This window comes from Gorilla gorilla, chromosome 2 (genome assembly GCF_029281585.2).
Source record: "Gorilla gorilla gorilla isolate KB3781 chromosome 2, NHGRI_mGorGor1-v2.1_pri, whole genome shotgun sequence".
NCBI lineage: Eukaryota > Metazoa > Chordata > Mammalia > Primates > Hominidae > Gorilla > Gorilla gorilla.
In genome coordinates, this window is record NC_086017.1 from 49211580 (window position 1) to 49341375 (window position 129796).

General features: G+C 43.2%; 3 protein-coding genes, 2 long non-coding RNA genes, 2 other non-coding genes and 1 pseudogene across 10 annotated transcripts; all 8 read left to right on the top strand.

Moving 5' to 3' along the window:
• The first annotated feature begins 16995 nt into the window (after window positions 1-16995).
• Window positions 16996-23201, top strand: CCR8 (C-C motif chemokine receptor 8). The gene is made up of 2 exons (XM_004033888.5): window positions 16996-17148; window positions 19635-23201. Exon 2 carries the CDS (start codon window positions 19649-19651, stop codon window positions 20714-20716), a length of 1068 nt encoding a protein of 355 aa, XP_004033936.1. The 5' UTR covers window positions 16996-17148; window positions 19635-19648; the 3' UTR covers window positions 20717-23201.
• Window positions 23202-45115: 21914 nt separating this feature from the next.
• On the top strand, window positions 45116-46759 carry LOC101140068 (putative elongation factor 1-alpha-like 3; annotated as a pseudogene).
• Window positions 46760-66865: 20106 nt separating this feature from the next.
• Window positions 66866-67693, top strand: LOC129532328 (uncharacterized). Its single transcript, XR_008678021.2, has 2 exons — window positions 66866-66981; window positions 67468-67693. It is a non-coding gene; the product is annotated as an uncharacterized lncRNA (long non-coding RNA).
• A 1229-nt stretch (window positions 67694-68922) lies between these two features.
• On the top strand, window positions 68923-83707 carry SLC25A38 (solute carrier family 25 member 38). Of its 4 annotated transcripts, none has more exons than XM_004033897.5 (7): window positions 69659-70328; window positions 76026-76147; window positions 76947-77031; window positions 77965-78144; window positions 78377-78545; window positions 80932-81098; window positions 82918-83707. In XM_004033897.5, the coding sequence occupies exons 1-7, from the start codon at window positions 70260-70262 to the stop codon at window positions 83038-83040; spliced, it is 915 nt and encodes a 304-aa protein (XP_004033945.1). In that variant the 5' UTR covers window positions 69659-70259; the 3' UTR covers window positions 83041-83707. The 4 variants fall into 4 exon arrangements, with proteins under 4 accessions (XP_018878849.1, XP_004033945.1, XP_030865033.1 ...); XM_055381329.2 differs by lacking the exon at window positions 69659-70328 and adding an exon at window positions 70350-75920; XM_019023304.4 differs by lacking the exon at window positions 76026-76147 and having other exon boundaries at window positions 68923-70328.
• Window positions 83708-93283: 9576 nt separating this feature from the next.
• Window positions 93284-99029, top strand: RPSA (ribosomal protein SA). The gene is made up of 7 exons (XM_004033889.5): window positions 93284-93363; window positions 94216-94381; window positions 95196-95314; window positions 97341-97586; window positions 98235-98363; window positions 98482-98647; window positions 98860-99029. The coding sequence occupies exons 2-7, from the start codon at window positions 94249-94251 to the stop codon at window positions 98952-98954; spliced, it is 888 nt and encodes a 295-aa protein (XP_004033937.1). The 5' UTR covers window positions 93284-93363; window positions 94216-94248; the 3' UTR covers window positions 98955-99029.
• Window positions 94983-95133, top strand: LOC115934178 (small nucleolar RNA SNORA62/SNORA6 family). The gene has a single exon (XR_004070001.1). It is a non-coding gene; the product is annotated as a small nucleolar RNA SNORA62/SNORA6 family (small nucleolar RNA).
• LOC115934177 (small nucleolar RNA SNORA62/SNORA6 family) lies at window positions 97641-97794 on the top strand. The gene has a single exon (XR_004070000.3). It is a non-coding gene; the product is annotated as a small nucleolar RNA SNORA62/SNORA6 family (small nucleolar RNA).
• A 29918-nt stretch (window positions 99030-128947) lies between the features above and the next one.
• LOC134758043 (uncharacterized) lies at window positions 128948-129668 on the top strand. Its single transcript, XR_010132794.1, has 2 exons — window positions 128948-129062; window positions 129555-129668. It is a non-coding gene; the product is annotated as an uncharacterized lncRNA (long non-coding RNA).
• The last annotated feature ends 128 nt before the right edge of the window (window positions 129669-129796 follow it).

Here is a 129796-nt window from a genome sequence, read left to right on the forward strand (position 1 = left end):
AGGGACATGGATGAAGCTGGAAACCATCATTCTGAGCAAACTATCACAAGGACAGAAAACCAAACACTGCATGTTCTCACTCATAGGTGGCAATTGAACAAAGAGAACACTTGGACACAGGGTGGGGAACATCACACACCGGGACCTATCGTGGGGTGGGGGGAGCGGGGAGGGATAGCATTAGGAGATATACCTAATGTAAATGACGAGTTAATGGGTGCAGCACACCAACAGGGCACATGTATACATATGTAACAAACCTGCACGTTGTGCACATGTACCCTAGAACTTAAAGTATAACAACAACAACAACAACAAAATACAAAAATTAGCCAGGCATGGTGGTGGGTGTCCATAATCACAGCTACTCAAGAGGCTGAGGCAGGAGAATCTCCTTAACCTGGGAGGCAGAGGTTGCAGTGAGCCCAGATTGTGCCAGCCTGGGCGACAAAGTGAGACTTTGTCTCAAAAAACAAAAAACCAAACACACACAAACTGATTTCAGAAATGCTGCAATAGTTTTCGCTCCCACTGGAAGATCTAAGACTTTGCCAGCACTGAGTATCATCAACCCAGGAGGTTCAACATCTCACAAATAGGAGTTCCAGAAAGGAAAATAGAAAACAAAAGAAGAAAATTATCAGGGTACAGGTGCCGTGGCTCATGCCTGTAATCCCAGCACTTTGGGAGGCCAAGGCAGGTGCATCACCTGAGGTCAGGAGTTCAAGACCAGCCTGGCCAAAATGGTGAAACCCTGTCTCTACTAAAAATACAAAAAATTAGCCAGGCATGGTGGCAGGCACCTGTAGTTCCAGCTACTCAGGAGGCTGAGGCAGGAGAATTGCTTGAACCCAGGAGGCAGAGGTTGCAGTGAGCCGAGATCGTGCCACTGAACTCTAGCCTAGGCAAAAAGAGTGAAACTCCGTCTCAGAAAAAAAAAAAAAAAAGAAAGAAAATTATCAAGGACACTGGCCTGAAAAATATCAAGTTGCCATTTTTACAGGTTCAAAAAAGGTTAAATATCAGCACTTTCAGGTACGTCAATCTATTACAGGAAAGATTTGTCAGAACCGAAGGTCATGAACCACCAGCTTGAAAATGCCAAAAGAATAAAAGATGATGAATAAAAGAAGAATCACACCAAGTTACAATATTATGACATTTGGGGATAAAGGAATGATCCTGGAGGGTGCATTGCAATCAGGGAGGTAAGGCAAGGAAAGACAGATAGGGAGAGGGTCACTTAATTTTTTTTTTTTAAATTTTTTCGAGATGGAATCTCACTCTGTTGCCCAGGCTGGAGTGCAGTGGCGCAATCTTGGCTCACTGCAAGCTCTGCCTCCTGGGTTCATACCATTCTCCTGCCTCAGCCTCCCGAGTAGCTGGGACTACAGGCGCCTGCCACCATGCTCGGCTAATTTTTTTATTTTTTTATTTTTAGTAGAGACAGGGTTTCAGTGTGTTAGCCAGGATGGTCTCGGTCTCCTGACCTCATGATCCGCCCACCTTGGCCTCCCAAAATGCTGGGATTACAGGCGTGAGCCACCAAGTGCGGCCGGGAGAGAGTCACTTGAAAAAGTTGAGGAATCCTAATGCATCAGACTTCTCAACAGCAAAATGCCAGTTAATGCTTGAAAGCAGTGGAGCAGTGTCTTTACAATTCTAGAGAACCTAGAAGTTGCCCAGAGAATTATCAGTCAAGTGCAAGGGTAGAATAAAGATTTTTCAGACATGTAAGAACTAAATGAAACTACCTCCCAGGTGTCCTTTTGTAGGAAGTTACTGCAGGGTGCGCTTCAGAGAAACAGAGAGGAAACCAAACAAGGAGAAGATATGGGGTTTAAGGAAAAGGAGCTCCAGCCCAGGAGGGTAGAGAAAGGAAAAATAAGGATAATAACTGTTACTTAAAGAGCAGATTAGGGTGGAAGAAATAAGGGCAAGGAGGGGCTGATTCAGGGCAGGGGAGGAGGGGAGAAGAAACCAAAAGAACATTAGGCATTTAGAAAAATTACTAGTCACTGATTGGGCAGACCTGAAGGAACATTTGGAAAAAATAATTGTAGACACAAAGGAGACTAAACAAATAATTTAAAGAGAGATAATAAAGGGAGAACAAAGAATAGCTTAAGAAAGGGAACAATACTTTTTGTGTTATAATCATTTTGAGAGGTTGAAGAAGTGGGGAAGGGTAAGAGAACTAAATCCTCAACCATCTCAATAGGAAATCAATAGAAAATAAAAGTTCTGAACTGAAAAGTACATGATAAGCATAGTATTTAGAAATTTTGATGGTAAATCCCAAAAGGAAAATAAGAGCAAAAAGTGCTATTGGTGATCTTTTCTGGAGTGTGGAACTAGTGTGGGAATTGGAGATAAGAAACAGCTATGTTTTGTTATAAAGTTTTAGTTCTGTTTAATTTTTTGCATATATTACTTAGGAAAAAATTAAAATTTAGTACAGTTTAAAAATCCCCTGCTTACCCCTTTTCCCCCACCCCAGAAAAGGCATATGAGCTAACCTTATGTACTTCATAGGTCAGACAGTCATTTTTATTTCTGCTTTGATGTTTATCTGGAAATAAAACCATTTTGGTGTTCTCAAAGAACTCTCTGACTCATACCTGGAGCCGTATCAGCACATGTGACCTCAGAGATTTCTAGGTCTGTCCCATTATTACAAGTAATCATGTAAAGGATTTTATAATTTTCCTCTCCCTTCTTCGAATTTTCTTTCTGGCATTTATCAGTGGCTGGAGAGAATGCCTATTACACACCAGAGATGGGGCATAGTGTTTTGGTAAAAGTATTAGGATATAACAGCTATAAAAGTGTTGGCTAGGTTGAGGGTTCTCATCTACAGCAAGTCCCCTAAACTCCCCTAAAACTGTAATTGCCCAGTGGGTTCTTCCTGCCCACTGGACAAACGAAACCAGTTCACTGAGACCATGGCCTTACAGTAAAGAAAGAGTTTAGGCTGAGCACAGTGGCTCACGCCTGTAATCCCAGCATTTTGGGAGGCCGAGGCAGGTGGATCACTTGAGGTGAGGAGTTCAAGACTGGCCTGGCCAACATGGCGAAAAAAAAAAATTAGCCAGGCGTGGTGGCACATGCCTGTAGTACCAGCTACTTAGGAGGCTGAGGTAGGAGAATGCCTTGAACCCGGGAGGCAGAGGTTGCAGTGAACTGAGATCACACCACTGCACTCCAGCCTGGGTAACAGAGCAAGACTCCATCTCAAAAAAAAAAAAAAAAAAGAAAGAAAAATTAAAAAACAAAGAGTTTAATTGACTTGAGCCTGGCCACACAGGAGATGGAGTTATTACTCAAATCAATCTCCTTGATGGCTCAGAGGTTAGGGTTTTTCAAAGATAGTTTGGTGGGTAGATGTAAACCAAAAATAGAATTCTAACCCCCCAAGCAACTGAATGGACCCTTCCTCTCAACCAAGGACATTCAAAAGTAAACCTGAAACACTAGTGCAGGCCATGATGGGAATGGGTGGTCGGACATCCCTCATTATACCTTCCTTCATTTGGAATTCAAGCACAGCTGACCAGCATTAACATTAAAACAGAGCCCTTAAGACTGACAAAGGTCCAGGCACAGTGGCTTACACCTGTAATCCCAGCACTTTGGGAGGCCAAGGCAGGAGGATCACTTGAGCCTAGGAGTCTGAGACCAGCCTGAGCAACATAGTTAGACCCAGTCTACAAAAAATAAAAAATTAGCTAGCTGTAGTGGCTCACGCCCGTGGTCCCAGCTACCCGGGAGGCTGAGGCAGAAGGATCACTTGAGCCCAGGAGTTCAAGGCTGCAGTGAGAGCCCTGACCGTGCCACAATGCTCCAGCCTGAAAAACCGAGTGAGAACCTGTATGAATTTAAAAAAACAAACAACAACAAAAAACCAATAGCAACCAATCAGTTATGTTTCACATTTTTCTTATTTTTTGTAATAAAAAATTAAAAATTTAATAAAAAAAGACTGGTAAAGCAGATTCTTTGTAACAAGAAGATACCAACATAACAGCAGGCTTTGACATATTTTGAAATGTCCCTGCAAAGCTCTCCTGTGGGGAAAATCTACATTCTGTAGAGAATCCCCTTCCCTTTCCTGGGTCTTCTTCCTGATCCAGGAGAGAATTAACTAAAAGTTTGACACTTTTTTAGAATAAGAAACATTTACAATCAATTTTCTAGAAAGCCTGGTACCTGAAGATTTCATCTGCATAATACAAACTTTGGTCTCCACAACCCCTCATCTTAACCCAGACACTCCGTTCTAGTGACTCCAGGTCTTCAGGTAAACTCTTTCAACCAATTGCCAATCAGAACGTCTTTGACTCCACCTATGACCTGGAAGCCCCCACTTCAAGTTGCCTCCTTTCTGGACTGAACCAATGTACATCTTACCTGTATTGATTGATGTCTTATGTCTCCCTATAACATATAAAACTAAGCTGTAGCCCAACCACCTTGGGCACATGTTCTCAGGATCTCCTGGAGCTATGTCACAGGCCATGGCCACTCATATTTGACTCAGAATAAATCTCTTCAAATATTTTACAGAGTTTGACTCTTTGTCGACATAGGGGACTAGGGAATGGGGAATGCTGCTTGGTTGTGGATGCCATTATTGGCATGTGGAAAATGGTCCTTGTGCATTGAGTCCACCTCTAGGTGGAAGGACACAGGACTGGTTGAGTAATGAGTCATCATTTCAAAATACCAGTCTTAGGTTATACAATAGTGATGTTATCTACAGGAGCAATTGGGGAAGTTACAAATCTTTTGACCTCTGGAACAATGGCTGGTTACTGTTTAACTATGCCTACATCTTAGCAGAATTCAGACTCCTTTCATAATCCTAACCGTATTGACTTCCATTAGTTTTACAAAGGCAATTTATTTTTAGGAAGGGCCATTATCATTTTTGCTTTAAGGTTAAACTATAAACTAAATTTCTGCCAAAGTTCGCTTGGTCTATGCCCAGGAATGACCAAGGACAGCTTGGAGGTTAAAAGCAAGGTGGGGTCAAATATGTCAGATTTCTCTTACTGTCAAAATTTCGCAAAGGTGATTTCAAAACTAAACATTTTTATAAACTTTGGTGCCTCGGCAGCTGGATTTGAGCTGATCCTGCCATTTATTAACTTCCTTGACCTAACTTAACTGATCTAAGCTTCTATATTCTCATTTAGAAATAATAACCTCTCTTTCTTTAAGTTTTTGGTGAGGACTAAATGGAACAATATATGTGATAATATATGTAGCATATTTATCTGGAGTGGTCAATAAATTAGCTATGATCAGTATTATTTTAAGAACAATGTTGACCTTATGCAAATCACTTATATATACAGTTAGCATAAGTGGTACTGAAAATAATGTAGTACAGTAAAAAAAAAATCATGGAGTTGGTATCAGACAGATTGAAGTTCAGATCTGGGCTCAGTTACGTGCCTTTTATATGAATCAAGTGAATGATCAAACAAAGGTAAGGTAGTCAGTGCGTCACACTAGGAGTCATGGCATGTCAGTGAGCTCACACAGCTGTGTCTAGGATAACTAAACCAAAACTCAATTGCTAAGTTTTTAAAGTTTTGATGAATAGAATTTGAAAATCAGCCATCATCTTAGAGCCATACAAATAACATATTCAATATAGTAATATCCATATATATAAAGAGTTCTTACATATCAATAAGAAAAAGGCAACTAAATGGAAAAGTGGGCAAAAGATATGTCAGAAGAAATAGACCAGAATTATAGCTATATACACAGTTTTCCAATATGTAATATTCAAATAAATAGAAAATAAAACAATGATATAACTGGTTGTTTCTGGTATATAGGAACCAAATTGATGTTGGTGAATTTGCTTATTTTTATTTTATTTTGAGATAATCATACATTCACATGGAGTTACAAGTAATAATTCAAAGAAATCCCATGTATTCTTTACCTAATTTCCACCAATAGAAATCTTCTATAAAGCTGTAGTACAATATCACAACCAGGATGTTGACATTGATATAGTCAAGATACAGAACAGTTCAATCACCACAATGATCTCGCATGTTGTCTTTTTATAGCCACATCCAAGAATATTATATAAATGAAATGTGAGATTTTGAAATATGAACTTTTGAGACTGAATTTTTTTCACTCAGTCTAATTCCCTAGAAATTTATCTCACTTGCTCAAGTTGAATGATGAGGAGCTCCTCTGCAAAAAAAAAAAAAACCAGAAAGAAAAAAAGAAAAAAGAGAAAGAAAGAAAAAGAAAAAGAAAAAGAAATTCATCCCAGTTGTGATCTGTCTCAAAAGTTTGTTCCTTTTTATCTCTTGATTACTGGATAATGTTGGATGGTATGGATGTACCATAGTTTGTTTAACCATTCACCCATTGAAGAATAATTATGTTGTTTACAGTTTTTGACTATTACAAATACAGCCACTGTGAACATTCCCATTCAGATTTTTGTGTGAATGTAAGTTTTTATTTCACTGGAATAGATGCCCAGAGGAACAATTCCTGGGTTATATAGTAGTTGCACATTTAACTTTTTAAAAGAAACTACCAAACTATTTTTCAGAGTGGCTGTATCATTTTACATTTTTATCAGCAGCATATAAATGACCCAGTTTCTCTGTATCCTTGCCAGTATTTTAAAATTTTAGCCATTTTAATAGGCATTGTAGTAGTATCTCATTGTGGTTTTAATTTGCATTTCTTAATGGCTAGTAATGTTGACCATATTTTCTTGTGCTTATTTGCTATTTGTTTATTTTCTTTGGTGACATGTATCTTCCTGTCTTTTGTCGACTTTCTAGTTGGTTTGTTTGTTTTTTCACTGTTGAGTTTTGAGAGTTCTTTTTGTATTCTAGATACTAGCCTTTTGTTGGATGTACGATTTGCAAATCTTTTCATTCATTCTGTAGCATATCGTTTTTTTTCCCTCTTAACAGTATCTTTCACAGAACAAAAGTTTCTTATTTGAATAAAGTCCGGTTTATCAATTTTTCCTTTTTTAAATTGTGCTTTTGGTATCATGTCTAAAAACTTTTTGCCTATTCATTAAATACTGAAGTTTTTCTGTTTTTTTCCCTAAAAGTTTTATAATTTTGAGTTTTACATTTACATTTGTGATTCTTGAGTTAATTTTTCATAAAGTGTGAGGTTTAGGTGGGGTTTACTTTTGCTATGGATGTCCAATTGCTCCAGCCGTATTTGTTGAAAAGGTTACTCTTTCTCCATTGAATTATTTCCGCATCTGTGTAAAAAATCAGCTGTGTATATGTATGTGGCTCTATTTCTCAGTTATCTAGTTTGTTACACTGACCTATTTGTCTATTCCTCCTCAGTACCACACAGTTTTCATTACTGTAGCTCTATAATAAGCTTTCAAATCATGTAGGTTATTCTTCCCATTTTATTCTCTTTTTAAAAATTGTTTTAACTATCCTTGTTCCTTTGTTTATCCACATAAAGTTTAGAATATCAGAGTTATATAGGCTTCATAAGATGAATTGGGGAGTGTTTACTCCCATAATATGGAGGAGATTGTTTAGAATTGATGTTAATTCTTCTTTAAACATTTGGTAGAATTCTCCAGTGAAACCATGAGGTTTCTTAATTGAGAGTTTTAAAATTATTAATTTAATTTGCTTAATAATTATAGGACTATTTAATATTGGGTGAGTTATGATAGTTTGTGCTTTCTGGGAATTAGTCCATATCATCTAAATTGTCAAATTTTTGTGTTTAGAATGGTTTGTAGTATTGTTATATTATCTTTTTGATGTCTTCAGGGTCTGTAGTGATATTCTCCATTTCATTTCTGATACTGGGAATTTGCGTACTCTTTTTTATGGTTAGCCTAAGTAGAGGGTTGTCAATTTCATTCATCTTTTCAAAGAACGAGATTTTCCTCTTGATTTTATCTACTGTTTTTCTGTTTTCAATATCACTGATTTCTGTTCATATCTTTGTTTTTTTCCTTCTGCTTGCTTTGGGTTTATTTTGCTTTATTTTTTCTAGGTTCCTGAGATGAGAGCCTAGATTATTGACCTGAGACTTTTCCTCTTTTCTAACATAAACATTTATTACTTTAAATTTTCCTGGCTGGGCACAGTGGTTCATGCCTATAATCCTAGCACTTTGGGAGGCTGAGGCAGACAGATTGCTTGAGACCAGGAGTTTGAGACTGTAACTGCCCATTGGGTTCCCCTTCTCCACCGCTTGGACAGAGCTGATTTATCAGGACAGGGGAATTGCAAAAGAGAAAGAGTAATTCACACAGAGCTGGCTGTGCAGAACACTGGAGTTTTATTGTTACTCAAATCAATCTACTGAAGGATTTGAGAATCAGAGATCTTTTTTTTTTTTTTTTTTTTGAGACAAGAGTTTTGCTCTTTAGCCCAGGCTGGAGTGCAGTGGTGTGTGATCCTGGCTCACTGCAATTTCTGCTTTCCTGTTTTCAAGTGATTCTCCTGCCTCAGCCTCCTGAGTGTCTGGGATTACAGGCACCCACCACCACACCTGGCTAATTTTTGTATTTTTAGTAGACACGGGGTTTCACCATGTTGGCCAGGCTGGTCTCAAACTCCTGACCTCATGATCCACCCACCTCGGCCTCCCAAAGGAGGATCAGAGTTTTTAAGGACAACTTGGTGGCCAGTGAGCCAGGAGTGCTGATTGGTTAGGTAGGAGATAAAATCAACAGGAAGTTGAAACTGTCCTGTTGCACTAAGTCATTTCCTGGGTAGGGGCCACAAGATCACATGAGCCAGTTTATCCACCCAAACGGTCCCAGCTAATCATCAAGTGCAGGGTATGCAAAATATCTCAAGCACTGATCTTAGGAACAGTTTAGGGAGGCTAAGAATCTTGTAGCCTCCAGCTGCATGACTCCTAAACTATAATTTCTAATCTTGTGGCTAATTTGTTAGTCCTACAAAGGCAGTCTAGTCCCCAGGCAAGAAGGAGGTTTGCTTTGGGAAAGTCTTTGCTGCAGTCTTTGTTTTAAACTATAAACTAAGTTCCTCCCAAAGTTACTTCAGCTTACACTCAGGAAGAAGCAAGGACAGCTTAAAGGTTAGAACCAAGATGGAGTCGGTGGGCCTGGTGGGTGGCTCATGCCTGTAATCCCAGCACTTTGGGAGGCCAAGGTGGGCAGATCACCTGAGGTCAGGAGTTCGATACTAGCCTGGCCAACATGGCAAAACCTCATCTCTACTAAAAATACAAAAATTAGCTGGGCATGGTGGCAGGAGCCTGTAATCCCAGCTACTTGGGAGGCTGAAGCAGGAGGATCGCTTGAATCTGGGAGGCAGAGGTTGCAGTGAGCCCAGATCATGCCACTGCACTCCAGCCTGGGCAACAGAGTGAGATTCTGTCTCAAAAAAAAAAAAAAAAAAAAAAAAAAAAAAGATGGAGTCGGTTAGGCTAGATCTCTTTTACTGTTTCAGTCGTAATTTTGCAAAGATGGTTTCAAGTCCAGCCTGGGCAAAATGGACAACCTTGTCTCCACAAAAAGAATACAAAAAATTAGCCAGGTATTGTGGTGTACACCTGTACTCCCAGCTACTAGGGAGGCTAAGGTGGGAGGATCACCTGAGCCTGAGCCTAAGAGGTCAAGGCTCCAGTGAACTGAGATCACACCACTGCACTTCAGCCTGGGGGACACAGTAAGACCCTGTCACAAAAAAATAATAGAAATAAAAAATAATTTCCTAGCCGGGCGCGGTGGCTCACGCCTGTAATCCCAGCACTTTGGGAGGCTGAGGCGGGCGGATCACGAGGTCAGGAGATCGAGACCATCCTGGCTAACATGGTGAAACCCCGTCTCTACTAAAAATACAAAAAATTAGCCGGGCGTGGTGGCGGGCGCCTGTAGTCCCAGCTACTCGGGAGGCTGAGGCCGGAGAATGGCGTGAACCCGGGAGGCGGAGCTTGCAGTGAGCTGAGATTGCGCCACTGCACTCCAGCCTGGGCAACAGAGCCAGACTCCATCTCAAAAAAATAATAATAATAATAATAATAATAATAATAATTTCCTTTTGGCATTGCTTTAGTTGCATCCCACAAATTTTGACAGTTTGTACTTTCATCTTCAGCTCAGTTCAATTCTGTGTGTGTGGGTGTGGGTGTTTGTGTGTGTGTGTGTGTGTTAAATTTCCTGTAAGGAGGAAAAATAATTTTCTTTCTATTCTTCATAGTTCTTAGTGGAAACAAACTCCTGTAGCAAAAGATAAATTAATAAGAGGAAAGCAAATAGAAGTTTTAATAATGTGTATACCTCATGAATACCTGGAGACACCTACAAAAAATGAGTAAATCTCAAAGAAGTGGCTTTGAGTTCATGCTTAACTATGATCTTCAAGTGAAACAAAGAAAGAAGGGTGTTGGGGAAGTCAGTAATAGGGAGTTGGCCAGGAAAAATATAGTAAACAAGGGTAAGGTTTGCTATGGAAATTTATGTTGGAGCCTTCTCCATTGATAAGACTGTAGTAATTTAGAGTCATCTTCTCTTCCTGGTAGACAGAGGAGACACCCTTGCAAATGGAGATTTCCTTTATCTATTGAAACTTCTCTTGCAAAAAGAGCAATTTCTACTCTTGTTTTCAGAGCTTCTCCTGCTTGCCAAAATAATCATCTCAAAACTAATCTTTATGCCAAAAAAGGTATATTTGGAGTGGCATGTTCTGGTCTCCTTCAGTCATATTTTGGGGTGCCATGTCCTGATCTTCATCATTCCCCTGAGACCACCTCCTTGGGCCAAGATTGTACCACTGCACTCCATCCTGGGCAACAGAGTACGACTCCATCTCAAAAAAATTTTAGTTAAAATATAAAGAAAATGTAAAGAAAATTATCAGAAGAGCCCATCTCTGTGTTTGGAAAGTGTGTGTGTCTTTGTTCTCTTGCAGGACTTCCTGTTTCTGCAGACTCTTCTTCCACCCCATGAGCTTTGGAAGCTGCTGGACACTCACGCAGATCTGTTAGCTATTACAGAGCATTCTTGTTTTGCTCTCTTCTTCTCCAGAGAGCCTGCCATTAAGACTGCTGTGTCTTCCTGGCACAGTTGACACTTCTCATAGGCTCAGCTGCCAAATTTTCTGGGTGTGGCCATTGTCTTCAGGTATCAAGCAGTGGAGATATAGGGGATCCCACTTTCACTTTATTGGACAAGCCTTCAAATATACCAACTCCACAGTAACAATTCATTATATTTTTAGGAGCAACACATTTTCCTAAGCATGTTTACACATATTATCTCATTAAATCACAATGTCCTCATGAAGTCATGAAGGCTTCTTTTTTTTTTTTTTTTTTTTTTGAGACAGGGTCTCACTCTGTTGCCCAGGCTGGAGTACAGTAGTGTGATCATGGCTCACTGCAGCCTTGATCTCCCTGGGCTTAGGTGACTCTTCCACCTCAGCCTCCCGAGCATCTGGGACTACAGGTAAGTGCCACCATGCCCAGCTAATTTTTTGTATTTTTTGTTGAGACAGAGTTTCACCATATTGGCCAGGTTGGTCTCAAACTCCTGGGCTTAAGCAATCCTCCCACCTTGGCCTCCCAAAGTGCTGGAATTACAGGTGTGAGCCACTGCGCCCAACCCTCATGAAGGCTTTATTCCCATTTTACACAGGAAGATCCTAATGCCTTGTCAAAATGTGACCAGCCACACTAACATCACCTGGGAGCTTGTTAGACGTGCAGAATCTCAAGGCTCAGAACTGCTGAGTCATAATCTGTTGCTTAACAGGAGTCCCAGGTGATTTGGGTACACATTAAAGTAGCACTGGACTAAAACTCAGAAAGGTTTAGTGGCTTTCCCAGGTTTCCAGAGCAATGTGGTAGCCCACTTGGGACAAGGCTCTGGAGACTCCAAGAAATGCTTTTCTTAATGCTTCACTCCTGGCTGGAAGGCACACCCATTCTTTAAGGCCAGCTCCCTGATCTCCTCCACATTCTTACCCTGAAGACCCAGGAAGAATCAAGAGTCCCTTTTGCTCCTGAAGCCCTTCATGTATTCCTCTGTCACAGTAATGAATGCATTTGGCCTTGTAACAAGATGGAGAAGAAAAGAGGGAATAAAACAGTATTTCACAAACCCCTCTTCTATGCAGAGGAACAGGGTAAATATTATCAGGAGTGAAGAAGAGAAGTATCTTGACATTCTACGTTTACCCTTAACTTGGGAGCATTTTTCCTGGGCAGAGGCGAACTCTTCCTAGTTTCCCCTTAAGAGTTTTTCATGTGGCCCAGGTACTGAACATAAGATAGACTTGGAGAGGCCATTGGTTCTGGAGGCCTCACACTACTTTGGCCTCATATTTTTTTTTTTCTCCCCAACTTCATAATGATAAACTCAGGCTTCCTTTGTGTACCACTTTTGGCAATGCAGGTGCTTGTTGCAAGTCAGTGGGAGAGAATTACAAGTGTGGCTTATTAAATTGATCTCCAATTTAATCAATAAATCATTCACAACATGAAAATGTGTTTGCTTTGAATTAGTGCTTGATAGCAATTTTCTATTTCCTAAAAACTTGTAATGGAAATGACAGCATGCCTTTATTAAAGAGAATTTTAAGAATAAAAAGAAATAACCTAATATAAGATTGTTTTAATTTCTGCCTATTTCATTCTGGATGTACCCACACTCATCCATGCTTCGCCAAGAGACAGTCATAGTATACATGCCACCTTAATCATAAAGATTTCTCTGGGTTTCTACATGGTTTTCACAGTGATACTTTTTCCTTTCATTATTCATCATTCTTCAGAGAACCATCACCTCCTGGGACTCCTGTGATGAAAGTGCCATGATTGCTAAGCTCCTTAAGTGAGGAAATCATATAATTTCATTTTTTTATCCCTTCTAATGGCAAAAGCAGTTCTGAGAATATGCTAGGCACTTCAGTGCTTGTAGCCTTGGAAAAAGGTGGTGAGCATGTTTGTAGAAGATAAATTCTGGGAATAAAGCACCAGCAAAAGGCTAAGAGATTTAGCCGGGCATGGTGGGATGCACCTGTAGTCCCAGCCACTCTGGAGGCTGAGGCAGGAGAGTCGCTTGAACCTGGGAGGTGGAGGCTGCAGTGAGTTGAGATCATGCCACTGCAGTCCAGCCTGGGCCACAGAGGAAGACTCTGTCTCAAAAAAAAAAAAAAAAAAAAAAAAAAAAAGGCCGGGCACAGTGGCTCATGCCTGTAATCCCAGCACTTTGGGAGGCTGAGGCGGGTGGATCACCTGAGGTCATGAGTTAGAGACCAGCCTGGCCAACATGATAAAACCCCGTTTCTACTAAAAATACCAAAAATTAGCCAGGTGTAGTGGCGGGCGCCTATAATCCCAGCTACTAGGGAGGCTGAGACAGGAGAATCACTTGAACCCGGGAGGCAAAGGTTGCAGTGAGCTGAGATTGCACCATTGTACTCCAGCCTGGGAAACAAGAGCAAAACTCCATCTCAAACAAAACAAAACAAACCGCTAAGAGATCTAATCAATTATTCTGGCACACAAGGTAATATGAATTTCCTGAAAATGCAACTAAAAACATGTTATTAACCACATTTCTCCATATTCAACCCTTCAAATCAAAATTATGATGATACCTTTTTTTGTATTCTGACAATTGTCATGATTACTCTTATGAAGGAAATAAATAGTAGTAAAAAAGAAAGTCTGTTTCTTGTTACTCTTTTTTGTAATCCATATGGGAAATTAAATTATATAGACAGCAAAACTGGCTTTACTATTAATAACACACAAGCTTTTCTTAAACTCTGGCTTTGTCTAACACTTTTCGTTAAGCAAATGCGTTTTTACCCTACAAATCACTGAGGGACTGACATATAGTTGAAAACTATAGAAAATACAGAAGGACTTCCTCTAGTCTTATCCACAACTCTTCATAATGTTATTGCACGAGAATTTTGAATGTGGTGCAGTAAGAAAAGCACCCTCAGCTGTGCCTCAGAAGACCTGAGTTCTGGCTCTGGCTCTACCACCAAATTACTGTGTGATTTTGGGTGAGCCACTTTGCCTCTCTGGACTTAAATATTACCACTTTGAAAGAAAGAGAGGGAGAGAGACATCAGCTGTATGACCTGAGGCCATTTTCTGCCCTAATACTCTATGACAAATATCTGTGATAGTAGTAATTTCTACATTTACACTTAGGGTTTATTTAAATACAGTTTTTTCTTTCTCTTTATTTTGGAGGAAAGGAGGTCAAATATGCTGCTAGTCTCTTTTTCCCTCTGAAGTGAAATACAGTCTTTTGAACCTTTGGAGGGACCCAGTGGAATTGAATTTAGATGGGATGTCCCCAGTGGATCTGATCCAGCATTTTCAGAACCCATTGAATGTGCAGCAGAAGGTAGACTTGGAGAGGCCATTGGCTCTGGAGGGGTCACACTACTTTGGTTTTGTAGTTTGGTTTCTGCTGCCTTCCCATGGAATGCCTGAATCCCTGATGTAGGCCCAAAGGTGAGGAACCAAGGCTTGTCAGTTAACTATGTCACAGTTTGTCTGTCTTCCAAGTTAGGATGTTGTGGGTTGAATAATGGTCAACCAAAGAGATGAAGTCTTAATTCCTAGAACTTGTAAATGTTACTTTACTTGGGAGAAGAGCTTCTGCAGATGTGATTAAGTCAAGGATTTTGAGATGGGGAGATTATCATGGATTACCTGGATGGATCCTAAATCCAATCATGAGTGTTCTCATAAATTAGAGGTGGGTGAGATCTGATGCAGACACACAGTGAAGAAGGAGATGTGAAGATGGTGGAGATTAAAGTGATGTGGCCACAAGCCCCAGGTTTGCTGGGGCAGCCACCAAGAGCCAGAAGTGGCAAGGAACAATTCGCCCTTCAAGCACCCAGAAGGAGGCAGCCCTGCTGGATTATAGCCATCTGGCCTCCAGAACTGGGGGAGAATACACGTCTGCTGCTCTAAGCCACTAAGTTGGTGGTAATTTGTTACAGCAGTCACAGGAAACAAATACACAGGTGACAGCAGGCAAGTGTCCAGTCTTGCAGGGGCCCACACCAGCCCTCAGATCTGGCCCGGGAAACACAAAAAGAGGAGCATCCTTCCATTCTGGCTGTTCAGTCCTTTCCTCCAACTCTTCACCAGACTCCACATCTCCACCTTGCCTCATTCTCTCTGTTCAACTATTTATTAAGAAGTTGCTGTGCACTAAGCACTGTGCCAAGTATGGAGGAGCAGCTGATAAAAGAATCCTCAGGAACTGAAAATAGAGACTGTTTGGGGTTTAGATCAGCTTGCACTAGAAACTGGGCTTGGGGGGAATTCCACCTTAGTCCTTCAGGCCTTGCTTAACTGGGCTTTGGAGGGGAAGGTGGCTTCCCCCACACCTGCCCACACGATGAGGCGGTCCCATAGTTCCCACCATCATGACATGGACTAGTAATACCTGAGGGCCCTGAGTTCTCCATCGGCTCACCATTGATCTTTGCTTATCACATACAAAACTCTCATAAAGGAACTGGGTTTTCCCCAAACTGTGTCAAAACATGAATGATGGTGAGGGGAATTGCCAAGGTATGAATTCAGGTACCAGGAGATATTTCCTTTTATTTTTTCTTTAGAGACAGGTCAGTGGCTCAATCATAGCTCACCTCAAACTGCTGGACTCAAGTGATCCTCCCACTTTAGCTTCCCAAGTAGCTGGGACTACAAGCGCATGCCACCATGCCTGGCTAATTTTATTTAAAAAATTTGTAGAGATGATGCATTAGTCCATTGTCACACTGCTATAAAGAAAGACCAAGATTGGATAATTTATAAAGGAAAGAGGTTAAATTGACTCACAGTTCTGCATTGCTGGGGAGGCCTCAAGAAACTTACAATCATGGTGGAAGGCAAAGGAGAAGCAGGCACATTTTTCACAGGTCGGCAGGATGGAGTGAGTGCAAGCAGGGAAAATGCCAGGTGTTTATAAAACCATCAGATCAGATCTCTTGAGACTCACTCACTATCACGAGAACAGCATGGGGGAAACTGCCCCCATGATCCAATTAACTCCACCTGGTCCCGCCCTTAACACATGGGGATTATGAGGATTATAATTCAAGATGAGATTTGGGTAGGGACACAGAGCCAAACTGTATGAGATGGGGTCTTGCTATGTTGACCAGTCTGGTCTTGAACTCCTAGGCTCAAGCAATCCTCCCGCCTCAGCCTCCCAAAATGCTGGAATTACAGATGTGAGCCACCGTACCTGGCATCCAGCAGATATTTCTACTGCATTTCTCCAGGAATGAGTGGGTTGGAGATGAGGAGATTCTGGAACTTCTGTCGTTTCCTCTCAACAATTCTGGGACTCATGTTCACTCTCCTGGGATAGGGGAAACTGACTTAAAGTGATTTTCAAATGGCATTCCTGTTGAAAGAGTTAATATATGTACATGCATACAACATACACACACATTTGTGTATGCTACATACCATGGAGGAAAGCCAGTCCTGGTATAAATTGTACAACTTCAAAATAATAATGGAATTATGATTTCATTTTAATACTGATTTCAATTAAAAATTTTAATAGACTATTTTTTAGAGGTTTTAAGTTTACAGAAAATCTAGGTAGACAACACAGAAAATTCCCATTAACCCCTGTATTAGTCTGCTAGGACTTCCATAACAAAATACTACAGGCTGAGCAGCTTAAACAACAGAAATTTGTTTTCCCACAGTTCTGGAGGCTAGAAGACCAAGGTGCCCACAAGTCTGGTTTCTGGTGATGCCTATTTACCTTACTTGCAGGTGGCCACCTTCTCCCTGTGTCCTCACATGGCCTTTCCTCTGAGCACCTGGAGGCAAGAGAGTGAGCTCTGGTGTGTATTTCTCTACCTAGGAGACACCAGTCCTATTGAATTAGAGCCTCAGCCTTATGATCTCATTTAACCCTCATTGCCTCCCTGAAGCCTTTAGGTGACTAGGTGTGAGGGTGGAGCCCTCAAGAGACTGCCTTCTCTCCATCTGCTGTTTGTAGTGGGAGGACACCTCCAGAGGGGCTGCTGCTCATTGAGCTGCACTCACACATGAGGATACAGGCTTTGCGAAGAAGGAATTGGCAACACTGAAACCTCCAGAACAAAGGCTGTCACTAAGGTATGTGCTATAAGCATCCTTGGGGAAGAAGGGCATGAGTAGGCAGGGGCATTTTTATATCTTTAGAGGATAGGCAAAGGGAAGACCAAAATTTCAGAGGTCTAGCACAAGAAGTAAAATTTTTTTTTAAATCTTTGCATTTCCTCAGAGCCCACAAACATGCATGCGTCTTAGTGGCTGCCCATGCTCTGGCTGAGGAGAGCAAACCGTGCCATTTTCTCTGCAGGCCTTTAGGAGAGAGTGAAAACTCCTACAAGAGTGGGAAGGTAGATAAGAGAAGATCCTTTATAATACCAGGCATCTGGGAAGATCTGTCCTTGTGCTGGGTACAGGGCTTCTATCAGGTAACTGAAGGACACCTGGGTGCTGTTCTTAAGGAAAGAAGCCAGCAAGCAAACTTTCATATGACTAAAGAAGTTGCTGGTCGGTGCCTCTAGTCCCAGCTACTCAAGAGCCTGGGGCAGAAGGATTGCTTGCGCCCAGAAGTCAGGGCTTTGTCTGAGATCACACCTGTGTATAACTACTGCACTCCAGCTTGGGCAACATAGTGAGACCCTGTCTCTAAAAAAATAAATAAATAAATTGCTTGCTTGCTTGTGCTTTCAAATCATAGAAAAGTAGCAGAGTGGAGAGGGGTGTCTGAATGTAAAGCAAACAAATGCCTTGGAAAAATATGTGTGGATTGAAATTGCATTGAATGTATATATCAATTTGAGAAGAATTGTCAAGTTTTATAATTTTTATGTAACTGAATTGCATTTTTATTAGGTTTATTCCTAGTAATGCTAGTAATTTTCATTGCTAGTATAATTGGGATCATTTTTCTATTGCATTTATAAAGTTATTTTTTTTCTGGTGCTTAGGAAAGCAATTAAAAGAATAAACTGATGAATATCATGCAGATATATCTCTAAAACAATAAGCAAAATACAAAGGGAAAAACAATATATCATTTATGTAAGTTAAAACAATATATCATTTATGTAAGTTAAAACACACAAAAATATATATTGTTTATGAATATATATAAATATGTAAAAGTACAGGGGGAAATTGTTTGGAATGATACATACCAAATTGGTTTTAGTTGTTGTTTCTGTAATGGGGATAAGTTGTGTAGTTAAAGGGAATGTTAGCTTCATCTCTATTGCATCAGAAATAAAAAAAGAAAGAGGGATGGAAGGAAGAGAAGGAATGAGGGAGGGAGAAAAGAAGGGAGAAAAAAAGAAGGAAGGAAGGAAAAAAAAATAACCCAAAGCATTGTGAGAATATGTTAGCAGCTGCTAATTCTAGGTGATGGAACTATGGGTATTTACATTTTCTTTGTAAGTTTTGGCTTTTCTCATCTCAGCTGACTCCCTTTAGTTTACATAACAAAATACAATAGACTGAGTGGCTTAAACAACAGAAAGTGTTGTTTAACATACTTCTAAAGGCTGGAAGTCCAAGACCAAGCTGCCAATGCGGTTGATTTCTGGTGAGGCTTCTCTACCTGGCTTGCTGATTTCAGCCTTCTTGCTGTGTCCTCACATGGTCTTTACTCCATGCACAAGGGGAGCAAAATTTCTTGTGTCTCTTTCTCTTCTGTTAAGGACACTAGTTCTATCAGATTAGGGCCCTGCCTTTTTTGGTTTTGTTTCTGTTTTCTTTTTTTTGAGACAGAGTCTCACTCTGTCACCCAGGCTGGAGTACAGTGGCGTGATCTTGACTCATTGCAACCCCCGCTTCCTGAGTTCAAGAAATTGTCGTGCCTCAGCCTCCCGAGGTAGCTTGGATTACAGGCATGTGGCACCATGCCTGGCTAATTTTTGTAATTTTAGTAGAGACGGGGTTTTGCACTGTTGGCCAGGCTTGTCTCGAACTCCTGGCCTCAAGTGATCCGCCTACCTTGGCCTCCCAAAGTGCTGGGATTACAGGTGTGAGTCACTGTGAGAGCCAGGGCCCTGCCTTTATAACCTCATTTAACTTTTTTTTTAATTTTAATTTTTTTTTTTTTTTTTTTTTTTGAGACAGAATCTCACTCTGTCACCCAGGATGGAGTGCAGTGGTGTGATCTCGGCTCACAGCAACCTCCACCTCTTCGGTTCAAGTGATTCTCCTGCCTCAGCCTCCTGAGTAGCTAGGATTACAGGCATGCACCCACCATGCACGGCTAATTTTTGTATTTTTAGTAGAGACGGGGTTTCGCCATATTGGCAAGGCTGGTCTTGAACCCCTGACCTCAGGTGATCTGCCCACCTTGGCCTCCCAAAGTGCTAGGATTACAGGCATGAGCCACAGCTCCCGGCCTATCATTTAACCTTAATTACATCTTTAAAGGCCCAAATAGTCTCACCCACTCCAAATAGTCACACCCACACCGGAGGTTGAGCACTTCAACACGTGAATTTGGGGAGGACACAGTTCAGTCCATAACATCCCCCTAATTTTTAAAAAATAAAAATGTTTTTAAGGAGTGAATGTCTTTTATGTGTCTCTGTGACCAGGTCCCGCTGCCTTGATGGATTATACACTTGACCCCAGTGTGACAACAGTGACCGACTACTACTACCCTGATATCTTCTCAAGCCCCTGTGATGCGGAACTTATTCAGACAAATGGCAAGTTGCTCCTTGCTGTCTTTTATTGCCTCCTGTTTGTATTCAGTCTTCTGGGAAACAGCCTGGTCATCCTGGTCCTTGTGGTCTGCAAGAAGCTGAGGAGCATCACAGATGTATACCTCTTGAACCTGGCCCTGTCTGACCTGCTTTTTGTCTTCTCCTTCCCCTTTCAGACCTACTATCTGCTGGATCAGTGGGTGTTTGGGACTGTAATGTGCAAAGTGGTGTCTGGCTTTTATTACATTGGCTTCTACAGCAGCATGTTTTTCATCACCCTCATGAGTGTGGACAGGTACCTGGCTGTTGTCCATGCCGTGTATGCCCTAAAGGTGAGGACGATCAGGATGGGCACAACGCTGTGCCTGGCAGTATGGCTAACCGCCATTATGGCTACCATCCCATTGCTAGTGTTTTACCAAGTGGCCTCTGAAGATGGTGTTCTACAGTGTTATTCATTTTACAATCAGCAGACTTTGAAGTGGAAGATCTTCACCAACTTCGAAGTGAACATTTTAGGCTTGTTGATCCCATTCACCATCTTTATGTTCTGCTACATTAAAATCCTGCACCAGCTGAAGAGGTGTCAAAACCACAACAAGACCAAGGCCATCAGGTTGGTGCTCATTGTGGTCATTGCATCTTTACTTTTCTGGGTCCCATTCAATGTGGTTCTTTTCCTCACTTCCTTGCACAGTATGCACATCTTGGATGGATGTAGCATAAGCCAGCAGCTGACTTATGCCACCCATGTCACAGAAATCATTTCCTTTACTCACTGCTGTGTGAACCCTGTTATCTATGCTTTTGTTGGGGAGAAGTTCAAGAAACACCTCTCAGAAATATTTCAGAAAAGTTGCAGCCAAATCTTCATCTACCTAGGAAGACAAATGCCTAGGGAGAGCTGTGAAAAGTCATCATCCTGCCAGCAGCACTCCTCCCGTTCCTCCAGCGTAGACTACATTTTGTGAGGATCAATGAAGACTAAATATAAAAACATTTTCTTGAATGGCATGCTAGTAGCAGTGAGCAAAGGTGTGGGTGTGAAAGGTTTCCAAAAAAAGTTCAGCATGAAGGATGCCATATACACTTGGAACACAACGACTAAAGACATAGTTGTGCATGCCTGGCACAACATCAAGCCTGTGATTGTGTTTATTGATGATGTTGAACAAGTGGTAACTTTAAAGGATTCTGTATGCCAAGTGAAAAAAAAAGATGTCTGACCTCCTTACATATGCAAAAATATACCTTCAGAGACTGTCAGTAGGCTGGAAGAAGTGGATATTGAAGTTTTGACATCAATGATGAGGCTCCAGTTGTCTATTCATTGACTGATGGTGAAATAGCTGGAGTGATTCTGAATCAAGGTGATTGTGATTATAGTGACAATGAAGATGATGCTATTAATACTGCATAAAAAGTGCCTGTAGATGACATGGTGAAAATATTTGACAGGCTTATGGAAGGCCTACAGCAGCATGCATTCATAACAGAACAAGAAATTATGTCAGCTTATATAAAATCAGAGACTTCTAGACAAAAACCATTGTTGATGAGGCAGATGCCTCTAGAAGAGATGTTTAAAAGCCATCAAACACAATGCCTCATCTTCCCTGGAGGACCCACTTCCTGATCCCTCAACCGTGTCTGATGTTTCTTCTCATGTAAGAAATAAAAAATAAAAATAAAATAAAATATATTGGTATGTAACTACAGGAAAAAAATAAAAAATATATAGTGGACAGTAACCTTTCAATCAAAACTCAGTATCATAAGTAGAGACTGAAAACTTACCGTTATTGGTTGTTGTTATTAACAGCTGATACAGGTATTCTGCTGATGCTACTGCTGCTTAGTTACCATGAACACGTTGTTTTTTCACTATTAATGGTGCGTCATATTTTTTACTTTTAAGTACTTACGTGTGAGTAAGTGTAAGAAAATGATTGCTTATCAGTAGTATCAATGATTTACTCAATATCTGAATCACCTTGATTCAGAACCATTTCAGCTGTTTCATCATCAGTCAATGAATAACAGCCTCATTATTGATGTCAAAAACTTCAATATCCACTTCTTTCAGCCTACTGTAGACTCTGGAAGTATATTTTTTGTATATGTAAGGAGGTCAGACTTTTTTTTTTTCACTTGACATACAGAATCCTTCAAAGTTACCCCTAGTTCAACATCATCAGTAGACAAAATCACAGGGCAGAGGTTGTGCCAGGCATGCACAACTATGTCTTTAGTCGTTGTGTTCCAAGTGTTGGCAACAAGATATATGGCATACTTCAGATAAGTTCAGAGTCAGGAAAGATGATGGTGCCAAACAACCACAAATATTCTACATAGGTGGCTGAAACAGTGACATCTTTGCTTTCTGATGATTCAACACACACAAACTTTGTTGCATGCACAAAATTATTAAAAATTTTGGCTGGGCACAGTAGCTCACCCCTGTAATCCCAGCACTTTGGGAGACTGAGGCGGGCAGATCACTTGAGGTCAGGAGTTCAAGACCAGCCTGGCCAATATGGTGAAATTCCATCTCTACTAAAAATACAAAAATTAACCTTTCTGCCTGTAAATGCCACCGAAGAAGCACTGTTAGAGTCTCTCTTCTCACTGCCGTCCTGTCTAAGTCAGAGTCTCCTAAAAAGCCTGAACAGCTGAGGAAGCTCTTCATTGGAGTGTTGAGCTTTGAAACAACTGATGAGAGCCTGAGGAGCCATTTTGAGCAATGGGGAACGCTCACGAACTGCATGGTAATGAGAGATCCAAACACCAAGCGCTCCAGGGGCTTTGGGTTTGTGACATATGCCACTGTGGAGGAGGTGGATGCAGCCATGAATGCAAGGCCATGCAAGGTGGATGGAAGAACTGTGGAACCAAAGAGAGCCATCTCAAGAGAAGATATGTTTTAGACAAATACTCATGTGTATGAGCAAAAATCTTGAGGACTGTATTTGTGACTAATTGTATTAACGGTTATTTTAGTTTCTGTTCTGTGGAAAGTGTAAAGCATTCTAACAAAGGGTCTTAATGTAGATTTTTTTTTTGCACCTATGCATGCTGTTGATTGCTAAATGTAATAGTCTGATCATGATGCTGAATAAATGTCTTTTTTTTTTCTAATGTGCTGTGTAAGGTTAGTCTACTCTGAAGCCATCTTGGTAAATTTCCCCCAGCAGTGTGAAGTTAGAATTCTTTCAAGCTGATGCAAGGTTCTATTTGGAATTTATATACAAACTGCTTGGGTGGAGAAGACATTGTCTTCAGAAACCTTGGTGTAGTTGAACTGATGGTTATTGTTGTGACCTGAAGTTCACCATTGAAAGAGATTACCCAAGCAAAATCATGTAATTATTGGTTATAAATATGATTGTTGGCACATCCTATGCAATATATCTAAATTGAATAACGGTACCAGGTAAAATTATAGATGGGAATGAAGCTTGTGTATCATCCATTATCGTGTGTAATTAATAAACGATTTAATTGTCTTGAAAAAATAAAAATACAAAAATTAGCCAGGTATGGTGACTTGTGCCTATAGTCCTGGCTACTTGGGAGGCTGAGGCAGGAGAATCACTTAAACCCAGGAGGCAGAGGTTGCCCTGAGCAGAGATCACGCCCCTGCTCTTCAGCTTGGGCAACAGAATGAGACTCAGTCTCAATAAATAAGTTAAATTAAATTTATAAAACTACCGTGATGGTTAATACTGAGTGTCAACTTGATTGGATTGAAGGACACAAAGTATTGATCCTGGGTGTGTCTGTGAGGGTGTTGCCAAAAGATATTAACATTTGAGTCAGTGGGCTGGGAAAGGCAGACCCACCCTTAACCTGGGTGGGCACCATCTAACAGCTGCCAGCATGGCTAGAATATAAGCAGGCAGAAAAATGTGAAAAGAGAGACTGGCCTAGCCTCCCAAACTACATTTTTCTTCCGTGCTGGATGCCTCCTGCCCTTGAACATCAGACTCAAGTTCTTCAGTTTTGGAACTCAGACTGGCTCTCCTTGCTCCTCAGCCTGCAGATGGCCTACTGTGGGACCTTGGGATCATGTGAGTTAATACTTAATAAACTCATATATATATATATTCCATTAGTTCTGTCCCTCTAGAAAACCCTGACTAATACAACTACCTTCAGGCTATGTGTATAAGGTATATATAAAACATAAATGAATTCTGTGTTTAGACCTGGCTCCCATCCCCAAAATATCTCATTATGTATACACAAATATTCCAAAATCTAAAAAACAAAACAAAACAAAACAAAAAACCAAAATCTGAAACACTTCTGATCCCAAGCATTTAGGATAAGGGATATTCAACCTGTATGTTAAAATATTTAACTATGATTGGAAGTTTGTCTATTTTTCATTTTAATTATGTAAATTTTTGCAGTATATATCTTGAAGCTACGTTATTAGGTGAATGCATAAATAGTATTGTTATGACTTTTTATTGAATTGACTCTTTTAGCATTATGAAATGCCTCTTTCTCTCCAGTAATACTTCTTGTCTTAGTATCTACTATGCTTAGCATTAATATAGCCACACTGGTTTTTCTTTTGATTAGTGTATATGTTGTGTATTTCCATGTTCTTTCACTTTAAACCAAACAACTCTCCTATATTTAAATATTATAATATATTATATATTAATATTATATTATTATTATATTTTAATGTTATTTAAATATTCTTTTGTAAGCAGAATTTAGTTTGGGCTCTTCTTTTCTCACAGAGAGAGAGAGGATTTTATTGCCACAAAGACAAAATCATTTTTAGGTAAAATATTCTGTGGGATTCCATTATAGAGCATAAAAAGGTTGATTTCAGATTTCAAAATAATTTTTATCTTTTATTTTCTGGTTTAAGAATGTAATTTCAACTACAGAGGACACACTCTTCAAGGCTAATGGCCTTGAATCCAATCATTTTGAGAAAACATCCAAATGGCTTTCTCTTAAAATGTTTTAATATGTGCTTATGATATTTATACCATCCCTCAAAAAAGTGTAGGCTTCTGAAAAACATAAAAAGGTCTCTTTTTTCTTCTGCTCTAGACATAAATTCACTTAATTCTGAATATTCTGTGAGCTCCATTATTATGTTGAGATCAGCAATAACAAAAGACAAATTCCTCATTCTTAATTTCCAGAATCTGAAATACAAGTTGAAATCTAACCACGTGGCAATTTCCTGATAATCTGTGTTTTTGTACAACCTTTGTACTCTTTTCTGTCATCTCAGTGGTTAAGGCCTCTGTTTTCTTGGAATACAGTCTGTATCAGCAATTCCACATTCATGGATTCAACCAACCACTGAAAATATTTTTTGTATTTTTTATTTTTTTAAAAAATACAAAGTCAAAAATATAGTATAATAACTACTTACATAGCAAATACCTTGTATTAGGTAATGTAGGTAATCTAGAGATAAAGTATAAAGAAGTATGTGAAAATACTAAGCCATTTTATATTAGAGACTTGAGCATCCTCCTGTACTTCCAGGGGTTCTAGAACCAATTCCCCATGGACACCAAGGAGACTGTAATTTCTTACATTGATGTCAGTAAGCATACTTAGAAATGGAAGTTCTGATTCTAAATGTCTAAGGTTACTTCTTAGATCTTTTGAAGGCTGCCATCCTTCAGAAATTGGTATATTTCTTGAAATTTTTGGACTCTGGAGGTCTCTTCTCAGGGTGTAAGTAGCTCTGCTATGGGCATCTTCCCAAGCACATCAAGCCAGGGTGCACTCCTATTGAACCAGCTCTTGAGCTTGGTGGGGGATGTGGGAGAGCAAGAAGGGACTCCATGACCCAGCATATAGAATTTCACATTCACATAATATTCCAGGGGTATTATGTCCCTGCACACATTGCCATAACTGTCTCTAAGCAGTACCTACACTTGGAGAGAGTTTGTTCATTTTAAGCAGAAGCCAAAGAGTACCACCTTTTGTATTTTTATTTATTTATTTTTAATTGTTTTATTTTATTTCATTTTTTTGAGACAGGGTCTCATTCTGTCACCTACCCTGGAGAGCAGTGGCACCATCTCAGCTCACCCAGCCTCAACCTCCTAGGCTCAAGTGATCCGCCCATCTCAGCCTCCAGAGTGGCTGGGACTACAGCCAAGTTCCACAACACCCAGCTAATTATTGTATTTTTGTAGAGACGGAGTCTCCTCATGTTGCCCAGGCTGGTCTCAAACTCCTGGGCTCAAGTGATCTGCACACCTTGGCCTCCCAAAGTGCTGGGATTACAGGTGTGAGCCACCATGCCTAGGTGTCTTGTATTTTTAAAATCCAGTATAACAATCTTTGCCTCTTAATTGTACTGTTTAGTGCATTTACATTTAATAAAAGTATATAAAGCAACAGCACAAAGACAAGAGGGGATAAATGGAGGTGTAAACAGAGTTAAACATTTTTATGGTTCTTACATTACTTGACAAATATTTAAATCCTAACTTAAGATTAATCACAATAGGTTAGAGATGAGTATTGAAATTTCTAGGATAACCAGTAAAAAAAAAAGTACAAGTACATATAAATACAAACTAATGGAAGAAAAAGAAATTAGAATGATAGTTGACTAATATAAAACAAGCCAAAAACAAAAAAAAACAAAAAACAAAACAAAACAAAAAACCAGGAAATGGGGATAGCAAATAGAAAACAAAATGCAAGATGGTAGAATTAAACTCAACCATATCAGTAACAGGTATCAACCCAAAGCTCTCATATCATTGAGTTGCTAGGCCAATCCTGAAACCTCCTACTGTTAGAATCCTTTGTTTTAAATGAAGGTAAAACTTGCCAGTTAATCATTTTAAAGTGTATAGTTCAGGAGCTTTTAGTACATTCACAATGTTGTGCAGATATCACCACTATCTAGTTCCAGAACTTCTTCATCACCCCAAATGGAAATCCATTAAGTGGTCATGCTCTATTCCTTCTCCCTCCATCCCGCTCCAAGCACTAATCTGCTTTCTGTCTCTATGGATTTGACTATTCTGGATATTTCATATAAATGGAATCATACAATATGGGACCTCTAGTGTCTAGCTCTTTTCGTTTAGTCAAATGACACTTTTTTTGTGAGCAAAATGAACCTTGACTTTTAACTTTGGTAGTACCAAATGAGGTATGTTGGACTAACCATTCTACTGTGGAGAGAGAAAAAGCTGGACAAAAATTAAAAATATATATGTATCCAATTACTTGAAAGTTAATGGATAATTATAAAATCTTGGAAAAGACATAAATCCAGCATTTGGGTCTGTTTTTCCCCTGGAGATATTGCCAATTTCAGACAAAGCTTCTGCAAGCCTGAGAATCTCAGTAGCATTTTTGACTGACTCACAGGGGTAGGAGATTAAAATTGGACCTCAGTACTTTCCAAAAATGGATGCTGGCAAATCTCTTCTGTCTTAGGATGGGTCCCTTAGAGCTATACCTTAAGATTAGTGTAAATCAGACATAGGGCAGCCCTTGAAGGAACTGGCACCTAACTTCCAGTTTTCTCAATCCTTAGAAATTGGTTTGAGGCAATCTCAGGTTGCTATCATTCCCCCAGGAACCAGACAGAATCAAATATTAATCCTCTCTAGAGGAAGATAATACCATTCTATTCATCAATCATTACTACAGTTTTCTGATTATTTTTGAAAACTTTTATTGTGTTTTTGGCACATGGTAAAAATAGCCAGGCACATGAAGAGACATGACACCATCCACAAGAAAGACCAGAGGCAAAAAACAGAAGGGGCAGAACTACAGGAGCAACAGATACAGAAGGGTCAAGATTAGGCTTTAAAAACAACTATGCTAAGGAGAAATGAACTGGCCAAGTTGGAAATGAAGGCTGTCAAAATTTTCATGCTCAGTAGTTGGATCACACCTGTGAATAGCCACTCATTACACTCTAGCCTAGGCAACATAGCAAGCTCCTATCTCAAAACAAACAAACCTTTGGGAGGCTGAGGCAGGTGGATCACGAGGTCAGGAGATCGAGACCATCCTGGCCAACATGGTGAAACCCCGTCTTTACTAAAAATACAAAAAATTAGCCAGGTGTGGTGGCACGCACCTGTAGTCCCAGCTACTCAGGAGGCTGAGGCAGGGGAATCGCTTGAACCCAGGAGGCAGAGGTTACAGTGAGCCGAGATCATGCCACTGCACTCCAGCCTGGTGTCAGAGCAAGACTCTGTCTCAAACAAACAAAAACCCTAAAAAACAAATTAAAATAAATAATTATGCTTTCTATGTTCACCTAGATAAAGAAAAAACTTGGCCAGGTGCAGTGGCTCATGGCTGTAATCCCAGCACTTTGGGAGACCAAGGCAGCTGGATCACCTGAGGTCAGGAGTTCGAGACCAGCTTGGCCAATATGGTGAAACCCCATCTCTACTAAAAATACAAAAATTAACCAGGAGTGGTAGCATGCACCTGTAATCCCAGCTACTCTGGAGGCTGAGACAGGAGAATTACTTGAACCAAAGAGGCAGAGGTTGCAGTGAGTCGAGATCGTACTACGCCAGGCGCTCCAGCCTGGGTGATAGAGCAAGATTCTGTCTCTGAAAGAAAGAAAGAAAGAGAGAGAGAGAGAGAGAAAGAAAGATCTTGATAATTTTGGCAGAGAACTGGAAATCATAATTTTTTAAAAGAGCATATTTGAAAGGCACTAAATAGAAAATTTGAAACTAAAAAGTAAAATAATTAAAATTAACAACTCTATGGATGAGATTTTCAATAAAGTGGACAAAGCTAAAGAATTAGTGAACTGGATGATAGGCAAGAAGAAAATATCATGAATAAAGTGTGGAGGGACAAAAGAAGAAAAATAAAAATATAATAGAGAGAGTAAGAGGCATACAGCATAAGATGATAGAGTCTAACATATGTTTTTAAGAGCCTTAAAAGGAGAATAGAGAAACAATGAGGCAGAATCAATATTAGGAAATACAATGACTGAGAATGTTCCTGCACTGAGGAAAGACATAAAAAGACAAATGGAAGCAGTCCTACAATCCCAAGTAGAATTTTAAAAGCCTGACACCTATGCATACCAAAAACTGGTGGAAACCAAATGTTTTTTCAGATTAAGAAAGTGAAATTTTAAAGCCAGATTTTAGAAAAGACATTATCTTCAAACAAGCAGCAATTAAAGTGAAATCAGACTTCCCAATAGGAATAGTAAAAGCCAGTAAAAAATGAATGATAGCTTTAAAGAACTAAGAGAAAATAATGCCAAAATAGAATTTCACATCCAGTGAAGATATTCTTTAAGAATAATGGTGATGCTGGGCACGGTGGCTCATGCCTGTAATCCCAGCACTTTGGGAGGCTGAGACGGGCAGATCACGATATCAGGAGTTCGAGACCAGCCTGGCCAACATGGTGAAACCCCATCTCTACTAAAAATACAAAAATTAGCTGGGCATGGTGGCACATCCCTGTAATCCCAGCTACTCAGGAGGCTGAGGCAGGAGAATTCCTTGAACCTGGGAGACGGAGGTTGCAGTGAGCTAAGATCACCCCACTGCACTCCAGCCCGGGTGACAGAGTGAGACTCCATCTCAACAGAAAAAAAAAAAAAAGGAATAATGGTGACATAAAATATTCAATAATTTATTTTTTAAATGCGAAGTATCAAATATAGACAAGACATAATAATGAAAATAAAGCTTTCAAACAATCATATAAAAGAAAATCTTCATGACTTTAGTACAAGGAAATACGATGCCTTAAATGAGATTCAAAAACACAAACCGTACATGAAATTTGACTGCACTCTGTCTTTTCGTTAATAGAAGTTAACCCAATAAGTTAATGACTTCTGTTAACTAAAAGACAGAGTGGTAGACGCTATGATGTTCAGAAATAAAGAATTTATTATTCCAGCTTCTGGGAGAGCCACCAGAAGGCATTGCTTAGCTCTCAGTCCCTTTGGGGACTGCCTCTCTTGCCTCCTTCAAAGGGTGGCCTGCATCGCATGATCAACAAACATGAAGGTATAAAGTCCCAGCTCCTCATTGCAACTTGGAATTGCTCTGAAGGATAGGATCAGCTGAAGTTCCTGTTGAGACTACAGTGCAGCTCTCCCTCTGCTCAGTCCTGCTTTCTTCCCTTCCCCTCCTTTCCCAGGTGTTGATTGCAAAAGTACTTTCAAAGAAACTTCCTGCACACTAGTCTCCATCTCAGAATCTGCTTCTTTGGATAACCAACCTGTCACAGACAAAAGTAGATAAGCAGGCCTTGGAATGGGAGAAGTGTGTGTGTGTGTGTGTGTGTGTGTGTGTGTGTGTATGTGTGTGTAGAAAACAGGAGGGATTGATTCGTAGTTGAGTCATTTGTACTTGATTATAGCACTCAACCTGCAAATTACATTCACCTCTTGGTAACAAAGGGGCAACTTCCTCTTCCCTGAGCCCTTTCACTCAGATGGAATTATTCCTGGGTAATCCTTTTCTATATATCTGCCAGCAATTGCCCCTTTCCTTTCCCATAGTAATATGTAAACTCTTTCTTATCAAGAATAACTGGAGAATGATGTCTTTAGTTCAGTTGCATAGCCATATACAATAGAGAACCTCTGACTTTTCAATGGATTTGATATATTCTGAAATCCAGATCAATATCTCACTTTATTTAACTTGTCTTTGATGATCCCAAAGGCATTTGAGAACATTATCTGGCAGTGTCTCAGAGTTACTGATTTTCTCTAGATAGTATTACAATTTATAGGTTTGTTAAGTCTGTCCTAACCCTGGGTGTTCATTCTGAAAATAATTTATTTGAATCAGCAGGTTTTGATACATTTTTCTCTATGCCATTCTGTAGTCTCAAAATGAACAAAACAGGAAGATTCCTTTTGCTCATCCATAGTTTCTGAATTGTCAGTAATAAAAATGTATTACTTTTGTGAGGAAAGTTATAAAATTCTAACAAAAAATTAAAAGTAAAATATAGGGTGTTTAGATCTCAAGTAAGCAGGAGCTTTAAGACATAGTTCTCCTTGACCCCATGACTTTAAGTGGTGATGCAGGGTGGCCTGGGTGGGTGCTGTGCAAGCAGGGGGCATGCATTACAATCGAGGAACCTCATGCTTTGGAAACCCAATCTTTTAAAGGAACTGCTAGCAAACCTGTCCTGGAGGGAGACATTATTTTCCTGACAGCAGAGAAATCTATCCTCACTCCAAAAAGGGACAGTATCTTACAAGATATTTTGCTATACAAAAAGCCAAGGAAGGTTAGTCCAGAACAAAAGCTGTCAATGCCTTCACTCAGAAGATGGGTAGAAACATTAGAGACTCATTGAGACTTGATTCCCAGGAGGCATACATGTCTAAACTAAATAAAGACCTTCTACATACCAATATGAAAAAGACAGATAATCAGTAGAAGGATGGGCAGGGAATATCAGCAGACAATTTTTGAAAGAGGAAGTCTAAATGGTCAAAAAGTGAAAGAATACGTGCTCAACTTCACTAATAACTAGGGAAATACACATTAAAGCCATGATAAAATATCACTATAAACCCATCAGAATGGCTAAAACTTAAAAGACTAACAATATTAAGTGTTGGAAAGGATATGGAAGAAGGGAACACTTATACGCTGCTGGTGAGACTAAGTGATCCAATCACTTTAGAAAACTGTTTGGCATTATTTACAACAGTTGAAGATACACATATCCTATGACCTACCAATTCCAATCTTAGGTATAAATCCAATAAAAATGCGTGCATGTGTGCACCAAGAATGCTTATAGGGACATGATTCATAATAGCTCTCTTATGGGTTGAATTGTACGCCCCCCAAAAAGAAGATATGATGAAATCTTATTCCCTGGTATTTCAGAATGTGATCTTATTTGGAAATGGGATGTTTGCAAATCTAACCAAGTTAAGATGAGGCCATTAGGGTAGACCCCAGTCCGATATGACTAGTGTCCTTATAAAAAGTGAAAATGTGTACACAGGCACACACAGAGGGAAGATGATGTAAAGCCACACAGGCAGAATACATGTAACAAGGATGGAAGAGATTTGAGTTATGCAGCTAGCAGCCAAGGAACACCAAGCATTGCCAGCAAACCACCAGAAGCTAGAAAGAGTCAAGGAAAGATTCCCCTACAGGCTTCAGAAAGAATGTGGTCCTGCTAATACCTTGACTTCAGACTTCTAGCCTCTAGAACTTTGAAACAATACATTTCTATTGTTCTAAGTCACCTGATATGTGGTACTTTGTTACAGCATCCATAGAAAACTAATGTAAGCCCCAAACTGGAAATAATATCTATCAATATCACATCAATAGTAGGAAGGCTAACTTCAATCAGAAATAACAATTTCTGAAATAACAATAGATAGAAATAGCTATTTAAAAATCACAGTTATGGCCTGGGAATGGTGGCTTATGCCCATAATCCTAGCACTTTGGGAGGCCAAAGCAGGAGGATAACTTGAGGCCAGGAATTTGAGACCAGCTTGGGCAATATAATGACACCCTGTCTCTAGAAAATAAAAAATAGGCTGGTTGCAGTGGCTCACACCTGTAATCCCAGCACTTTGGGAGGCCAAGGCAGTCAGATCACTTGAGGTCAGGAGTTTGAGACCAGCCTGGCCAACATGGCAAAACCCCATCTCTACTAAAAATACAAAAATTAGCCAGGTATGGTGGAGCATGCACCTGAAATCCCAGCTACTCAGGAGGCTGATGTAGGAGGATTGCTTGAACCTAGGAGGCGGAGGCTGCAGTGAGCTGAATGAATAAATAAATAATTAAATAAAAAATAAAAAATTGCACCTACACAAAAAATCATGAATGCATCTGACAAATAAGATGTTTACCATAAGAAACCAGACACAAAAAGAAACATATTATATGATTTCATTTATATGAAGTTTAAAAGGTGGGCAACTAAACTATAATGTTTAAAAATGCATGCTTATGTGGTGATGAACTATAAACAAAAGCAAGGACAGGATCACTGCAGAAGTCAGGATACTGGGTATTTGGGTGGGAGTAGGTGGGGGCAGGGAAAGAATGAGGTAGTAGCTGAATCAGGGAACTGGAAGCTTCTGGGATACTGGCAATATTTTGTTGATTGATCTGAGTAGTGGTTACACAGGTGTTAACTGAGCAATATACTGTTATTTTGTGTGCTTTTCTGAATGTGTGCATATTTCACAATTTTAAAAGTTTTATACAACTATTGTTTAAGTCACTTATAAGAAGAGCTCATAAAAAAGAAGGTTATTTTGTAATTTTCATTCAACAGCATCCTTACTGAGTCAATGGCTTAAAGTCATTCCATGAAAACTAATGCCCAAGCATGTTTTTAGATGTTGCACTCTTGAACTTGATGCCATTAGATATGGCATAAAGAAGTGATTTCTTTGGCTAGAGAAGTGTAATTTGCAAAACATTATAAGAAAGAGATTGACTTCTTTCATGACACCATAAGGAGCTTTGCTGACCTGCTTCCCAATGAAACTGGTGAAAATGACCAAAAAAAAGTAGTCATTTAAAGTCTCTGGAAATGGTTCCAACAACAAAGAACAAATGAAGAAACATCTATTCAAGAAAACCTGTAAAAATTTGATAAAAGAAAGCAAAAGTCTATGGTAGTCAAGACCCCACCACCCCAGCTCAGTATGGTGGAGACTCCACTCCAGACTGCTACATCTAAAAAAGCACAGGTCTCCTTCTCCCCACAGCTTCTGAAACTGCCTTTGCAAAATTATGACTGAGATAGTGAAAGAGATCTAACCTAACTGACTTCATCTTGCTTTTAACCTTTAAGCTGTCCTTGTTCCTTCCTGGACGTGGGCTGAACTAACTTTGGGAGGAAGTTAGTTTATAGTTTATAGTTTAAAACAAAGATGATAACAGTCCTTTCCCAAAACAAATCTCCTTCTTGCCTGGGGACTAGACTGCCTTTGTAGGACTAACAAATTAGCCACAAGATTAGAAATTATGGTTTAGGAGTCATGCAGCTGGAGTCTGGAAGATGAGGCTGTAAAACCTAGATAATCAACTCCTGCACAGAGGGAGTGCTTTCTGGGTAAACGCCAAACTTCACATACATATGATGAGTCCCAGTAAAAAGAGTGGGCCTTAATGAGCACTTTCCTTTCCCTTTTTTGGGGTCAAACTAAGATAAGAAAGCTGGAAGCTTGCATGGGGGTGGGGGGATGCCTGCAGCTGCAAAGAGGTACCTAGGACCAGGCATGGAAATTCCCCTCCTCTTTTTAACTCATGCAGAGTGGGAAGGAGATACCCAGCATAGGAGCAGCCCAAGCTAAGAACCCACCTGCATGACAAAAGAGTGGGGTGGGGGCTGCCAGAGATTCTGCTCTATGCAGATGGCACACCTGATCCCATCCAATTTTTTGTGCCCTACGTAGATAAGATACCCCCTCCCCACTAGCTCATTTATGAAACACCTTACATTTTACTGCAGTATGGCAACCCATATGTGACTCCTCTCTGTAGCAGAGAGCTGTTCTTTTCCTTTCACCTATTAAATTTCTGCTCTAACCTCACCCTGCGTGTGTCTGTGTTCTTGATCTCCATGGCCATGAGACAAAGAATCCTGGGTGTTATCCCAGACAACGAGGCTGCTTCAGAAAGAGCTAGGGGAAAAGGCAGCTGACAGGAGCTTGTCCAGGAGCAGAATAAATATCAAACACTGACTTCAGAAACTATTCTTTCAAAGGAAATACAATTTCTTTGGTTTAGATTATAAAGCTATTTATGCCCCAGGACATTGTTGAAAACAGTGGAGCAATCAGCAGGCAATTAGTGAAGATTTAACATCTAGGTGTGGTCAGAGAAAGAGAAGTGGCCTTTACCAATATCACTGTCATCCCAGGATAACTGTAGGCATACCCAAAACTGTCTTTCTCAGAAGCAATGTCAGAGGCTTCATTAGCACTGTGGGGGTTGGGGGAGAGTGTTTAAACTTTACTAAAATAATCCAGCCAGCCAATAAACTGATAAATAAACAAATAGCAATAGCAAGCTCTGCGGGTGGAGAAACTGGTACCCAGAATTGATATTACACATAATCTGAAAGGTCAAATTCCCAACAAAAAATAACAAGGTATACAAAGAAACAGTAAGGTATGATCATATACCAGATTAAAAAAAAAAAAAACAGGCAGCTGGGCATTGTGGCTCATGCTGGTAATCCCAGCACTTTGGGAGGCCAAGGCAGGTGGATCACGAGGTCAGAAGATCAAGACCATCCTGGCTAACATGGTGAAACCCCATCTCTACTAAAAATACAAAAAATTAGCCGGGCATGGTGGCAGGCACCTGTAGTCCCAGGTACTCGGGAAGCTGAGGCAGGAGAATGGCGTGAACCCTGGAGGTGGAGCTTGCAGTGAGCTGAGATGGCACCACAGCACTCCAGCCTGGGTGACAGAGCGAGACTCCATCTCAAAAAAAAAAAAAAAAAAAAAAAAAAAAAAAAAAGCAGCAGAGCTAATAGCTCTGACAAGAAGTCTCTGGCTAGCAAAAGACCAAAAGACAAATATTTACAAAGATTTCAAATATGTTTCTGCCATTTTGTGTGTTCATGAGGCTATTTACAAAGAGAAAAGACTTTTAACTGCTGAAAGTAAAGAAATAAAGTACAAGGAAGAAATTCTATGGCTCTTAAATGCTGTATAGGCCCCAAAAGAGGTGGCAGTGATGCACTGCAAAGGGCACCAAAAAGCAAGAACACTAAAGGCTAAAAAAATAGAAAGGCAGACAAAGAGGCAAAGCAGGCTGCAATGACAACTCCACCTTCTAAAAAGAAAGCCTTAGCTATGCCTCTCCTCACGGAGATTCCCCTCCTGGAGAGCCTAAGCTACACTCCAAATGAAAGGGCTTAATTTGCCCAGAAAAATAAAAACTACGTTGAAAAAGGATAGTAAAAATTCTCCAATGGGAGGCTAGCCATACCTGAAATGGTGGCCCCCAGATTTGTAAAAGAGTTCCACCAAGGAACTCACATGGAGAAAAACAGCACTAAAGACATTATTAAGGCATCATTTCTATATGCCATGGCTCACTGCTATTACTCAAGCCATTTGTAAACAAACAGTGTTTAACTTGCACTCAGAACAATCCACGACAAAGGCCTACTTGGCCCCCGGGAGATCAGAAAACAAAAGCCATGCCCTGTGAAAAACTGCTTATGGACTTCACCGAATTGCCCTGAGAGGGAGGCTATCAGTACATGTTGGTGTTCATTTGCACCTTTTCAGGGTAGGTCATGGCCTTCCCCACCTGGACGGAGAAGGCACTAGAGGTGACCAAGGTGTTAAGAGACATTATTCTCAGATTTGGACTGCCTCTAACTCTAAGATCAAACAATGAACCAACATTTGTGGCTGAAATAGTTCAAGACTTAACTCGACTATTAAAAATAAAATGGAAATTACATACAACCTACAGGCCACAGAGCTCAGGTAAAGTGGGATGCATGAACTGAACACTCAAACAGCTACTGAAGAAATTTTGTCAAGAAACTCATCTAAAGTAGGATCAGGTCTTGCCCATGGTCCTCCTCCAAGTCAGGTGCACCCCCACCAAACAAACTGGGTATTCACCCTATGAGATTTTGTTCAGCCGGCCACCCCCCATCATAGGTCAGATTAAAGGTAATCTCTGTAAACTAAGAGAACTAACTCTAAAAAGGCAAATGCAGGCTTTAAGTATGGCCATGTAAAAGATGCATGGCTAGGTATGAAAAAGAATGCCTATAAGTCTAACAGACCCGGTACACCCTTTCAAACCTAAGGACTTTGTTTAAGTTAAAAAATGGAATCCAACCACTCTAGAACCCATATAGGATAGGCCCCATATTGTAATCATGTCTACTCCCACTGCTGTTAAAGTTGCAGGTCTCACACCTTGGATTCACCATAGCCAGCTGAAACCAGCGGCAGCAGTAACTCCCGATGATGACCAGTGGATTAACCAACAAGACCCAGATCGCCCCATCTGAATAGTCCTACGGCAAAACCCAACCACCAGTAAGAAGGACAACTGCCCTGCTCTGACCACACCGGAAGCTGGTCAGTCTCCACATGGCTAAAGCTTGAGGATCCTGCAAGATCTGCTCTAGTCACATCCCGGAAGCTGACTAGTCTACGCACAGCCAAAGCTAAGAGGACCATCTCCGGATAAGTAAATGTAAATACAATTTATAAGCCTAGTTATAATTCTGTCAATACTGATTGTTCTGTTGTTATGTTATTACTGCAAATGCTGCAAATGTCTAGGCCCAGAGAAAGGTTTGCCGTGCCCATGTGTAGTATAAGCATGTTTCTATTACATACACTAATGTTCTTACCATTTCTACCTATACTGAAAAAGGAGAAATCTCTAGAAAGATGCCCACACTGTGTACACACTACCTGGGTAAGAAATACCTAGTTAAAACTCTACTGTACCATACCTACCATAAACGTACAGGAACCAAGTTAGGAACCTGCACATACAACCAGGCCACCTATTCAGTCTGTGACCCAGGAAATAAGCAGCTATATGTATGTTATAACCCTATGAATTCTTTTACCCTATGAATTCTGGTTTGAGGTACCCATCAAATCAGAGAGAGAAAAAAAAAGGAGAGGTTATAGCTTGAACCAAAGAAGCCCCTCCCTCCTATAAAAGGCCTATTTCCTTGTACTTTGATGCCTGCCATGCCACGTATGTTCATAATCATAAAAAACCAGAAGCAGTCTGCAATGGTTTAACACAAGAGAGGCTTAGCAGCAACAGTCCTAAACTTATCTGTACGGAAAACCACAAATCGGATGCCCAAACTGTAACATTCAGTGGTCTGTGCTAACACAGCTCCAACATTTATATTCAGGAAGGACTGCTCTACTAAGTAGTATGTCAACCAAACCAAATTTTAAGATAAGGACACGCAATCCTTTAAATTTTACTACCTTAAAGCCAGAGCTACCTTTTTGGTCTACAGGACAGACAGCACTCTTACGAGTTGATAGACAAGAAGCAGGCCTTGAAGTTCCACTACTGATTGTCAAAAAGACTAGAAGGACTCAAATGCATCCAACCCTGCAATTCCAGGTCCATAAGTCATTCTATAAGCATTTTGATTAGCCAGTGTCTGAGCTTCACCCATTAACCAAAAACTTATTTGCTCAACTAGCTGAAAACATAGCTGGCAGCTTAAGAATTTCCTCATGCTATGTATGTAAAAAAACTAATATGGGGAGCCAGAGGCCATGGGAGGCAAAGGAATTAATGTCTTGAGATAACTTCACTTCACCTAACCCTGCCAGTGAACCAACAGCCTCAGCCAGTGTTTGGTTGTTAAAAAACCTCCATAATTAAAAAGTACTGTATCGCCCAATGGGGAAAGGCTTTCACAGAGGCAGTAAGAGAAACAACCTGCCTAGGGCAACAGTATTACGATAAGACTAAAAATAAAACTCTATAGAGAAATGCCCAGAACTACTCCTACTTACCAGATCCAAACCCTTTCTCTCGATTCTCTACTCTGAGCCACTCTTGGCATCAGCTAGAGGCTCCAAATGCTTAGAAAGCACCCTCTGGCCCATATTGAATCTGTAGAGTATGGGCATATCAGCAACTGCTGGCCAAATGGACAGGGGCATGTGTGTTAGGAGCAATCAAGCCATCCTTTCTAATTCCTCCAAAGCAAGGGGAACCCTTAAGATATCCAGTTTATGATAAAAATTTTAAAAAACTAGAAGCATAATTACAAAAATAGACACAAATGTCAAAAAGATGTGAACATAGGAGACTGAAAAGATAAGGAATGGCCTCCTGAAAGAATCATTAAATATTATAGGCCAGCTACCTGGGCGCAAGACGGGTCATGGAGATATCGCACCCCAATCTATATGCTCAACCGCATCATAAAGTTGCAGGTAGTCCTTGAAATTATAACCAATGAAACATCAAGGGCACTAGATTTATTGGCAATACAAGCAACACAAATAAGAAATGCTATATATCAAAATAGATTAGCTTTAGATTACCTTTTAGCCTCAAAAAGAAGAGTATGTGGAAAATTTAATTTAACCTACTGTTGCCTAGAGATCAATGATAATGGCCGAGCTATCATGGAAATCACAGCCAGAATGCCCGAGTTGACCCATGTTCCAGTTCAGACTTAGTCCAGGTGGTCCCCAGATTCCTTGTTAGGAAAATGGTTCTCAACCTTTAAAAGATTCAAAACCCTCATTGGTAGGTTCTTGCTTATTCTTGGCATCTGCCTCATCCTCTCTTGCCTTTTACCTCTGTTTATTAAGAGTATTCAATCAACTATAAAGGCAATAGTAACCCAACACACTACAGCGTAGTTGATGGCATTAACCAAATATCAGCTGCTGCCAGCAAAAGAAAAATCTCAGCTCCACGGAGAGGCGGCAAAATGTAGTGCTTTCTATTAACACTTTTGTTATAAAAAGCACCAAAGAGGGGAATGGAACAGGAACTAAAAGAAATTAAAGAAATTGTAATCAGAAACTCAGTTGTATGTAAGAAAACCCCATTCCCCCAGAGAAAAAGAAAGAACTAGAGTCCTCCAACAAATTTACAAGAAAAAAACAATCCCATCAAAAAGTGGGTGAAGGATATGGAGAGATACTTCTCAAAAGAAGACATTTATGCAGCCAAAAGACATGAAAAAATGCTCATCATCACTGGCCATCAGAGAAATGCAAATCAAAACCACAATGAGATACCATCTCACACCAGTTAGAATGGCAATCATTAAAAAGTCAGGAAACAACAGGTGCTGGAGAGGATATGGAGAAATAGGAACACTTTTACACTGTTGGTGGGACTGTAAACTAGTTCAACCATTGTGGAAGACAGTGTGGTGATTCCTCAGGGATCTAGAACTAGAAATACCATTTGACCCAGCCATCCCATTACTGGGTATATAGCCAAAGGATTATAAATCATGCTGCTATAAAGACACATGCACACGTATGTTTATTGGGGCACTATTCACAATAGCAAAGACTTGGAACCAACCCAAATGTCCAACAATGATAGACTGGATTAAGAAAATGTGGGACATATACACCATGGAATACTATGCAGCCATAAAAAATGATGAGTTCATGTCCTTTGTAGGGACATGGATGAAGCTGGAAACCATCATTCTCAGCAAACTATCACAAGGACAAAAACCAAACACCACATGTTCTCACTCAAGGTGGGAACTGAACAATGAGACACAGGGACACAGGAAGGGGAACATCACACACTGGGGCCTGCTGTAGGGTGGGAGGAGGGGGAAAGGATAGCATTTGGACATATACCTAATGTTAAACGATGAGTTATTGGGTGCAGCACACCAACATGGCACATGTATACATATGTAACTAACCTGCATGTTGTGCACATGTACCCTAAAACTTAAAGTATTAAAAAAAAATTAACTGCCTCTTTTTCTGTGGCTAGTGAGCCTTATCTCTCCTCCTTTCCCAGGCATTGTGAAGACCCTGTTTCTCTAGCTATGCAGCTGCAAGGTCACTAGACAGATAAACTCAAGTTGCAAAACATGTTTTTCCTTGAAAAGTAAGAAATGATAGAATGCATGTCTCAATTAATTGAATAACTGTCTCTGTTTCTCACTTCTGTAATATGCTTCCCCCTGCACAGATTTCCCCCCACCCCATGAAATGCTTAAAAGGTAACTTAACTCTTTGTTCAGGGCTCAGTCCTTTGGATGTTAATCTGACTGGGCCGGTGCACCTAAATAATAAATATCCTCCTGGCCAGGCGCAGCGGCTCATGCCTGTAATCCCTCATGAGGCCGAGGAGGATGGGTCACAAGGTCAGGAGATCGAGACCATCCTGTAACGTGGTGAAACCTCTTCTCTACTAAAAATACAAAAATTAGCTGGGCGTAGTTGCAGGTGCCTGTAGTCCCAGCTACTCGGGAGGCTGAGGCAGGAGAATGGCATGAACCTGGGAGGCGGAGCTTGCAGTGAGCCGAGATCGCACCACTACACTCCAGCCTGGGCAACAGAGACTCCGTCTCAAATAAATAAATAAATAAATAAATAAATAAATAAATAAATATCCTCCTGAACCCCATCGGTCTCTCTGATTCCTTATCAATCCGGCTACAGTAGGATCTCCATCTGATACCAACAAAATTAGAGTAAGGTGTCAGAAGTGTGGGGAGAAAAGGGAGCTGACAGAATTCAGAACCCCTAAAAATCTTAATTCAGTCCTGGATCCTCTCTTATATTCCCTCGAGATCACATCAGATGCTGATGTGTGGGAGTTGTTGTCTCACTGGCTCCAGAATATGCAGACCTCTTGTCTTCACTAGCTCCTTCTCCCCCTCCACAGAGGGCATTCTCATTGTAGATAGGAAAAATCATTCCTACTGTCCATTTCTTTGAGATTCTTCCTGTGTAAGTTTGGAGTTGTATAAAACAAAACTCAGAAAGATTTGTAGGGTCTTTCTATTTTTCTGCTCTGCAACATTCTCATGGTACAGCATAGAAAGATAAAGGGTGAATTTCACTGTGTGTAAATTATAACTTAATTTTAAAATGCAACCCTTCTTACAGATCGCTTGAGGTCAGGAGTTCAAGGCCAGCCTGGCCAACATGGTGAAACCCTGTCTTTACCAAAAAATGCAAAAATCAGCCAGGTGTGGTGGCACATGCCTGTAGTCCCAGCTACTGGGGAGGCTGAGGCAGGACAATCGCTTGAACCCAGGAGTCAGAGGTTGCAGTGAGCCAAGATCGCACCACTGCACTCCAGCCTGGGTGATGGAGTGAGACCCTGTCTCAAAAAAATAAAACAAAAATAAATAGAAACAAAAAAATAATAAAATGCAATCCTCCTCTAGAAACAAAAATAAACATAAAAACTCTTCAACACAGAATATAAAACCCTACAGAGCCAGCCCTGTACACCATTCCTCCTCACATTATCCCACTCCTCTCATTACTTGCATTACTTGTGACATTTCAGCCACTGTGGCTTTTCTTTAACCCTGAGAGATCTCCATTATTTATTCAAATAGTTTTTCCTTTCCATTTCTCTCTGTCTCTCTCTCTCTCTCTCTCTCTTCCCTTGAACTTTAGTTATCTAGGTGTTAGCACTTTTACTCTCTCAACCTAAATAATAAACAGAGAGGCTCTCTCAAAGAAGATATTTATTCAGGAATAGAGCATTGCAATAGAAATACATGTGCCATAGTAAACTATGGGCATGTGCATATTCAGGGAGGTAAAGAAAGACAAAAGTTTTTAAAGGAAACATGAGGAGGATTGTATAATTGTTTTGAGATAATTATCCTTGGCTACAATAATCAATAACAAGGTGATGCTAGTTTGAGGTTAAACTGGCAGTTGCTGGGCAGATATACTCAAAGACGTATTTTTTTGTGTAAAGATGTGATGGCTTTGGTGCAAGTTTGTGGTTTCTGCAGAATCTTTTGTGATAGTTCTTTTTATCAGACATTTATGCATGAGAGCCCTCCCTTCATAGACTTCCCTGGCTCTATTTGTCAGGGTTTTCATTTTTTCTAACACAAGTGACTGCATTTTGATTCTGACAACTTTCACATTTCCCTCTTTTGATCAAGATCTTTCTTCAAAACCATCATTGATCAATCATCCTGTAGTTAGGTTTTGATTGCCCCTTGATCCTGGAATGGACCTGTCTTGGTTTGGACTGGTCTAGTGCAGTGAGCAAAGATTGCACCACTGCACTCCAGCCTGGGTGACAGAGTGAGACTCTGTCTCAAAAAAGTAAAATAAATTAAAAAAATAGCAAACTAAATTCAACAATACCCTAAAAAGATCATTCACCAGGATCAAGTGGTATTTATTCCAGGGATGCCAGAATGTTTCAATGTATGTAAATAAATAAATGTGATACACCAAATTTACAGAACTAAGAACAAAAACCATATGATCATTTCAATAGATGCTGAAAAAGCATTTGCTAGAATTCAACATCCCTTTATGATAAAAATCCTCAACAAACTGGGTATAGAAGGAACATACCTGAAAGTAAAGAAGACCATTTATGACAAGCCCACAGCCAACATTGAACTGAACATGAAAAAATTGAAAGCCTTTCCTTTAAAATCTGCAAAAAGACAAGGATGCCCACTTTCACCACTTTTATTCAACATAATACTTGAAGTCCTGGCCAGAGCAATCAGGAAAGAGAGAGAAATAAAAGGCATCCAAATTGGAAAGGAAGATGTCAAATTAGCCTTGTACTCAGACGGCATGATCTTATATTTAGAAAAACATAAAGACCCCAAAACTTGTTAGAACTAATACATGAATTCAGTAAAGTTGCAAGATACAAAATCATAATATGCATATGAGGTGGGGTCCTGAAGTCCCCTACAATTACTGTATTGCAGCCTATCTCTCCCTTCAGATCTATTAATATTTGCTTTATATACATAGGTGCTCCAGTTTTGGTTGCATAGATATTTATAATTGTTATATTCTCTTGCTGAATTTACCTCACTATCATTATAGCATTTATATATGGCAACGGCAAACAATCTGAAAAAAAATCAAGAAAGCAATCCCATTTATAATAGCTATAAAGAATAAAATATACTTATAAATCAGTTTAACCAAAAAAGTGAAAGAAAATCTTTTGCTCAGGATTGCTTTGGTGATTTGGCATCTTTTGTGGTTCCATACAAATTTTGGCATTGTTTTTTCTATTTCTGTGAAGAATATCACTGGTAATTTGATAGGGATAGCATTGAATGTGTGAATTTTCTTCTATATAAAATAATTATAAAATGCTGATGAAAGAAATTGAAGACAGAAAAAATGAAATGATATTCCATGCTCATGAATTGGAGGAAGAATTATTGTTGTTAAAATGACAATATTACCCCAAATGATTTACAGATTCAATGCTACCCATATCAAAATACCAGTGATTTTCTTCACAGAAATAGAAAAAACAATGCTAAAATTTGTGTGGAACTACAGAAGATGCCAAACAGCCAAAGCAATCCTGAGCATAAAGAACAAAGCTGGAGGCATCACACTATCTGACTTTAAAATGCACTACAACACTATATCAGCAAGGTACTGGCATAAAAACAGATGCATAGGCCAATGGAAAAGAATGGACAACCCAGATATAAATCCACACACTTACAGCCAACTCATTTTTGACAAAGGCACCAAGAACATACAATGGGAAAATGACAGTCTCTTCAATAGATGGTGCTGGGAAAACTGAATGTGCAGAAGAATGAAACTAGATACCTGTCTCTCACCATACACTGAAATCAACTCCAGATGGATTAAAGACTTAAATGTAAGGCCTGAAATTATAAACCCATTAGAGAGAAACATAAGAGAAACACTTGAGGACATTTGTGTAGGCAGAGATTTTATAGCTAAGACCTCAAAAGCACCGCCAACAAAAACAATAACAGATAAATGGAACTATATTAAACTAAAAAGTTTCTGCACAGCAAAGGAAACAATCAATAAACTGAAGGGACAACCCACAGAATGGGAGAAAATATATGTGAACTATGCCTCAGACAAGGAATTAATAACCAGAATATATAACGAGCTCAAACAACTTAATAGGAAAAAAGCAAATAATTACATTTTAAAATGGGCGATACTCCTAGCACTTTGGGATTCTGAAGCAGAGGGATCATGTGTTCCCAGGATTTCAAGGTTATGGTGAACTATGATCATGCCACTGCTCTCCAGCCTGGGCAACAGAATGAGACCCCATCTCTCAAAAAAAGGGGAGGAAGGCGAAAGATCTGAATGGACATTTCTCAAAAGAAGACATACAAATGGCCAAGAGGTATATTTTAAAAATGCCGAGCATCACTAATCATGAGAGATATGCAAATCAAAACTACAGTGAGGCTGGTTCCGGTGGCTCACACCTGTAATCCCAGCAGTTTAGGAGGCTGAGGCAGGCAGATCACTTGAGATTATGAGTTCAAGACCAGCCTGGCCAACTTGGCGAAAGCCGGTCTCTACTAAAAATACAAAAATTACCCAGGCATGGTGGCATGCACCTGTAATCCCAGCTACTAGGGAGGCTGAGGCTGGAGAATCACTTGAATCCAGGAGGCAGAAGTTGCAGTGAGTTGAGATCACACCACTGTTCTCCAGCCTCAGCAGCAGAGCAAGACTCTGCCTCAAAAAAAAAAAAAAAAAAAACCTACAGTGAGATACCATCTCACCACAGTTAAAATGGCTTTCTTTTTTATCAAAAAGAAAGGAGCTTTTTCACACTGGGTTTGCCACCAGAACACAGGTGTTGTGAAAACTACCCCTAAAAGCAACAATGGGAATGGAAAAGACTCATATCAACATTGTTGTCATTGGACATGTAGATTTGGGCAAGCCCACCACTACTGGTCATCTGATCTACAAATGCGGTGGCATCGACAAAAGAACCACTGAAAAATTTGAGATGGAGGCTGTTGAGATGGAAAAGGCTCCTTCAAGTATGCCTGGGTCTTGGATAAGCTGAAAGCTGAGCGTGAACGTGGTATCACCATTGATATCTCCTTGTGGAAATTTGATACCAGCAAATACTACGTGACTATCATTGATGCCCCAGGACACAGAGACTTCATCAAAAACATGATTACAGGGATGTCTCAGGCTGATTGTGCTGTCCTGATTGTTGCTGCTGGTGTTGCTGAATTTGAAGCTGGTATCTCCAAGAATGGGCAGACCCAAGAGCATGCCCTCCTGTCTTACACACTGGGTGTGAAACAACTAATTGTTGGTGTTAACAAAATGGATTCCACTGAGCCACCCTACAGCCAGAAGAGATATGAGGAGATCATTAAGGAAGTCAGCACTTACATTAAGAAAATTGGCTTCAACCCTGACACAGTAGCATTTGTGCCAATTTCTGGTTGGAATGGTGACAACATGCTGGAGTCAAGTGATAACATGCCTTAGTTCAAGAGATGGAAAGTCACCCATAAGGATGGCAATGCCAGTGGAACCATGCTGCTTGAGGCTCTGGACTGCATCCTACCACCAACTCATCCAACTGACAAGCCTTTGTGCCTGCATCTCCAGGATGTCCACAAAATTGGTGGCATTTGTACTGTTTCTGTTGGCTGAGTGGATACTGGTGTTCTCAAACCTGGTATGGTGGTCACCTTTGCTCCAGCCAACATTACAATGAAATAAAATCTGTCAAAATGCACCATGAAGCTTTGAGTGAAGCTCTTCCTGGGGACAATGTGGGCTTCAATGTCAAGAATATGTCTGTCAAGGATGTTCATCGTGGCAATTGACAGCAAAAATGACCCACCAATGGAGTCAGCTAGCTTCACTGCTCATGTGATTATCCCGAACCATCCAGGCCAAATCAGCGCTGGCTATGCCGCTGTACTGTATTGCCACATGGTCCACACTGCATGCAAGATTGCTGAGTTGAAGGAAAAGATTGATTGCCGTTCTGGTAAAAAGCCAGAAGATGGCTCTAAATTCTTGAAGTCTGATGATGCTGCCATCATTGACATGGTTCCTGGCAAGCCCATGTGTGTTGAGAGCTTCTCATACTAAACACCTCTGGGTCGCTTTGCTGTTTGTGATATGAGACAGACAGTTGCCGTGGGTGTCATCAAAGCAGTGGACAAGAAGGCTGCTGGAGCTGGCAAGGTCACCAAGTTGCCCAGAAAGGTCAGAAGGCTAAATGAATATTATCCCTAATACCTGCCACCCGGTCTTAATCAGTGGTGGAAGAATGGTCTCAGAACTGTTTGTTTCAATTGGCCATTTAAGTTTAGTAGTAAAAGACTGGTTAATGATAACAATGCATCATAAAACCTTCAGATGGAAAGGAGAATGTTTTGTGGACCACTTTGGTTTTCTTTTTGCATCTGGCAGTTTTAAGTTATTAGTTTTTAAAATCAGTACTTTTTAATGGAAACAACTTGACCAAAAATCTGTTACAGAATTTTGAGACCCATTAAAAATGTTTAATGAGAAAAAAAAAAAAAAAAGAAAGGGAATAACAGATATTGGCATGGATGTGGAGAAAGAGGAACCCTCATACACTGTTGATGGGAAGATAAATTAGTACAGCCATTATGGAAAATAGTGTGGAGTTTCCTCAAAAAACTAAAAAATAGGCCAGGCATGGTGGCTCATGCCTGTAATCTCAGCACTTTGGGAGGCTGAGGCGGGTGGATCACCTGAGGTCAGGAGTTTGAGACCAGCCTGGCCAACATGGTGAAACCCTGTCTCTATAAAAAATACAAAAAATTAGTTGGGCATGGTGGCAGGTGCCTGTAATCCCAGCTACTCTGGAGGTTGAGGCATGAGAATCACTTGAACCCAGGAGGTGGAGGTTGAAGTGAGCCAAGATGGCGCCATTGAACTCCAGCCTGGGTGACAGAGCAAGACTCTGTCTCAAAAAAAAAAAAAAAAACAAAAAAACTAAAACTAAAAAATAGAACTACCATATGATCCAGCAATTTCACTATTGGGTATATAGCCAAAAGAAAGGAAATCAATACATCAAAGAGGGATCTGGATTCCCATGTTTATTGCAGCACCCTTCACAATAGCCAAAATATGGAATTGATCTAAGTACTCCTCAGTAGATGACTCAATAAAGAAAACAGGTGTGTGTGTGTGTGTGTGTGTGTATATATATATATATATAAAATATGTATATATAATATGTATATATAAAATATGTATATATAATATGTATATATATGCAATGAATCATTATTCAGCTATCTAAATAATGAAATCTTGTCATTTGCATCAACATGTTAAGTAAAATAAGCCAAGCACAGAAAGACAAATATCACATGTTCTCACTCATATGTGGGAGCTATAAAAGTGGATTTTATGGAGATAGAAAGTTGACTGGTGGTTACCAGAGGTAGGAAAGTATGGGTACAGGGGGAATGAAGACAGGTTAATTAATGGATACAAATATACAGTTAGATAGAAGTAAGACATGGTAGTCAATAGATCAGTAGGGTGACTATAGTTAACATTAATCAATTGAACATTTCAAAATAGCTGGAAAACAATAATATGAATGTTCCTAGTGTAAAGAAAAGATAAATATTTAAGATGATAGATATCCAAGGATTCCCGCAGGTAGTTAGAAAGAGACCACAGACATTGAGGGAAGCTCATTCAGTATCTGCTCCTCACCCTGTCTCTCTGGCAAAGTAGTAAGCGAGGTGCTGAGCAGAATGAGCTACTTTGTGGTTTCCACTGTGAGCAGCCCTGTCCCTCATTCAGTGACTTGTCCTGCAGTGGTGATGGCCAAATAGAAGCAGCTGTGGTCCGCAGCACTCACAGAGAGTAAGGAAAATCGCAAGTGGATTTAGCACCTTCAACTGAAATATCCAGGTTCTCACAATGGGACTGACTAGAAAATTAACTTGACTCAAGGAGAATGAAGAAAAGCAGGTTGGGGCAATGACCCACCTGGGAGTAGCACAAAGCCAAAGGAACCCCCACCCCCAGCCAAAGGAAGTGGTGAGTGATCATGCAACCCTGCCCAGGAAACCATGCTTCTCCCACAGATCTTTGCAGCCCACAGATCAGGAGATCCCCTCGTGAGCCCACACCTCTAGGGCCTTGGGTCCTATACACAGAGCTGTGTGGAGTCTTGGCAGAGCAGCCACTCAGGCACTCACAGAGACCCAAGACTTTTACATACTCTAGCCCCAAAATCCCTGGTGAGGCAGCAGATCTGTTCATACATTCCCCTAGGAAGGGGGCTGAATCCAGGGAACCAAGAAGTGTCATTCTGCAGGCCCCACTTCCACAGCACCTCACAAGTTAAGACACACTGGCTTGGAATTCCAGCCAGCCAGGGGCAACAGGCTGAGCCCGCCTGAGATAGGAAGGAGTTCCCAGGGAAGGGGTGGGCACTATTTTCATAGTGCGGTCAACTAGTATTCCAGCCTGCCAGCTCTGGAGAGTGCAGGTGGTCAGGACAAGGAGGGAACCCCCTAATGCAGCACATTTGACTTCCCAGATTGTGCCCAGACTGCCTCTTTAAGCAGACCCGGATCAAGTCCTCCTCACTGGGTGGGGTCTTCCTGTGGGAAGCCTTCAGTTACTCCAGCCAGTATTATAAAGACCTGATCTCTCCCTGGGAGGGAACTTGGTGGGGGCAGGGTAGGCGGCAGGGATGGCTTCCATATCTGCACTTCAGTTGACTCAGCTATTCAAGCCTGCCAGCTCTGGAGAGTCTAGGCATCTGGACAAAGAGTAGCCTTGTCAACACAGCAAACCTGCTCTACCAAAAAGCAGCTGGACTGCTTCTGTAAGTGTTTCCTGAATTCTATTCCTCCTACTGGGTGAGACCTCCCAAAAGGGGTCTCCAGACACCTCCTACAAGAGTGTTCAGGCCAGGAAAAGGTCAGTAACCCCCTGGGACAGAGCTTTCAGAGGAAAGAGCAGGTTGGCATCTTTGCTGTTTCACAGACTTCACTGATGATACTTCCAGGTACAGGAAAAACTGAGGCAACTAGGGTCTGGAGTGGACCCCCAGAAAACCACAGCAGCCCTACGGTTGCTAAGTCAGTGCCCTGTTAAGAGGAAAACAAACAAATGGAAAACTATGACAACAATATCAACCAAAAAGACCCCACAAAAAGCCCATTCAAAGGTCAGCAACCTCAAAGATTGCAGGCAGATAAGCCCACAAAACTGACACTGAATCAACAAAACAATTCTGAAAACTCAAAAAGGTGGAGTGCCTCTTCTCCAAATGACTGCAATAACTCTCCAGCAAGGGGACAGAACTGGGCAGAGGCTGACATGGCTGAATTGACAGAAGTAGGCTTCAGAAGATGGATATTAATGAACCTTGCGAGCTAAAGGAGCATGTTGTAACCCAATGCAAAGAAGTTAAGAATCATGATGAAACAATACAGGAGCTACTAACTAGAATAGCCAGTTTAGAGACGAACATAACTGACCTCACGGAGCTGAAAAACACAACATGAGAACTTCACAATGCAATCACAAGTATCAATAGCAGAACAGACCAAGCAGAGAAAAGAATCTCAGAGGTTGAACACTATCTTTCAGAAATAAGACAGACAGATAAGAAGAAGAAAAAATAATAACAAAGGGTTAACAAACTCTCTGAGAAATATGGGATTATGTAAAAAGACTGAACTTAGCACTGATTGGGGTACCTGAAAGAGACAGGGAGAACAGAACCAAGTTGGAAAACATACTTCAGGATATCATCCAGGAAAACTTCCCCAACCTAGCAAGACAGGCCAACATTCAAATACAGGAAACCCAGAGAACTCCAGTAAGATACTCCATGAGAAGATCAACCCCAAGACACATAATCATCAAATTCTTCAAGGTCAAAATGAAGGAAAAAATGTTAAGGGCAGCTAGAGAGAAAGGTCATGTCACCTAAAAATGGAAGCCCATCAGAGTAACAGTGGGACTCTCCGTGGAAACCCTATATGCCAGAAGACATTGGAGGCCAATATTTAACATTCTTAAAGAAAAGAATTACCAACCCAGAATTTAATATCTGGCCATACTAAGCTTCATAAGCGAAGGAGAAATGAGATCCTTTTCAGAAAAGCAAATGCTGAGGGAATTTGTCACCACCAGGCCTGCCTTGCAAGAGCTCCTGAAGGAAGCATTAAATATGAAAAGGAAAAACTGTTACCAGCCACTACAAAAACACACTGAAGTACACAGACTAGTGACACTATGAAGCAACTACATAAACAAGTCTGTAAAATAACCAGCTGACATCATGATGACAGGATCAAATTCACACATAAAAATATTAACCTTAAATGTAAATGGGCTAAATAAATGCCCCAATTAAAAGACACCAAGTGGCAAGCTGGCTAAAGAGGAGACCCGTTGGTATGCTGTCTTCAAGGGAACCATCTCACATGCAAAGACACACAGAGGCTCAAAAGAAAGGGATGGAGGAAAATTTACCAAGCAAATGGAAAACAGAAAAAAGCAGGGGTTGCAATCTTAGTTTCTGACAAAACAGACATTAAACCAAAGATCAAAAAAGACAAAGAAGGGCATCACACAGTGGTAAAGGGTTTGATTCAACAAGAAGAGATAACTATCCTAAATATATATGCACCCAATACAGGAGCATCCAGATTCAATTCACAAAGCAAGTTCGTAGAGTCCTACAAAAGAGATCTGGACTCCCACACAATAATAATGGGAAATTTTAACACCTCACTGTCAATATTAGGCAGATCATTGAGATAGAAAATTAACAAAGATATTCAGGACCTGAACTCAGCTCTGGATCAAGTGGACCTGATAAAACAGAACTCTCCACCCCAAAACAACAGAATATACATTCTTCTCATTGCCACATGGCACTTACTCTAAAATTTATCACATAATCAGAAGTAAAACATTCAGCAAATGCAAAATAACTGAAATCATAAAAGTCTCTCAGACCACAGCGAAATCAAATTAGAATTCAAGATTAAGAAATTCACTCAAAACCACACAACTACATTGAACAACCTTCTCTTGAATGACTCCTGGGTAAACAATAAAATTAAGGCAGAAATCGAGAAGTTCTTTGAAACTAATGAGAACCAAGAGACAACGTACCAGAATCTCAAGAATGCAGCTAAAGCAGTTTATAGCACTAAATGCCCACATCAAAAAACTAGAAAGATCTCTAATTAACAATCCAACATCACAACTAAAAGAACTAAAGAACCAAGAGCAAACAAACCCTAAAGCTAGCAGAAGACAAGAAATAATCAAGATCAGAGTTGAACTGAAGGAGACAGAGACACAAAAAACTCTTCAAAAAAATCAGTGAATCCAGGAGGTGGTTTTTTGAAAAAATTAATCAAATATATAGACTGTTACCTAGACTAATAAAGAAGAAAAGAGGAAATAATCAAATAAACACAATCAGAAACGATAAGGGGGATATTACCACTGACCCCACAGAAATATAAACAAACACTGGAGAATACTATAAACACCTCATGCACATAAACTAGAAAATCTAGAAGAAACTGATAAACACCCTGCCAAGACTGAACCAGGAAGAAATTGAATCCCTGAATAGACCAATAATGAGTTCTGAAATTGAGGCAATAATAAATAGTCTACCAACCAAAAAAAGCCCAGGACCAGATGGATTCACAGCTTAATTCTACCAGAGGTACAAAGAAGAGCTGGTACCATTTCTGCTGAAACTATTTTAAAAAATTAAAAAGGAGGGACTCCTTCCTAACTCATTTTATGAGGCTAGTGTCATCCTGATATCAAAACCTGGCAGAGATACCACAAAAAAAGAAACCTTCAGGCCAATATCCCTGATGAACATTGATGCAAAATTCCGCAATAAAATACTGGCAAATCAAATCCAGACATTTATATAGTCAACAAACATATGAAAAAAAAAACTCAACATCACTGATCATTAGAGAAATGCAAATCAAAACCACATTGAGATACCATCTTACAACAATCAGAATAGCAATTATTAAAAAGTCAAAAACAACAGATGTGCTGTTGAGGTTGTGGAGAAATAGAAACGCTTTTGCACTGTCCGTGGGAGTGTAAATTAGTTCAACCATTGTAGAAGACAGTGTGGCAACTCCTCAAAGATCTAGAGGCAGAAGTACCATTTGACCCAGAAATCTCATTACTGGGTCCATACCCAAAGGAATTTAAATCATTCTATTATAAAGATACATGCATGCATATGTTCACTCCAGCACTATTCCCAATGGCAAAGACATGGAATCAACCCAAATGCCCATCAATGATAGACTAAGGAAAATTTAGTACATACACACCATGGAATACTATCCAGCCATAAAAAAGAAAAAGATCATGTCTTTTGCAGGAACATGGATGGAGCTGGAAGCTGTTATCCTCAGCAAACTAACACAGGAACAGAAAACCAAACATCACATGTCCTCACTTATAAGTGGGAGCTGAATGATGACAAGACAAGGACACACGGGAGGAACAACACCTACTGGGGGCTGTTGGGGGTGGGAGGTGGGGGAGGGAGAAGATCAGGAAGAATAGCTAATGGATGCTGGGCTTAATACCTAGGTAACGAGATGATCTGTGCAGCAAACCACCATGGCACACGTTTACCTCTGTAACAAACCTGCACATCCTGCACGTGTACCCCTGAACTTAAAATAAAGTTGAAGGAAAAAAAAAAGATGATAGATATCCCATCAACCTTGATTCAATTCTGTGACTGTATCAAATTATCACACACACTCCAAAAACATGTACATCTATTATGTATCAATAAAAGAAATACTGAGTGGAAATGATGAGAGTAGGAGGAATATATGGAAAGGAAGAAAGGAACACTCACATTTTTAAACACCTACTGTGAGCTAGGCACCTAATCAGCATTTTCTCACTTATTCTTTTTTTTTAATTTTATTATTATTATACTTTAAGTTTCAGGGTACATGTGCACAACCTGCAGTGCCATGTTGGTGTGCTGCACCCAGTAACTCATCATTTAGCATTAGGTATATCTCCTAATGCTATCCCTCCCCGCTCCCCCCACCCCACAACAGTCCCCGGTGTGTGATGTTCCCCTTCCTGTGTCCATGTGTTCTCACTGTTCAGTTCCCACCTATGAGTGAGAACATGCGGTGTTTGGTTTTTTGTCCTTGTGATAGTTTGCTGAGAATGATGGTTTCCAGTTTCATCCGTGTCCCTACAAAGGACATGAACTCATCATTTTTTATGGCTGCATAGTATTCCATGGTGTATATGTCCCACATCTTCTTAATCCAGTCTATCGTTGTTGGACATTTAGGTTGGTTCCAAGTCTTTGCTATTGTGAATAGTGCCACTATAAACATACGTGTTCATGTGTCTTTATAGCAGCATGATTTATAATCCTTTGGCTATATACCCAGTAATGGGATGGCTGGGTCAAATGGTATTTCTAGTTCTAGATCCCTGAGTAATCGCCACACTGACTTCCACAATGGTTGAACTAGTTTACAGTCCCACCAACAGTGTAAAAGTGTTCCTATTTCTCCACATCCTCTCCAGCACCTGTTGTTTCCTGATTTTTTAATGATCGCCATTCTAACTGGTGTGAGATGATATGTCATTGTGGTTTTGATTTGCATTTCTCTGATGGCCAGTGATGATGAGCATTTTTTCATGTGTCTGTTGGCTGCATAAATGTCTTTTGAGAAGTGTCTGTTCATATCCTTCGCCCACTTGTTGATGGGGTTGTTGTTTTTTCTTGTAAATTTGTTTGAGTTATTTGTAGATTTTGGATATTAGCCCTTTGTCTAAATTTGTGAAAATTTTCTCCCATTCTGTAGGTTGCCTGTTCACTCTGATGACTCTGATGGTAGTTTCTTTTGGTGTGCAGAAGCTCTTTAGTTTAATTAGATCCCATTTGTCAATTTTGGCTTTTGTTGCCATTGCTTTTGGTGTTTTAAACATGAAGTCCTTGCCCATGCCTATGTCCTGAATGGTATTGCCTAGGTTTTCTTCTAGGGTTTTTATGGTTTTAGGTCTAACATTTAAGTCTTTAATCCATCTTGAATTAATTTTTGTATAAGGTGTAAGGAAGGGATGCAGTTTCAGCTTTCTACATATGGCTAGCCAGTTTTCCCAGCACCATTTATTAAATAGGGTATCCTTTCCCTATTGCTTGTTTTTGTCAGGTTTGTCAAAGATCAGATAGTTGTAGATATGCAGCATTATTTCTGAGGGCTCTGTTCTGTTCCAATGGTCTATATCTCTGTTTTGGTACCAGTACCATGCTGTTTTCATTACTGTAGCCTTGTAGTATAGTTTGAAGTCAGGTAGCGTGAGGCCTCCAGCTTTGTTCTTTTGGCTTAGGATTGACTTGGTGATGCGGGCTCTTTTTTGGTTCCATATGAACTTTAAAGTAGTTTTTTCCAATTCTGTGAAGAAAGTCATTGGTAGCTTGAAGGGGATGGCATTGAATCTATAAATTACCCTGGGCAGTATGGCTATTTTCACGATATTGATTCTTCCTACCCATAAGCATGGAATGTTCTTCCATTTGTTTGTATCCTCTTTTATTTCATTGAGCAGTGGTTTGCAGTTCTCCTTGAAGAGGTCCTTCACATCCCTTTTAAGTTGGATTCCTAGGTATTTTATTCTCTTTGAAGCAATTGTGAATGGGAGTTCACTCATGATTTGGCTCTCTGTTTGTCTGTTATTGGTGTATAAGAATGCTTGTGATTTTTGTGCATTCATTTTGTATCCTGAGACTTCGCTCAAGTTGCTTATTAGCTTGAGGAGATTTTGGGCTGAGACAATGGGGTTTTCTAGATATACAATCATGTCATCTGCAAACAGGGACAATTTGACTTCCTCTTTTCCTAATTGAATACCCTTTATTTCCTTCTCCTGCCTGATTGCCCTGGCCAGAACTTCCAACACTATGTTGAATAGGAGTGGTGAGAGAGGGCATCCCTGTCTTGTGCCCATTTTCAAAGGGAATGCTTCCCGTTTTTGCCCATTCAGTATGATATTGGCTGTGGGTTTGTCATAGATAGCTCTTATTATTTTGAGACACGTCCTATCAATACCTAATTTATTGAGAGTTTTTAGCATGAAGGGTTGTTGAATTTTGTCAAAGGCCTTTTCTGCATCTATTGAGATAATCATGTGGTTTTTCTCTTTTGTTCTGTTTATATGTTGGATTACATTTATTGATTTGCATATGTTGAACCAGCCCTGCATCCCGGGGATGAAGCCCACTTGATCATGGTGGATAAGCTTTTTGATGTGCTGCTGGATTCGGTTTTCCAGAATTTTACTGAGGATTTTTGCATCGATGTTCGTCAAGGATATTGGTCTAAAATTCTCTTTTTTGGTTGTGTCTCTGCCCGGCTTTGGTATCAGGATGATGCTGTCCTCATAAAATGAGTTAGGGAGGATTCCCTCTTTTCTATTGATTGGAATAGTTTCAGAAGGAATGGTACCAGCTCCTTTTTGTACCTCTGGTAGAATTTGGCTGTGAATCCATCTGGTCCTGGACTTTTTTTGGTTGTTAAGCTATTGATTATTGCCTCAATTTCAGAGCCTGTTATTGGTCTATTCAGAGATTCAACTTCTTCCTGGTTTAGTCTTGGGAGGGTGTATGTGTTGAGGAATTTATCCATTTCTTCTAGATTTTCTAGTTTATTTGTGTAAAGGTGTTTATAGTATTCTCTGATGGTAGTTTGTATTTCTGTGGGATCGGTGGTGATATCCCCTTTATCATTTTTTATTGCATCTATTTGATTCTTCTCTCTTTTCTTCTTTATTAGTCTTGCTAGCGGTCTATCAATTTTGTTGATCTTTTCAAAAAACCAGCTACTGGATTCATTGATTTTTTGAAGGGTTTTTTATGTCTCTATTTCCTTCACTTCTGCTCTCATCTTTGTTATTTCTTGCCTTCTGCTAGCTTTTGAATGTGTTTGCTCTTGCTTTTCTAGTTCTTTTAATTGTGATGTTAGGGTGTCAATTTTAGATCTTTCCTGCTTTCTCTTGTGGGCATTTAGTGCTATAAATTTCCCTCTACACACTGCTTTGAATGTGTCCCGGAGATTCTGGTATGTTGTGTCTTTGTTCTCGTTAGTTTCAAAGAACATCTTTATTTCTGCCTTCATTTCGTTATGTACCCAGTAGTCATTCAGGAGCAGGTTTTTCAGTTGAGTAGTTTCCATGTAGTTGAGTGGTTTTGAGTGAGTTTCTTAATCCTGAGTTCTAGTTTGATTGCACTGTGGTCTGAGAGATAGTTTGTTATAATTTCTGTTCTTTTACATTTGCTAAAGAGTGCTTTACTTCCAACTCTGTGGTCAATTTTGGAGTAGGTGTGGTGTGGTGCTGAAAAGAATGTATATTCTGTTGATTTGGGGTGGAGAGTTCTGTAGATGTCTATTAGGTCCGCTTGGTGCAGAGCTGAGTTCAATTCCTGGGTATCCTTGTTAACTTTCTGTCTCATTGATCTGTCTAATGTTGACAGTAGGGTGTTAAAGTCTCCCATTATTATTGTGTGGGAGTCTAAGTCTCTTTGTAGGTCACTAAGGACTTGCTTTATGAATCTGGGTGCTCCTGTATTGGGTGCATATATATTTAGGATAGTTAGCTCTTCTTGTTGAATTGATCCCTTTACCATTATGTAATGGCCTTCTTTGTCTCTTCTGATCTTTGTTGGTTTAAAGTCTGTTTTATCAGAGACTAGGATTGCAACCCCTGCCTTTTTTTGTTTTCCATTTGCTTGGTAGATCTTCCTCCACCCCTTTATTTTGAGCCTATGTGTGTCTCTGCACGTGAGATGGGTTTCCTGAATACAGCACCCTGATGGGTCTTGACTCTTTATCCAATTTGCCAGTCTGTGTCTTTTAATTGGAGCATTTAGTCCATTTGCATTTAAAGTTAATATCGTTATGTATGAATCTGATCCTGTCATTATGATGTTAGCTGGTTATTTTGCTCCTTACTTGATGCGGTTTCTTCCTAGCCTCAATGGTACCGGTTGTTCCTTTCCATGTTTAGTGCTTCCTTCAGGAACTCTTTTAGGGCAGGCCTGGTGGTGACAAAATCTCTCAGCATTTGCTTGTCTGTAAAGTATTTTATTTCTCCTTCACTTATGAAACTTAGTTTGGCTGGATGTGAGATTCTGGGTTGAAAATTCTTTTCTTTAAGAATGTTGAATATTGGTCCCCACTCTCTTCTGGCTTGTAGAGTTTCTGCCGAGAGATCAGCTGTTAGTGTGATGGGCTTCCCTTTGTGGGTAACCCGACCTTTCTCTCTGGCTGCCCTTAACATTTTTTCCTTCATTTCAACTTTGGTGAATCTGACAATTATGTGTCTTGGAGTTGCTCTTCTCAAGGAGTATCTTTGTGACGTTCTCTGTATTTCCTGAATTTGAATGTTGGCCTGCCTTGCTAGATTGGGGAAGTTCTCCTGGATAATATCCTGCAGAGTGTTTTCCAACTTGGTTCCATTCTCCCCATCACTTTCAGGTACACCAATCAGACATAGATTTGGTCTTTTCACATAGTCCCATATTTCTTGGAGGCTTTGTTCATTTCTTTTTATTCTTTTTTCTCTAAACTTCTCTTCTCACTTCATTTCATTCATTTCGTCTTCCATCACTGATACCCTTTCTTCCTGTTGATCGCATTGGCTACTGAGGCTTCTGCATTCGTCACGTAGCTCTCGTGCCTTGGTTTTCAGCTCCATCAGGTTCTTTAAGGACTTCTCTGCATTGGTTATTCTAGTTATCCATTCATCTAATTTTTTTTCAAAGCTTTTAACTTCTTTGCCATTGGTTCAAATTTCCTCCTGTAGCTCAGAGTAGTTTGATCATCTGAAGCCTTCTTCTCTCAACTCGTCGAAGTCATTCTCCATCCAGCTTTGTTCCATTGCTGGTGAGGAGCTGCATTCCTTTGGAGGAGGAGAGGTGCTCTGAATTTTAGAGTTTCCAGTTTTTCTGCTCTGTTTTTTTCCCATCTTTGTGGTTTTATCTACTTTTGGTCTTTGATGATGGTGACATACAGATGGGTTTTTGGTGTGGATGTCCTTTCTGTTTGTTAGTTTTCCTTCGAACAGACAGGACCCTCAGCTGCAGGTCTCTTGGAGTTTGCTAGAGGCCCACTCCAGACCATGTTTGCCTGGGTATCAGCAGTGGTGGCTGCAGAACAGCGGATATTGGTGAACCACAGATGCTGCTGCCTGATCATTCCTCTGGAAGTTTTGTCTCAGAGGAGTACCCGGCCATGTGAGGTATCAGTCCACCCCTACTGGGGCATGCCTCCCAGTTAGGCTATTCAGGGGTCAGGGACCCACTTGAGGAGGCAGTCTGCCTGTTCTCAGATCTCAAGCTGCGTGCTGGGAGAACCACTAATCTCTTCAAAGCTGTCAGACAGGGACATTTAAGTCTGCAGAGGTTACTGCTGTCTTTTTGTTTGTCTGTGCCCTGCCCCCAGAGGTGGAGCCTACAGAGGCAGGCAGGCCTCCTTGAGCTGTGGTGGGCTCCACCCAGTTCGAGCTTCCCAGGGGCTTTGTTTACCTAATCAAACAACTAACTCAGCAATGGCGGATGCCCCTCCCCCAGCCTCCCTGCTGCCTTGCAGTTTGATCTTGGACTGCTGTGCTAGCAATGAGCAAGACTCCGTGGGCGTAGGACCCTCTAAGCCAGGTGTGGGATATTATCTCCTGGTGTGCCGTTTTTTAAGCCCATTGGAAAAGCGCAGTATTAGGGTGGGAGTGACCTGATTTTCCAGGTGCCGTCTGTCACCGCTTTCTTTGACTAGGAAAGGGAATTCCCTGACCCCTTGCGCTTCCCGGGTGAGGCGATGGCTCACCCTGCTTCAGCTGGCACACAGTGCGCTGCACCCACTGTCGTGCACCTACTGTCTGGCACTCCCCAGTGAGATGAACCCAGTACCTTGGTTGGAAATGCAGAAATCACCCGTCTTCTGCATCGCTCACGCTGGAGCTGTAGACCAGAGCTGTTCCTATTCGGCCATCTTGGCTCCTCCGGATTTTCTCACTTATTCTTGAAAGAATTTTTCCAGATTATTATTGTTAACCCAGGAGGCTGTCAAATTAGAAATGAATCTATGCCTCAAAAGTTAAAGAAACCAGTAACTAATAGAAATAATTGAGTTTGCAAGATGGCAGCTAAGAAAGAAATAATTTGTTGTTAACACTGAAACTCTCTCTGCTTATGAGATAAAGTAACTGACTAACATCAGTTGGAATCAATATGGCCAGTGCATGTCTGTGCAGAACCAGCTTGCTGACATCACCACCTGAATTTACATGAAATGATTCATACTAACTCCCCTCAAATTTGCACATGTGATCCATGAGGTATCATGAAGAGACAACTGCACATGCCCAGAGACTTTCCAGACCTCCACTTTTCTTCCACCAATCACCTAATCTCAAAATCCACCCCCTGAAACTTTTCTAATAAAGATACTGCTTTGAAGCCAGCACAGAGAGACAGATTTGAGCTTCACACTCCTGTCACCTTGTGAGTTAACTTCCAATAAGGCGTCTTTCTTCTCTGAAAACCTGGTATCATAGTATCGGCTTCTAGTGCATTGGGCAGCAAGCTCCCTTTAGCTTGATAACAGAGTCTCAGAGTAGAATGTCTTTAAAATCGTCTCTACCCTGCCTCCTGCATCAGCCAGCTAGTCCATGCTTACACATGCCCTGTGCTTTCTCAGCTTTGCTGTCCCACTGCCTGGCCTACAGCAGGCCATGCCCTGGAAGACTCAATTCTGAGTGCAGCCAGCCCTATGAGAGGAGCCACCACAGTGGGCACAGCAGTATTGGATCAGCTCTGTGATTGGGGTGAGATTTGAAGAGAGGTCTCCTCCACCTTCTGCCAGACTGCTGCCTGTCAGGACTATTCTCTCTCTGACCCTAGCAAAGACTATTTGGAATAGCCAACACTTGTGAAGTGGAACATATTGCTGGATCTTGAATCATTCCAAGCTTTCCTTAGGGGACACTGCAAGGGATATATTGGAAGACCTGTCCTGGACCCTGCTCCTTCACTTACAAGCCAGCCTGAACTAACCTCTTTGAGGTTAGTCACTGGTAAGATAGGGATGATGAAGATGATGATGATGTGCCATCTCTCCTGCTTATTCTATAGAATGGCCTTATATCCAATCTGTAACCTGCAAAACCTTTGTACACATACAAAGGTTATTAATAAAATAAACAGCATGTAGCCTTCTACTGGTAGTATAACTTTGGGCAACTTATTGAAACTTTTCTGGGCCTCAGTTTCCTTATATGTAAAATTGGGATAGTAATAATGTATTCCTCTGGTCTATGTGTTCAGGGTTTTGAAATGGTGTTCTAACATCACCTACTATTCACTGGCTAGCAGTAACACTACTTGCCTACAGTAGAATAGAAAGAATTGAAGCTCATTCCTGTGTGTATATATACATGGTATGATATGAATATGTCTGTCAAAGAAAGGCTAAAGCACTGGTCCAGATTAAAGGAAACTAAAAAGACATGACATCTCACTGAAATATTAATATATAATTCTAAATTGGATTCTGGATAGGGGAGAAAATGCTATGAAGGACGGTTTGAGGACAATTGGTGAAATTCAAATTTGGACTGTATATGAGATCTTATAAGTATTAAAAGAAATAAAGCAGAAACATTTATAACAGTACCTGGCGTGTAGAAAGCACAATAATTAGTCATTACCTATAGGATGTAAGCCATGTTTTGTTCACTAACATATCCCCAGAACCTAAAGCACATAATACGTGCTTAATTAATATTTTTGAATGAATGAAGAAACTGGGCTCCTACAACAAGACAGAGCTAAGAACTAGGGTGAGGTGCCCAGGGCCAACTGTCCTTACATGCAGGGACTGATTGTCATTGTTGGTTCCCAGTCATTGTTGGTTACCTTAGTGACCCTTGGCATGCAAAACATTCTAAGATTGATCCAATTATTCCAGGTACCTGGTTAACACAACCAAAATTCCTGGCAGCTCTACACATCAAATGCATTTGTAATTTACTAACTTATGATTGCTTAGTGTTTTGCCTGGCAAGGGAAGGGGGTGGGTTTTGCTGCTGTTCTCTGCCTTTCAGGAGACAAAGACAGGCTCTGCTTGGCTGAGGAAGAACCTCAGGCCAATGCTCATCTAATAGGAGTGAAGCTAGCCTTTGTGAGGAGGTTCAGTTGGCAGATCTCAGCTGGACGTCGTGCTGCAGAGAGGTCTCAGATGTCTGGTGGGGTGCCGACATGCAGCACCCCTTCTCCAAGCTCTGGCTGGCAAGCACCTGCCACCCAGATCAGCTGGTCCAGCTCATCACTGTGTGTGTCCTCATCGCCAGATGCTGGGCAGCTGAGGCTGGTCATAGAGCCCCAGAATGAGACAACTAACACCCTAGATAGTATTCGATCTGCTGCTCTCCTTTGACAGATGAGGAAACTAAGGCCTGGAAATACAAGTTGGCCTGCCCAAGGCCACAGCAGATATTAGCAAATTCATGAAGACTTAGGGCCAGGGCTCCTGATTCTTAGAAGGTGCTCATTATACTTGGCTCTGTTAGCCTATTTTGAGGGGTGAGGATCTCAAAGTGAGGCCACCAAGGGCTAAGAGACAGTACCTAGAGGTCCCTTCACTCTTACTGACTCTGTAGCCATCCTCTAGTTTCTCTTGAACATTTCTGATGTGGGAAAGTTGAATTGTCAAACCCTAGTGTGGGTAGAATTGGGGAAAGAAAATCTGAGCAGTAGCACCTGGAGGGAAAGCAGCAGTTACATTTTAATAAGATACTTTCTAGGCCGGGCACAGTGGCTCACGCCTGTAATCCCAGCACTTTGGGAGGCTGAGGCAGGCAGATGACCTGAGGTCAGGAGTTCAAGACCAGCCTGGCTAACACGGTGAAACCCCATCTCTACAAAAATACAAAAGTTATCCAGGCATGATGGCGGGTGCCTGTAATCCCAGCTACTCGGGAGGCTGAGGCTGGAGAACTGCTTGAACCCTGGAGGCGGAGGTTGCAGTGAGCTGAGATCATGCCACTGCACTCCAGCCTGGAGAACAAGAGTGAGACTCCATCTCAAAAAAAAAAAAAAAAAAAAAAGGCAGAATTAAAAGTGAATTGTGTGCAATTTAAGAGCTAAGAAGTAGCATCAACTGGATGTCATCCCTTTCATATTTTCATGAGTAACCTCATCCCAAAAAAGATTTCAGTCCAGGCTTCGTTAATATAATCATTGCTAAAAAAATTCTTTGGGCTCAAACTGGAGAAGGAGAGATTTTTTTTCTGTTGAATTCAGATGAAACTAGCGTCTTGGAATGCTTGCTCTGGCAGGTGCTGAGCCAGGTCCATTCACATTATCACTACCTCATGCAGTTTGCACAGCAATTTGCAGGGAGGGTGGTGTTATTTTCATTTTTACACATTTGAACATTGATGCTCAGAGCAGTTAAGTGACAAGCAGCAGTAAGTGTGGCATATTAATGGGAAAAAGTTTCCGAGATTGAATTCAAATGCCACTACCATCCACTAGCTCACAAAAGAAGAGCTTCCTGCAGAATGGCAGTAACAATTGTTGATCATTCCTTCACACCTGACCCCTCGCCTTTAAGAGCTTGTCCGTTTATAAGTAATTTAAGAAGCTATGTTTCTCTCCATCTGTTTAGGTAGAGAAGAGCATATAGAGGGAATTGTGAGTAAGCCAGATTAATGCACCAGAAAAAGCAGAAACTGCACCAGAAAAAGTAGAAACTGTACCAAGAACAGGAAGGATGGATTGGCACCAGTGAATTCAAACAATAACCGGGTAGAAGATAAAAGAAGGTGTTGTCATATGATGGATTATCCAAAATTTCCAGTGGGGAGGACTAGCTATCTGGACTCAATCATCTACTCTGTCTCCCAGAAAAGGGAGTCTCTGGTTGAGCCGCCTTTTTTTTTTGAGATGGAGTCTCACTCTGTCGCCCAGGCTGGAGTGCAGTGGCGCGATCTCGGCTCACTGCAACCTCCGCCTCCTGGGTTCACGCCATTCTGCTGCCTCAGCCTCCCGAGTAGCTGGGACTACAGGCAACCACCACCATGCCCGGCTAATTTTTTGTATTTTTAGTAGGGATGGGGTTTCACCGTGTTAGCCAGGATGATGGTTGAGCCTTCTGATTGTAATAGGACAGTAAGGAGATAAAATAAACTACATAGTCAAACAAGGTGAACCATCTTAGAAGCAGAACCTGAAGGAACTGGGGAGCAGGAGAGGGAGGCACAGAGGAGCTGGAAGCTGAAAGGAAACAGGCAGGGGAAAGAATGTGTCTTTGAATTGCATATCAGCAAGGCTCCCCAGTGTCAGTGAGACTTGACCAGTTTGTAACTTCCCATGTACGGAAATCCTTCTAACATGCAAATCTGACCCTTTCATTCTCCTGCTTAAACCTCTTCAGCATAAAGCCTACATTCTCCTACATGGTTGATGGAGGGCCCCAGGCTCTCCCTCTGGCCTCCTCCCTTCCATTCCTTCCCTCCTACTAGACGTTTCCACATTTACAGTTCTAGGAATCTGACATGCTCTCTCTTACCTCTGGGCATTTGTACGTGCTCTGCGAGATGAAAACAGACTCATCTATTAGTAAATGCTTGAATGAATGAGTCAAATCGGAAGGTACTGCGGACAGTCCACCACCCCTTTTGGACTTTTCAGGTCTCAAGCAGTAGCCACCTCCAGTCTGATACAAAGGATTACTCCCTCCCCAGTGCCAGCTGGAGCCCCATCATGGTGAGGCTATATAATGAGTTCATGGAGAAGACTGTGGATGGGTCATGGACAAGACTTCCAGGTTGTTGGTGCTCTGTGCAATTCCTTAAAGAAGCAGACCTTGCTAAGATTGCTAAAGCTGTCCCTGGTATGTTGAAACCCCCTACACCAGTAGGGTTTAACTGGGCTTGCAGGGGTGCTCTAAATAATACAGAACTGTTGGCAAAACTTTGTTTATGCATATGCATTTTCCTCAATGCAGTCTGTGCCCCAGCCTATCTCCTATATCTCCTCTGTGGCTTGCATTAGCCTGAAAGTCAGGACCAAGGGAGTATGGAGATCATGATCCCTGATTCATAGGATATTAGCCCAGAAAAGGAACTTGGAGCCACTTAGTGCAAGGCGCTCATCTTACACGTGAGAAAGCTGAAGCCTAGAGAGGTGACAATGAGTTTTTGTCAGATATTGGACTAGCATCAGAAACTCCTGACTTTTAGTTCAGTGTTCTCTCCACTTCTATCCGAAGCCACTCCTGGCATCTCCTTATACTTTCCCACCACAGCTGGTCTCCTGTATAGACCAGACAGATGAAGCATACATGAGGAATTGGAAAGGGGCAGCGTCTGGGACTAAGGGCCAGTGCCTTCACCCTGGTACACCCAAGGCCAGTAGCTCAGTGACAATGCCAGTGGGACTATCAGGTAATTTACAGACACCTGAAGCCAGGAGCCAGAACCTGTTGGGAACAGGACACGTGTTCCCTCTAGTGGCCAGTTGGAGCTGAGCTTCTGACTGGGTTAAAGAGAACAGATGGGAAAGAATGGCAGATGATGGAGTGCCACGCGCGTTAAGAGACAAAGGGGCCAGCGGGAAGACTTCTAATTTACATACCTAATCTGTCATTAGAAATCCTGCTTTGAGATTTTTGGTAAAAATGCAGGTGTTTGGTAAGTATTTGGAATTAAAAAAACACATAGACCTAGGGTCTTGCTCTGTCACCCGGGCTGGAGTGCAGTGGTGCAGTCATAGTTTGCTGCAGCCTTGAACTCCTGGGCTCAAGAGACTGTCCTGCCTCCACCTTCCGAGTAGCTGGGACTACAGGCTCATTCCACCACACCTGGCTACTGTTTTTATTTTTGTAGAGACAAGGTCTTGTTATGTTGCCCAGGCTGGTCTTGAACTCTTGGGCTCAAGAGATCCCGCTGTCTTGTCCTCCCAAAATGCTGGGATTACAAGCCGGAGCCACTGAATCTACCCTAAGTATTTAATTTTATATATGGGAGGCTTCACTCTTGACCTCTAATTAAGGCCCATAAACTGGCCAGGCGCAGTGGCTCACATCTGTAATCCCAGCAATTTGGGAGGCCGAGGCAGGCAATCACCTGAGGTAAAGAGTTTGAGACCAGCCTGGCCAACATGGTGAAACTCCATCTCTACTAAAAATATAAAAATTAGCTGGGCATGGTGATGTGCGCCTGTAATCCCAGCTACTCAGGAGGCTGAGGCAGGAGAATCACTTGAGCCCAGGAGGCGGCGGTTGCAGTGAGCTGAGATTACACCATTGCACTCCAGCCTGGGCAATAGCACAAGACTTATCTCAAAATGAACAAACAAGAAAGTTGAGGTGAATACACAGCTAGCAGGTGACAAAGCCAGGATCAAATACAGAATCAATGCCTGATTCCAAAGTCCACTTTCTTTTTACAGCATTACTCTGCCTCAGTGGTCTCTCAAAGACACACAGAAAAGAGCAGGAGATAGCCTTTACCCTTTAAGGAAGGGAAACAAGGTGTATCTGTCAGGGAAATATGTGTCCTGATTTTCTTTCATCCAGATTATGAAAGATAATCTCCTTTACTTAAAGTCAACTGATTACAGAGGTTAACCACATCTACAAAATACCTTCACAGCAACACCTGGATTAGTGTTTAATTGAAAACTGGGTATTATAGCCTAGCCAAGTTGACACATAAAACTGTTACACAAGATGCTTGCTTATAAATGAAGTCATTCTGTCAAAGGTAAAGAAAACCTGGCCTGGCGTGGTGGCTCATGCCTGGAATCCCAGCACTTTGGGAGGCCAAATTGGGCGGATCACCTGAGGTGGGGAGTTTGAGACCAGCCTGACCAACATTTTGCTAATTTTGCTAAATGCAAAATTAGCCAGGCATGGTGGCACATGCCTATACTCCCAGCTACTCAGGAGGCTAAGGCAGGAGAATTGCATGAACCCAGGAGGCGGAGGTTGTGGTGAGCCGGGATCGCAGCATTGCACTCCAGCCTGGACAACGAGAGTGAAACTCCGTCTCCAAAAAAAAAAAAAAAACCTTCCAAGTATATGGATAGAGCTATAAGCAAACCATAAAACTACAAGTGGGTCCTGCTTACCCCTGTGGGAAATTCAGATCAATCAGGACCTAGAAGATTTTTGACCAGAAAATATGTGCTTATGTTTATAAACTTTTAGCCAAAATGTTGCCCGTTTCCTCATTGTGAAGAAAGCAGGAAAACAAGAAGAGTTTGATTTTTTCCATAAGATGGGGAACTGCTTTGTCAAAATATTGACGAAGTGACTTGTGGCTTCCATATGACAAAACACAAAACACCACACTGTCTGGGCACGCACCATGGCTCCTCTCCCTTCCACTGCCCCTAACAACTTGGTCCTTGGGGTAGAATGTGAAGATCCCACTCCTGCAGGAACGCAGTCCACCCCACAGAACCATCTGCCCCTCCCTCGGATACCAGCTTGTAAGCTGCTCTAACTCATTGTTCTCTCATAGCCTGGTCACCCTTGGCTCAGGGGTGAGGTTACAGGCAATAGTCACTGGCACAGAAGGAAGAAAGGTGTTTCCTTCTTGTGAAGCCCAAAGCAGTGACAGGACCATCCTCTTTGTGGAAGTTTCTGGGTAAAGCCATTAGAATTCCCTTTTTTTCTGCAGTATTCACCCATTCTTGTGATCAGGCAAAGAGTGGCTTCCCCCACTGGTGAAGACAGTGCCCTTGGAGACTCTTAAGGCTTCTCTTTCAGGTTGTGTGTGTTTAGGATGGGAGCAGATGTTCAGATGGAGAGGAGCCTCCATTAGTTACAGGACGAAGACTATCATAAGATGCCCATTAGACCTGAGAGGCCAGTAGGCATAGAGAGACTGATGAAGATGGGCGGTAAGGGAGGTTGTAGCAGAGAGAATGCATGGTATCTCCCCTCTCAATCCCCTATTGGTTTCCAAAAGGCAAAGGCTGGCCTCATTGTTTTGGCATCAGTAGAAGAGAAAATTTAGATATTTCCAGAAGCAGCTCTGGCTCCAGGCAGGTAGAAAGATCTTGCTGAGCTGGTCTGCTGGAAACATGGAGGTGGGGGCAGTGATTTACCTGTGTGCTTTTCACCATTCCAGCCATCTTCTTACAAATGAAGTGACGCAGATGCAAGGCGCTGCAAGGCCCACCTCCTCCTGCTCTGACAGGCAGACAGGAAACCAAAGCCCCTATCTGAGCAGCCTCTGTCTCTCCCATTCACCTCCAGCTTCCTATGTGGACCTTTGCCTTTTCCTTCTTGGATGGTGGAAACTCCTCCAGATGTCAAGACTTGCTGTGAATAAAGTTTTAAGAGGAGGTCATGTATCCAAACTGATACATGTGTATTTCTTCCTGGGTAGAGGGTGTCTACAATCTTTGGGATGGGAAAACATCATGTAACCTGATCATACAATCCAGAAAACATGGGCCACTTTGGATCTTTGAGGGACCAGTGTGTAATTGGGGGAAGTTAGGTCCTAAGAGCCAAATCACCTTCCCTTGGCTGCAGATAAATCCATTAAGGCTTGCCTTATGCTAATGACCTTGTTTTGAATTAAAGTCACAATGTTTTCTTTTTTAAAAAAAAAATTCACTTCTCCAACCTTGCCATTAAGTACTGCTCCAAACCCCCCACTCATCTGCCAATGGGTGATGCTCTTTCCCCATGATCATTATATATCTCTGCATCCCCACAAACATCCAGGGGAGGAGATGTGGGAAAAGAAGGGCCTGTGGGCTTTAAAGTTATGAGTAAGCATGGCAGGAGCAGATACAGAGGAGGGAAATCTGCCAGCTGCCACCCTTGAAAGCCAGCCCATTTCTTCTGAGCCCACAGCCAAGCAGGCATACCTGGAAGGGTGAGGGAGTGGAGGGCCGGCTTTCACTCTAGATCCCACCTGTGTTCCCACACCCAGAGTGGCCAAGAGCAGTCTCTAAAATACGCCAACCCATGATTTCTCAAAAGTAGGGATTCTTGTCTTATGGAATCAGTGCAGCGGGGGTGGGTGTCAGGGTGGAATTAGGTCTTCCTTTAAAAAGAAGTTTCAGTGCGTAGTTATCAACATCACTACTGCACAAAGAAAAATAAGCCTTGCAGCTTAGAACGAAGGGTAGCAAAGTATTCAATCACCAGGCAGGTTTGTAATTTTGTTTCGTTTTGTTTTTTGAGATGGAGTCTCGCTCTGTCGCCCAGGCTGCAGTGCAGTGGCACGATCTCGGCCCACTGCAAGCTCCACTTCCTGGGTTCACGCCATTCTCCTGCTTCAGCCTCCCGAGTAGCTGGGACTACAGGCGCCTGCCACCACACCCGGCTATATTTTTAGCAGAGACGGGATTTCACCATGTTAGCCAGGATGGTCTCGATCTCCTGACCTCGTGATCGGCTCGCCTCGGCCTCCCAAAGTGCTGGGATTACAGGCGTGAGCCATCGCACCCGGCCTGTAATTTTTTTTTTTTAATGTTTATACTTTCCTTAATTCTTTCTGGGAATAACCTCCTCTGGGACCACTTTCTTTCCTGTTCTATGTACCTCAGAAGCACAGGAATGAAGCCTCAAAAAATATTATCTTGCTCCCTAAGTCAGTTTCCTTTCTGATCTAGTTCTTGGGTGATGAATGAAGGTGGAAAGTAGCGAAGGTTGCTATGAAAAGCTTGGACTTTATTACCAGGGCCACTGCATTTTCAACAGGAGTGTCAGGATCCCAGCAGTAATGCTTTTCCATGGATCAGCCAGACAGGCATAAGGGGAAGTTGGGAGACCAAAAAAGCCATTGACAGATTCCAGGTGAGCAATAAACCAGAATTTTGACCAACTAGAACAGCGCTGTCCTACAGAAATGTAACGGGAGCCACATGTTAAAGTTTAAATGTTTTACTAGCCACATTTAAAAAGAAACACATGAAGTTATTATTATTTGTTTTAGAGACGGGGTCTTGCTTTGTCGTCCACGCTGGTCTCCAACTCCTTGGCTCCCTCAAGCAATCCTCCAGACTAGGCCTCACAAAGTGCTGAGATTACAGGCCTGGGCCACTGCCCCCGGCCTGAAGTTAATTTTAATATTTCACCTAACCCAATATATCCAAAATATCATTTCAACATATAAAAATTATTGAGATTTTACCTCACCAGTCTTAGACATCCAGCGTGTGGTTTATGCATACAGTACATATCAATTCCACACTAAATTTTCAGCATTTAAAGGGAAATATGGTCCTGAAAAAAAACACAACAAAACAAAAAAAACGCCTGTTTAAGGAGAAAGCATTCCACACTGCTTGTTTTAATATAATTAAAATTAATGTATCAATTAATAAATCAATAGCCCACGTTGGCTAGTGGCTGCCTTACTGGGCAGACCAGGTCTGGATTGTAAATACGTTCAGACGTTCCACGCAAAAGCAAAGTTCCCTGCAGACGCTCCATTAAGTTCTGGGTGCAAGGAAGCGCGGATCCTGCAGTTCTGGGCGTTTTCACCAGGTGGCACTCAGAACACCCTCACGTGACGAGCGTCCCACCCGGAAGCGAAATCTCCCCTTCTACAGAGTTCCTCCGGCGCTTCTTCCACCCCGGGATACACAGAACCTCATCTCCTCCGGTGCTGAAGCCTGCAGCAGGGCAGGATGGGCAGGAGAGCAGAGCCGCGGAGTCTGCGGCGCGGGTGAAGAGCGGCGCGTAATTCCCGCGGCGAGATTGTTCCGCGCCCGCCCTGGACTAGCAGGATCCGAACCCCGGCGGCTGCGTGCTTATAGGCGCAGACGTCAGAGAGCCCGCGGCTTAAAGCGCGTGGCCTGGCTAGCGCCACCCCCTAGCCTTCTTCAAGGCCTCCAGGGCTGGGCCCAAGCGCCCGCCGACGGCACCCTGGGCCCAGAGGACTCGCGGGCCTCATCTCCAATGATTCAGAACTCACGTCCGTCGCTGCTGCAACCCCAAGATGTCGGAGACACGGTGGAAACGCTTATGGTGAGGGCACTGCGGGGAAGGAAGGGTAGGGGTCCGAACCGCGGGCTCGGGCGGGAGAATTCGGGGCGTTGCTAAGGCTCGGCTACCCTTTTCCGCGCCCCAGGGTGCGCTCAGGGTTTAGGATGCGGCGGGAGAGGAGTCTGACTAAGGGAATTGAGAAGGGGTCAGGGAGTGAGGAGAGGCCAGGAGCTGCAGGCCAGCCCTGGGGGCAGGCGCTGTAGGGCCGATGTCCCGGTAAAGGGCGGAATTGCCAGGGCCTGGACTGGACGCATGCCGGGGAGTGTGCCCGCGCGGCCCCCACAAGGTGCGAGTAGGCTGCCAGGAGTGGCAGAGGTGGAAGGGCACCCGGGCAGATTTGGGACGGTCACAAGGCCTGATAATAGCGCTGACGCTGAGAAGCCGTTGATGCCGCAGCGAGCTGGCCGGGTAGCGCTGTGCGCCCGCGGGCGGCGGCCTACCTGGGGGGGCCAGGCGTGGCGGCACCTTTCCAGCCTGTTGGGACGGCGCGTGGTCCCCCGGCGACGCCACGCCTCCTCTGGCGTTCGATTGGTCATCGTGCCCGGGCCGCCGGGCCGCTATTGGTGGAGGCGGAGGCGGGGCTGGCGGTGTGGTTGCCTGGTAGGTGGAGTCGGGGTGCAACCAGTCCTTAGACGCTAAAGGCCTGAGGCCACGGCAGCAGCCGCAGCTCTCCCTCTGAGGTCTTGCGCCCGAGGTAGGGGCGGCTTTTATTTTTTTTTTAATCTTTAAAGGCGGAGACGGCGGCGGTGGCGACTTTACGTTGACGTCTTTGAAAACCTGCTTACCTTTTTCAGGGCTCTCCAGCCCTCGCCTCCAGATGTGAATTGGACTTAGGATAGTTTTTTCAGGGCGGTAGGAATTGCTTGTGGATCCAGTTTGTACTCTTATGTGCTACTTATTTCGTGTGCGCATTATTGTTTATGCCCTCTTCTTTCTCCCCTTAAAAAGAAACTACTTTTTTATTTACCTTGAATATATTTTTGAGTTTTCTTTTCTTTTTTCTTTTTTTTTTTTTGAGACAGAGTCTCACCCTGTCGCCCGCGCTGGAGTGCAGTGGCGTGATCTCGGCTCAACTGCAACCTCTGACTCCCGGATTCAAGTATTTTTCCTGTCTGTCTCCCACGTTGCTGGGATTACAGGCGTGCGCCACCACGCCCGGCTAATTTTTGTATTTTTAGTAGAGAGAGGGTTTCACCATGTTGGCCAGGCTGGTCTTGAACTCCTGACCTCAAGTGATCCGCCTGCCTCGGCGTCCTAAAGTGCTAGGATTACAAGTGTGAGCCACCGCGCTTGGCCTTGAGCTACTTTTTAAAAGTTAAGTTCACTCGCAAAGGATGTGTGCCATTCACCATTGACAAAAATCTTAAGACCATTCAGTATTACCTGTTGGGATGGTTTTTGTTGTTGTTGTTGTCTTGTTTTTGCCTATTAGAAGTTGATCTATACTGCTAGTATAAATAACATCTGCTCTGTGCTAATGGACTGGGAAAAGTACAAAGCTAAAAAAGTTATTGGCTCAATAACTTGAGCCAATAACATGTCTAATCACTGTGCTGTGAAATAAAAGACGTTAAGAAGATATTTCCTGCAATCAAAGGTGGGAAGGTGAAGGACAGCAGCAAATTTGTTTTAAAACAAATTCCACACAGCACCTGTGTGAGCACTGGGGAAGCAGCGCCTAACATAACTGCCCAGAAACTAACTGCAGGTCATTCCTATAGCCTTGCTGGAGCAAGGGGCCTGGAGAGAGGTGGGGGAGATTAACCCATCCTGGGATGAGTCATGCAGGGCCCACCGAGTCCTATCCTGTGGGATTGTGCTCAAAGGGAGAGCATAAGGTTTCCTGTTAGGTGGTAAGATTCATTCCGCTGTCACTGGTGAACACCTACTGTGCACCAGGCTCCAAGGTCGGTTCTTGAGATATCACCATGAACAAGACAGGCAGGAGTTGTGACTATTCTGTCTTTGACACGCAGTCATAAGGGAGATGGGGACAGGTGCTGCTGCAGAAGCCCGAAGGAGAGGCACTGAACTTGGACATGGGGGAGTTAGGGAGCAAGACCGGTGCTAGGGCATAACAACATGTCAGAGTTTTCAGAGGCGAAAGTAAGGCGGAGTCCTCCAGTATGGCTGCAGAGTGTGTTAGTGGGAGGGTGAGAACATAGGCCAAAACGGTTAGCAGGAGCCCTGTGATACATGAAAGGCCCTGCAACCAGCAGTTTGGACTTTATCCTGAGAGGAATATGAACCAATTAAAGGGTATTGGTTTGGTTGGGTTTTTTAAAATTATAATTAGTATTAATGACAAATTTGTGGGATACTCTGTAGCTCCTAATACATTTGTCATTACTTGTATTTTTATTCCATCTTTTTTTTTTGGTCTTGTTTTTAAGCTAGTAACTTCAAATTTCACAAAACATTATCTTTCATTGAAGGGTTTTATTTCTGAAAGCAGCATGATCAAATTTGCAGTTTTAAAAGATGACTCAGGCGGGGCATGGTGGCTCACACCTGTAATGCTAACACTTTGGGAGGCAGAGGTGAGCAGATTGCTTGAGTCCAGGAGTTTGAGACCAGCCTGTGCAACATAGCGAAACCCCGTCTCTACAAAAAAATTAGCTGGGCATGGTGACACACACCTGTGGTCCCAGCTACTCGTGAGGCTGAGGTGGGAGGATCACCTGAGCCTGAGAGGTCGTGGTTGGCAGTGAGCCATGATTGTGCCACTACACTCCAGCCTAGGCATCAGAGCAAGACCTTGTCTCTAAATAAATAATAAAACAGAAGATGACTCTGGCTGCAGGGTAAAGAGTGGATTAGAGGGGTCATATAGATGACAAATGGGTAAAAAATTGGTGGCCGTCACCAAGGCAAGAGATAACAGGGTTCTCAGCTGGAATGGATTGGTGGATTTGAGAGCTGTTTTGGAGGTAGAGTGAACAAGTGTGGAGAGGCCAAGTCCAAGGATGGTGCTCAGGTTTCTGGCTGGGTGGCTAGAGAAATGGCATGGCATTCACTGGGATGGGGCACCTTGGAGGAGGAGCTGGTCGGAGGTGTGGGAGAAAGGTAAGTTCCGGTTTGGAAACATCATCTGAGGTGGCCATCTGAGTAACTGGCTGTGTGAGACTGAGCTCCAGCGAGAGGCTGAGAGTGTGGAGGGGAGGGTGGAAATGGAACCCCTGGAAGTGGATGAAGAGCCATGGGAGTATGGTTCATTTAAGGGAGAGACCAGAGAAGTGGGAGGAAACCCAGGACAGTATTAATCTCTGAAGCCAAAGGAAGAGAGCATTTCAAGGAGGGAGTGGTGGTGAATAGTGGAATACACTGAGTGGCCTAAGTATCCTGGATTTTCGCTTTAGACTGGGTGGTATGGTGAAAAGAGTATGAACTTTAAGTCCTGGCCAGTGGCTTCAACCCCTGTGACATAGGACACATTTGTAACCTCTGTGAGCTCCAGTTTAATCTGTAAAACGGGTTTAAAATACCTAGCTCTAAGATGCTATGAGATTTTGAGGTGGTGTCTATAGATGCCTCACCCAGTGCTACTCTGGGAGCAGAGTGGAGGGGGGGTTGGCATAGTTGAGGCTGGAGACTGCCGCAGAGGTCATTAGGATGGATCAGTGGAGGCCAGACTGGGAAGATTGAGGGCTTGGTCAGTGGGACTTGGTCATGTAGCAGCAGGCATGGTGAGTTTTATGTGTCTCCGAGGTTTCCAACCTGGATTCCTGGAGTATCCCAGTGTGGATTGGAGAAGAGGCAGGTGCGTGGAGAACTGTTGACCAAGTTTCCATTTTGGACATGTTGAATTTGAGATGCCTGTGGGCCATTTGAGGGAAGACAAGGAGACATTAGCAGAGTCTGGGGAGAGGCCAGCCTGGGCTGGAGATGTGGGCATTACCAGCATGTGTGTGAAGCCTGGATATGGGTGAGGTTACTCTGAAAGGAGATAAGAGGAGCAGTCCTATGTGAAGGGCAGGCCAAAGAAGAGAAGGAGAGAGAAACCAGAAACTGTGAGGAGAGGCACTCAGCTATATGGCATGTACCAGAGAGGCCAAGTAAGATAAGGGCAGGGACAGGAACGGGGTCCTGGGGTGCAGCAGGTGCTTGGTGAGCCCTCAGAGGCTGTTAGTGGAGGAGATTTAGCTGGATAGCAAACTGGGGGGGGTCTGCGGAGGGACTGGCACAGAGCAAGTGGAGATGGTGTAGCGTCAGGCTGGAAAGATGGATGCTTTGGAGCCTGTTGCCTGGCAGAAGAGGAGATGCCAGTGGGAGCGAGAGACCCAGTGTGTGAAGAAAGGGGGCTCATTAATGCCACAAAGTCTTGGGGAGAGACTAGAAACACAGAACTCATGAGAATATTGGTTGGCAGAAGAGCAGGACACCTCTTGGGGACAGGGAGTTGATGTAGATACAGACTTGCTAAAATACGCACACCTTACTTGGTTTTACCTGTTGTCTTATCAGACCACCCTTTGGTACTTCAGAAGTTATTGGATCGTGGTTGTAAACTCCAGTTTTTAATGACCTTAGTTCCCCCCACCCCCTGCCTCCAACAGTCTTATGAGGAATTCCAGTTTTAACTGGCTCCTTTGGTGGAATTTGAGATACCCTCTCTTCTCTGTTAAGCAAATACTGCAGATTACAAATATTTCAGTTCCAGGTAAGTAGTTATGTGATGTGTAATGGAAACTTTATATATATTCATCTTAATGTTTTAGGGCCACAATGTGTCATTTATTTAAAAAATAATAGTGCAAATGCCACTTAATAAGGGAAGAGATCTTTGGGGATGAATTTGCCAAACATTTTTGGAGAAGATAGCTATTTATTTATTTATTTATTTATTTTAGGGAAGGGGAAGAAGGTCACTGGTTGGATTTTAAGTACCTTTTCACAGTCATTTGTGATACTACTGGGTTCTAGGGGTCTGGAGAAAGGATGCTATCCTCTAATGATAGCACCAGTGCTGGAAGCTGCAGCTCCTGGAACTAAGGGAGGTATACTTAGTCTTTGAAGGAGTTCCACCCTTCCAGGTGGTGTCTGTAAATTAGCCAGTGTATATGACGGTTCATGGGTTGAAGGAGAAGCAGCAAAGCCAGGGGAGGCTACTGGTCTGTAGGACTGTGTGATCTGCTTAGGGCCCAGTGAGATGGTAAGGGGAAAGTTTTAAATGAAGGAAATACTAGGTTCTACAGGAAGTGGCACTTACATTTTACACAGTGGTTGAGCTTAAGGTTTCATTTGCTTTGGCTTGGTCCTATAAATACCTATAGGTCTTAGAGCGAAGGGAGCCTGCACATCATCAGTTCAAAGTGAAAGCACTACATTCAATTGACTTTGCTTTTGCAAAGATAGGGAGATGACCAGTAACTTTTTGAGTCAGAACAAATAGGGAAGAGTGGTCAGTGGCATGGAAATAGTTTTGCTCCCACTGAGCAATATGTCTATCAGCAATACGAAGACCAGAGATACCTCTTGCAGCATCCAATGTCCTCAATAACATTGCAGTATTTTTAATTTCTGGCTGTACTTTTTCCTTCTCCGAGGTATGAAGAAAACATGAGGCACCACCAGGTAAGTGTCTAAGAGACCATTATAAAGGAATTCGCTGGTCAGGTATAGAGAAAGGTGAGGCTCACACAGGCGGAGCTACTGACACAATATTGTCTTATCCTGCAGTTACATCCGGTAATCAAGGCTTTCCTGTGTGGCTCCATTAGTGGGACCTGCTCTACCCTCCTTTTCCAACCTCTGGATCTCCTTAAAACACGCCTGCAAACCCTCCAGCCCTCAGATCATGGGTAGGCCCTGCGTTTCATTGGGGAACTGATTTCAGCAACTTCTCAGACACAGGAACATCTTTACTGTGTTAAGTCAACTTCCATTCTGTTGGATGTTCAGAGAGAAACACAGGCCATGCCCAACTTTCATATGTTCTCTGAATTGTTTTTATATTTGACATTTCTTTTTAATTAAATGGGGTCCGTTCCTGAGCAGCTTCCTGGAATCTGCTCAGTGACATTTACACTTTATTGTGTTAGCTTGTGATGTTATAACTGTATTGCCTGGCATGAGAGTACCAGGGGATTTTCTGGAAATAACATCAGTATTATCTGTTTTTGTTTTTGTTTTATTTGTTTTTTGAGGCAGATGCTCGCTCTGTTGCCCAGGTTGGAGTGCAGTGGTGCGATCTCAGCTCACTGCAACCTCTGCCTCCCAGGTTCAAGGGATTCTCCTGCCTCAGCCTCCCAGGTAGCTGGGATTGCCGGTGCTCGCCACCATACCCAGCTAATTTTTGTAATTTTGGTAGAGATGGGGTTTCGCCATGTTGGCCAGGCTGGTCTCAAACTTCTGGCCTCGAGTGATCTGCCCACCTCAGCCTTCCAAAGTGCTGAGATTACAGGCATGAGCCACTGCACCCAGCCTCTATTGTCTGTTTTGTGTGTGCCAACCTACGAACACATAGAGTATCTCCAAGGTGCATTGTAGAGATTGTTAAGTGTCCTAAAAATGAGTCTATAAAGGAAGTGTTTGAATTGTTTTATGAGGAAGTGATCTAAGTGATTTTTTCCTTCTTGTCTCCATTTTGTCTGCTTTCAGGTCTAGACGTGTTGGGATGTTGGCTGTACTCTTGAAGGTGGTTCGCACGGAGAGTCTTTTGGGCCTTTGGAAAGGGATGTCCCCTGTAAGCTGCCATCTGGGTCTAGGTTCCCTAGCATCCACTCCTTGATAACCAGCTATTTCTCATCCACCTTACCAGCTCTTAAGGATATGTGAGAGTCAGAAGTGGTGGGAGTACCTATGTGGTCTTATCTCTCATACTACAACTAACTTCTGTTTGAAGGCTCAGGGATATGTTGCATTTGCACATTATGCTTAGATGTGATTTATTAGTGCAGCATAGTCTCTACAGCATAGGTACCTAATGTCCCACCTGTCAGAATGCCCTTGCCCTTATCACTTCAGTAAAAGTGGGATGGTACCTCCATACCAGCATTTCTTTGCTCAAAGGCTTTTTCTGGCCTTAGGGACTCACGCCAAGGAATTAGTGCCCAGCCCAAACCCAAATCAGAAATCCATACACTGATTTCTCTGTTATCCCAGTAATGTACTTCAGAGTAATTTTGTGTTTTGTTTTCAAGAGTATAGGCCAGTTATATAACTCACTGTAAGTTTATTTGCAGTTTCTTTGTGATTAGATTTAGTTCTACATTTTTAGCAAGGAGACCACAGAAGTGATGTTGATTTCCTAACCCACAGCACTGTGCATTTCCAAACCCACAGAGTCCTCAACCACTGAAAGATGAGAGTTGGTGTTTAAAATCCCATGTCCCTCCCCATTCAGTTGGAGGGATAACTCTGAGGTGTGTTCTACACCGATTCCCAGAGTTCCCCAGTGGGATTAAGTTGCCCACAGCAGAAACTGGTTTTATAACATCGTTTATTGACTGCCTTCTCTCCTATCTCATGTCCCCCACTTCCCTATTGGTGTTCCTTCCACACCTTAAACAAAGTACTTGCATGCGAATCATCTTGGGGTCTTTTGGGAAAACCCAGCTAAGATAATACTTAAAGTGTTTGGTCTTTGATTTTCTTTTCTCCCTGACCTTCTCTGCAGTCCATTGTGAGATGTGTCCCTGGCGTTGGAATCTACTTTGGCACTCTCTACTCTTTGAAGCAGTATTTCTTGCGAGGCCATCCCCCAACCGCCCTGGAGTCAGTCATGCTGGGGGTGGGCTCTCGTTCTGTTGCAGGGGTCTGTATGTCACCTATCACTGTAATCAAGACGCGCTATGAGGTGAGTTCAACCGCTTTAGGGCCTCAGGATAGTTCAGCTTAGCCACTGGGCTCCTGGGGAGTGACCACCAATGTCAACTCCTGATTTGTAATCTAACATAGAGTCTGATGTGGTCAGCCAAGCCATATGTGAACTAGATCCCATGGTAATGCCCCATTACCTGCAGTCTGCTTGTTCAGTGCTGAAATGCAGCGCCTCCATGCGAGTCACTGGTTCTGTGCTCTCTTTGCAGAGTGGGAAATATGGCTATGAGAGTATCTACGCTGCCCTGAGGAGCATCTATCACAGTGAGGGGCACCGGGGCCTCTTCAGTGGCCTGACAGCAACTCTCCTTCGAGATGCGCCCTTCTCAGGAATCTACCTGATGTTTTACAACCAGACCAAAAATATAGTGCCTCATGGTAGGGATAAAGGAAGTTGTGGGGAAGAGCTATCCTTGAGACATCAGATCCTCACCATTTTCTCTGGGATATGAGACTATGTGTTTCTCTTAGCAGAGTGTTAGGAACTGAGCCATATCATGATTGTGTCAGGAACTGGGATGCAAAGGTGGATATGACAAACCTGATCCCTGCCCTTTGGAGTTTACATCCTATTAAGGCAAACAGTATTTATACCACTATAATTTGGGGGGGTGAGGATAGGGTGGGTGGGAAGGAAATAAAGCATGCTTTGCAGAGTTTCTGCAACAATACTTCCCAAATTTGATCTTAAGATTGCTGGGTCCCATCCAAGGCCTCTTAGATGAGAAACCTTGGGGTACAACCTAGGAGTCTGTATTTTTCAAGACGCACTTGATGTGATTCTTGTTAAAGTCAGGGAAACAGTAGTAAGTTAGGAGTTAGAAGAAAAATAATATTTTCATCTCCCTTGCTGTGTTCCCAGTTAACATGGTTTTGAGCCCTCCATTTAGGTGGAGATGAAGGTGTCAAACTTCAGTCAGTGGGGGAGGCCCACCCCACCCCACCAGTTAGCTCAGGTTGGGCTAGACATGGACAAAATTGGTAGGCAGTAAACAACGACCCAAGCAGAACAAGGTATTGCTAGAAACACATCCATAGAATGAACCTGCATGTAATAAAGTGTCTATGGATAATTTGAGCAAGGAATTGCAACCAAGGTCCTTTAATTAGGAATGCCAGCATGTCCGCCATCATGACTATGGTGACCAGCTACAGCTGGAGTGCCTTGGGAGATTTGCTGCTTCTACCCAGGCACCAGAAGGTGTAACCCTGCAGGTCACAGCCTTATTTTGTGACAGAAAGTTAAGGCAATAAGGAAGCATAGATGGGCAATTTTTAACTTCTCAATCCATCTTTAAAAATTTCTGAGGCCCATCACTTCTCGGCCTTTTGGCTAAGATCAAGTGTAGAAATTTCTGAGACCTGGTGCGATGGCTTATGCCTGTAATCTCAGCACTTTGGGAGGCCGAGGTGCGCAGATCTCTTGAGGACAGGAGTTCGAGACCAGCCTGGCCAACGTGGTGAAACCCGGTCTTTACTAAAAATACAAAAATTAGCTGGGCATGGGTGGCACATGCCTGTAATCCCAGCTGCTTGGGAGGCTGAGGCACGAGAATCGCTTAAGCCTGGGAGGTGGAGGTTGTGGTGAGTTGAGATCATGCCACTGCCCTCCAGCACTCCAGCCTGGGTGACAAAGCGAGACTCCGTCTCAAAAAAAAAAATCGATCTGGTATTTGGAAATAAACTTGCAAAAAAGCCACAAGAACAGTACAATGTACATATTTTTTTCCTGCCCTTTGAGGGTAAGTTGGAAACATGATGCCCTTTTAACTTTAAGTACCTCAGTGTCTATTTCCTATGAATAAGGACATCCTGTCATATGACCATCTTATGAAATTCAGGAAGTTTAACCTAGATAATTTTTTCTTTTTTTTGAGACGGAGTCTTGCCCTGTCACTCAGGCTGGAGTGCAGCAATGTGATCTTGGTTCACTGCAATCTCCTCCTCCCTGGTTCAAGTGATTCTTGTGCCTCAGCCTCTGGAGTAGCTGGGATTACAGGTGCATGCCACCATGCCTGGCTAATTTTGTATTTTTAGTAGAGACAGGGTTGCAACATGTTGCCCAGGCTGGTCTTGAACTCCCAGGCTCAAGTGATCCTCCCGCCTCGGCCTCCCAAAGTGTTGGGATTACAGGCATGTGGCCCAATTCTTTAACCTACAGTCCATATTCTGATTTCTCTAATTGTCCCAATAATGTACTTCGTAGTAGTCCTGTGTTTTATTTTCAAGAGTATAGGCCAGTTATATACCTCATTGTGGGTTTATCTGCAGTTTCTTTATGATTAGATTTTTAGCAAGAGGACCACATAAGTGATGTTGTATCCTCACTGCTTTATATCGGGAAGGTCATGACATCAATTTGACCCATTATGAGTGATAGTAACACTTTATCACTTGGATAAGATACTGACAGGTATCTTCCCTGAAAACTCACCTATTTTTCCCGTTGTAATGTCTAAGTATCTTTGTGGGAAGATAACTTCGAATCTGTATAAACATCCTGTTTCTTTTTCCCACGTTTTAAAATCAGTCAATGATTCTTGCCTAAGTCAGTTATTGTGATGGTGGTTTGAAAAAGGTGCTTTTCTAACTCTATCATTCCATCCACATAAATTTACTAGTTGCACCTTTAAGTTTTGAATTCATAGCCTCATTTGAATCCAGACCTTTCTTGGTTTGGGGAAGAATTGGCGGGCAACTTGCACTGACCTTTATCTGATTAATATAAGATCTGTATCCACATGTTACCTTTGTTCTATTTCAGACCAGGTGGATGCAACCCTTATTCCTATTACAAATTTCAGCTGTGGGATATTTGCTGGTATTCTGGCCTCACTGGTAACTCAACCTGCGGATGTTATCAAAACTCATATGCAGCTTTACCCACTGAAGTTTCAATGGATTGGCCAAGCAGTGACACTTATTTTCAAAGTAAGACTACAAAATAAGTACTGGTTCTTGTGGTGTTTAAGGATCTCTTTCTAGAGCAGTAGTTCTTACCCTTCACTCACATTAAAATTGCCTAGAGAGCTTTTAAAAATCCCCATGCCCAGGTTAAAATCTAGGCCAACTATATCAGAATGCCTAGTGAGATTTTTTTTTTAATGTTCCCCAGTGATTTTAATATGTTTTAAGGTTGAAAACCGCAAAATTGATATTTCTTTGAGGGGCGGAGACACTTACATTAGGAACACCTGTGATATTTGTTAAACACTGCAGATTGCTGAACTCTACCTCAGACTTACTGAATCAGGAAATCGGGGTGAAATTAGTACTCTAATTGAGGACCTAGGGTAAAGTACTATTTAGTCAGAGGGAAAAAAAACCCCACACAAACACATTGTTTTATTCTAGCAGTTTGCTCTAATATACAGGTGTCTGGTCTTTTGGCTTCCCTGGGCCACATTGGAAGAAGAATTGTCTTGGGCCACACATAAAATACACTAACACTAATGATAGCTGATGAGCTAAAGAAAAAATGTCACCAAAAAAATCTCGTAATGTTTTAAGAGAGTTTACAAATTTGCTTTGGGCTGCATTCAAAATTGTCCTGGGCCACATGCAGCCTGTGGGCTGTGGGTTGAACAAGCTTGCTCTAATATAAATGGACAAATGGTATTATTGAAGATAAAAAGTATAGTAGAGGCTGGGTGTGGTGGCTCATGCTGGTAATCCCAGCATTTTGGGAGGCTGAAGCAGGAGGATCCCTCAAGCCCAGGAGCTGAAGACCAGCATGGGCAATGTAAGGAGACTTTATTTAAATTAAAAAAAAAAAAAAAATTACAATAGATGTATACTATCCATAAGCCACTGGGTTGGCTCTTTTAGAACATGTATTGTTATCACAAAGCAGATATTCTTGCTAAAGGTAAATGTGAATTTGTGTTCTTATCTCTATATCTAAAATCAGAAAGTTTTAAAATATTATTTTCTTTATGTGAAATTGCAAATCAACCCAGATTATGAGGGAGGAGGAAGGGGCATTTTTTCTTTAATTAATATGAAGAGAGGGCCACCAAGAGCATACAGTGAATTACAAAAAGATAAGACAAGTGACAAGAAGGCACCTTTTCCTTCAGCCTGGATCCAGGATCCAGGGCTTGGCAAGCAGGTTTCTGCCTGGATTTCATCTGCTACTTGGGGCTTAGTGCTTCTGTACAGTATACAAACTGCACAAGTACACAGCAACCCTGCATAAAGACTTTCAGCTAAGAAATCCCCCTAGATAGAGCAGCCTAAAAAGGTAAGCCCAGCAACTACAAAAAAAAAAAAAAGGTTTTTGGCCAAGCGCGGTAGCTCACGCCTGTAATCCCGGCACTTTGGGAGGTTGAGGTGGGCAGATCACAAGGTCAGGAGTTCGAGACCAGCCTGGCCAATATGGTGAAAACCCCATCTCAGCTAAAAATACGAAAATTAGCCGGGCGTGGTGGCGGGTGCCTGTAGTCCCACCTACTCGGAAGGCTGAGGCAGGAGAATCGCTTGAACCCAGGAGGCAGAGGTTGCAGTGAGCCGAGATCGCGCCACTGCACTATAGCCTGGGCGACAGAGCCAGACTCTGTCTCGGAAAAAAAAAAAATTTTTTTTAAGTTCTTTGGTTGTCTTGTTGGACCCATTATTCTTACTTTGGGCATAAAGTTTAGAAACTAAGTCTTAAACATGGGGTAACAGAGACCCTCACTGTGGTACCAAGTGGATAATTAATTGTATTGCTACTTTGCTTCCAGAGTTCTGACATTTATTTTCACCATAGGACTATGGACTACGTGGCTTCTTCCAAGGTGGCATCCCCCGAGCCCTCCGCAGAACTCTAATGGCAGCAATGGCGTGGACGGTGTATGAAGAGATGATGGCCAAGATGGGCCTGAAGTCCTGACCAAGAGAGGACTGGGAACGGGTGAAATCTATTGCCCTGCTTGGTTTCTGCCAAGGGCTGCTGCTTCTTACTATTCTGCAGTAAGATGAAGTCCTACCTGGAAAACCAGGCAGAAATTGTGTTGCCTTTGCCTTCAGTAATCCCTTTAAGGAGAAAATATATGGACCTGATTTGAGCCTTCAGAATCTCCAAAAGAGGAGTCACCAATACATAGAGCACACTGGGGTGTTAGGAGAGAGCTTTGCATACTCTGAGAGGCTACTTGGAAAGGCATTTTCCCAGGAGAGCTCTGTCAGGTGGCTGCACTTCAGCCCCACCCCTACACCACAGGGTCTCCTTGGGTATGTTCTTGGGCAAGCAATCGCAAAGCCAGAGAAGCTGTAAGCTGCCTGCCGGGCCTGAGGAGCTCCAACCAGGGAAGACTGGATGTGAGGAGAGGAGTCACTGTCACCAGGTCACAGACTGACTGAGGTGATGGTAGGATGAGGAGGAACAGATGCCCTTCTTTAATTGGTTCTCAGTTAACTTCTCAGAGGCTCTGGAGAACGGGACAGTGGCTTTCTAGCCTCTGAATGTTCCAAATAAAATTTTTTGGTCTTGGCCCCTGTACTGTTTTACCTCTAAATTCTGGCATTTTTTTTCCCTGCAATTAAAGTGCTTTACTTTATTTATTGAACTTTATCATTGAAAGCTGTTTGGAAAACCTAAAAGATGTTGTCACACTTCTGTTTTCTTTACCTGTGCCTTATAAAAATGGACCGAACCCTTTTCTAAAATAAAATAGTTCTAGGGTGGCTGGTTATTGACCTATGTAGGTCCCTAAAACCTACTTTCTGTTCAAAAAAGCAGCTTTACTGAATGATGCAACCATCACTATAAATCAGTTTAAGAACATTTTTATTCCCCAAACAGATCTCTCATGCCTTTTGTAATTAATCCTCATTCTCAGCCCCAGGCCACCACTGATAGGCTTTCTGTCTTCATAAATTTGCCTTTTCTGGATACTTCATATAAATGCAGTCTGTAGGCCGGGTGCGGTGGCTCAAGCCTGTAACCCCAGCACTTTGGGAGACCGAAGCGGGTGGATCACATGAGGTCAGGAGTTCAAGAGCAGCCTGGCCAACATGGTGAAACCCGGTCTCTACTAAAAATACAAACATTAGCTGGGCGTGGTGGCATGTGCCTGTAATCCCAGCTACTTGGGAGGCTGAGGCACGAGAATCACTTGAACCTAGGAGGCAGAGGTTAAAGTGAGCTGAAATCATGCCACTGCACTCCAGCCTGGGTGACAAGAGTGAGACCCTGTCTCAAAAAACAAAAAAACAAAGTGACTATACCATTTTCCATTCTCAGCCACAGTATATGACAGTTCCAATTTCTCCACATCCTTGTCAACACTTGTTATTATCTCTTTTATAGCTATTCTTATTGTGCACTCAAATCTTTTCTTGAAAATTCAGGAAAGATGGCCAGGCAAGGTGGCTCCTGCCTGTAATTCCAGCATTTTGGGAGGCTGAGGCAGGCGGATTACTTGAGGCCAGGAGTTCAAGATCAGCCTGGCCAAAACAGCGAAACCCCATCTCTACTAAAAATACAAAAATTAGCCAGGCATCGTGGGGCACGCCTGTAATCCTAGCTACTCAGGAGGCTGAGGCAGAACCACTTGAACCCAGGAGATGCAGGTTGCAGATCACGCCACTGCCCTCCAGTCTGGATAACAGAATGAGACTCCATATCAGAAAAAAAAAATCAGGAAACAGCCATTACTTTATACAAGAAGCACAAGTTGGGGGGATATTTAGTCTTGTGGTTAAGAACATGGGCTCTAATCCAGGCACCCCAGGTTGAAAGCTGCTCGCTCTCCACTACGTAGGCATGGCACTGAAATTATGCCTAGGAAATGGGGTTAGTTTTGGGGGTTTTTTAGGGGGTGGAGAACAAAGTGTCACCCTGTTGCCCAGGCTGGAGTGCAATCGTGCAATCTCAGCTGACTGCAACCTCCACTCCTGGGTTCAAGCAATTCTCCCACCTCAGCCTTCCAAGTAGCTGGGACTACAGGCACATGCCACCACGCTGGGCTAATTTTTTTGTATTTTTAGTAGAGACAGGGTTTCACCATGCTGGCCAGGCTTGTCTTGAACTCCTGACCTCAAGTGATCCACCTGCCTCAGCCTCCCAGAGTGCTGGGATTACGGGTGTGAGCCAGCGCCCCCAGCCGGAAATAGGGTTAGTAATGTTTCCTGCCTCTTCAGGTGATGGTGAGGGTTAATTAATAAATGTTTCTGAAATGTGGTATTAGCTTCATAGGACAGCCACAACAAGTTACCACAGTCAGAATGGTTTATAACTCAATCTGGAGGCCAGAAGTCTGAAATCAATGTGTCAGCAGCATTGCACCTCTGAAGGCTCTAGGAGAGTCATGCTTTGTCTGTTGCACCTTCTAGTGGTGGCTAGCATTCCTTGGCTTGTAGAAACATCACTCTAATCTCTGCCTGTCTTCACATGCCTTTTCCCTTGTGTATCTGTTTCTCTCTATGTCCAAATTTCTCTTTTAAGGACACCAGGTATTGGCTTAGGGCTCACCCTAATCCAGTATGACCTCATTTTAATTTGATTACATCTGTTAGACCCTATTTCCAAATAGGGTCACATTCGCAGGTATTACGGGTTAGAACGCCAATATGTCTTTTGGGGGGACACAATTCAACCCACAACACAGATTAAGTTGATGTATAAGTTAAAATCAGTTTATACTTTAGGTTTTAGGTTAAAACACCATATTTAAAATAGTAGTTTGGGTAGGGGTGTGGGAGAGGATGAAGCAGGGTCCTAAGCTTACAGTGGCACCCAAGCCTCCAATGCTGTGACCTGTGTGTTGTGAGGCCTCGTGCTGTAGGAAGCAGGGGAGAGGTCAGGATGGGAAAGGAGAGAAGGGAGGGACAGTTGGATGGAGTGGCTGCTTCCTAAGAACTTAAGACTCTGGAGCAGGTGTTCCATGTCCCTTGCCTCCTCAGCCTCCTTTGACCCTCATCCGGAGTGCAGGGAACCTAATGCCAGTGAGGACTCTTAGGGAGGAGGGGCAGAGATAAGGCCGAGAGAGTTGGACTTCTTCCCAATGCGAATTTCCTGGCCTTACATTGGCAGATGAATTTCTGCCACCAGATTCCCCTCACATTTTCTTCATTTGTTTTTTAGGGGAGCAAATAAATATGATAAAATCAGGAGAAATCATCTAGTTTTCTCTAAACATGAGGTAGAAAATTTGTCTTTGTGAATCTCGAGTCCTGCGGCAAGTAGCCTGTTTTTTCCTCTCTCACAGTCTCAGTATTAAAGCTTGGAAAGCAATTGGCTAGTGAGCGTTAGCTGGCTTTGGAAGCATTGCCCACTTTTTTTTTTTTTTTGAGACGGAGTCTTGCTCTGTTGCCCAGGCTAGAGTGCAGTGGCATGATCTTGGCTCACTGCAACCTCCGCCTCCCAGGTTCAAGCGATTCTCCTGCCTCAGCCTCCCAAATAGCTGGGATTACAGGTGCCTGCCACCGCGCCTGGCTAATTTTTGTATTTTTTAGTACAAACGAGGTTTCACCATCTTGGCCAGGCTGGTCTCGAACTCCTGACCTCATGATCCACCCGCCTTGGCCTCCCAAAGTGCTGGGATTACAGGTGTGAGCCACCACATTGGCCTTTTTTTTTTTTTTTAAATGGTTCCTTCTTGGCTGCCTTAGACTTATTAAAGCACATTAGAGGTGGGGCTCTGTGGGAGGAAAATAGTCAGATGGTGACTAAAGATAAGGCAGTGTAGGGCTACAGCCAAAAGAAGACACAGAAGCAAAGGTTTCAAGCTGTATTACACTTGCTTTCTAAGAATACATGATTATGAAATCTTTCAAGCCATCACAATGGGAGAGCCAATGGTCTACTGGCCCTTCATTCATATCGCTCAGATGGAGCAATTGCCAAGATTTTGCCACACTTGCTTCTCTCCCCTAACTGTGTCCCCTGCTCCTGCCACTCCTTTTTCTTTTTTTTTTTCGAGACAGAGTCTCGCTCTGTTGCCCAGGCTGGAGTGCAGTAGCGCAATCTCGGCTCACTGCAAGCTCTGCCTCCTGGGTTCACGCCATTCTCCTGCCTCAGCTTCCCGAGTAGCTGGGACTACAGGCACCAGCCACCACGACTGGGTAACTTTTTTTGTATTTTTAGTAGAGATGGGGTTTCACTGTGTTAGCCAGGATGGTCTCGATCTCCTGACCTCGTGATCCACCTGCCTCGGCGTCTCAAAGTGCTGGGATTACAGGTGTGAGCCACCACGCCTGGCCTCCTTTTTCTTTTATGAAGCTTTTAGAGACAGATCCCAGACATCATATAATTTCACCCTTGTTTACTTCAATATGCATCTCTTAAAAATTATGGACTTTTTTTTAACATAAGTATGTCATTACCCCACCTGGAAAAATTTAACACATTTTTTGCATATCATCCATATTCACATTTCCCAGACTGTCCCAACAATGATTTTTTATAGTTGGTTTATTTCAATTAGAATTCAAACAAGGTCCATACAAGGCATTTGGTCTTTTATTGATGTTTTAGAAACAGGGTCTTGCTCGTCACCCAGGATGCAGTGCAGTGGTATGATCATGGTTCACCGCAACCTTGAACTTCCAGGCTCAAGCCATCCTCCCACTTCAGCCTCCCAAGTAGCTGGGACTACAGGTGCACGCCACCACACCCAGCCAGTTTTTAAAAAAATTTTTTGCAGAGACAAGATCTCACAATGTTGCCCAGGCTGGTCTCAAACTCCTAGCCTCAAGTGATCCTCCAGCCTCAGCCTCCCAAAGGATTGGGATTACAGGTATGAGCCACCACACTTTGCCAGCAGTTGGTTTTGAAAATCTCTAGGCTGGGCACAGTGGCTCATGCCTGTAGGCCCAGCCCTTTGGAAAGCCAAGGCTGATAGATCGCTTGAGCCCAGTAGTTTGAGACCAGCCTAGGCAACTTAGTCAAACTCTGTCTCTACAGAAAAATTAAAAAATTTGCCAGGTGTGGTGAGGCACATCTGTAGTCCCAGCTACTCAGAAGGCTGAGGCAGGAGAATCACTTAAGCCCTGAAAGTCAAGGCTGCAGTGAGCCATGATCAGGCCACTGCACTCCAGCCCAGATGACAGAGCAAGGCCCTGTCTCAAAAACAAAACCTCTTTATTCCAGGACACCACCATTCTCCCCAATTTTTTTGTTCTACATTGTCTTTGTAGGGACTGAGGGGACGGGGGAACAAGACAAAGTTAGAGGAAACTTGATTCTGAAGCAGTGTCTAAGGCCTCTCTTGGCATATCAAAGGGCTAGTCTTTGAGGTAACACATTCTCAGCCCCAGTATCTTGTAAAATGTCCCATTTTCTGAATTTGTTTTCTGATGGTTTTAGCTCATTTCTGTTTCACACACGTTCTATAAACTGGATGTTACCTTGGATGGCTTGATTACATTTAGGTCTATCCAATTTCTTAGGCAAAGGAAAGACCAGAGCTATAGATTCTAAGTGGTAGAAAGTCTGAAAAGGCATACGAGGGTTTCTCACTTAGCAAATGAGTGAGTGCAAATGAAACGTTCTATTCACTTCATTCAGTTGCTTCCTCCCAAGAGAAATGAGTAGAGGCTGAAATTTCTTTAACCAGCAGTTAGAAAAGATAAATAATTTTGAGGCAAACCAAGGTTAGAGTGAGTCAGTTCTGAGGGCCCAATCAAGACAGGGAACCCAGCAGTGACTCTGGGAGGTTGCAAAACTGAAACCTGCTCACCAAGGTTATGCCTTATGCCCCTTCCATATACTTCTGGCTGAGCAGTGCATTTATAACTTGTTGGGTTTTTTGTTTTTTTGAGACAGGGTCTCACTCTATTCCACAGGCTGGAGTACACTGGCAATCTCAGCTCACTGCAGCCTCAACCTCCCAGGCTCAAGCAATCCTCCCACCTCAGCCTCCCAAGTAGCTGGGACTACAGGCATGCATTACTACACCCAGCTAATATTTTTGTATTTTTAGTAGAGACAGGGTTTCGCCATGTTGCCCAGGCTAGTCTCGAACTCCTGGGCTCAAGGGATCTGCCCACCTCAGCCTCCCAAAGTGCTGGGATTACAGGTGTGTGCCATCACGCCTGGCCTTCTAACTTATCGTTGATATTAAATGTAACAAACAGGCTGGGCACGGTGGCTCATGCCTATAATCCCAGCACTTCGGGAGGCTGAGGCGGGCAGATCACAAGGTCAGGAGTTCGAGACTAGCCTGACCAACATGGTGAAAACCTATCTCTACTAAAAACACAAAAATTAGCCGGGCATGGTGGCACACACCTGTAATCCCAGTTACTTGGGAGGCCAAGGCAGGAGAATAATTTGAACCTGGGAGGCGGAGGTTGCAGTGAGCTGAGATCGTGCCATTGCACACCAGAGGGACTCTGTCTCAAAAAATAAATAAATAAATTTAACAAGCAGCAGGGCACAGTGGGTCACACCTATAATCCCAGCACTTTGGGAGGCCAAGGCGAGTGAGATCACTTGAGGTCAGGAGTTCAAGACCAGCCTGGCCAACATGGCAAAGCCCTGTCTCTACTAAAATTACAAAAAATCAGCCAGATGTAGTGGTGTGCACCTGTAGTCCCAGCTATTCGGGTAGCTGAGGCACAAGAATTGCTTGAATCTGGGAGGCAGAGGTTGCAGTGAGTTGCAATTGCACCACTGCACTCCAGCCTGGGAGACAGCAACTCTGTCTCAAAAAAAAAAAAACAAAAAACAAAAAAAAAAAAGAAGAAAAAAAATTTAACAATCCACTGTGTCTTAAATTTCAGCTTTTGTCACCACTCCCTCCAAAAAAAGCTGCCTCAATGCAACAGCCTCTAGGTAGAACTAGCTTCTAAGTTCTTCTCTGCTCCTGGGAGCCATTAGCTTAGGTAGTCAGGAAATACCCTAGGCCAGGCGCAGTGGCTCATGCCTGTAATCCTAGCACTTCGGGAGGCCGAGGCGGGCTGATCACTTGAGGTAAGGAGTTCAAGACCAGCCTGGCCAACAAAGCAAAACCCTGTCTCTACCAAAAATACAAAAACTGGCCAGATGTGGTGGTGCGGGCCTGTAGTCCCAGCTACTCGGGAGGCTGAAGCTGGAGAATTGCTTGAGCCTGGGAGCAGAGGTTGCAGTGAGCTGAGATCACACTACTGCACTCCAGCCTGGGTGACAGAATGAGACTGTCTCAAAAAAAAAAAAAAAAAATTACATAAAATAAAGAAGAAATACTCTAGAGTCTAGGATCATGGTTTTTAAACTCAATATGGCTGCACATTGGAATCATCTGGAAAATGCTGGGGCTCAGAAAATGATACCCCTGACTGAATAGGGCACTTTGGCATGCTGAATGCTTTGAATTAAAGAAAATTGAAAGGCTTCTGAAATAGCGTCAGAACCAAGGTTTCTTTCTGACCTTCCCCTAACCCCATCTCTCAATCCCCTCTTTTCCCAAAGCATCCGGAGGGGCTTTGTCTGAAGTTCCCTTATCTGAATAAGGTAGGTTCCTCCAGAATAAAATACAATAGTCTTAAAACTTCTTCCCTAAGAATCTCATCAGGTAACCAGGAAATATTAACCACTGGGAAGAGAAAAGACTAAAAGTCATCACCATGGCCAGACAGACTCTTCATCTATTTTTCTGAGGGCAACTTTTGAGAGATTTTCCAGGAGACATTATTTGCCTAATAAGGCAACCTTTGGTCACAGTGAAGTTCCTCCCCTTACCCTTTGCTGCTGTTTCCCCCAGAGCTCACAGGAACTTTGTCTCAGGCAAATTTTCTGTTCTTTGAACTCATTCCTATCCTTCCAAAAATCACTTACTAACCCTCTAAATTGTTTACCATCCCATCTCCCTTCCCTGTGAAGTAGATGCTATTTAAGCTTCAGCCATCTGGCCCTTCTTTGAGTCTTATATTTCATGTGGCTCCTGTGCATAAGCACATTAATAAATGTGTATGTTTGGCCTGGTGTGGTGGCTCACGCCTGTAATCCCAGCACTTTGGGAAGCCGAGGTGGGCAGATAACCTGAGGTCAGGAGTTCAAGTCCAGCCTGACCAACATGGAGAAACCCCATCTCTACTAAAAATACAAAATTAACCGGGTGTGATGGCGCATGCCTATAATCCCAGCTACTCGAGAGGCTGAGGCAGGAGAATTGCTTGAACCCGAGAGGCGGAGGTTTTGTTGAGCCGAGATTGAGCCACTGCACTCCAGCCTGGGCAACAAGAGCGAAATTCCGTCTCAAAAAAAAAAGTGTATGTTTCTTCTCCTGTTAATTTGTCTATTGTCAGTTCATTTTAGCAGTGAACACTCAGAAGGCGGAGGGGAAGCCCCTACAAGAGCTTTAAAAGCTACTGATGCTTGGGTCTCACTCAGAGAGTGAGATATTCAGCCCAGGTGTAAGATTTTAAAAGCTGCCCAGGTGATCCTAATGCCAAGGCTGAGACCCCCCTGGAGGAACCCTGCAGAGCTGCACTCACTACTCAGCAGTCCCAATCCACACTTGAAGGGTTAAGCAGGAGTACATTTGGGTGCAGGGGGCAGGGCATTGTTTTGGGACTCAGGGGCCTCTGAGGAGGCTTGTGGCCTGAGTTTCTGCCAACAAACTGAATGCCTCCTCTTCCCATAACAAAGCGTAGAAGCGGGAGGCATTTGCAGCAAGAGGCTGTGACTTCTCTGAATTTGTCCCTCAAGCCCCAGGTGCTTCAGCCTTGGTGGGTGATGAAGCAGAGCAGCCTGGGGATGACCTGTGCTAGGGTCCAAGGGTTTCCAAGCTCCTCAGAAAATCATACTGGCTTCAGTGGAGCTGCAGAGCCACTTGCAGGAGAACCTGGATGTGCTGTCCTTTGGAAGAGTGGCCATAAGGGTCTACGAGTTCATTTTAGGGTGGGCTCAGAAATCAGATTGACTCAGCAGGCCCCAGAGAGGAACCTGCACTTTTTTTTTTTTTTTTTGACGGAGTCTTGCTCTGTCGCCCAGGCTGGAGTGCAAGTGGCGCAATCTCCACTCACCACAACCTCTGCCTCCTGGGTTCAAGCAATTCTCCCGCCTCAGCCTCCCCAGTAGCTGGGATTACAGGCATGCCCGGCTAATTTTTGAATTTTTAGTAGATACTGGGTTTCGCCATGTTGGCCAGGCTGGTCTCTTGAACTCCTGGCCTCAAGGGATCCGCCCGCGTCAGCCTCCCAAAGTGCTGGGACTACAGCCACCGCGCCCCTTCAATTAACTCCTATTTTTTTGTTTGTTTTTTGGAGACAGAATTTCGCTCTATTGCCCAGGCTGGAGTGCAGCGGTGCAATCACATTCACTGCAGCCTTGACCTCTAGGCTCAAGCTATCCTCCCGCCTCAGCCTCCTGAGTAGCTGAGACTACAGGCACGCACCACCATGATTGGTTAATTTTTGTATTTTTTGTGGAGATGGGGTCTCCCCATGTTTCCCAGGCTAGTCTTGAACTTCTGAGCTCAGGCAATCCACCCACCTCGGCCTCCCAAAGTGCTGGGATTACAGGCACAAGCCACCGCGCCCGGCAAACTTATCTCCTACTGATGGATATTGCAAAATTTTTCTTCTACCAAAAAAAAAAAAAGATAGATAGATATAATCCATACCATCTGTTCAATCTTGTCCTTTTTAACTTTTTCAGGGAAACTTCCCCCAGGTGATAGATGGATAGATACATGAGATAGATATAACGCACACGATCAGTTCAATCTTGTCCTTTTTAACTTTTCAGAGAAAACTTCCCCTAAGTGAACATTTAAATCTGAATTACGTCCTGTTAAACTGTTCTCCAGGAAAATAAAATAAAATAAAATAAATCTTCAAGTTTTTGTTTACCTAACAGTTTGTTGTGTCGAACAAACCTTCCTACTTTTCAGGTAACAAAACGGCAGCTTAGGCTAGAAAGCCGCTCATATTCGCAGGTACAAGGGCTGGGTAAGAACGCCCCGCCTGGCTGACTAACTTCAGTTCCGCGCTCTGGACAGGAATTATGCACGGGGCGTCGCTGTGGCACTAGAAACCCCAAAGTCACAAGCGCCCCAGATCCGACCAGGATGCCGTTACGGGCTACAGCCCACAGGCCCGCTGATGCGGCGCAAGCCCGCCTTCCTGAAGAAAGAGCCCAGTCCCGGCAGCGTTCTTCTCCGGCTCCGCCCTTCTTCCGCTCGACTTTCTTTGCCATTGGCTGACAACGGAGTACATAAGGACGTCATTTCCTGCCGCCTGTCTTTTCCGCGCTACCTGCAGAGGGGTCCATACGGCGTTGTTCTGGGTGAGTTCCGTGTAGCGTCCCTGGCGCTTTCCAGGGCTGGAAAAATGAGCTTTTCCTGCTCAAATAAAGGGTGAGAAGACTAGTGATGAAAGCCGGTCAGACTCGGTCTGTCTCCCGCCCGGCGCGCCCCACCTTAGGCCTGCGGCCCGCACGTGGCCAGGCTCGGGCCGGCGGGTTCCCAGAGTGCCCCGGGAGCGGGTGGAGGCCGCCCTCCAGCGGAGGCTCCGAGCTGGGGTTCGGGCCAGGCCGCGGGTGGGCGGGAGTGCAGAAAGCGGGCTAACATCCCGTGTTGCTATCCCTTCGGAGTCCCACACGGCGGTGAGTCGAGGCCCAGGCGCTGATTTACACCAGCTACTTGGGCTGGTCGGGTTTTCCCGTTCGCGCCGTGCGGGTCAGGAGTTAAGGTTCTCGGGTTTTTAGACAAGTGGTGATATCACAGCGAAGTAATTCCAAAGCATCCGCCTACAATCTGCTTGAAAATGTCTGAAAACAATTTCATGCGTTTTTTGTCTTTAGTTTGCATATTCCAAATATGGCTGCTCTTTTATATCTAGTTGTTAACTTGGCGCATCCACAACTTTTCCTTAATTCCTATCTTGAGAAGTGTTGAATTTCCATTCGCTAATTTCGTGTAGTTTTATTACTCGGTTACTCTGCCGTCCACCATTTCCTCAGTAAGATGTGCGCTGTTCCGTAATACACGACATGTATTGGTTAACTTTCTGTTTACCCTTCACTACACTGTAAGCTCAATGTCTGACACTGTAGCAGATGGAGTTTTTGGTTGCTTTTAAGGGTGTACCCCACTTAACTCAATGGAATGAAAAGAAATAGATTGCTCCCTTATTTCAGATTCCCGTCGTAACTTAAAGGGAAACTTTCACAATGTCCGGAGCCCTTGATGTCCTGCAAATGAAAGAGGAGGATGTCCTTAAGTTCCTTGCAGCAGGAACCCACTTAGGTGGCACCAATCTTGACTTCCAGATGGAACAGTACATCTATAAAAGGAAAAGTGATGGTTAGTCATTGCTTTAATTTTTTGTTACTCCAGCTGTAAGTACAAATTTTGAGCTTGCTATTCTCGTGGTTAGTTCTGGGTAATTTCTTTGTATCTTCCTTAAATGAAGCCAGACCCCTAGGTTGAAAACATACTTTAAATAAATGTTCTTGTTATTGGGAGAAAAGATTTCTGCTCCAGGGGAGGAATATGTCAGTTGTCTGAGTTACGGGACTTGGGTTGGGTCATGAACATGAGAAAGTTCATTGGCTGAGTTTCTAATAGCTCGCATAGTGCCTTCAACTTCATAGGTACTTACAAAGGCTATTGAACTGAATTTTGAGTGGAAAGTGGGGTAAGAGGTGGGAATGAACAACATGGTTTGGAAGAACCAGAGGATGGAAGGCATTAAGTTGGCTAAGGCACTTACTTATTTTAGAGATAAAACTACCAAGGACTTGGGAGTAACATGCTGTAAAGGAGTTTTAGGATGAATCTTGCATCAGTGCAGATGATAAAAGGGAAAGAGTGGCAGAAAGCCAGGAAGTGGATTCTTAAGAACCAATGATGGAATAAGTACAGGGAAAGAGAAAGGAAAGTGGATTTAGCCAACTGAATCTAGGCTGCACACTATTAAAGCTCAGGGTGGAGGCCAGTCTTGGCTCATGAACTTCTGAGTGTCGGAAGTGTGCTATATCAATGGCAGGATTTTCGCTAACACCAGTAGAGCTTGCCTCTATGACTGGAGTTTGGTAGTACTCGCTGCCACATAGAGTAAACTTGAGAAGAATGTACAGCCAGGTCAAGTGTTACAAATCCTTCTGCCCTCACTTAGGCATCTATATCATAAATCTGAAGAGGACCTGGGAGAAGCTTCTGCTGGCAGCTCGTGCTATTGTTGCCATTGAAAACCCTGCTGATGTCAGTGTTATATCCTCCAGGAATACTGGCCAGGTTTGTGGAACAGTGGTTAGTTTTTATATTATAGAATAGCTTACAGACATTGTGAGACATACAGAAAGATATAAGAAAATAGAAATAACTCAGGCTGGGCGCAGTAGTTACGCCTATAATCCCAGCACTTTGGGAGGTGGAGTCCGGCGGATTACGAGGTCAGGAGATCACACCACGGTGAAGCCCCGTCTCTACTAAAAATACAAAAATTAGTTGGGCGTGGTGGCGGGCGCCTGTAGTCCCAGCTACTCGGGAGGCCGAGGTGGAGAATGGCGTGAACCCGGTGGGCGGAGCTTGCAGTGACCTGAGATGGCACCACTGTACTCCAGCCTGGGTGACAGAGCCGCGACTCCGTCTCAAAAAAAAAAAAAAAGAAAATAGAAAACTCAAACTCCACTGTTAGAGATCTTAAGTTGGACTGAGCCATAGAAATCGCCCTTATGACCTTCCTTTTTTTTTTTTTCTCTCCCCCTTCAAGACAGTCTTGCTCTGTTGCCTGTTGCCCAGCCTGGACTGCAGTGGTGTGATATCGGCTCATTGCAGCCTTTGCCTCCCGAGCTCAAGGGATTCTCCTGCCACAGCCTCCCGAGTAGCTGGAATTACAGGCATGTGCCACCATGCCTGACTGATTTTTGTATTTTTAGTAGAGACATGGTTTTACCATTTGGCCAGGCTGGTCTTAAACGCCTGATCTCAAGTGATCCTCCCACCTCGGCCTCCCAAAGTGTTGGGATTACAGGCGTAAGCCACTGTGCCCAGCCTGTAAGACCTTTTCAACATACATGCTGGGCATCTGGCAGTATGTTGAACTTTATAATTTCATTTTGTGTAGACTTGTGCCACTAAATATCTAGAAATTCTATTAAAGTGGCTTATTACATTTTCCCATAGTCAAAGTTTTTACCTTAAAACAATGAAATACTGGGACAGAAATTTTTTAAGAATCTTAGCCAGTCATGATGGCATGCACCCATAGTTCCCGTTAATTGGGAGTCTGAGGCAGGAGATCCCTCAAGTCCAGGAGCTGGGGGCTGCAGTAAGTTATGATTTTGCCACTGCACTCCAAGCCTGGGGCACAGAGTGAGATCCTGTTTCTTAAAAAAAAAAAAAAAAAAAGCCAGTCATGGGTGGCTCATGCTTTTGTAATATGAGGTACTTTGTGAGGCCGAGGCTGGTGGCTTGCTTGAGCCCAGAAGTTCGAGACCAGGGTGGGCAACGTGGCAAAACTCCGTCTCTACCAAAATTAACAAAAACGAGCTGGGTGTGGTGTTGCGTGCCTGTAGTCTCAGCTGAGGCTGAGGTGGGAAGATTGCTAGAACACAGGAGGTTGAGGCAGCAGGGAGCCAAGACTGTCCACTGCATCCCAGCCTGAGTGACAGAGTGAGGCCTTGTCTCAAAGAGAACCTCTGCCAACTTGAATGAAAAATACCTTAATTTGTATTTTTAAGAAATGACTAGTTAGTAAAACTTGAATCTTTTTTGCCACAGCTCTATTTTAAGAATTTTTCTGTTGAGAAAACTAGTAGATTTCTTGAATTCTAAGAGTTCTAACAGGGATTTTATTCATCTTAACTATTTTGACAGATTTAAAAATTATGTAGTAAGACTTTATTTCAATGTTGACAGGACGGGTTCCCATGTGTGTTTTTGCAGAGGGTTATTCCTGAAACTGACTTGTTACTAGGACCACATAGTTTGGTACCCAGTAGAAAAAAGGCAGTTAGTTACTGCTATAGAATGAACTGAGTGACAGTTCTTGCTTGCTTGAGAAAAATATACTGAGCATCTAGATTGGGCCAGGTAGTGTTGCTAGGTGCTTGGGATATATAGTAGAAAAACAAGCCTGTCTTTTTTAATGTATGCAGGAAATCTCTGGAGAAGTAAGAGAGGTTAAGGAAAGCTGGGTATGTGCCTGCTTTACATGGAGTAGTAGTGATTAAGTTGGCCAGTGCCCAGAAGTGCTTACTGGGTGCCAGGATTGTTGCTATGGAATATCGAGTACCACTAACTTTTAAATTCTTCAAAGAGGGCTGTGCTGAAGTTTGCTGCTGCCACTGGAGCCACTCCAATTGCTGGCCGCTTCACTCCTGGAACCTTCACTAACCAGATCCAGGCAGCCTTCCGGGAGCCACGGCTTCTTGTGGTCACTGACCCCAGGGCTGACCACCAGCCTCTCACGGAGGCATCTTATGTTAACCTACCTACCATTGCGCTGTGTAACACAGATTCTCCTCTGCGCTATGTGGACATTGCCATCCCATGCAACAACAAGGTAATGATTTTAGGATCTAGAGTTTGTGAATGCGTGCTCTAGAAAAAACATTCCTGTGCACATTGTTAGAGCTTGGAGTTGAGGCTACTGACTGGCCGATGAACTCGCAAGTGTAGGTAGTGTGCTACATGAGGGGCAAGTTTTTCGCTAACACCACAAGGGTCTCTGGCCCAATGAGTGGAGTTTGATAGTAATTCTTGCTACAAGTATAACATTACTGCATGACAGCTTTGTGGAGAAATGAAAACGTTTGGAAAATAGTATGTTTTCTTCTGCCTTTGTCCATGTTTCTTGCTCAGGCCTCAGGTACTTGGCCTTTGTTTTCACACCAACTTGATGGGTTCTACTATAAGATTCTAAAAAGGTGGGTTGTGTGTGGTTCAGATTGGTTGATTTGTAACCCTAGTTGTGCATAAGAATTGCCCAGATATTTTTTTTAAATGCCAGTGTCCAGGCATTTTTTTTTCAATCCCTATGATTCCAGTGTGCAGACAAGGTTGAAAATCCCTATTTATAATGCTCCGTTACAATTGCTTTTCAGCTAAGAGATGTCTGTACTTTTGGTACCTAGATGATGTAAGAGCCAGGAAGGTGCTTGCTGTTTGGGTTTGACCAAGTGTCACTCTAATAATCTGCCACTCTTGGCAGGGAGCTCACTCAGTGGGTTTGATGTGGTGGATGCTGGCTCGGGAAGTTCTGCGCATGCGTGGCACCATTTCCCGTGAACACCCATGGGAGGTCATGCCTGATCTGTACTTCTACAGAGATCCTGAAGAGGTAAGCTTCTCCAAAGGCTTGTGGTTACATAAGCAAATTGGACAACTTGGACTGTGCTTCTAGGAAGCAAAATTTGTCAGTCCCTGTAAGTCTTTCCTCTTTTTTTTTTGTAACCCAGATTGAAAAAGAAGAGCAGGCTGCTGCTGAGAAGGCAGTGACCAAGGAGGAATTTCAGGGTGAATGGACTGCTCCCGCTCCTGAGTTCACTGCTACTCAGCCTGAGGTTGCAGACTGGTCTGAAGGTGTACAGGTGCCCTCTGTGCCTATTCAGCAATTCCCTACTGGTATGTATCAGGATAGAGGTGAATTAAGCTGATATTTTGCAACTTCTCAGTTTTATTCTAACTTTAATGATCTCTGTGACTTTTATACTAGCTTTAAGAGGTTTTCATTCCAGTGTGCTACAGCATCTGATAGACTGCTGTTGGGAGTGGGGTAAGGAAAAATACTACATTGAGGACAGAGCTGATGGCTTTTTTTGGTATTCTCTTAACAGAAGACTGGAGCGCTCAGCCTGCCACGGAAGACTGGTCTGCGGCTCCCACTGCTCAGGCCACTGAATGGGTAGGAGCAACCACTGACTGGTCTTAAGCTGTTCTTGCATAGGCTCTTAAGCAACATGGAAAAATGGTTGATGGAAAATAAACATCAGTTTCTAAAAGTTGTCTTCATTTAGTTTGCTTTTTACTCCAGATCAGAATACCTGGGATTGCATACCAAAGCATAATAATAAATACATGTCTCGACATGAGTTGTACTCCTAAAGCCCACTGTAGATAGTGTATATTGCTTTTCACTTGAGAATTTCCCTGAGCTTCCTTCCTGTGTGGAGAACATGTGTGCCCTGAAAATAGATAAAAGTGGTTACACTTACTTAGTCGGTAACCTCAGGAATACTTTTCCGAGGCCCTGATGATCTTGCTTTTATTACCATTTGCGTAGGTAAGTTCTATAGAGCTTAGGTTTTTATTTTTGAGAGTCTTCCTGTCACTTAGGTTAACTATTCCTGGAAGCCCTGGAGAGGCGATGGCCCTTCCCCACATTGAGAGACATTAATTGCCCCTCTTGTCAGCTTGCCTACAGGTTCTGGGAGAGGAGAGGTATGTATGTATTTAAAAATGTGATGTTCTCCATATTTGTCTTTGCGGGGAGGGGGTTGGGGAGACAGTCTTTCCCTGTTGCCCAGGCTGGAGTACAGTGGCGTGATCTCAGTTCACTGCAACCTCTGCCTCCTGGGTTCAAGCGATTCTTGTGCCTCAGGCTCTCCTGCGTAGCTGGGATTTCAGGTGTGCACTGCCACACCTAGCTAATTTTTGTATTTGTAGTAGAGATGGTTCTGCCAGGCTGGTCTCCAACTCCTGGCCTCATGTGACCCGCCCCAAAATGCTGGGATTACAGGCCTGAGCCTGACCATATTTGTTTTTTATGTATTAATGCTGGTGGCTTCATCCTAAACGGATTTCAAGATTTTCATTGCCTATTAAAAAAATACTCGTGGCTGTCATGTTGGCTCACCCATGATCCCAGCACTTTGGGAGGCAGAGGCAAAGCGATTGCTTGAGCTCAGGAGTTCAGGACCAGCCTGGGCAACGTGGTAAAACCCCGTCTTTCTCCAAAAGATACAAAAAATTGGCAGGGTGTGATGGCATACTCCTGTAGTACCTCAGCTACACAGGAGACTGAGGTGGGAGAATCACCTGAGGCCAGGAGTTGGAGGCTGCAGTGAGCTGTGATTGAGCCCCTGTATACTCTAGCCTGGGTGACGAAGTGAGGCCCTGTCTCAGAAAGATTATAGAGACATTTCCATAGATTGGATTGAATGCAGATTTTGAGATGGCCTGAACTGATTTACATGGATTCATACATTCTCTTGGAAAATTTACAAAATACATGTACATGTGACCACATTCCTAGGGCTCCTTCCGGTGGTGCTGAGGCAATGGGAACACTGCAACCTCAAGCATTGTCTTCATGGGAAGCCTGCTTATGGCTGTAAGCGAGGCTGGGAAGATCTGCCCTATAATGTCTCCAAGTTGAATGGCATTCAGTGAGATTTATGGATCCTGAAGTTGCAAGTGGTTAGCAACACTGGTAGAGATTGCTAGAATCAGGATGGTGGGAAGCAGGGACAGTTTACCAGAAGGCTACTGGCCAACAGGGGAGTTGGAGAAGCATTGCGAGGTGGTGTGAGCCTGGAGTAAGGTATACTAAGCTCATTTAATGAGCGGGTTCTGGGTGGAGTCTGTTCAGCGAACAGAGAACCTTGGCATTTCTGGACACTTGAAGATACTGTGGAAAACATCCGTTGTGACTATCCAGCAACCTCCAGGATTACCCCATCTTACTGGGGTCCCATGCAAACCCAGCCTCTCCATAGACTTGTGTCCTAGTGCCAAGCACCTCCAATCAGGAGACCTTGGTAGCATTCTCAAACCAGTTCCAGAAAGTCTCTTTTTCTAGATTCTGAGGTTAGGGAGGAGGTAGTCTCCCTTGGCAGGGTTCATTCACGTTCAGCTAAGTGGAAGCCAGCAAATACTAGAGGGGATTTCTCTCAGACCCACTCAGCTGGGGTTAGCCTTCCCTGGCAGGCCTTAACCTTTTTATAACCTTGTATATCTGAAAATAGGATCCTCTCCCCAACTCCACTCCCCTGGCCCTGCACCATATCACCAACTGCTAGTGGATTCTGGCTCAGGTTTGGGATCACCATGCTCTCATGGGACCCAGCAGCTGCCTATGGCCGCAGAGTCGGTGTCCCCAAGCTGTCACCATCTGGAATAGCCATCTTAAACTAGCCAGTTCCAACAGTTTTCTCTTGCCTGGTGGTGCCCACCTGATGTAGGGCAGCTCATAAGCACTGCTGAATCAGTGACAATCTGTGCCCCCTGGGTGTTCAGCAGCCTGCTACTAGCAACTTACCCCCAGTGGTGTTTGCAGAATTGAGTCTTCCTGACTCAATTCCTAGCATGAGGCCATTTTTAAGGTGAGGGAGAAGCCGTTCCCTCCTTCACTGCTAGGCACTGCTCTTGCTTTGGCCCCGTGAGCCGCCTCCCTTCTTGCCCTGGCACATCTCCATTTCCTTCTACACAGGAATTGCATTTCTCTCAGTAAGTTATTCAATTTCCTTGTTCAGCCTGATCTTACAAATGTAGCTTGCTCTAAATATTTTACTTGTTCACAACTTCAAGCTCTTCATACACTTTTGGGCAGTTTGTCTTCTATGCTTAATAGAAACTGAATCCCACACAGAACTCTAGTTTCCCTCTTCTTCTACTTTCTTAAGTAGCTTAGGGACTCCTTTCTTAGGACTGTGTGCAATAAACATATATTTTCTAGTACATTCCTAGTATGAGGGCATATCTGAGCATCCTCATTGGAATCAGCCTATCACAAAAGCTGGCACTTGGTAAATGCTAGTAAGTACTGAGTGAAAAGAAAAAGTTAAGAATAAATCTGAGGGCCAGGTGGCTCATGCCTGTAATCTCAGCACTTTGGGAGACCGAGGTGGGCGGGTCACCTGAGGACAGGAGTTTGAGACCAACCTGGCCAAAATGGAGAAACCCCATCTCTACTAAAAATATAAAAAATTAGCCAGGCCTGGTGGTGTGTGCCTGTAATCCCAGCTACTCAGGAAGCTGAGGCAGGAGAATCGCTTAAATCTGGGAGGCGGAGTTTGCAGTGAGCCGAGATCCTGCCATTGCACTCCAGCCTGGGCAACAGAGCAAAACTGTCTCAAAAAAAATCAATCAATCAATCAATAAATCGGAGGCTGAGTGCAGTAGCTCATGCTTGTAATCCCAGCACTTTGGGAGGCTGAGGTAAGAGGATCACTTGAGGCCTGGAGTTTAAGACCAGACTGGGCAACATAGCAAGACCCCATGTCTACAAAAAATTTTAAAAATTAGCTGGGTGTGGTGGTGTGCACCTGGTTCCCAGCTATTTGGGGGCCTGAGGCAGGAGGATCACTTGGGCCCAGGAGTTGGAGGCAGCAGTGAGTTGTGAGTGCCACCACACTCCAGCCTAGGCAACAGAGCAAAACTGACTCAAAAAAAAAAAAGGATAAATCAAGAGACTTAATGTTAATATTCAAAAAAAGTGGGAGAGGTAAGTTTCATTTGGCAAACCTGAAGCTCCCAACAGGATTCAAGGTGCCCACTCTTGCTTGTTCAGGAGCACATCAGCATGATTAACGGGTGGCCACATCACCTGCTCTCAACTTGGGTGTTTGATCAAGTTCCCTGCTTGGTCAAAGACAACAGCTTCACATAGTGTTTTGAGAATGCACTGCACTCCCTGAGGTCAGCTTGGGTGTGGTCTCCTGGTGTGCTAGTTGGTGTAGTTGGGACTGGGTCTGGTCTGCGCCATGGCCCAGCACCAAGGACACCTTTGCATAACCAGTTGTCCTGTGAAGGGACTGGCCCACTGTCACCATTGAGATGATGGGCTGCATAGTGAGGTGGATAGTGTGGGCTGTAGAATTGGACATACTTGGGTGATGACAGCCCTGCTTGGGCCACTCCTAGTGTGTGGTTCTGGGCAAGGGACTATGTCTCTAGCCCAAGTGGCCTCACCATCAAATGGGATGATTGTGGGCTGCTGTGATTCATTGAGATCATCCTGCACAGCAATTAGTCTGGGTTTGGCATGTAGTGAATACTGCTCGTATGCATTGCATTGTCTTTCCTTAGTACTTACTTTAAAAATAATTTTTATGTAAAATGGATCATACATGCAGATAGTTTAAGAGACATATCCATGCATTCTTAAAGAGTAAGAATCAAGTTAAAGCCTCTGCAACTGTGATGCAGGTTATGAAAGGGAAAAGTGCCAGGACCAGAGAAAGCATCTATGTGTCCCTCCCTGCTCCTCTCAGGTCAGAGAGCTCCTGCTCCTGTGATAACCTGGTTGACTTTATTGTTTCCCCACTTATGTTTGTGCTTTTAATCATGAATTATTTAATTTTCTTGTTTTTGAGCTTCCCATAAGTGGAATCTTAGCACGTCTTCTTTGTGATCTGCTTCTTTCCCTCAATATTGTCTCTGCTTTTTGTTTTCTTTTTTGAGACAGAGTCTCTGCCGCCCAGGCTGGAGTGCAGTGGTGTGATCATGGCTCTCTGCAGCCTTTACCTACTGGGCTCAAACGATCCTCCCACCTCAGTCTTTCAAGTAGCTGGGATTACAGGTGCGTGTCACCATGCTCAGCCAATTAAAAAAATTTTTTTTTGTAGAGAGGAGGGTTCACTATATTGCCCAGGCTGGTCTCAAACTCCTGAGCTCAAGTGACCTTTCTGTTTCAGCCTGGGACTATAGGCATGAGCCACTGTGGCCCACCATTTGGAACATTTTTGATAGATCCTTGTGCAAAGTTTTCCCCTGTCGGTTTTAAACTCTAATTTCACCAGATAACGTCAAATGGTTTCGCAATCACATATAAAATCCTACAAAAACAGCCATAACCTGTGGGCAGCAAGCCACCCAGGTGCCAAGGCAAGAGACCAAGGACATGAGCTGTTCTAGTATAATAAAATATAAAATAAGAATAGTTATACCAGATATAGATCTTAGATATGATTATATATGAATATCATTAATCATTAGTTTGTAGCAATTATTCTTTATTCCAATATTATAATAATCCTCGCTCTATAATCATAACCTAGGAAAAACCAGGCCGTACAGAGATAGGAGCTGAGGGGACATAGTGAGACGTGACCAGAAGACAAAGAGTGCGAGCCTTCTGTTATGCCCAGACAGGGCCACCAGAGGGCTCCTTGGTCTAGTGGTAACGCCAGCATCTGGGAAGACGCCTGTTGCCAAGTGAACCGTAGTCTAGCGGTAGCCTCAGTGTCAAGGAAAAACACCCGCTACTTAGCAGACCGGGAAAGGGAGTCTCCCTTTCCCCAGGGGAGTTTAGAGAAGACCCTACTCCTCCACCTCTTGTGGAAGCAGGCCCGCCTGCAGTTATCCGGAGGCCTAACCGTCTCCCTGTGATGCTGTGCTTCAGTGGTCACGCTCGTAGTTCGCCTTCATGTTCCATCTTGCTCTGCTTTTTAGTTAGCAGTAGCAAATTAGTGAAAGTACTAAAAGTCTCTGATAAGCAGAAATAATAGTGTAAGCTGTTTCTTTCTCCTCTCTCTCTGCCTCGGCTGCCAGGCAGGGAAGGGCCCACTGTCCAGTGGACACGTGACCCATGTGGCCTTACCTATCATTGGAGATGGCTCACACTCCTTATCCTGCCCCTTTGTCTTGTATCCAATAAATATCAACGCAGCCTGGCATTCAGGGCCACTACCGGTCTCCGCGTCTTGGTGGTAGTGGTCCCCCGGGCCCAGCTATCTTTTCTTTTATATCTTTGTCTTGTGTCTTTATTTCTACGCTCTCTCCGCACACGAGGAGAAAACTCACCGACCCTGTGGGGCTGGACCCTACAATAACCCTTAGGACTTTCTGTTGAAAACACTGTCTTCACTGTTCAGAATTGCTGCTTCTCAAAAATTGGGTCTGAAGGGGTGGGTTGCCCCTCCACACCTGTGGGCATTTCTCATTAGGTGGAACGAGAGACTTGGAAAAGAAAGAGACACAGAGACAAAGTATAGAGAAAGAAAAAAGGGGGCCCAGGGGACCGGCGTTCAGTATACGGAGGATCCTGCCGGCCTCTGAGTTCCCTTAGTATTTATTGATCATTATTGGGTGTTTCTCGGAGAGGGGGAGGTGGCAGGGTCATAGGATAATAGGGGAGAGAAGGTCAGCAGGTAAACACGTGAACAAAGGTCTCTGCATCATAAACAAGGTAAAGAAGTAAGTGCTGTGCTTTAGATGTGTATACACATAAACATCTCAATGCCTTAAAGAGCAGTATTGCTGCCTGCATGTCCCACCTCCAGCCCTAAGGCGGTTTTCCCCTATCTCAGTAGATGGAGTATACAATCGGGTTTTACACCGAGACATTCCATTGCCAGGGGACGGGCAGGAGACAGATGCCTTCCTCTTGTCTCAACTGCAAAGAGGCGTTGCTTCCTCTTTTACTAATCCTCCTCAGCACAGACCCTTTACGGGTGTCGGGCTGGGGGACGGTCAGGTCTTTCCCTTCTCACGAGGCCATATTTCAGACTATCACATGGGGAGAAACCTTGGACAATACCTGGCTTTCCTAGGCAGGGGTCCCTGCGGCCTTCCGCAGTGTTTTGTGTCCCTGGGTACTTGAGATTAGGGAGTGGTGATGACTCTTAAAGAGCATGCTGCCTTCAAGCTTTGTTTAACAAAGCACATCTTGCACAGCCCTTAATCCATTTAACCCTGAGTTGACACAGCACGTGTTTCAGGGAGCACAGGGTTGGGGGTAAGGTTACAGATTAACAGCATCTCAAGGCAGAAGAATTTTTCTTAGTACAGAACAAAATGGAGTCTCTTATGTCACTTCTTTCTATACAGACACAGTAACAATCTGATCTCTCTTTCTTTTCCCCACAGGGTCCATCTGTGCAGTCTGATCCTGACCTCTCCATTTTTCTCCCTGCTCTATGAGTGTCCCTGAGTCAATACCACACTAGCCTATTTACTAGAACTCTATAATCTATTGTGGTATCAAGTAGGGCAATCCTCCTATCTTCCTCCTTTCCTCCAAGAGAGTCTTGGCTATTATTGATGGTTTTGCATTGTCATATACATTTTCAAGCCAAATCCAATCGGTTAGTCCAGTTCCACTATAAACCCTGTTGGGATTACATTGATTCTATAGAGCAATACTGACTGATTTACACTACTGAGTTTTTCAACCCGTGAGCAATCTGTGTGTTACTCCATTTTCTCATTTTTATGTCCCTCAATAAGGTTTTATAATTTTTCCTGTAGACGTTTTGCATGTCCTTTGGTAAATTTATTTGTAGGTAATTGAGACATTTTAAAATTGTTCCCTTTTGGGAAACTATTAAGGATCCTGTTGGAAAAACTCAACCTCATGTTCTAAATAACGTGGTATCCAGTGGTAAATGTCACTATTTCCGTGGGGTTTCTGACCCAGCCTGAGCAATCCAGAGTTTTTCTGCAAGGCAGGGATGAGATTGCTAAACTCCATCCATGAAAAACCTGCTTTAAGCCTACAGGTAAAACATTCTATTTGTTTAATAGGGCAGGGCAAGCTGTACTTCTGAAAATGCTAAGTTCAGCAGGCTTCTTTTAGGAATAGTGCCAGAATTAGCCAATTCTACTTTGAAAAAAATCTCAAGTAAAATAATAAGAACTCAACATTTTCAGCAAATATTTATTAAGCACTTACTCTGGACCAGGTATTATTACAAGCAATGGGGATAGAGCAGTGAATGAAGACAAAGCCTGTGACCTTGTGGCAGTTATCTGGAGAGGCAGATAACAAGTGAACAATTTATTTACTATGGAAACAGAAGTGAGGATGATGGAAACATGAGGAAAGCTTTTGTCTAAAGCAAGAATCACAGGCATCAGCCTATAGAAACAGGACAAATGGAGAAAATCACTGGAGAGAATGACAGCAAAGAAACCCCTCCAGAGAGAAGAGGTCTCAGTCCAGCCTCACACCAAGTAGAGCCTCATCAAAACGTTCTGTTCTCATAGGGAGTTGGGGGCCTGTACCAGAGGCCATGAAGTCTCTTGGAGTCCATGCTATGTGAGTGGTGCACATCTCCATTGCCCAACCCATAGAAAACTCACCTAAGTTTTCTCTCTTCTCTTCTATAGATATTTTTGGAAATGAGTTGGGGACAAGGAAAAAGCTATCATTGCATAGACATCTACCCCAATTCTGCCTCCTGCTGCACTCTCACTGAGAGACAATGGTCCAAGAAGCACTCTCCCCTCTCCATGGCTGGCTAGCTAGGTTCACATTGGTGCAAAGAGCACTCGACATTGCCAGAAGTGTGCATCATCATGTCCCCACGGTAAGGCCCTCTCACCACCTCTCCTCAGTAACTCAGCTCTGCATTTTCTTCCATCCGATACTCTTATCTCAACCCAAGGGGTGTCTTCCATTTATGATGTGCAAAAGAAAGGTACAGTCTTTAGCATGAGAAAGTAGTCCCTTAGACCATCATGGTGGCACACAAGACTCTGCACAGGCCATCAAGCCTGAAGAAATGAATGGGCTAGTTTGACATTTGTTTCAAAATCCCTTATAGGGAAATTTTTTTTGGTATTACTGTATATCATTTCATATAGATATATTTCTTTTAAGTAAGTTGTCTTTTTAAGACACTATCTAGTTATTGACAATGTGCTTTTGCCATTTAGAAATAAAGAATATGATCATTGCAATTGAAAACCCAATGAGCAGAAAAAATAATAAGACACTGTTGTAGAAAGGTTTGATGAATTAGAAAAAATATATGAAAAAAATTATTCATAAGGAGAACAGAGAGAGGAGGAAAAAAAATACAAAAGAGGAGATACAAAGAGAGTAAAATTAGAGAGTCACTGTCTAATTGTAGTTCCAGAGAGAGAGAAGAGAGAATAAAGAAGTCAGTGTCAAATAGATATGACTAAGAAATTCTCATGAATCTACAAATAGATATGATCCAAAATTCTCATGAATCTACAAATTCAGGAATTCCAATGTGTAGTAAGTGGAAGTGGTTTTTAAAAACCCATTCTTATTTACATTGTTAAAGAATCCTGAAATGCCAAAACCAAAAGTGTTCTTGAAAGAAGCCAAGGAGAAAAGGAAGGACACCTGACTGTTCCCCATCAATGGTGACAGCTAGGGGACAGTAGAATGAGAAAAACAAATGGCTAACTGACTGTCATTCAAGAATTAGGACAATATAATGACTTTTCCAAAAAACAAAAGTTAGTAAGGAAAAAAGAAAGTGAAGGCAAAAGAAAGCTGCGGCCAGGATGAACACCAATGTTTATGAGGATTTCTCAGTCATATCTATTGAACACCCATGTTCATCCTCCCTTCTTCCATACTAACAGAGCCTGTGAGTTTTCACTGAGCACAGGCTGAAAAGCTGGTGCCTCACATTACGTGGTGGTAAAATGTTGGGTCAGGTTTTGGAGCCTGCATTGCTTTGGAGGGTAGACCAAAATTTGATCAAATCTGTGGCATTAGGAAAATGGTAGGAGAGATCTAGAGTGACGGTCTGTGTGACTCTTGGCTGCTTTAAGCACAGTCCTATGAGAGACAAGAACTCTGGCTAGATCTGGCCAGCCTACAAGCAGAAGTGAAAGGACCTAGAATTGTGCTAATGCAGGCATTTTCTGTCTTGGTCCGCAATATACAGAGTCAAACACTATTTACCCACCTCAAGCAGTTATGAGCTATGTATCTGAAGGGGCAGATTCCACAGGAGATAACACTCTTGCCCTTTGGAAAGGTAGCATGCATTAAGGTGAGATTAAGGTAGGGTTAAAGGAGTTGTTTTCCATTCCAAACCTACCATAAACAAGAAAAAAGTCCCAGCCTGGCCAACATGGCAAAACCCCATCTCTACATAAGCATAACAAAATTACCCAAGTGTGGTGGCAGGCACCTGTAATCCTAGCTACTCGGGAAGCTAAGGCAGGAGAATCACTTGAACCTGGGAGGCGAAGTTGCAATGAGCTGACACTGCGCCACTGCACTCCAGCCTGGGCGACAGAGCAAGACTTCGTCTCAAAAAAAAAAAAATGAAAAAAGTCTGGCAAAATCAGATAATGGTAACAAGGATTTGGAACAGGAACTCCTATACTAGGTGGTGGGAGTATAAATTGGTACAGTTTGGCATTCTTTAGTAACATAAGCATCTACATTATTGCTCTTGAAGGTATATGCTAAAGAAAATCATGCACATTTGCACTAGGGTATGTGGACAAGAATTCTAATTGACAAACTTGGAAGTAGCTCTGGGTCCATCTACAGTACTGTTGATAAACTATTGTATATTTATACCACAAAGTGCCAATCAGTGATGAAATTAAACATATCATGGCTACATGCAATGACATGTATGAATCGTACAAATTTGGGCAAAATAAGTGTAACAGAATATTATTCCTAATATGTGATTCCATTTGTGAAAAGTTCAAAAACAAGCAAAGGTAAGCTATATCTATATCTATATCTATATCTATGTCTATGTCTATGTCTGTGTCTATATCTATATCTATCTATCTATCTATTTTTTTGAGATGGAGTTTTGCTTTATTGCCCAGGCTGGAGTACAGTGGTACAATCTCAGCTTACTGCAACCTTCACCTCCCAGGTTCAAGCGGTTCTTCTGCCTCAGCCTCCCAAATAGCTGGGACTACAGGTGTGCACCACCATGCCTGGCTGATTTTTGTATCTTTAGTAGAGACGGTGTTTCACCATGATGGCCAGGCTGGTCTCAAACTCTTTACCTCAGGTGATTCACCTGCCTTGGCCTCCCAAAGTGTTGGGATTACAGGTGTGAGCCACTGCACCCAGCCTATCTATATTCTTTAGAGATATATTCCTTGGTGGCAAACATTAGACTGTGTAAATCAGTGACAAGATTTCTAATATATAGGGTAAAAAACAGGCAAGATAAAAGCAATCAACAAAATATTTACAGAGAGTATAGGCTGGGTGTGGTGGCTCATGCCTGTAATTCCAACACTTCGGGAGGCCAAAGCAGGAGAATCTCCTGAGCCCAGGAGTTCCAGATCAGCCTTGGCAATGTAGCAAGACCCTGTCTCTAATAATAATGATAAAAATTTTAAAACGGGTATGGAGGTTATGTGAAAGATAAAGTGTTTTGAGGTCTTTGTTAATGAGAGAGTTTAAAATATCAACTTCAGACCATAAATGTCTCTCATTCTACATGCTTATCTTAACATGACATTGTCACTATCCAATGGGTGGAATCTATGTCCCCTCCCTTTCAGCCTTGGTAGAAGTTCCAACTTCCTCAAGTAATAAGATAGAATGGAAATGATGCTATGTGTTTTTCAAAGATATGCCATAAAAATGCCATTCCCTTTTGTCTGGGTCCCTTGGGACATTTGCTCTTGAAACTCAGCCATCTTCCAGTCAGGAAGCCTGAGCAGCTGGGGAGAGGCCCATATGGAGAAGAACCAAAGTCCCCAGTCCCCAGCCCCAGACCAGCTGAATTCCCAGCTAACATCCAGCACTAACTTGCCAGCCAAGAGAATGACCTGTATTGAAAGTGGATTGTCCAGCCCCAGTTGGAGCCATCTCAGCAGTTGCCATGTGGAGCAGATGCAAGTCATTCCTGTCAAACTCTGTGCTTATTTGTGAGCAAAAGAAATAATTGTTTTTGTTTTAATCAGCTTAGCTTTCAGGGAGTTTGTTACTGAGCAATAGATAACTGATACAATGGAAAAATTCTAGAGGCATTTTCACTAAAGTCAGAAACAAGACATGGATAACCCACTATCACCACTCCTCTATATCATAGCAGTGAACTTATCAGGTAATGTAACTAGGTGAAAGTAACTTTTTATATACACAATATATGGCCAACTGACCTTCTCTTTAGAATTTACAATAAGCATTTCTCTAAATGCTCTTAGAATTTACAATAAGCTTTTATATCGATTGTATACATTAGCTACACAGTAAGCTATTAAGTGGCTACAAAATAGTTTATATATCTATTTTCCTAGTTTTAATATTTTATAAAATTTCAACTATTATAAACATGGCTGTCATTAACATCCTTGTGGTTAACTGAATCACTTGGCAGGGAACATTTTAAGATATTAAAATAAAAACATTAAATTTCCCTAAATTGAATTTTTAGTAGCAACAAAAGAGACTGCAGATTTGAATTTATTATCACTCATAATAATTATCATTCTTTGACAATCTGATTAGTGAAAAATTGCAATGCAGTGTTGTTTATGTGCATTTCAGTTAGGTAAAGAGCAATTGCTAACCTGCTTTGATTTGAATATTCAGGAAGAAGCTTCAAGGTTTGACTTGCCAGAAAGCTTTTTTCCATGAACTGGAAAGTTATTCTAGAAGTTGTTAAGGTCCCTTCTGCCAGCAATAGTCTATGCATGCAATAATCAAATAAAAAAGCTACTGCCTGACATGTTTACCACAAAAACAAAAATACAGTAAACTCTTATACCTTGTAATTTCACTATTCAACAATATTTGCTGAAAACTGACCACGCGCCTTGTGTTAGGCCAAGAATGTGGGATTTGACAGATAACTAGAAACTTTCCCCATCCTCCAGGAACTTACTCTGTAATTTGGAGAGAAGACAAACACAGAAATGCATTTGTCATTTCATGAAGGTGAAAGAAGGCACAGCCAAACTGCATTAACACCATTTACCATTTGAGGTGGAAAATGGAAACTGACTCTACAGGAATGAGGCTGCTGACTCCAAAGGTAGTTTCCAGCAAGGAGTTCCAAACATGTTTTGAGCAATGGCAGCATTCCTAGAATTTATGTATACCTTCCTGAGTTGATCACCTAAAGGGCAACATTACTGTTCAAGTGCAGCCTTTTTTTTTTTTTTTTTTTTTTTTTTGAGACAGAGTCTCACTCTGTCACCCAGGCTGGAGTACAGTGGTGTGATCTTGGCTTACTGCAACCTCTGCCTCCTGGGTTGGAGCAATTCTCCTGCCTCAGCCTCCCGAGTAGCTGGGATTACAGGTGTGCACCACCACGCCTGGCTAATTTTTTTATTTTTAGTAGAGACGGGGTTTCGCCATGTTGGCCAGGCTGGTCTTGAACTCCTGACCTCAGGTGTTCTGTCTACCTTGGCCTCCCAAAGTGCTGGGATTATAGGCATGAGCCACCACGCCTGGCCCAAGTGCAGCCTTTAATTTACAAGTCAGTCATGAAACTTTACCCATATTTCCTCCAACATTGCTAACAAATTGGAACTACTTTTGTAGTGGTCAGGTAGCTTCTTTCAGACACATCCTCTCATGGACAACCACTAAAAACTCTGGGAGAAATATACAAACGATCGTTGGATGATAGTGAGGAGAAAACAAAAGAAGGTGGTTTCTAGAGGAGAGTTGAGTCCTATAAGGAGAAAGTCACTAGGTGAGTTTGCTATATTTTGCAGCTTTTATCCTTTGGTCAACCTCAGTCCACCCCAAGCTGGGTAGCTAAAACCTGGATAGAATCCAGTGGTCTTCTTGCTTGAAGAACGAGAAGTAATTTGAAGCAATTTAATTAAAATCACCTATAGGCCCCTCTGGCACCCATTGGTAATCATCTCAAACAAGGAAACAAATACATTTCTTGTCCATGTTCACACGTGTACAAAGATAATAGTGTGTACCCGATCTTGTTCAAGGATAAAGGACATCTTTGTGAAATGACTGAGCACAAGGTATAGCATGTGGCAATGAATGTTTCCTTCCTTTCTCCTCTTCCTTCTCAAGAAACAGTAATAATACTCTCAGAATTCAGATTTCATTCTCAAATTCCTCTGTTGGTCTCTTATCTGGACTTAATATTGTCTAATAAAACCTAAAAGAAGGTTGTCTGTCTGTGAATAATGGTCTCATAAATATTACCAAGCAGAGAGCCTTCAAACATGATGAAATCTCAAGGTCCAAGTCATTGCTAGAAAAAAAAAAAAAAAGCATGGAGGAATTTAGCAGAACAAAATAGCTTTGGGGAATATTTAATACTCAAAGGGAAAAGGAACTTGTAACTGCTTGAAGAAATAGACAGCAAAGGCTTCTCCTTTTATGCAGACACAGGACTGGGACTGGCAGGCTTAAGACATTTAGCCTTGGGACATCCATGGATGATTTAAAAATGGGCCCAGCCCTAGGCTGGGCGGGATGGCTCATACCTATAATCCCAGCACTTTGGGAGGCTGAGGCAGGAAGATAGCTTGAGGCCATGAGTTCAAGACCAGCTTGGGTGATATAATGAGACTTCATCTCTTCAAAAAAATTTTTTTAACTTAGCTCAGTGTGGTGGTGCGTGCCTATAGTCTCAGCAACTCTGGAGTTTGGGGCAGGAGGATCACTTGAGCCCAGGAGATGGAGGTTTCAGTGAGCCAAGATCATGCCACTGCACACCAGTCTGGGTAACAGTGAGATGCTGTCTCAGAAAAATAAAAACCAAAAAGGGTGGTCCCTGGTCCTCCATGACCTGTGGCCATCACCACAACCAGGCCTTCATCATAATTCTATTTTCCTTGCTTGTTTTTATGTCTTTGTATGCAACTTGTGGGGGTTTAAAAAGCTGCCTTGTGCCACCTCAGTTGTGGCTAAATCTTAGTGGTTAAGGACACAGCCCAGTGGTGTCTGTCAAGGCCTTTGCAAGAAAAGTTCTCGGTTAAAGTGAACACGACTGAGTAATCTAAGTCTGATGTAGAGAAACCCTACACAGGAGTTGGATTTTGAGGGTCAGGACATCTCAGGACCTTCACAGGCTCATATAATCTTTGTTCCAAGTCATTGAGGTCAGCTGTTCATCCTCGGTGGTCCAGCCATAAACACATAGCCTGTGGGGTAAGAACTTGGCTGTGGAGCTGCAAGGCCTTTTTAGCACTCATCCTTAATCAGTACCGGGAAGAGCCCATGTGAGGTAAAGCAGGGGCAGGAAGTCCTAGACTAAATTCTCTCCAAGGAGCTCACTTTCTGTAGGAGGGAGGTGGGGTGGTGAGAAATATAAGGTGGTGAGAAGGTTGATTTTATTCTTTTTAGGGCCTGAGTCCTGAGCTTTTTTTCTCAGAAGAACAAGCTCTGGAGCACTGCAGAGGGGGATTTATTGTAAAATTGATTTCCCTTTAGTTAATATCTGAATGCAAAGACAAGCATGGGAAGAGCATTTCTCAAGACCTTACCTTGATTGTTCCTCCAGCATCATTTTCAGGCTTCAGAAGTTCCTGTGTCATAAGGATCAACTGGAGAAAAAGTTGGTTCTGTGAGTCAGCCCTGGAGTGGCTTGAACCTGAGAAGGGGAGGAGATGGGAAGACGGACTTTCCCAGCTCTCATCAGACCATGCTGTATTGACATCCTCCAGATTCCCCAAGGTTATCTTCTTAGGTCAATGTCTGGATGGTGCCAAGGGACTGGAGCAACAGCTGTAAATGAGGAAGGAGAACTGTTAAAATGTGTCCTAGGGGAAAATGGGACTGGTCAAATTGAAGATTCTCATACTGCATTTCCAAAGATTCCCAGAATTCCCAGGATTCAGTATTTCCAAAAAGTTCTCCAGGCAATTCTGATGCAGGGGGTCCATGTGAAAAATGTTAGGAAATACTTCTTTAGAAACCTTACTGGGCCTCCTCCAGGCTTGGTGTTCAGAGTAACAGGGTCAAGACAGAGAGACAGAGGTACTGGCTGGGCGCAATGGCTCATACCTGTAATTCCAGCACTTTGGGAAGCCAAGGCAAGAGGGTCACTTGAGCCCAGGAGTTCAAGACCAGCCTGGGCAACATAGGGAGACCCCATCTCTATAATAATAATAATAATAATAATAATAATAATAAATTAAAGAAAAGCAAAAAGAGAGATAGGGGTAGGGGTAGAGGGAGAACAAAGAAAAGAGATTTGATCTGAAGTTTTGGGTAGCACATAAGTAAGTGATCTACTGCTATATAACAGTCTCCCTCAAATCAACAGCACTTATTTAGTTTAAGATTCTACCAGGCTCAGCTGATCTGGACTTACTCATATGCCTGGGGTCAGGTTGGCTGGGAGCTGGCTGATCCCCATGGCCTGTCTCTCAGTGTTCTTTAGTGGTGCTGGGCCATGTCATCTATCAGGATAGTCACGGCATGCTCATATAGAGTCAGGTTTCCAGGAGCAGCATGCAATCTTCAAGTTTCCTCTTGCATTACCTTTACCCTTGACCAAAGCAAGTCACCTGTTCAAGCCCAGCATCAGGATGTAAGGGTTTATCCAAGAGTGTGGATAAAGGAAAGCCTAAGCAAATAATAGGCAACAATCTGCTCCATGCCGGGAATGGGAAAAGACAAAAGGCAATCATAAAAGGGCATTTCCTGATATTGGATGGCACAGTGATGGAGGCCTGGACTTCAGGAAGAAAGCAGAGTGTGGAGAGAGGCCACGTGGACCGCAGTTCCCTGGCAATGAGCCAGTGGAGAAAGCAGAGCTGTGGGAAATCAGAGACGCTCCCTGCCAAGGTTCTCCGCGACCTCTAAATTTGTAGCCTGTGCTCAAACAGGTCCGGAAACAGCCACAGAAAGACAGGAAACTGTATCCAGTCCAGCATCCCAGGATCCTCCTGCAGACGCAGCGGCCCGTCGGTGAGGGCCTCCTTGTTTTGAGCAGTCACGGCCCGGGACTTGAGGACAAGCTGAGCCCCGCGCAGGCCAGACTTTTCCAAGGACTCTACGTGTTCTGCGGAGCGGGACCAGCCTGCGCTGCGCTCTCGCCCCAAGGATCGCAGAGGGGCCAAAGCAGGAAGCTGCACCCGGGCGATGCGGCTCTCACTCAGCCTGGGCCTCTGCCACCCACTGGCTGAATCCGCAGAATAGCGAGTGGTTGGAAGTTTCCAGTCGGATTCCTCCTCCCCCTTGGGGTGCCTGATGGGGACTAAGTCTGGCCCCCCTATTCTTTGGCCCCCACCTTCTGGTCCCAGTTGTCCCGAGTGTCCCACCTTGTGTGCGCTTGTGGCTTCCCTTCAGTGCACACGGTGACCACCTGTGCCCCCAGTTGTACCCGGCCAGCCCCCAGCAGTCCCCAGTCAACTCCCAACGGCTCCCAGCCATCCCCTCACTACTCCCAGCCTCCTCTTCAGGGACCCCCAGCCTCTCTCCAACCGCCCTCACCGACCTCCCCAAGGTGGCCATTCGCTTGCATTTGGGTCTCAACCTACTCCCCTGTGTTAGTGCAAACTGCACTATTTTGTAAGCCTCCTGCCATTTCACAGACCCTGGTCAAAGGGAAACATTCCACGGGGTTCTGGCCACGAGAAACATTCCGCCTAACCTGACCACAAGGCACAGGAACATTCTTATCATACCCTACCCGGCAAAGGCCCAGCTAAAGGAACATCCCTATACACCCTGCTGCGCAAAGATCCAAAGAACATCACTATCACATTCTGCCGCAAAAAGGGCCATACTGCACACACCCCTCCCACCCATACCTATAAGTACCCCAGCCTGTAAGCCGCGTGGGCTCTGGCATTAAGCTGGTCCCCTACCTCCGTAGGTTTTTGCAATATGTCTGTGTTTGCTGTAGAGCCTCCACTCTCTCTCCCTCTGTGTTTCTTTTCTTTTCTTTTCTTTTTTAATACTTTAAGTTCTAGGGTACATGTGCACAACGTGGATGTTTGTTACATATGTGTACATGTATATCTCTGTGTTTCTTTAACTCTCACCTTCCCTTCAAAACCTAACACCCTCGTCTGGTGGGGCTGGCCTGGGAGGGCTCCCTAGAGACAGCCGTGTTTAAGGGAGGTGGGAAGCTTGAGTGGGAGCTGACAAGAGGGTGGGGAGGCTGTAGGAGGCCGGGGGCAACAAAGGTGTGAAATCTTGGAGAGGAGACTGGGCAGAGCCATAACTTTGGGAGCCTTGGAGCTGGAGGAGAGGGTGGAGAGAGACTATGCTGGGGAGGAAAGCAGAGAGGACCATGAGGCCTCCATGTCTGATGAAGAGGACCTGGGGTGCCATCAGATGTGCAACGTGGAAGGAAGCTCTGTCTGGCTGCGGCTGGGACAATGGAAGCAAGTTCCTAGGCAAGTCTGGGGCAGGGAGTTAGCCAGGACATTGCATGGGCGACCTAGGAAGGAAGGAAAGTGACCTGGGTTAGGGGGTGCCTATGAGGGTGGAGAATTGCAGCCTTTTTGTCTCTCTTTTTTGGCCATACAAAAGGTTAGTCCCAGACCAGTCAGGATGGTGGGGCAGGGCTGTGAAGATGCTGGCCAAGGTGGAGGTGGCTGAGCATAGGAGTTGGTCAGTGCCCCGGCCCTTAACTGAGGTGGGGACACAGGAACAAAGTGAGTTAAAAGCAGGAGGAGAAAGGGGTGACCAGTTCAATTCTGGGGAGTTTAGTTTGTAAAGGGAGATGCAAGTTCATATGGAGGTGTCCAGTGTGCGGACATGGGGTCTGGAGGCGACAGAGAGATATGGATTGGATTCATCCACATGTATGCGGAACCACTGAATTGGTTGAAATTAGAGGGGAGCTCGGAAATCTGTGGTCAAGTCTGTCCAAAGTATAAGTAGATGGAGAGAAACTTCGAAAGAGTCAGAAGAGGCCAGGCCAGGAAAGATGAAGAAAATAATAAATAAAGGAATCTTGAAGGCAGATGGCAAAAAGAAGTTTGGAATGGAGTTTGGAGTGAATGGCAGTGCTTATCAGAAGTGAAATGTAATTCCACTTCTCAGTATCTACCAGGAAAGAGTAGGCATGTAAAGGGATGTAAAAGCAGAGTTTTGGGGTGGGGAGAGCAGTCTTTTTTTTTTTGTTTTTTTTTTTTAGAGCGAGAGAGAGCTGTGTCATCCAGGCTGGAGTACAGTGGTGTGATCTTGGCTTATTGCAACTTCTGCCTGTTGGGCTCAGGCAATCTGACACTTCAGCCTTCCGAGTAGCTGGAACTACAGATGCGCACCACCGTGCCTGGCAAATTTTTGTATAGGTAGAGTTTTACCATGTTGCCCAGGCTGGTCTCAAATTCCTGAGGTCAGGTGATCCACCTGCCTCAGCCTCCCAAAGTGCTGGGATTACAGGTGTGAGCCACCACACCTAGCTGACATTTTTTTTTCTTTAAGATGGAGTTTTGCTCTTGTTGCCCAGGCTGGAGTGCAATGGCATGATCTCGGCTCACCGCAACCTCCGCCTCCTGGGTCCAAGCGATTCTCCTCCCTCAGCCTCCTGAGTAGCTGGGATTACATGCATGCGCCACCACTCCCAGCTAATTTTGTATTTTTAGTAGGGTTGGGGTTTCTCCATGTTGGTCAGACTGGCCTTGAACTCCCAACCTCAGGTGATCCTCCTGCTTCAGCCTCCCAAAGAGCTGGAACTACAGTCATGAGCCACCACGCCCAGCCTTGGCGGAGAATTTTTAAAAAGTCATCTGACTAAAAATCTGTCTGTTTCTTGTTATCAACATGTAATAGAAATTCTAAAAAAGTCATTGATAAACTACCCCTCCCCACTGTAGTGACTACTGCCATACCCCTCCTTCTGGGCACAGAATTGTGTCCTGGAATTATTACAGCATTGTTTATAGTGGAGGAGCTACAGGAGAAACCTAAAATCTATTGATAGAGGTGAAAGGCAAAATCAAAGGTGTTACATGCTATGATGAAGCAGCACATGCATATAGCAGTTAAAAGGAATTTTCAAACCACTCCTCAATGTATATATACTTCAAAACATCATTTGTACACAATAACAACAAACAACGTTATCTGTCAAGTTAAACAAATTCAAAAATAAAAGAATTTACATACCTATATATCTAGCTGAATGGATCCTAAAAACATTGCTGAGAAATCAAAAGTGCACTAATATATTCATATTGACACCTTTCATTTTAAAGGACAATACTTCACATGTATTAAGGAATATATATACGGACACAAAAGTGTATGAAAAGACTGGAAAGGTATGTCTCAGTAGCAGCTACTCCTGGGAAGGGCTTGAGGGCACTGGGGCTGCGGGTGGTGTCAAAGGCAACTTGAGAGACTTATAATTAAAAAAAGAACAAAGGCAAATATAAAGTAATTGGTAAAAGTTATACAACTGAAAGTAAACAATAATTTTTAAGTACCTATCATGGGGAAAAAAGACACAAACCTCTACATTGTTTAGAAAGTAAACTATTTGGCCAGTCACGGTGACTCACACCTGTAATCCTGGCACTTTGGGAGGCTGAGACAGGCGGATCACATGAGGTCGGGAGTTCAAGATCAGCCTGGCCAACATGGGGAATCCCCATCTCTACTAAAAATACAAAAAAATTAACTAACGTGGTGGCACATGCCTGTAATCCCAGCTATTTAGGAGGCTGAGGCATGAGAATCGTTTGAACGAGGTTGCAGAGATCGTGCCACTGCACTCCAGCCTGGGCAACAGGGCGAGACTCTGTCTCAAAAAAAAAAAAAAAAAAGAAAGTAAAGTATTTGATTTGAGTCCTTCCTCCCTTCATTTTCTTATGTCTGGGCCTGCTGATCTTCCTCTGGCCTCGCCACTTTAGGGACACAGGATCATCATGGTGGGGACATTCCACTGACTTAGCTGCCACCTGCACATGCGAGCTGTTCATTGCCTTTGAGGGCTCTCTCCAGCCCTACTGTTTCCAGGGGCTCTAAGCAGGGCCCAAGTGTCATGTGGAAATGGCTGCTTGGGTCACGGCTCTGCTGCAGGCCACTGCTTACTGGAAGGGAAGAGGGATTTCTTTCTTTTTTTTTTTTTTTTTGAGATGGAGTCTTACTCTGTCACTCAGGCTGAAGTGCAGTGATGCGATCTCGGCTCACTGCAATCTCCACACCCTGGGTTCAAGCAATTCTCCTGCCTCGGCCTCCCAAGTAGCTGGGATTACAGACACTTGCCACCACGCTTGGCTAATTTTTATATTTTTAGTAGAGACGGGGTTTCACCATCTTGGCCAGGCTGGTCTTGAACTCCTGACCTTGTAAATCCACCTGCCTCGGCCTTCCAAAGTGCTGGGATTACAGGCCTGAGCCACAGCGCGCGGCTGGGAAGAGGGATTTCCAACTCCATCTGTAAGATGTACTTAGTTCAGGGGGCAAGAAGCAGAGGTAAGACTCAGGAAGTGTCCCACCCTTTGGGAGGTGCTGCCAGCTTCTCCTCCTGTGTCCTATGCCCTGTGAGAATGCACTGGCCCACCTTGCCCAAAGTAACCTCCTCTCCCAGCCCACTTGCCCTAGCCCTGTCCAGACCCCATCAGCTCTTGCTTGCTGGGCATGGATTGACAAGCTGTCAGGCAGGCTGAGCTGAGCTAGGGCTCATGGAGGTAGGAACTTCAGACCCTTTCTGCCATTTTTGAATTTGGCTTTAAAGAGGCACAAATATTGTGTTTTAACAATTCAAATTTTCTTTCTGGCAATGATTTGCTAGCAATGTGAGTCAGCTTCCTTAAGGTCCACTTTTCCTTTCTGGAATTTAAACTGAAACTGAAAGTTGGCAACAGTGTCTTCCTCTCCAGGCCAATCCCTGCAGTGGGATGTGGGTCTCCTTGATGACGGTCCCTCTGTCCACACCAAAACACTTGCCGACCATTGCAAAAGGCTGAGAGTTTTGAATTCTCTGTCCCTAAGAAAGAAAGGAAAACAGGGAGATCTTCACGATTATAAACTGAACCCTGGAACACCCCTCCTGTCCTTCCCCGAACAGGCCTGTGCCGCCTGCTCATTCTCCAGGTGCACCCCAAATCAAGAAAGCCCAAATTCCAGTGATGAGACTGGGTGCTTCCACTCTGGAAGCTGAGAGACATCTTCTGTCTTCTGCTTCCCTGCAGGTCTTGGGCCTCCAATTAGTGGAGAGGGAAAGTGTCGCAGATGTGGGTGTGGCAGGAGCCCAGGTGGAGCCTCTGGTGGAGCGGAGGAGAGAGATGATGCTGCCTTTCCCAAGAACAAGCTCACAGTGCTGCCCAAAAGTCTCCTGGAGAGGTGACTTTGCCCAACAGGCCCCAGGTTGCTTACTTTCTCAGTCCTCAGGTTTTCACAGGGAAGAGACCCGCCACCCTCACTGCCCCCACCTCACCCAGGAGGACTGAGACTTCATTTGCTGTTCTCCTCCTTCGCTGGGTCCATTCCACAGTGCTAGTCTGAGAGGTGTGGTGTTGGGGGAAGACATAAAGGAGGTGTTTAGCCTTCTGGGGTGTGGTAGGGTAGGGGTGTTGATAAAGCCAGAGCCCCTCCTGTAAGGTAGGACTGGATTCAGGGGACACTGACTTGGATTCTAATGCCTGAGGCCTCAGGGAAGGGCTCTGATCTCAGGCAAGATAGGGCTGGGCTCGGGGAGGAGCCGGATCCCTGAATTTTTGTGAGGAGATGTTTATTTCATGAATGTGTGTGTATGAGGTCCTTCTGCATCCCCGCCAATACTCTGGGCCTGTCTCTGTGACTCATTCATAGTAGAAGGGGAGGGTGTGGTTGGTGGGGTTTGGCTGAGCTTACCATGCCCCCAGGGGATGAGAGAGGCACTCTTGGGGAACCCCCAGTAGGCGGGGTGCTGGTCTCTGTCTACCTCCTGCATCTGCCTGGTGGTGCCTCCTCTGGATCCCCAGCATCTCCTCGTTTCTTCAGGCCTCCCCCTTCTCCTTTGAGCCCTTATGTCCCATGTGATATTTTAGCTAGTTCCCATCCCATCCAAGGAGGCTGCTATCTGGCTCTGGCTGGGAAATAAACATGTGCTTTTGCTACCAACATCAGAATTGGGTTGTTTGTCTCAAAAGAGCACCATACTGGGGCAGCAGGTGAAGCACAGGAAGTTCTGGAAAACATCAACTGTCACACTCATCTCCAGGGAGAATATCCTTATAGGAACCCTGTGGAGAGGCCAGTGTGCATCTGTGAGAGGCAGGTGGGAAATTCGCAGGATCTGAGTCAGGAGAGGAGGGTGACTACTCAGAGGGGTTCAAAGCAACACTTGTTATTCCTAGAGGGGTGTTTTTAAATGTGGCAGAGAAGGCCCAGTATGGAGGCTGTTGGCCAAGGAGCTGGTCCAGTGGCCCTGAGGAATGGTGGCAGGGATTTCTGAGAAGGGTGGGGTTCTCAGCTCCAGCTGGTCAGGCCAGCTGTCTGGAAGGGTGGGAGCTTCTTGCACCAGTGTGTGGAGGTGCAAGCATCTGTCCCAGGTACCCAACAGCCCCTGGGAAGGGCGTTAGGCCCCTCTGCACCCCCACTAATGCTCTGGGCCTGTCTCTGTGACTCACAATAGGAGGGGAGGTGTGGTGGGGGCCATGTCTGCCCGGCAGGGCTGAAGTTATTTCTTTAGATCTCTCAATGACCCACAGAAGTGCATTCAGAGGCCTCTTCCCTGCTGCAAACAGACTAGACAAATGTAGAAGAGAGAAAATTGAGACAAGTGTGTCTTCCAGCTCTCCATCAGTAGGGGAGAAGACTCCATGACCCCCTTAGGGTGTATCAAGAGACTCCCTGTGCCACAGGCATCAACAAATCCACACAGGGCCTGGTGAGGGGAGATGTTTTCTCTGAAACTTCAGAAATATTCCTACACCATGGCCGGGCGCGATGGCTCATGCCTGCATTCCCAGGATTTTGGGAGGCTGAGGCGGGCTGATCACTTGAGGTCAGGAGTTTGAGACTGCCTGGTCAGGATGATGAAATCCTGTCTCTGCTAAAAACACAAAAATTAGCCGGGTGAGGTGGCACATGCCTGTAATCTCAGCCAATCAGGAGGCTGAGGCAGGAGAGTCACTTGAACCGGGGAGGTGGAGGTTGAGGTTGCCGTGAGCTGAGATCATGCCACTGCACTCCAGCCTGGGCAACTGAGTGAGACTCCATCCTCCAGCCACCCAGCAAAAAAATTCCTACACAAGAGCAGGCCCATCTGCAGGTACCAGAAGACTTTTGAGTCATTTTTGAAATTCACTTATTATACAATTTAGAAGATCTCAACCCACATATAACTAAGAAGTATATGATATATCCTCATAGAGTTTAAGTATATAAATATATATACGCACACATACATAATTTTCTAAAATAATGCTATGTGTTGAACTGTTTTTGATATTTCCTTCCTCCCTGAGGTCGTAGAGTTTTTGTTCTTTTGACACCTTGGTTGACTTTATCATTTTATCACCTGAGTATGCCTCTTCAATTCATACATTGTTTTATTTTCCTGTTTTTTTAAAAAAACAACTTTATTGACATATGACATGTGACATGCCATACAACTTACCCATTTAAAGTGTACAACTCAGTAGTTTTTAATATATTCACAGAGTTATGAAATCACCTCCACAATCAATTTGAATATTTTCCTCCACAAGGGAACTTTATGACCATTAGCAGTTAGGCAACCACTCTTCTACTTTTGGTCTCTACATACATGCCTAAATGGAATGATACAGCATATGGTCCTTTATAGCAGGAATGGATATTTTATTTCTTTTTCTGGCTAAACAATACTGCACCGTATGGATATACTACTTTTTTCTTTTTTGAGACAGGGTCTTGCTCTCTTACCCAGGCTGGAGCATAGTGGTGCGATCATAGCTCACTACAGCCTCAACCTCCTTGGCTCAAGCAATTCTCTCACCTGGGCCTCCCAGAGTGTTGGGATTACAGGCATCAGCTACTGTGCCTGGCTGATATATTACATTAAAAAATAAAAAATCTGTTGGCTGGGTGTGGTGGCACACGCCTGTAATCCCAGCACTTTGGGAGGCTGAAGTGGGTGGATCGCCTGAGGTCAGGAGTTCAAGACCAACCTGGCCAATGTGGTGAAACCCTGTCTATCCTAAAAATACAAAAATTAGCCGGTCGTAATGGCTCATGCCTGTAATCCCAACTACTTGGGAGACTGAGGCAGGAGAATTGCTTGAATCTGGGAGGTGGAGGTTGCAGTGATCTGAGGCCATGCCATTACACTCCAGCCTGGGTGGCAGAGTGAGACTCTGCCTCAAAAAAAAAAAAAAAAAAAAAAATCTGTTTGTCATTTGATAGACATTTGTTGGGTTGTTTCTGTTTTTTCGCTGTTATGAACAATGCTGCTATGAATATTAGTGTACAAGTGTTTGTGTGGACATTTTCCTTTCTTTTGCATATATACTTAGGAGTGGAATTGCTGGGTCGTATGGTAACTCTGTGTTTAACCACTTGAATTACCAGACTGTTTTCCAAAGTGGCTATACCATTTTACATTCCTACCAGCAGTGTATGAGGGTTACCATTTCTCCACATCCTCGTCAACACTTGTTACTATCTGTCTTTCTGATTCTATGCAGGCTAGTGAGTGTGAGTGTTCTCTCATTGTGGCTTTGATTTACATTTTCCTGATGACTGTGTGCTTATTGGTCATGTGTATGTCTTAGAGAACTGTCTATTCAGACTCTTTGGCATTTTTTAGTTGGGCCAGCTGGTTTTTCACCTTCCTATAAATGGAATAATTGCACATCTTTTTGTGTGACTTGCCTCTTTCCCTCAGTGTTGTCTCGGTGCTTTTCATTCCTGGTCACCATGCTCCTGCAGGGTCTTCATGACATCAGTGTACTGCAATGGCCATTTGGACTGTTCCAGTTTTTGGCCATTATTAACTTGGTCACTTTGAACATTTTTGATAGATTAGATAGATTAGATAGATTTTTATTCCTTAAAATAAGGAATAAAATAAATGGGCCTGCTCTTGGTGTGGGAATATTTTTTTAAGGATTTGGCTTAAAAAGTCCTTTATTTTAAGGAATTGGCTCATGTGCAGGTACAAGTCCAAAATCTGCAGGGTAGGCTGCTAGGAAACAGTTGAAGTTTGTCTCCCAAAGACAATCTTATGGCAGGATTCTTTCCTGCTTGGTCTGGAACTTTGGAATGGCTTCCACCAATAGGCCCTTCCTCAAGGACTTAAAGCTTTTACTGCTTACCTGAGAGCAGTGACTAACGAACTCAAAAGCACTCCTTCTAACACCTTCTTTTCTATTTGGAAAACAGTTTCATAATGTACAAAACATGCTTACTGCAGCAGGATACATAAAAGATTAATGTTACGTTTGCTATCGGTTGAGTGAGAATGGAGAATCATCATTCATTTTGTCCTTTTTCCCCCTAAGTTCCTCCCTCTCTCCCTCCCTCCCTCCCTCCCTGGGCGACAAGAATGAAACTCCGGAAAGAAAAGAAAAGAAAAGAAGGAAGGAAGAGAGGAAGGAAGGAAGGAGGGAGGGAGGGAAGGAAGGAAGGAAGGAAGGGAGGGAGGGAGGAAGGAAGGAAGAAAGGAAGGGAGGGAGGGAGGGAGGGAGGGGCCAGGCACAGTGGCTCACACCTATAATCCCAGCAATTTGGGAGGCCAAGGTGGGTGGATCACTTGAGGTCAGGAGTTTGAGACCAGCCTGGGAATGTGACAAAGCCCCGTCTCTATGAAAAATACAAAAATTAGCCGGCGTAGTGTCGCGTGCCTGTAATCCTAGCTACTTGAGTGGCTAAGGCACAAAATAGCTTGAATCTGGGAGACAGAGGTTGCAGCCTGGGTGACAGAGTGAGACTCTGTCTCGAAAGAAAAAAAAAAAGGAAGGAAGAAGGAAAAGAAAGAAAGAAAGACAGCCATAGTCAAGTTCAATTCCAGACAATGGCAATGATTTATTTATAAACATTGCATATTTTGTCAGAATTTAAAATGAAACTGGTAGGCCTCCGAGAGTTTCACTTTATTTGCAAGATAAGGGATTTGGTTATGTGATCTCCAAGTTTTATTTCCTCCCAAATAGTACATGGATGACTGGGCAACAGAGTTCCCCAAATGATCTGATAAAGCTTCATGTGGGAACCAGCGAAGAAAGTGAGGCTGCCTCCCAGGGTCAGTCAGCTGCATGGAGGCAGGATGAAGACTGGTACCTGCACCTCTGAAAAGAAGGGCAAAGCCTTCTGTGCATTGCACTTCCAGGCATGGATCACACTAATGCAGCCTGGTTCATTTCTCCCTAGCTGTGCCTTCAACAGCAGCTGACAGGTGATGGGACAAGGTCTCTAAAAAATTTCATATGGGGGTCAGGCTGCAGGGTAGAGCAAAGGTTGTCGAGGTCTGAAAAACCTCTGACTACACCGGCCTCCAAGCCTGCTCAGATGGCCCACACACTCGGGGAGCTCTTCTCAGTCACATCAGGTCAGTGCTGTTTTTTATGAGTCCTTGAACTGTGCATGTTTCTCATCATCCATGCTAATCTAATGTGGGCTCCAGAAGATAATCATTGTAACGAGAGGATGCTTAATGTTGTGATTGAAAAAAATGTAAGGCCTACAGCTTATGGATTATATAATAATGTAATAGTTATTGATTCAGTCATTCATTTACCCCAAATCTATGCAACTGGGAACCCATAATGAGCCAAACTTTTTGCTAATTACTAGGGCAATAATGGCCAGAATTAAGTAATTTCAGATAATAAATCACCTTTGCTCAGCTTTGGGACTAAACCCTCTGTGAAACCAGCAGACAATGTCATCATTTTCTCCTGCTTCCCTCTCCAGATTCATTCCATTTTCTTCCTATTAAGATTCTACCCTCTAGGCATGCAGCTCACCCTGAGGGTCCCTGATCACTCTCCCTTCTAGGACTTCACAGACACTCTCCTCTTTTCTCTGCAGCTTTTTGTTCCATTTTTGCATATGGCAGCTTGAACAGTTTTCTTTGGAGAGTGGGAAGAATAACATATTTTTGTTTTATTATTAAAAAATACATTGTCCAGGCCAGGTGCAGTGGCTCACGCCTGTAATCCCAGCACTTTGGGAGGCTGAGGTGGGTAGATCATTTGAGGGCAGGAGTTCGAGACCAGCCTGGCCAACATGGTGAAACCCCGTCTCTACTAAAAATACAAAAGTTAGCCGGGCGTGGTGGCAGCTGCCTGTAGTCCCAGCTACTCAGGAGGCTGAGGCAGGAGAATCACTTGAGCCCAGGAGGCAGAGATTGCAGTGAGCCGAGATTGTGCCATCATACTCCAGCCTGGGTGACAGAGTGAGACTGTCTCAAAAACAAAACAAAACAAAACAAAACATTGTCCAGTGCAGTGGCTCATGTCTATAATCTCAACACTTTGGGAGGCTGAGGTAGGAAGATTGCTTGAGCCTGGGAGTTTGAGGCCAGCCTGGGCAACACAGGGAAACCCGGTCTCTACAAAAACTTAAAAATTAGGCAGTGTGGTGGTGCATACCTGTAGTCCCAGCTACTTGGGAGGCTGAGGCGGGAGGATCGCTGGAGCCCAGGAGTTTGAGGTTGCTGTGAGCTATGACTGCACTACTGCACTCCAGCCTGGGTGGGAGAGTGAGAACTTGTCTTTTTTTTTTTTTTTTGAGACGGAGTCTTGCTCTGTCACCCAGACTGGAGTGCTGTGGTGCAACCTTGGCTCACTGCAAACTCCGCCTCCTGGGTTCAAGCAATTCTCTGCCTCAGCCTCCCGAGTAGCTGGGATTACAGGCGCCCACGACCATGCCCAGCTAATTTTTTGTATTTTTAGTAGAACCAGGGTTTCACCATGTTGGTCAGGCTGGTCTGGAACTCCTGACCTCGTGATCCACCCACCTCGGCTTCCCAAAGTACTGGGATTACAGGCGTGAGCCACCGTGCCCGGCGGAGACCTTGTCTTTTTTTTTTTTTTCTGTTTTTTTAAAGTTTCAACAAAAATGAAATACCACCTGCTGATAACTCTAATAAAAAGAAAAATATATAATAGGTATTTGCTTTAAAGATTTTTTTTTTTTTTTTTTTTTTTTTTTTTTGAGGCAGGGTTTCACTCTGTTCCCCACGCTGGAGTGCAGTGGTGCGATCTCGGCTCACTGCAACCTCTGCCTCCCGGGTTCAAGCGATTCTCCTGCCTCAGCCTCCCGAGTAGCTGGGATTATAGGTATGTGTCACCATGCCTGGGTAATTTTTGTATTTTTAGTACAGATGGGTTTTCGCCATGTTAGCCAGGCTGGTCTCAAACTTCTGACCTTAGGTGATCCACTCGCCTCGGCCTCCCAAAGTGTTGGGATTACAGGCGTGAGCCACCGCACCCAGTCCTAAAGATATTCTTGAAAAAATCATAATTGCAGTTGTTTACATTGTTGTGTTGCCAGCTCTCAGTTATTATGCTCATATTCTTTATTCTATGTAATATGTGTGGAAAAAATTTAAATCCTAGGTTGCTCCTGGCGTAACTCTGTAGACTCAACATCTGGAACTCTTTCTCTATTTTCAAGTTAATGTATTCTCAGAGCATGCAAAATAATTTGAATGACTGCCTAAGGAAGCACTAATACATGCTAAAACATTATGTTTTCTATAGCTAAAGAGCCCTTTGCAGCCACAGTTTTTTCAAATATTCCTAGAAAACAAGATCTGGCTGAACTGAAAATACTGATAGTATAATCAATAAGTTAGACTTGTTAAACAAAGAGTAAAGAAATGCAACATCTGAATTCTTTAAAGCCACAAGCCAGAGGAACAGATCTAAAGCACTGACTACTTAAAGCATATTCTATCTTCAAACTTCTAGAAAAACAAATATTACAGAAGCCTTCTGTTCTATTTCACAAGTCCTGACTGGTTTGAAGTGAAAGGAAATCAAGACACTAAACAAGTCAAGAAAAAAACCTTAAATACCATAAAATATTTATTAAAAATACATTATAATTTGCAATGTATTTTGCAGGGAAAAAATGGAAGCAGGAATTGAATGCCTAGCTTTGAAAAATGGAAGCAGGAATTGAATGCCTAGCTGTGAAACCAGTAGGCCTCTGAGAGTTTCACTGTATTTGCAAAATAAGGGATTTGGTTACATGATCTCCAAGTTTTATTTTCTGCCAAATAGTCCGTGGGTAACCAGGCTTCAGAGTTCCCCAAATGGTCTGATGAAACCCATTGTGGGAATGGACAAAGAAGTAAGGCTGCCTCCCAGGGTCACTCAGCTGCATGGTGGCAGGATGGAGGCTGGTGCCCGCACCTCTGAAAAGAAGGGCAAAGCCTTCTTTGCATTGCACTTCCAGGCATGGATCACACTGACGCAGCCTGGTTCATTTATCCCTAGCTGTGCCTTCAACAGCAGCTGACAGATGATGGGACAAGTTCTGATACAACTCACAGCCCTAAGCATGATTGGGACCTGCAGTGCTCAAATCTGTACAAAGGTTAGTGGGATTGGTAATTAGAATGCAAAGTTATACTGTGTGTGATTAACAAAGATGCTGCAGATGCTGATAGATGTGACAAGCTCCTTATTTGCATGCCTGGATGCTAGCCCTCCCTTTCACTGTTTAGTTTTTCCAATCTCTGGTTCCATGAGACCAAGTCTATAGCTTCACCTATAATGACTTTGCTCTACTATGTATCACTGGAATTGGGCATGAATATATTTGAAATCTCCAAATGTTCAAGCATAACATTTTTTTTCCTTTAGTAATCAAAGAGACTGTTACACATTTATACAATCTATTATATGCTATATGCATAATCTGTCCATGTTATTATTAAAAATAGAATATTTCTCACAACTAATAATAATAAACTAAAATGGAAAGACTGGATAACATTCAATTTCTTATTGATTTAGTCTCTGAATGATTTTCCTTTAATAAAAGTATCATGTTTGTTAATGATTCCATTCATAATCTCTCTTTTAGAAAACATAGGCCAGGTGCGGTGGCTCAGGCCTATAAACCCAGCACTTTGGAGGTCGAGGCGGGCAGATCACTTGAGGTCAGAAGTTCGAGACCAGCCTGTCCAATAAGGTGAAACCCTGTTTCTACTAAAAAAAAAAAAAAAAGCCGGGCGTGTTGGTGGGTACCTGTAATCCCAGCTACTAGGGAGGCTGAGGCAGAAGAATCGCTTGAACCCGAGAGGCAAAGGTTGCCGTGAGCTATGA

Bases quoted from the DNA above. Each gene is read 5' to 3' on its own strand.
- CCR8 (XM_004033888.5), top strand. From the start codon at position 19,649: ATGGATTATACACTTGACCCCAGTGTGACAACAGTGACCGACTACTAC.
- SLC25A38 (XM_004033897.5), top strand. From the start codon at position 70,260: ATGATTCAGAACTCACGTCCGTCGCTGCTGCAACCCCAAGATGTCGGA. The intron at 70,329-76,025 runs GTGAGGGCACTG...CTTATCCTGCAG, and splicing joins ACACGGTGGAAACGCTTATG to TTACATCCGGTAATCAAGGC. The intron at 78,145-78,376 runs GTGAGTTCAACC...CTCTCTTTGCAG, and splicing joins TAATCAAGACGCGCTATGAG to AGTGGGAAATATGGCTATGA.
- RPSA (XM_004033889.5), top strand. From the start codon at position 94,249: ATGTCCGGAGCCCTTGATGTCCTGCAAATGAAAGAGGAGGATGTCCTT. The intron at 94,382-95,195 runs GTTAGTCATTGC...GCCCTCACTTAG, and splicing joins CTATAAAAGGAAAAGTGATG to GCATCTATATCATAAATCTG. The intron at 95,315-97,340 runs GTTTGTGGAACA...AATTCTTCAAAG, and splicing joins CCTCCAGGAATACTGGCCAG to AGGGCTGTGCTGAAGTTTGC.